The 102,347-nt window shown below is 43.0% G+C and overlaps 1 protein-coding gene and 1 pseudogene across 4 annotated transcripts; both read left to right on the forward strand.

The window, feature by feature from the left end:
• The first annotated feature begins 4,592 nt into the window (after positions 1–4,592).
• On the forward strand, positions 4,593–4,762 carry LOC130343409 (U2 spliceosomal RNA; annotated as a pseudogene).
• A 7,107-nt stretch (positions 4,763–11,869) lies between these two features.
• Positions 11,870–82,377, forward strand: SERINC5 (serine incorporator 5). 4 transcript variants are annotated; one of them, XM_056541579.1, is made up of 12 exons: positions 11,870–12,146; positions 38,999–39,166; positions 45,871–46,049; positions 55,303–55,385; positions 58,998–59,091; positions 60,097–60,317; positions 62,212–62,307; positions 69,743–69,869; positions 70,497–70,563; positions 77,856–77,895; positions 79,058–79,202; positions 79,432–82,377. In XM_056541579.1, exons 1-12 carry the CDS (start codon positions 12,120–12,122, stop codon positions 79,580–79,582), a joined length of 1,398 nt encoding a protein of 465 aa, XP_056397554.1. In that variant the 5' UTR covers positions 11,870–12,119; the 3' UTR covers positions 79,583–82,377. The 4 variants fall into 4 exon arrangements, with proteins under 4 accessions (XP_056397554.1, XP_056397558.1, XP_056397556.1 ...); XM_056541583.1 differs by lacking the exon at positions 11,870–12,146 and adding an exon at positions 28,367–28,492; XM_056541581.1 differs by lacking the exon at positions 11,870–12,146 and adding an exon at positions 29,871–29,976.
• Positions 82,378–102,347: the final 19,970 nt, after the last annotated feature.

Genomic DNA, 102,347 nt, shown 5'->3' on the forward strand with positions numbered 1-102,347 from the left:
GTACTTGGGTATCTCCAGGATTTCTGTAAATAATGCACATTCTGACTCCGTGCTCCATGCAGCAGCAAGATACTAGGTCTCAGAGGTCAGACCCCCTGCGATCAAACACTTTTTAAACGCTGGATTACCCCAAATCATTAAAGGGGGAACTCCGCCCCTAGACATCTTATCCCCTGTTCAAAGGATGTGTGATCGTGGGGGTCCTGCCGCTCGGGACCCCCACCGCCTCTCTCTGCAGCACTCCTGTTTCTCAGCTGCACAGAGGTAGGATTGCTCTGTGGCTGATGAAGGATGATGCAGGGGATGGAGTATTGTGACTTCACGGCTCCACCATGCCCCCTACCATAGACTTGCATTGTGGGGGCGGGGCTTGACACGAGGGGGATCCATGCTCTGTGCAGCTGAGAAGTGCAGGTGTTGCAGGAGAGATCGCCAGCGGTGGGATCCCCTCAATTTAGACATCTTATCCCCCGTCCTTTGGCCATGGGATAAGATGTCTAGGGGCGGAATACCCCTTAAAATGAGGAACAACACTTAAGTAGCACTAATCGCCACCATATTTGTGTCCACCCCTCCAAAATGGTAAATCTGCCTATATATGTGCTGCACAGCCTTCTCCTTGGTGCAGGTTTGCAGTCATAACACCAAATTCAATTCCACCTGTCAAGATTTTACAAAAACGCCACCCTCAGCATGCTACCATTTTTTAACCAACCCTGAGCCCCAAAATGCCACATAATGGTATAAAAAAAAGCCATGTGGATCTGGTGCTTCATATTTTCCTGTTGACTATAATTTGCCTGTAACATTTTAGCCTTCTTCCCAGCCTTAACCACTTTCTGATTATTTTCTAATTCTCTGTAGGTAATCTGCTGTTCTCTGATTTTAGAATCCACAACACCTTTACTATGCTGTGTTGTTTTTTTCCCTCTGCAGTTTGTGAATGGGGTATTACATAATTTATTCTTATGCATTGCTGTTAGAGATTAGCGAAGTTACAGTAATTTGATTCGTCACAAACTTCTCAGCTCGGCGTTTGCTGACTTTATCCTGCATAAATTAGGTCTGTTTTCAGGTGCTCCAGTGGGCTGGAGACTCTCTCCTCGGACTGTATCCACCGTTTCCAGCCCACCGGAGCACCGGAAAACAGAATTCATTTATGCAGAATAAAGTCAGCAAAGGCTGAGCTGAGAAGTTTGTGACGAATCAAATTACTGTAACTTTGCTAATCTCTAACAGCAATGCATAAGAATAAATTATGTAATACCCCATTCACAAACTGCAGGGGGGAAAAAAAACACAGAATAGTGAAGGTGTTGTGGATTCTAAAATCAGAGAGCAGCAGATTACCTACAGAGAAATAGAAAATAATCAGAAAGTGTTCACTGATCTCTAATTGCTGACAGAATCCTTTAAAGCAGGAACATGGCCTAAATCTATTGCTATTCCAATTTTACTATATTGGGAATCTGGTCCCCCTGATCGCTAGCCTCTGTTCTCTCTATATACTTCAGTGGATAGGTGGCCATGTTTATGACAATCTATAGGAATTATGCACAGCGATGCACCTATTGGGTGAATCCTATAATGTTTCTATTTGGTATAAAATTGGTCACAATTGATCAAATGTTGTGGGGAGTGGCTGCACAGTATAGTACCCTGAGCTCTTAAAGGAGAACTGTAGTGCAGTATAATATCCCCTATCCGAAGGATAGGGGATAAGTTTTTGACCGCAGGGGATTTGACCGCTGGGGCCCCCATGAAATCCTGTATGGGGCTGTGGCAGTATGCTGGAAGGGGGTGTTCCGTCCCCAAATGATGTGGCAGCCGCTGCCCCCTCTATGTATCCCATAAAGATACATCGAGGGGGGCGTGTCTCCTGCAGCTTACTGCGGGGGTTGGCACAGCGCTTTCTACAGACTGCTGCAACCCTGTACAGAAGATTTCAGGGGGCCCCAGCGGTCGAACCCATGGCAATCTATAACTTATCCTGTATACTGTGTACGTTCTCCTTTTCAAAGTGTCACTGTAATGAGTACATTTTTTTTTTTAATATTTTTTTTTGAACATGTCAAAAGTTTAGAAAGCATTCGATCTCACTCCTGATAACCTCTGAGATCACACGTTTAAAACCCTGCAAAGTGCGGGGCAGCACACGTGCCTGGCTGGCTGCCAAATCGGACTCATTCACTCCATTATAGTCTATGGTAGTGTTCCCCAATAAGGGTGCCTTTAGCTGTTGAAAAACTACAACTCCCAGAATGCCCAGACAGCAACTGCTGGAGACACCCTGGTTGGTAAACACAGGTCTATGGGGGAATGAGCGGGTTTAAGTGGCAGAGACTGATGCACTGCCATGCACTTCATCTGACTGTCATAGCGGGTCTCAGGATTAAAGGGGTGATCCAGAAAAAAACTTATATAAAAAAAATGTATCAACTGGCTCCAGCGAGTTAAACAGATTTGTAAATTACTTCTATTTAAAAAAAAAAAAAAAATCTTAATCCTTTCAGTACTTATGAGCTGCTGAGGTTGTTGTTCTTTTCTAAGTGCTCTCTGGTGACACCTGTCTCGGGAACTGTCCAGAATAGAAGCAAATCCCCATAGCAAACCTCTTCGACTGTGCAGTTACATAGTTACATAGTTACATAGTTAGTACGGTCGAAAAAAGACATATGTCCATCAAGTTCAACCAGGGAATTAAGGGGTAGGGGTGTGGCGCGATATTGGGGAAGGGATGAGATTTTATATTTCTTCATAAGCATTAATCTTATTTTGTTCCAGGAATGTATCTAATCCTGTTTTAAAGCTGTTAATTGTTCCTGCTGTGACCAGTTCCTGAGGTAGACCGTTCCATAAATTCACAGTCCTCACGGTAAAGAAGGCGTGTCGCCCCTTGAGACTAAACTTTTTTTTCTCCAGACGGAGGGAGTGCCCCCTCGTCCTTTGGGGGGGTTTAACCTGGAACAGTTTTTCTCCATATTTTTTGTATGGGCCATTAATATACTTATATACGTTTATCATATCCCCCCTTAAACGTCTCTTCTCAAGACTAAACAATTGTAACTCCTTTAATCGCTCCTCATAGCTAAGATGTTGTCTCAGTTTCTGAGACAAGCAGAGATGTCAGCAGAGAGCACTGTTGCCATACAGAAAAGAACTCAACTTCAGCAGCTGATAATTATTGGATTAAGATTTTTTTTAATAGAAGTAATTTACAAATCTAATCCCAGGTAAGAGGTTTGCTCCCGCACCAACTCACGATACCTATGTATTGAAGATATACCAAGTCCAGCAATCCCATGCTCAATGGAAAACCAGCAACAGCTTGTAAATCCTTCAAGAAAAGAGAGTCCGTGGCACTGGAGTATAATGCAGATAAAAGGTTCTTTATTGCGACATAGCAGGTAACAGAGGTGTAGTCAAAAAGCCGACAAGCGCAAGTTTCGCATCAAATGATGGCGAAAAGCGTCATTTGACACGAAACTTGCGCTTGTCCGCTGGTTGACAACACCTCTGTTACCTGCTATGTTGCAATAAAGAACCTTTTATCTGCATTATACTCCAGTGCCACAGACTCTTTTCTTGAAGGATTTACAAATCTGTTTAACTTTCTGGAGCCAGTTGTTATAAAAAAAAAAAAAAAAGTTTCCTGGATAACCCCTTTTAAGGACTAAGATCTAAACTTTTGAGGACATTGGTTTACATGTCGAGTTTGCGCGAATGACCCATTTTAATACTGCAGTATGCTAGACATACAAAGCTTTTATGTACATGATCAGCAATAGATAATGAATAACATACAGCTTTTATGGGGGGGGGGGGTTGTGACTAGAGATGAGCGAACATACAGTAAATTCGATTCGTCACGAACTTCTCGGCTCGGCAGTTGATGACTTATCCTGCATAAATTAGTTCAGCTTTCAGGTGCTCCGGTGGGCTGGAAAAGGTGGATACAGTCCTAGGAGACTCTTTCCTAGGACTGTATCCACCTTTTCCAGCCCACCGGAGCACCTGAAAGCTGAACACGTTTATGCAGGATAAGTCAGCGACTGCTGAGCCGAGAAGTTCGTGACAAACCGAATTTACTGTAAGTTCGCTCATCTCTAGTTGTGACAGGTACTTTTTAAAAGATTTGTTCAAGTCAGGTGATGAGACCAAGATATCAGGTGATGGATTTCACTCTGAACAGGACAGAGCAGCCTGTACTATATGTGAAAATATACAGGCTGCAGAAGAGAATCTGAGCAAAATTTCCACAGAATAGGGGATAGAACTTTGAATTTTGATGATTTAGCCAAGTATTTCCCAACCAGTGTGCCTCCAACTGTTGCAAAACTACAACTCCCAGCATGCCCGGACAGCCGAAGGCTGTCTTGGCATGCTGGGAGTTGTAGTTTTGCAGCAGCTGCAGGCACACTGGTTGGGAAATACTGATCTAGCCTAAGGAGAGATCAGTAGTATAAATCGTTAGGGATGACTTCCCCATTGGTTATGCGGGCTCTATGGTTACAGTGCTCATCTCCGCACCCTTGGTAGTGGCTGTACCCTGTATTGCAGCTCATCCCACTTAAGTGAACCATTCACGATTGATTGCTTCTCGGCCTTTTGGCTAAGATCAAGTGTAGTATCTGTTCTTATCAGGTAGTCCACTGGTTGGAATGGAGGAGCAGGTGTACCGGGGTGTTCTGGGGCTGGTGCCACTGAACCAGCTCAACGGCAGCTCTGATGTGCTGTTTCCTCCAGGTCTCGCCATGAGGTTGGGCGGGTGTAGAGCCGAGGTACATTTGTGCCTTGGGGAGTGGTGACCCTGAGGTGACTAAACTCACTGGATGGTGAACGCACTGCACCATTAGCTCTTCACCCTTGGTATCCCGGCTTTCTGGCTAGGATCAGGGACATTTTTATAGATCCGGCTGGATGACCGGGCAGTGTAGCTGCACTCATTAATTTATTAGTTTTTTCACTGTGTGCCACTTTTACGTGTTTTGTTTTGTACACAGGATTGTCAGGATGCGGTAGCCCTTCTGGGTGTCCCTCCTGGCGGTCTAGGAGAGGCGTGTGTGGCCATCAGGTTCCTCACCCCTGGGCATCTTGGCTTTGGTCTAGATGCCATCAGTATCCGGCTCCTCGGCTGATGCCTTGGTTAACGCCTAGGTTGAAGCCAGGTGCATTTTCGGCCCCTTAGTAGCTTCAGTGAAAAGGGGCATCGAACCTGGACCCTTGCAGGTGCCTTTTGGCCCGGAGGTGAAGGGTAGGTTTGTTGGGGGGGGGGCTTCTCTCCTGTTGGAGAAGGGCTTAGCGATAGACTGCATCCTTTGTGTAAGTTTTTTAGTGTGACACGTTTGCACTTTTTCTTGCACTTTGGGTGATAGAGAGCACTTGCCTTGGCTCTTAAAAAAAAATAAAAAACTTCACGATTGGATTGTTAACGCCCAATACATTTGCAGGCAATTGCCAACATTTCCCTACAGTGCACCATCTTGCCTCCAGAATACAATACTGCAATAGAAACAATGACCCCCACCCCCTCGCAGCTCTCTCTTACCCCCTCCCCAGCACCAGCTCTTGTTATCCTCCCTCAACAAATACGTTTTCTTTTGCAGTCAGAACAATGTACACATTCAGTGTAAATGGAATGGAATGGCTGTGCCATTGTGAGGTCACTGATCTTGTGTGAATGGCCACTTTTCAGAGCCGGCACTGGTGAAATCTGACTCCTTAGTTCTGGTCTTCCTCCTTTTATATGGAGCTGAAATGGCATCAATTGTTCCCTAATTGGCGGCTTTGATGGGAGCTATAGACAGCGCGGACCGGGTCCATGAAAGGGCCTTTCCACAGCATATTAAGCCATGACATGTCGCTGCTGTCACACGCCGGCGGTTATTTGGGGAATTCTTGTTTTGGTACATTTACCCATGAAAAGGAACTGTGTAGGTTTCCCCATCCATTTTGTGGATGCCAAGTACCACTTGACCAGACATGTTAATGCCTCATTACATTTAACTATTTCTCACTCCGATGTCTGGTGAGGTTCCTTTCTGCTTTTACTATTAGGCTACGTTCACACAGAATGTCTGCCAGGAAAACACGCATGTTCTGCTGGCACTAGAACCGCTACTAAAAACACACCGTCTCCATAGACGGCAATGCAGTTCCAGGCAGATAGAATAGATTGGATGACCAAGTTCATTCTTTCGGCAGACACTGGAATCTGAATTTCTGTGGCAGGAACATCTGCTGCAGAAATTGTGTCGCGTGCATAGTGCAGCAGAATCCCATTGAAAACGTGGGGATTCCTCCAGACTCCGATCTGAAATTTCGTGAGAACGTGGCCTTACTGTGTGTGCTGCAGAGACCTCAGATTGTACCCTACATCTCTTATTCCACCTTTATAACAAACTACAGTATGTGATGGAACATAGGAATAAACCTAGAACCAGTCTATGACAGCCATTCCAGCTGCTAGAGAGTTCATCACCCAACTTTTCCAGACTCCTCAATAACAAATTGACAAGTGACACATCCTCTCCTCCCATATTGCTGTGTAACAGATGGGGCAGAGTTTGCTGTTCAGGACTCACCAGAAAGCTAAATGACACCCCTCTGTATACTACTAGATACCACCCCTCTATATACTACTAGATACCACCCCTCTGTATACTACTAGATACCACCCCTCTGTATACTACTAGATACCACCCCTCTGTATACTACTAGATACCACCCCTCTGTATACTACTAGATACCACCCCTCTATATACTACTAGATACCACCCCTCTATATACTACTAGATACCACCCCTCTGTATACTACTAGATACCACCCCTCTGTATACTACTAGATACCACCCCTCTGTATACTACTAGATACCACCCCTCTGTATACTACTAGATACCACCCCTCTGTATACTACTAGATACCACCCCTCTGTATACTACTAGATACCACCCCTCTATATACTACTAGATACCACCCCTCTGTATACTACTAGATACCACCCCTCTATATACTACTAGATACCACCCCTCTGTATACTACTAGATACCACCCCTCTGTATACTACTAGATACCACCCCTCTGTATACTACTAGATACCACCCCTCTATATACTACTAGATACCACCCCTCTGTATACTACTAGATACCACCCCTCTATATACTACTAGATACCACCCCTCTGTATACTACTAGATACCACCCCTTTATATACTACTAGATACCACCCCCTCTGTATACTACTAGATACCACCCCTCTATATACTACTAGATACCACCCCTCTGTATACTACTAGATACCACCCCTCTATATACTACTAGATACCACCCCTCTGTATACTACTAGATACCACCCCTCTATATACTACTAGATACCACCCCTCTATATACTACTAGATACCACCCCTCTGTATACTACAAGATACCACCCCTCTGTATACTACTAGATACCACCCCTCTGTATACTGTGTACTACAAGATACCACCCCTCTATATACTACTAGATACCACCCCTCTGTATACAAGATACCACCCCTCTGTATACTACTAGATACCACCCCTCTATATACTACTAGATACCACCCCCTCTATATACTACTAGATACCACCCCTCTGTATACTACTAGATACCACCCCTCTGTATACAAGATACCACCCCTCTGTATACAAGATACCACCCCTCTGTATACTACTAGATACCACTCCTCTGTATACTACTAGATACCACCCCTCTGTATACTACTAGATACCACCCCTCTGTATACTACTAGATACCACCCCTCTGTATACTACTAGATACCACCCCTCTATATACTACTAGATACCACCCCTCTATATACTACTAGATACCACCCCTCTGTATACTACTAGATACCACCCCTCTGTATACAAGATACCACCCCTCAGTATTCTGCTAGATACCACCCCTCTGTATACTACTAGATACCACCCCTCTGTATACTACAAGATACCACCCCTCTGTATACTACAAGATACCACCCCTCTGTATACTACAAGATACCATCCCTCTGTATACTACAAGATACCACCCCTCTGTATACTACTAGATACCACCCCTCTGTATACTACAAGATACCACCCCTCAGTATTCTACTAGATACCACCCCTCTGTATACTACTAGATACCACCCCCTCTGTATACTACTAGATACCACCCCTCTGTATACTACTAGATACCACCCCTCTATATACTACTAGATACCACCCCCTCTGTATACTACTAGATACCACCCCTCTGTATACTACTAGATACCACCCCCTCTGTATACTACTAGATACCACCCCTCTGTATACTACTAGATACCACCCCTCTGTATACAAGATACCACCCCTCTGTATACTACTAGATACCACCCCTCTATATACTACTAGATACCACCCCTCTGTATACTACTAGATACCACCCCTCTGTATACTACTAGATACCACCCCTCTGTATACTACTAGATACCACCCCTCTGTATACTACTAGATACCACCCCTCTGTATACTACTAGATACCACCCCCTCTGTATACTACTAGATACCACCCCTCTATATACTACTAGATACCACCCCTCTATATACTACTAGATATCACCCCTCTGTATACTACTAGATACCACCCCTCTGTATACTACTAGATACCACCCCTCTGTATACAAGATACCACCTCTCAGTATTCTACTAGATACCACCCCTCAGTATTCTGCTAGATACCACCCCTCTGTATACTACTAGATACCACCCCTCTGTATACTACAAGATACCACCCCTCTGTATACTACAAGATACCACCCCTCTGTATACTACAAGATACCACCCCTCTGTATACTACAAGATACCACCCCTCTGTATACTACTAGATACCACCCCTCTGTATACTACAAGATACCACCCCTCAGTATTCTACTAGATACCACCCCTCAGTATTCTACTAGATACCACCCCCTCTGTATACTACTAGATACCACCCCTCTGTATACTACTAGATACCACCCCCTCTGTATACTACTAGATACCACCCCTCTGTATACTACTAGATACCACCCCTCTATATACTACTAGATACCACCCCCTCTGTATACTACTAGATACCACCCCTCTGTATACTACTAGATACCACCCCTCTGTATACTGTGTACTACTAGATACCACCCCTCTGTATACTGTGTACTACTAGATACCACCCCTCTGTATACTACTAGATACCACCCCTCTGTATACTGTGTACTACAAGATACCACCCCTCAGTATTCTACTAGATACCACCCCTCTGTATACTACTAGATACCACCCCTCTGTATACTGTATACTACTAGATACCACCCCTCTGTATACTACTAGATACCACCCCTCTGTATACTACTAGATACCACCCCTCTGTATACTACTAGATACCACCCCTCTGTATACTGTGTACTACAAGATACCACCCCTCAGTATTCTACTAGATACCACCCCTCTGTATACTACTAGATACCACCCCTCTGTATACTACTAGATACCACCCCTCTGTATACTACAAGATACCACCCCTCAGTATTCTACTAGATACCACCCCCTCTGTATACTACTAGATACCACCCCTCTGTATACTACTAGATACCACCCCCTCTGTATACTACTAGATACCACCCCTCTGTATACTACTAGATACCACCCCTCTGTATACTGTGTACTACAAGATACCACCCCTCTGTATACTACTAGATACTACCCCTCTATATACTAGATACCACCCCCTCTGTATACTACTAGATACCACCCCCTCTGTATACTGTGTACTACTAGATACCACCCCTCTGTATACTACTAGATACCACCCCTCTGTATACTGTGTACTACAAGATACCACCCCTCAGTATTCTACTAGATACCACCCCTCTGTATACTACTAGATACCACCCCTCTGTATACTGTATACTACTAGATACCACCCCTCTGTATACTACTAGATACCACCCCTCTGTATACTGTATACTACTAGATACCACCCCTCTGTATACTACTAGATACCACCCCTCTGTATACTGTGTACTACAAGATACCACCCCTCAGTATTCTACTACATACCACCCCTCTGTATACTACTAGATACCACCCCTCTATATACTACTAGATACCACCCCCTCTGTATACTACTAGATACCACCCATCTGTATACTGTGTACTACAAGATACCACCCCTCAGTATTCTACTAGATACCACCCCTCTATATACTACTAGATACCACCCCCTCAGTATTCTACTAGATACCACCCCTCTGTATACTGTGTACTACAAGATACCACCCCTCAGTATTCTACTAGATACCACCCCTCTGTATACTGTGTACTACTAGATACCACCCCTCTGTATACTGTGTACTACTAGATACAACCCCTCTGTATACTACTAGATACCACCCCTCTGTATATTGTGTACTAAAAGATACCACCCCTCTGTATATTGTGTACTACTAGATACCACCCCTCTGTATATTGTGTATACCACCCCTCTGTATACTGTGTACTAAAAGATACCACCCCTCTGTATACTACTAGATACCACCCCTCTGTATATTGTGTACTACTAGATACCACCCCTCTGTATATTGTGTATACCACCCCTCTGTATACTGTGTACTAAAAGATAGCACCCCTCTGTATACAGTGTACTACTAGATACCATCCCTCTGTATACTGTGTATACCACCCCTCTGTATATTTTGTACTACTAGATATCACCCCTCTGTATACTGTGTATACGACCCCTCTGTATACAGTACTGTGTACACCACCCCTCTGTATACTGAGTACACCACCCCTCTGTATACCACCCCCTCTGTATACTGTGTACACCACCCCTCTGTATACAGTACTGTGTATACTAACCCTCTGTATACCACCCCTGTGTATACTGTGTACACCAACCCTGTGTATACCACCCCTCTGTATTCTGTGTACACCACCCCCCCTGTATACTGTGTATACCACCCCTGTTATACTGTGTACACCACCCCTCTGTATACTGTGTATACCACCCCTGTGTACACCACCCCTCTGTATACTGTGTATACCACCCCTCTGTATACTGTGTAACCCCCCCCTGTATAATGTGTACACCACCCCTCTGTATAATGTGTAAACCACCCCCCTGTATACTGTGTACACCCCCCCCCTGTATACCGTGTACACCACCCCTCTGTATACTGTGTATACCACCCCTGTGTACACCACCCCCCCTGTATACCGTGTACACCACCCCCCTGTATACTGTGTATACCACCCCTGTGTATAGTGTGTACACCACCCCTGTGTATACTGTGTATACCACCCCTGTGTACACCACCCCTCTGTATAATGTGTACACCACCCCCCTGTATACTGTGTATACCACCCCCTCTGTATACTGTGTATACCACCCCCTCTGTATACTGTGTATACCACCCCCTCTGTATACTATGTACACCACCCCCCTGTATACTGTGTATACCACCCCTGTGTACACCACCCCTCTGTATAATGTGTACACCACCCCCCTGTATACTGTGTATACCACCCCTGTGTACACCACCCCTCTGTATAATGTGTACACCACCCCCCTGTATACTGTGTATACCACCCCTGTGTACACCACCCCCCTGTATACTGTGTATACCACCCCTGTGTATACTGTGTATACCACCCCCTCTGTATACTGTGTATACCACCCCCCTGTATACTGTGTACACCACCCCCCTGTATACTGTGTATACCACCCCCTCTGTATACTGTGTATACCACCCCCCTGTATACTGTGTATACCACCCCTGTGTATGCCCGTCTGCTCTGTGTATCCCGGGTCTCTGGCCCATCCTCCGATCCTCCCGGTTTGGTGACGACAGCGGAAGCTGCAGCTGTTCACTCGCCGCCTGGCATTGGGGTCCTGGAGCCGCACAAGCCGCAGGTCACCCCGGGACACTGACCGGAGCCCGCACACTGGGGAGCGGCCGCATATTAAGGCGGGGGACACGGTGTATGTGTGCGCTATTCCCAGCAGACACAAAGGAGAGCAGGAGTCTCCACAGCAGCAGCTCCGGTCCTCTGTGCCCGCTGCAGCCATTGTCCAGCTGAGAAGTGTTACTGTGCCAGGACCATGTCTGCGGGATGCTGCGCCAGGCAGGTGAGAGAGCTCCTCGGTACTACTACTCCTATCAGGTCAGGTGGTGGGGGAGCTAACCTGGAGTCCAGGGGTTAATACACATCCAGAAACCGTCAGACAATCCATCACATATCTTATCTCTTCTGGACTCTGCCATGTGCTCTATGTCAACAGTCCCCTGATCTGATGGGAGTTGTATTTTCTTCTGTTATCACAGTCATTGGTAATGTGACGATCTGATCTGATGGGGGTTGTAGTTATTATGCAGTCAGATTGTTAGTGTGACAATCTGATCTGATGGGAGTTGTATTTTCTTCTGTTATCACAGTCATTAGTAATGTGACAATCTGATCTGATGGGAGTTGTATTTTCTTCTGTTATCACAGTCATTAGTAATGTGACAATCTGATAGGGGTTGTAGTTATTATGCAGTCAGATTGTTAGTGTGACGATCTGATCTGTTGGGGGTTGTAGTTATTTTGCAGTCACACTGTTATTAGAAATGTTACAAACTTTTTTAAGAGATACTTTGTGTTATTCCATGTGTATTGTTATGGCACCACATAACAGTAGCAGCTTTTACCACTAATCGTCATTAAGGTGTGGACGATACATGGACCTCCAGCTGTTGCAAAACTACAACTCCCAGCCAACATGGCTGTCAGGGCATGCTTGGAGTTGTAGTGTTTTTTACAGCTGGGAGTCTACAGTTTGAGGACCACTGCACTAGAGGATGATCACATGCTGGGAGTTGTAGTTTTGCAACAGCTGGATGTCCGCAGTTTCATGACCAATGCACTAGAGCAGTGGTCTTCAACCTGCGGACCTCCAGATGTTGCAAAACTACAACTCCCAGCATGCCCGGACAACCAACGGCTGTCCGGGCATGCTGGGAGCTGTAGTTTTGCATCATCTGGAGGTCCGCAGGTTGAAGACCACTGCACTAGGGGATAATCACATGCTGGGAGTTGTAGTTTTGCAACATCTGGAGGTCCGCAGGTTGAAGACCACTGCACTAGGGGATAATCACATGCTGGGAGTTGTAGTTTTGCAACATCTGGAGGTCCGCAGGTTGAAGACCACTGCACTAGGGGATAATCACATGCTGGGAGTTGTAGTTTTGCATCATCTGGAGGTCCGCAGGTTGAAGACCACTGCACTAGGGGATAATCACATGCTGGGAGTTGTAGTTTTGCATCATCTGGAGGTCCGCAGGTTGAAGACCACTGCACTAGGGGATAATCACATGCTGGGAGTTGTAGTTTTGCAACATCTGGAGGTCCGCAGGTTGAAGACTAGGGCATAATCACATGCTGGGAGTTGTAGTTTTTTATTAGCAGGAGACCACCGCTCTAGTGGGAATTGTCCACAATAGACATACAATGAATCTTGAAGTGTTTACGTGCAGGAATCTCAGCTGACTCAAGTATCATTCTATACACTACTCCTGGTTGTGGCAGGATGATGGGGGTTGTAGGTCATCTTACTGTATGAACGCTTACCCATTTACTTTTGGTGAGGAACAATTTTCATCATTGTTGCAAAAGTTCTAGTCACACCCTGGTTTACTTTTTCACATATTTCTGCACCTTTTTAGCACCTTCTTGCATCGCCTCATCAGAGCACTGAACTGTACATGCCAAGTGGTGCCAGTGTCAGAAAATATGCCCTATAAAGATCTTCCTTCCCCCCGGGGACCACCACATACACACACACATTGTAGTCTGGGTTAGGCCCCTTTCACACTACAGGTATCATCCTGTAAAAAACCTCATTACTCCAGGCAAAAAGTCCTGAAAACAGCCATCAAAAAATCCCATTCATGTCAATGGGATTTTTTGAACATCCTTTTGCATCAGGCATGTCCGTTTTGACTAATGTCAGTTATTTTTGCCGACACAAAAGACGGTCAGTGCATGCACTAATTTTTGGTCCGGCAAAAAAAAAAAATAAAAAAAAAAAAGGTCAAAAAAAACGGACATTAAAATTTAACATTGAACATTACATTAACATTAACATCCGTTTTTCTTTTTTTTTTGTACTGAGTAGAGATGAGCGAACTTACAGTAAATTCAATTCGTCACGAACTTCTCAGCTCGGCAGTTGATGACTTTTCCTGCATAAATTAGTTCAGCTTTCCGGTGCTCCGGTGGGCTGGAAAAAGTGGATACAGTCCTAGGAAAGAGTCTCCTAGGACTGTATCCACCTTTTCCAGACCACCAGAGCCACCTGATAGCTGAACTAATTTATGCAGGATAAGTCATCAACTGCCGAGCCGAGAAGTTCGTGACGAATCGAATTTACTGTAAGTTCGCTCATCTCTAGTACTGAGCATACTCAGTGCAGCTTTACAAAAAGGGTTAAAAACCTGGTAATAACGGATGATAACAGATGAACAACATCAGTTTTTTTTTTTAGGAAAAAAAAAACATTAAAAATAACGAATGATGGTCAAAAGTTATCATCCGTTATTACCAGTTATTGGATCAGTTTTTTCTTTTCATCCGTTATTGTAAAATAACGGCAGTAAAATAGCGGGATGATACCTGTAGTGTGAAAGGGGCCTTACACATAATATTCGATAATATTTACAGTTAGGAAGTAAAGTGACAAATCATCAAAAAAAACTATTCAAAGAATGAGGCAAAAGAAAAAGGATCCCTCTGTGCAAAAGAGCTTACAATCTATATTTTGTCCAATGCAACACTCCCCTGGCTCCAGCAAGTTAAACAGATTTGTAAATTACTTCTATTAAAAAATCTTAATCCTTCCAGTACTTATGAGCTGCTGAAGTTGAGTTGTTCTTTTCTGTCTAAGTGCTCTCTGATAACAATTCTCGGTAGCTGTCCAGAGTAGGAGCGAATCCCCATACCAAACCTCTTATGCTTCTGACAGTACCAGAGACAGACAGAGATGTCAGCAGAGAGCACTGTTGTCAGACAGAAACTGAAACAACGGAACTTCAGCAGCTGATAACTAGTGGAAGGATTAAGATTTTTTAATAGAAGTAATTTACAAATCTGTTTAACTTTCTGGAGCCAGATATACATAAACATTTTTTTTCCTGGAATACCCCTTTAAAACTGGGAATGTGAAAGTTCTCTGGAGCAGCAAGCTTCACAGAATAGGTGCAGCATGGGAGAAGTCCTGCAAATAATAGTGTGTAGCCCAAAAACATTAAATGTGGCTTTAGTTATGCTCTAGAGCAGTGTTTTCCAAACGGTGTGTCTCCAGCTGTTGCAAAACTACAACTCCCAGCATGCCCGGACAGCCGTTGGCTGTCCGGGCATGCTGGGAGTTGTAGTTTTGCAACAGCTGGAGACACACTGTTTGGAAAACACTGCTCTTGGGTGGTGGTCTACAAACTGGGAACCTTTAGCGGGTTCCCAGTTTGGAGACCACTGCTCTAGGGTTAGTTGATCACCATTAACCATTTAAGAATTAGGACATGGAATTATTCCAGCTGTCATAACTGGAGTTAGTAGTAACAGGTTATAACCGGTCTGCTGGATAGGTGCGAACTGCTAGACAGGTGAGGGTCTGACTGCTGGGTGTCTAGTATGGGGGTTCCCTGCCGAATATAGCTGAGCGCTGGTCTGCGGATAGGGGCACAGGTTACAAGTTATCTGCAAGGGGAATCCTTCCCACAATTGTCCCTATGGCTTCTGTCCTCTGCTGCTGCTCACGTCTTTACTTTCCAGTTGCTTAAAGGGTTACTCCGGTGGAATTTTTTTATTTTATTTTTTTTAAATCAACCAGTGCCAAAAAATTTAACAGATTTGTAAATTACTTCTATTAAAAAAATCTTAATCCTTCCAGTACTTATTAGCGGCTGTATACTACAGAGGACATTCTTTTCTTTTTGGATTTCTTTTCTGTCTGACCACAGTGCTCTCTGCTGAGGAACTGTCCAGAGCAGGAGAGGTTTGCTATGGGGGTTTGCTCCTATTTTGGACAGTTCCTGACATGGACAGAGGTGTCAGCAGAGAGCACTGTGGTCAGACTGGAAAGAAATAAGTACTGGAAGGATTAAGATTTTTTTAATAGAAGTAATTTACAAATCTGTTTAACAATGGAGTACCCTTTTAAAATTTTTTTTTTTAATGTTTGTTTTTTCCTCCTCTCGACTCCTTCCAGACGCCTGAAGGATCCCATTGAAGTCAATAGAATCCAAAGGGACCCGGTGGCGTCAGTTGTGCTTTGACCTGTTTAGGGTCCGTTCGGCAGGGAAAAAAGGGGCGAGCAAGAAAGTTTGAATTGAAAAGTGTTTTGGTTTTTAAATGACTGGTACACTATAAAAATAATAGTTTTTTGGCCTATATTACTGCATAAAAAATATGGAAAACTTTTATTTATTTATTTTTATAAATCAACTGGTGCCAGAAAGTTAAACTGATTTGCAAATTACTTCTATTAAAAAATCTTAATCCTTCCAGTACTTATTACCTGCTGAATGCTACAGAGGAAATTTGGAACACAGAGCTCTCTGCCGACATCATGACCACAGTGCTCTCTGCTGACATCTCTGTCCAGAGTAGGAGAAAATCCCCATAGCAAACATATACTGCTCTGGACAGTTCCTAAAATGGACAGAGATGTCAGCAGAGAGCACTGTGGTCATGATGTCAGCAGAGAGCTCTGTGCTCCAAAAAGAAAATAATTTCCTCTGTGGTATTCCGCAGCTAATATTTTCTTTTTGGAGCACAGAGCTCTCTGCTGACATCATGACCACAGTGCTCTCTGCTGACATCTCTGTCCATTTTAGGAACTGTCCAGAGCAGTATATGTTTGCTATGGGGATTTTCTCCTAGTCTGGACAGAGATGTTAGCAGAGACCACTGTGGTCATGATGTCAGCAGAGAGCACTGTGGTCATGATGTCAGCAGAGAGCTCTGTGTTCCAAAAATAAAAGAATTTCCTCTGTAGCATTCAGCAGTTAATAAGTAATGGAAGGATTAAGATTTTTTTAATAGAAGTAATTTACAAATGTGTTTAACTTTCTTGCACCAGTTGATTAAAAAATAAAGTTTTCCACCGGAGTACCCCTTTAATGAAATGACCCCATCCCCCACCCCATCTATACAGTACATTTTTTATTATTATTTGTTTACATGAAGGTGAAATGTTTGGTATCGGCGCTGATGAGTCACATCTCGGTTTTCTTGGAGGATGTCCAGTATTGTCTTGGCACGGGGTGGAGGACTCCGCCTGGAATCACTCCTCTCTTTGTCAGCCCCGGCCTCTCGCTGTACAGTACAGGCTGCTGTCTTGTATTTACACTGTAACCATTGTCAGGGGGCTGGGATTATCTTCTTTGTAATAGTAAATTATACCCAAAAAACTTCACGCAAATAACTTTATCGACTAGAATGCGAACAGTTTAAAAGGAGTTGTATAGAATTAGAAGAATAGCGCCATTTTTATCCATAGGATACGTTCTGATATTGTCGCTCAGCCCCACCCAGTTGAGTTGATCTGAAGTACCAGAGCCAACCTGTCTGTAAGAGTGGCGCTGTTTCTGGAAGAAGGCATAAAGCAGCTTTTTGTCTTGGCTCATAATTTCTTTATAATGTTCTAATATAGCAGTGTTTTCCAAACAGCGTGCCTCCAGCTGTTGCAAAACTACAACTCCCAGCATGCTGGGAGTTGTAGTTTGGCAACAGCTGGAGGCACACTGTTTGGAAAGCACTGTAATAGAGTATATGAACCAGGCTGGCTTTATGAGACAACCCCTGTAAGGCTGGGTTCACACCACGTTTTGGCAATACAATTCCCATATCAGTTTTTTGATTAAAAAAAAAACGGATTCCTCAAAACCTGACTAAACTGTATCAAGACGTGTGTACAAATATTAATCCGTATACAGTTTGAAAAATGATCAGTTTTGATTCAGTGAAGCTGAGCTGCAATACCACACACAACCTGAAGGCAAGGGTGGTGTTTTGGTAAGAAATCACCTCTGGTTTTCTAATCCTGGATAATTTCTTTGAAACGCTGGGATTTTCTGTGGGTCAGACTGGTGATCATATGGCCCAGTTACATCAAGGAAATGCATAGCTGCAGCTGTGCTGGAATAAAACAGATGACGCTGCAGGACTAGTGATGGTGAGTATGCATGATATGGACAAAAAAATATATATATATTATTATTATTTATTATTAATATATACTGTATGTATGTATATATATATATATAATATATATATATTTTTTTTTACTTTCACTCTGCAGTGCGTTTTCATCCTATTTTTATTTTGCTGTATCCCCGATGGCCCCAAAAGGACACTCTTTTGGCTTCCGTTAAGTGCCTATGTGAGCCAATGGTTGTGTTTGATGTGTGCATTAGGGGCTTCACAGCGAGTGGACACCATGGACACCAGTATGAAAGCGCCCTAGCTAAATAGCAGAGAACAATGCCAGAAGACAGCTTTGACTTATGATAGCGGTCATTGAGCTCGGGGTGGCGGGTTTCCTTTTGGATTGTAGGCTCCTTTTGTTACCATTCGGGATGATACAGACAATTTTACAAGAGTGTCTGGAGCTGTTTACTGACTGCTAACAAATTCTTCAGAAAACCTTCGGGGAATGGGAAATTCCTCCGCAGCTCTGGATGTTATTACGAGATGACTTCTGCTATTAAAGACAGAATCTGACAGGAATAAATAATAAAAATCTGTGAATTTCAGGATTATTTACTATGACCTTACATGTGCAAATATATACTCAAAGGGGGAGATTTATCGTTGCTTCTAGAGCATTTTTTTTTGTCTATGTTTTTGCGCAGTTCAGGCGCAAGCAGCATATTTAGCGACTTTTTTGCGTCTTTTGATATAGACAGTTTCCCTCTTTTTTCCTACCCGTAGAACTTTTTCTTTTTGACCATGCAGTGGTCACGTATTTATCATTTGCGACTTTGGTCAAAAGTCGCTATTTTGTGCGCAAAGATCCTTTTTTTAAATTTATTTATTTTAAGCGCAAACTACACCACCTACCAGAAGGCGTGAGAATCACATCTACCTTCCAAAATTCAACCTTTAACCTCTTGTGGACGACAGCGTCCCACTCCCCTTCTATGACAAGGGCTCAGGAGCTGAGCACGGGTCATAGCTGGGTGGTCCTGGCGGCTATCTACCACCAGGACCCATCTCTAATGCCAGACATCACCGATCAGGGTGATGCCCGGCTTTAACCCCTTAGACACTGCAATCAAATTTGATTGTAGTATCTAAAATTCAAGTAAAGATGTCCCGGCAGCTCTGTGAAAGTAAATAAAAACACCTAAATTGCCAAATTCAGGACCCGGGAAAGTGTCCACTTCCCTCCCTCACAAGTCTAGAAAAAGTGTATGTGGTAGAGCTTTTCCCACCACAGCAGAGCTGCGCAAAATTCATCATCCTGCTGCACCTTCTTGATAAATAAGATTCACGCTAGTCAAACCCACCACCCAAATAAATGTGGGAAAATAGCTCTACTGTAGACATTCTTTGATAAATCTGGACCAAAATGCATTAACTTTACGTTTATAGCTGTGCACTTAAAGGGGTACTCCCATGGAAATTATTATTATTATTATTATTTTTTTTTTTTTAAATCAACTGGTGCCAGAAAGTTAAAGAGATTTGTAAATTACTTCTATTAAAAAAATCTTAATCCTTCCTGTACTTTTTAGGGGCTGTATACTAGAGAAGAAATGCTTTACTTTTTAGATTTCTCTGATGTCATGACCACAGTGCTCTCTGCTGACCTCTGCTGTCCATTTTAGGAACTATCCAGAGCAGCAAATGTTTGCTATGTGGATTTTCTTCTGCTCTGGACAGTTCCTAAAATGGGCAGCAGAGGTCAGCGGAGAGCACTGTGGTCATGACATCAGAGAAATCTAAAAAGTTAAAGCATTTCCTCTGTAGTATACAGCGCCTAAAAAGTACTGGCAGGATTAAGATTTTTTTAATAAAGTAATTTACAAATCTTATGTAAAGTAGAAAAAGATAGTGGCACCTAACAGTATATAGAAATGCAAAGTACCTATTATAGAGGTCCAACGAATTACAGACTATAGTGGTAGTCCATGTTCATAATGAATTTCCTGCGTGACGGTGGTGCCAGGACTGAGGGATGCAAACGAAACAATAGTAATAACAAAGAAAAGGGTCCGGCAACTCACGGTCTAGACGCTAGCTGCTAACAGGCTTGAAGTCCGTCCATGGGACAGAGGTAAGTGCAGGAAGCGATTAACCGGTTGATTTCGTGCAAGAGCACTTCGTCCGGCCGGACTTCAAGCCTGTTAGCAGCTAGCGTCTAGACCGTGAGTTGCCGGACCCTTTTCTTTGTTATTACTATAATTTACAAATATGTTTAACTTTCTGGCACCAGTTGATAAAAAAAAAAAAAAAAAAAAAATGTTTTCCACGGGAGTACCCCTTTAACATATACATTTTATAGGGAAAAAAACCTATACGTTAGCATTGTTTTCCAAACAATGAGTCTCCAGCTGTTGCAAAACTACAACTCCCAGCATGCCTGTACAGCCTTCGGCTGTTCGGGCATGCTGGGAGTTGTAGTATTGCAACAGCTGGAGGCACCCTTTTTTTTTTTTAAATCAACTGGTGCCAGAAAGTTAAACAGATATGTAAATTACTTCTATTAAAAAAATCTTAACCCTTCCAGTACTTTTTAGGGTCTGTGTACTACAGAGGAAATGTTTATCTTTTTGGATTTCTCTGATGTTTTTTTTGTAGTGTAATAAAATTAAACCTATATAAATTGGGTTTCCTTGCGACGGTATGGACCTACCGAATAAATATAATGGGCAATTTTTTACCGAAAACTGCACTGCGCAGAAACAGAAGCCGCTAAAATGTACAAAATGCTTTTTTTATTTATTTATTTTTTTTTATTTTGCCCCACAAAATTTTTGTTTTCTGCTTTCGCCATAGATTTTGTAGTGAAATTATCAATGATATTACAAAGTAAAATTGTTGGCACAAAGAACATATCCTCATATGGATTTTTAGGCGGAAAATTTGAAAGTGTTATGATTTTTAGAAGGTAAGGAGGAAAAGTGCAAAAATGAAAAATCGCCAAAGAGGGAAGGGGTTAAGTTTCAGTAAACTGTGTGATACAGCAGGCTTAGCTTTTTTCGGCCTTCCAACCACCTATGGTAGCTGCAATCTGTCTAGAGGGGGCTCTTGATTTGGTTCCCCTCTAGGTCCCTCTGGGACCTGCACATATTAGGCATGTATGGTATATCTTTTGCCATAATTGTTCCAGATGGGTAAAAAGTGTTTGTCCAGTGTAGTTTGTGTTAGAACCCAATGTACCAGCCAATAAGATGAAGGCGCTGTTATACTGGTAACCCTCAGCTGTTTACGGCGTCTTATCTCTTGCATAGTTTGGGCGCAGCCTTCAGTTTCGGGGATCTCCCATACAAAACAAAGGAGCCAGTTATACAGGGAGAAACCTGAGAAGGGAACTAGAAGTATCCTGACACAGAACTATGACACTGAATGCAAACTGGTGGCATATAAATAGGATGGAAACTAGTTACATATATACAAACAGCAACAAAAAAGAGCTGTAATCCAGCACCACAAACAGGGAAGAACTCAGCCATATGGAAGTCCATAAATACCGCTATATACAGTCCTATCTGGCCTGCAGTAATGGTGGTGCTTAGTGTAGATGACGCAAATCTTCGGATATAGAAATTTAGACAGGACATTCACTGGTAGCAGGAAAATTGGCTGAATAAATACTTTTTCCTGCTACCGGTGAGTGCCATGTCTATATTCCTATGTCTGAAGACATATATACAGTCTGGGTGAAATGATACAAATCCAGCCTGTAAGAATTGATGGCTTATTCTCCGATTCGATCTGACTCCCAGCATTCCTGCAGGTCCGCCATTTACTTGCACTCGTCCTTGCAGTACTTTTAGTAGCTGAGTTGAAAGCAACAGTAGCCTATGGATGCCTTGTTTACAGTGCAAAACTGCTAAATAAAGGGTGAATGTGCCCCAGAGGTCTCTATAGAGGACATATTGGGTTTTCTTGTGTGGAATGTTATTTCAGACTTGCATGATTTCACTCTACTTACTATGGGGAGGGACAGGTTGGGAAAAAATACAAAGCCTTGACTATCTTTTTCTTGGTGAGGATGTCCAGCCATATATTCACATCATTTTGGGTGAATTTATTAGTAAATAGTTCAGGTTGGTCTCAAATCATTAAGGAAGACCTGTTATGCCCTCCCCAGACATAAGGATTTTTAATACCCCCCGAAAGCTTAGGGTGCCCTGAGTCTAGGGGTGTTTATATTTTATTAATTAGTAAGGGGCGCGCTGGACCCGGCTGTGTGATCTCTGGTAGCAGGATGGTATGAGATCTCTCATATCATCCTGCAAGTACAGGGGATGATGGGGGTAGTAGTAGCTGCTGAATACTTTGTTCTTCAGATTTCCTATGTTGTTTCAGCTCCCCAGAGACGAGTGAGTGCAGCACCAGATCCAGGATCACAGTCTAATGCTAAAAAGGCTTGTAGACAATAGAAGAAAAAATGGCCAGCGCAAAAAAAGTGCAGAATGGAGCTATTTATTGCAAAATATAACCTCAGTACAAGGACTAAGGCCAGTTGTAGGGCCGAAATGCGTCACTGGTGTCTACTAGAGATGAGCGAACTTACAGTAAATTCGATTCGTCACGAACTTCTCGGCTCGGCAGTTGATGCCTTATCCTGCATAAATGAGTTCAGCTTTCAGGTGCTCCGGTGGACTGGAAAAGGTGGATACATTCCTAGGAAAGAGTCTCCTAGGACTGTATCCACCTTTTCCAGCCCACGGGAGCACCGGAAAGCTGAACTAATTTATGCAGGAAAAGTCATCAACTGCCGAGCCGAGAAGTTCGTGACGAATCGAATTTACTGTAAGTTCGCTCATCTCTAGTGTCTACCATGTCCTTGTACCGAGGTTATATTCTACAATAAATAGCTCCGTTCTGCACTGTTTTGCGCTGGACATTTCTTCTTCTATTGTCTACAATTTACAGGTGTAGCCCACGCCAGTCCGAGCGCTGCGGGCTAGGGGAATGAGCTGAGGATCTATCCACGCTTAAAAAAGATGGGGCAATAGCTGTGCACTAGAATGTACACAAGATGAGCTCTGTACTGCCAGGATCTTTACTCTACAAGTTATTCTCTGGTCCTAGCAGTACAGAGCTCACGTTATATACATTCTAGTGCACAGCTTCACACCTGCAAGGACCTGCAGCCTCTACGCTACAAGTTATTCTCCGGTCCTAGCAGTACAGAGCTCACGTTATATACATTGTAGTGCACAGCTTCACACCTGCAAGGACCTGCAGCCTCTACGCTACAAGTTATTCTCCGGTCCTAGCAGTACAGAGCTCACGTTATATACATTGTAGTGCACAGCTTCACACCTGCAAGGACCTGCAGTCTCTACACTAAAAGTTATTCTCCGATCCTGGCAGTACAGAGCTCACGTTATATACATTGTAGTGCACAGCTTCACACCTGCAAGGACCTGCAGTCTCTACACTAAAAGTTATTCTCCGATCCTGGCAGTACAGAGCTCACGTTATATACATTGTAGTGCACAGCTTCACACCTGCAAGGACCTGCAGTCTCTACACTAAAAGTTATTCTCCGATCCTGGCAGTACAGAGCTCACGTTATATACATTGTAGTGCACAGCTTCACACCTGCAAGGACCTGCAGTCTCTACACTACAAGTTATTCTCCGATCCTGGCAGTACAGAGCTCACGTTATATACATTCTAGTGCACAGCTTCACACCTGCAAGGACCTGCAGTCTCTACACTACAAGTTATTCTCCGATCCTGGCAGTACAGAGCTCACGTTATATACATTGTAGTGCACAGCTTCACACCTGCAAGGACCTGCAGTCTCTACACTACAAGTTATTCTCCGATCCTGGCAGTACAGAGCTCACGTTATATACATTCTAGTGCTCAGCTTCACACCTGCAAGGACCTGCAGCCTCTACGCTACAAGTTATTCTCCGGTCCTAGCAGTACAGAGCTCACGTTATATACATTGTAGTGCACAGCTTCACACCTGCAAGGACCTGCAGCCTCTACACTACAAGTTATTCTCCGATCCTGGCAGTACAGAACTCACGTTATATATATTGTAGTGCACAGCTTCACACCTGCAAGGACCTGCAGCCTCTACACTACAAGTTATTCTCCGGTCCTAGCAGTACAGAGCTCACGTTATATACATTGTAGTGCACAGCTTCACACCTGCAAGGACCTGCAGTCTCTACACTACAAGTTATTCTCTGGTCCTAGCAGTACAGAGCTCACGTTATATACATTGTAGTGCACAGCTTCACACCTGCAAGGACCTGCAGTCTCTACACTACAAGTTATTCTCCGATCCTGGCAGTACAGAGCTCACGTTATATACATTGTAGTGCACAGCTTCACACCTGCAAGGACCTGCAGCCTCTACACTACAAGTTATTCTCCGGTCCTGGCAGTACAGAGCTCACGTTGTATACATTCCAGTGCACAGCTTCACACCTGCAAGGACCTGCAGCCTCTACACTACAAGTTATTCTCCGATCCTGGCAGTACAGAGCTCACGTTATATATATTGTAGTGCACAGCTTCACACCTGCAAGGACCTGCAGCCTCTACACTACAAGTCTCTTTTAGCACGATGAGATCTCATACGATCCTGCTGCTTGAGATCACACAGCCGGCTCCAGCACACCCCTATATAAATCCCAGCCCCTGCAGCATCAGCTCACAGTAGGCCAATGAAGGGTACACTGAGGGGAATGGGGAGGGCAAATTAATAAAATAAAAACACCCCTAGACTCATGACCCCTTCTAGTTATTTTGGTGTAGAAATGGCACAAATTATGGGGAAGGCACAATTGTGGAGCACAACTGAATTAAAATGATCTATGAACACAATAGTCAATCCGGGCCATTCTGTTACAATGGACCTGTCTGCAGGTTTGTAGATAATAAAGTAAGAGCATGGCTGTATATACTGGCCTTGGAATCATACGTAACTTCGTGCACCCAGATCACATAGTGATGGTACTGTACTGTGCTCTTTTATTTCTTGAATTTCCTAACTGTAACCAATTCCTTTGTATGTCATGAAGAGGGTCGCATGTATAATATGTTATTGTATTTAACCTTCACAGCTGCCGCCCTCCTACATTACTACTACTTACCTACAGATAGTTGCACCAACCTTCTCCCCCTCTGCTCGCTTAGCTTAGGGTTCCACCCTGTTACTGCCTAGGCCCAGGGGCACCGTTCTTAATGGTCCAGGCCTGTTTGGTACTGGCTCTTCCCGATACCCCCGTGGTTGTGGATACTGGGGTAGTAATGGGGGGTTGGTGCTAGATGTTTTTAGGGCTAATGCAAACCCACGGCTTGGTAATCGAATTGGTTCACGAGATCCTTTATTTTCAGACAACTACAGGTCTACTCCCGTTCCACCCCCATATTCATCTCAATGGGACAGCTCCTTTTTATTGTTGGCTATGTCCATGGGGCTCCCTGTAAAACATATCTTTAATATGCTGTTAAAAAGAGTGCAGGCAAGGAGTCTGCCCCATAATAATATCCCCCCCCAAAAATTACAATAAAAATATATTTCAGTATCTGTCTCTAATCTCCAAAATCTAGGTGATACATTCCCTTTAAGGCCATTTTACAAAAGGTGATTTTATTGCCCTGTGTAATAGACCCAGTGATCAGTCACTCTTTGGTACATAGAAATAAGTGTGTGCCGTCTGCAGGATACAGTCGGATCCAGGGCCCTATTCTGGAGATGATGGGGGGTTTTCCAGCCATCGGTATAGTGCCCTCCCCCACCCTTATTATCAGACACTTATCAATGTGGATAGGGGATACATTGTCTTTTACTGGAAAACTACTTAAATGCCTTTATGCAATGTGCATACCATATATATATATATATATATATATATATATATATATATTATTATTTTTTTTTTAGGACTTAAAGTGGTACTCTGTTTCTAGACACCTTTCCCCTATCCAGTGGATAGAGAATGGGATGTCTGATCACGGGGTCGGGCAGCTGGGATCCCGCGGGTTCGGGAGGCCGTGGTCGTGACATCACGCCACGCCCTCTCCATTCATGTCTATGGGAGGGGACGTGATGGCTGTCGAAAAACGGAAGAAAAAAACTTTCCCAAAACATAAGAAAAAAAAGACTTAAAGGCTGTCACGCCCCCTCCCATAGACTTGCATTGAAGGGGCGGAGCGTGACGTCAAACGGGGGCAGGGCCGTGACGTCACAATACTCCGGCCCCGTGACCGTCAGTCATCAGACCCGGAGTGCACACGCTCCGGCGGCTGATGTTAATGGGGTGTCGCGTGAAAGAACACGGGGGTCCACAGCGGCGGGACCCTCGCGATCAGGCATCTTATCCCCTATCCTTTGGATAGGGGATAAGATGTCTTAGCGCCGGAGTACCCCTTTAAAACGACCCAAAGAAAACCTCTGGCCTTTCCTTTTTTTTGTCTGTAACAATTCTCAACATAATATTGAACTGAATGTTTTATTTGAATCCAGTGGTAAAAACAAGTGGCTGTTTTTTGAGCTGTGATGCTGATATTATTTTTTATTTTTTTTTCCTTAAATTATTATTATATTTTATTTATTGTTGTTTTTTTCTAATTTTATGTCTTGGAAAAAAAAAACCTAACCTAAGTTCTGTGTGTAGACGTAGCCTGTAACAAGACACACAGAAAATAACCTCAGCCTTTCCTCTCCTCTACTATGTAGCCGGTCTTCAGGATTCAGGTGGTCTTCAGGATTAGGGGGTCTCTTCTTTTCATATCATGTGTTGCTGTATGTCTCGTGTATGTCGTCTCTCTATCATATTTTGTATGATATGAATAAAGTATAGTAGGTGGAAGAAATGGGATACTGGAAGCTGTAGAAGTAGGTTTGATGGCATAGACACAGTTCTGTGAGGGAACTATCCATTCGCAATGATGGCGGGCGCCGGGGTTAGCACATTCATGGCGGTGCTGCGTGCGCTGTCTCTATGGGAGGATCAGCCTTCTGTGCGGCTGCCGGGATAATGTGTGACCTAGATATGGCTCCTCTTCCCATGACCTCCTGCAGATGTACACAATAACATTACTTCAGCTTGTGTGCCGCGAAGAGTTTATGGAAAGACATTTCCCATTATTAGCTGACAATTATGGCAATTACTGCTGTTTCCTGCTGCTCTTCATTAAGTATAAGTATCGTCATTATTGGTTCTTTCCGATTAATCGGCTATGACCCTTATCAGGGGTTTATGGGGGCTTCATAGATCCATTGACTATGAAGACTGACATCTGTTTAAATTGGTGGTCTTTAAACTGTGGTGGTCCAGATGCTGCAAAACTACAACTCCTGGCATGCCCGGACAGCCAACGGCTGTCCGGGCATGCCGGGAGTTGTAGTTTTGCAACATCTGAAGGTCAACCGTTTAGAGGCCACTGGTTTACATGGAGAGAAATTAAGTGTTTTTTGTTTTTGTTTTTATTTATTTTTTTTAAATCTACTTGTGCCAGACAGTTAAACAGATTTGTAAATTTACTTCTATTAAAAAATCTTAATAATTCCAGTACTTATTAGCTGCTGAATACTACAGAGGAAAAGGGTTTTCTTTTTGGAACACAGAGCTCTCTGCTGACATCATGACCACACTGCTCTCTGCTGACATCTCTGTCCATTTTAGGAACTGTCCAGAGCAGCATGTTTGCTATGGGGATTTTCTCCTACTCTGGATAATTCCTAAAATGGACGGAGATGTCAGCAGAGAGCACTGTGGTCATGATGTCAGCAGAGAGCTCTGTGTTCCAAAAAGAAAACCATTTCCTCTGTAGTATTCAACAGCTAATAAGTGCTGGGAGGATTGCGATTTTTTTAATAGAAGTAATTTACAAATCTGTTTCACTTTCTGGCACCAGTTGATTAAAAAAAGTTTTCCACGGGAGTACCCCTTTAAGGGTGGACCCGGGTTCTGGTGTACCCGATGGGGGAGATTTATCAAAACCTGTCCAGAGGAAAAGTTGCTGAGTTGCCCATAGCAACCAATCAGATCGCTTCTTTCATTTATTGAAAAGGCCTCTGAAAAATGAAAGCAGCGATCTGATTGGTTGCTATGGGCAACTCAGTAATTTTCATCTGGACAGGTTTTGTCTCCACATGAATGATACATTTTCCCCGCAGTGGCATTAGGAACGTCACAGTTACATTACTCCCTGTTATCGTTCATGTAGAACTTATTTCCTGAGACGTTTCCTTTCATACTTTTACGAGACACTATTTGCATTTCGGTAAACCAGATATGTGCACAGTTTTGGACACCCACGGTCTTATTGTTCTTTGTTTTTTCTGCCTTTACATGTCAATCAGCAGTAGAATTGTTAAAAAAAAAAAAAATCCTTAAAGGGGTATTCCAGTCAAAACCTTTTTTTTATATATAGATCAACTGGCTCCGGAAAGTTAAACAGATTTGTAAATTACTTCTATTAAAAAATCTTAATCCTTCCAATAGTTATTAGCTTCTGAAGTTTTCTGTCTAACTGCTCAATGATGATGTCACGTCCCGGGAGCTGTGCATGATGGGAGAATATCCCCATAGGAGCTGGACAGCTCCCGGGACGTGAGTCATCAGAGAGCAGTTAGACAGAAAACAACAACTCAACTTCAGAAGCTAATAACTATTGGAAGGATTAAGATTTTTTAATAGAAGTAATTTACAAATCTGTTTAACTTTCCGGAGCCAGTTGAGATATATATATATATAGACAAAGAATCTTCTGTTGCTGTGTATGTATATATATATATATATATATATATGAGAAGAAAGAGGAGTCCAGCGTCCAGAAACTCGGAGGAAAATATTTATTCACCAGATGGTCATGACAGGAACACAGGGTACAGTGACGCGTTTCGGCTTTACAACGAAGCCTTAGTCATACACTATGGTGCATGACTAAGGCTTCGTTGTAAAGCCGAAACGCGTCACTGTACCCTGTGTTCCTGTCATGACCATCTGGTGAATAAATATTTTCCTCCGAGTTTCTGGACGCTGGACTCCTCTTTCTTCTGCTGTTCAATTGGGCGAGGTCCGCGCTCTGTCCGTGCGCACCTGGGGTGAGCTGAAGCATTGCTGTTTATATATATATATATAAAAAAAAAGTTTTGGCCTGGAATACCCCTTTAAAGAAACACCTAAAACACAAAGCAGTAATCCCCCTCCACCCAAAGTGAAACGGATCGTCATTCTAGTATCTTTATATCCGAGATATGGGGGAAGGGTGGGCAGCGGGCACAGGCTTTGTTTTCCTGTTGGTGCAATACACTATAATGTTGATGGATTAAAGACCACCTGTCATATCTCAGGAAATAATGGTTATATAGGTTACTCATTAGGTCATGCAGATGCTTTACATGTCTTTTTTTGTGTCTAGCTTCTGTATTTGGCGCACAAATCCCTCTGTTCTGCTGCTCGCTTATTCTGACATCCACTGCTCAGGAAGGGGCGTGTCTCAGGAAAGCACGGACCTTGCTCTCACTCACCATGCATTTACTTCCTCCCTGAATCTTCTGTGCTGTGCTCGGTATCTTCATCCAATCACTGCAAGGCTGCTCTGTAACCCCCTCCCTTTCTGTATCCAGACAGAAGTCTGATAGGCAGGACAAGAGTGAGCACAGAGGAGTTCTAGTCCCGCCCTCACTTACTGGACTTTGTCCGAGCATATGCTTCAGCTGGGACCAAGATGATGCTGCAGTTGACAGGATTACGTTCCTGATGGTATGGGGATGGTATAGTGGTCTTTTTGTATGAGCCATGATTTCTAGAAAAAGTGATTAAATATAGGTTATGAATTTATACATTAATGTTTTGCTAATATGTACAACATAAATTTTTTTTTTAAATCTGACAGAGCTCATTTTAATCTGGTAGAGATTATCTACAACCTATATCCATCAAAATTAGGTAGGTAGGGGGTAGAAGGGGAGGACTACTGGCAACATCACAAATTAGATGTTTGACTGGACCATGCATGTACAGGTGAGTACCTATTTGTGCACACTATACACTTAGCCGGATGGGCGAACACTCCAGTACCCTGTACAGCCGCTACTAAATGGATGGCATGCAGGAGTACTGCCACATATTTAGTAGTGGATGTGGAGGGTATTGGAATGTTAAACTATGTTAAAGGGGTTGTGCGCTGCCCTGCAGTTCGGAGCTCCGCTCACAGCGTCCGGAAGTTCATTACTCCGAACGCTGTGTGCGGGCTTCCGTGTTCGCGGCTGGCGGGCGTGACGTCACGAGGGGGCGCGAAAACGGAAGCTCTCGCACAGCGTTCGGAGTAATGAACTTCCGGACGCTGTGAGCGGAGCTCCGAACTGCAGGGCAGCGCACAACCCCTTTAACAAAGGTTAAAGGGGTATTCCAGGAAAAAAACTTTTTTATATATATTAACTGGCTCCAGAAAGTTAAACAGATTTGTAAATTACTTCTATTAAAAAATCTTAATCCTTTCAGTACTTATGAGCTTCTGAAGTTAAGGTTGTTCTTTTCTGTCTAAATCCTCTCTGATGACACCTGTCTCGGGAACCACCCAGTTTAGAAGAGGTTTGCTATGGGGATTTGCTTCTAAACTGGGGGCTTCCCGAGACAGGTGTCATCAGAGAGGATTTAGACAGAAAAGAACAACCTTAACTTCAGAAGCTCATAAGTACTGAAAGGATTAAGATTTTTTAATAGAAGTAATTTACAAATCTGTTTAACTTTCTGGAGCCAGTTGATATATAAAAAAAAAAAAGTATATATTTTTTTTTCCCTGGATAACCCCTTTAAGAGGTTGCTGCACTCACCGGTGTGTGGCCCCTTCAAACAGCTAATTAGGAGGGGGGTAAGGGGGTTTAAGCCATCCCTTTTTTTTTTTTTTTTTTTTTTTTAAGAAATGTGCCCAGGTCTATGTTTAAAAAAAAAAAAAAAAAAAAAAAAAATATATATATATATATTTACATCTCTTTCCCTCCCCTGTAGCATCTGGTATCAGGACACCTGGTCTCTGCTGACACTTGCTACGTCACATCGCCGCTATACCCATCACTGGCCACAGTTTGATATAGCAAATGTAACTTCGGGAAGCGGAGTTCAGAAAAGACTGGATGTCCTGATACCAGATGCTACAGGGGAACAAGAGAGAAAAGTATTGGCTTTTTTAAATTTATTTTTCATTATTAAACAGCCTGGGCACATACAGTGGTCCCTCAAATTACAATATTAATTGGTACCAGTATGACAATTGTATGTTGAGACCATTGTATGTTGTGACCATAACTCTGAGAACCTGGTAATTGGTTCTGAAGCCCCAAAATGTCATCAAAAAATAAAAGTGAGGATTAAACTAAAATAAGTACCGTATATACTCGAGTATAAGCCGACCCGAATATAAGCCGAGACCCCTAATTTCAACCCAAAAACCCAGGAAAAGTTATTGACTCGACTATAAGCCTAGGGTGGGAAATACATCATCACCGCCTGTTAATCCCTTCATCAGTGGTCTTCAACATCTGCGGACCTCCAGATATTGCAAAACTACAACTCCCAGCATGCCCGGACAGCCGATGGCTGTCCGGGCATGCTGGGAGTTGTAGTTTTGAAACCTCTGGAGGTCCGCAGGTTGAAGACCACAGAGGCCTTCATCATCATCCAGACCCCCCTTTAGTTTTCTACTCACCTCCCCTCGGTGGGAAGGAAGGGTGAGCTGGTCTGGGCCATCTATGCTGCAGGGACCATCCGGTGGAGAGGGTTAGTCGTTCCGGGCTGTCCATCTTCATTGGGATGCCTTCTTCTCCGCTCCGGGCCAGCCCCGGACTAGTGATGTTGCCTTGACGACGACGCACAGGGACGTTCATGCGCAGGGACGTCACAGACCAGCTCACCCTTCCTTCCCACCGAGGGGAGCTGAGTAGAAAACTAAAGGGGGGTCTGGATGATGACGAAGGCCGCAGTGGTCTACAACCTGCGGACCTCCAGATGTTTCAAAACTACAACTCCCAGCATGCCGATGGCTGTCCGGGCATGTGGGAGCTGTAGTTTTGCAACATCTGGAGGTCCGCAGGTTGAAGACCACTGAGAAGGGATTGACAGGCGGAGAGTTCACTCGAGTATAAGCCGAGGGGGGCGTTTTCAGCACGAAAAATCGTGCTGAAAAACTAGGCTTATACTCGAGTATATATGGTAGATAACTAATATAAAGAAAGTCCTTATATATAAAAGTAAGAAAGATCTTCTGGGAGCTGTAATCACTGTCTATGTAGAGGACAGGAGCTTCTTCAGGGTCCTGTACAGTGCACGCAGTGTCCCAAAAGAAGTAAAGTGGAGCCGTCCTCACCTGGTGTCCAAATGAGCAGCTAACACTGGTACAGGTAAAGAGTACAGAACATGTAATACCTCCCTGTACCGTAGGAGGTGCTACCAGACACCATTCAGTGCATGCACTTCAGTGATACAAGTAAAATGTCCATTCGGATTGGTCAGTTCTTCCAGCCATTGACATTGACATTAACAGATCTGGACTGTACGTAGCATTGTATGTTGAGTCTGGTTTCAAGTTACAATGGTCCAGAAAAGACCATTGTATGCTTAAAATATTGTAACCTGAGGCCATTGTAAGTTGAGGGATTACTGAATGTGTTTTATTTAACAACATGGGCACATATCTTCTTTGCCAGATAACCACTATAAGCACTGGAACCCTGACCGATAAAAACTTTTAACATGTTTTTGTGACGTGTCAAATGTATTTTTTTTTTTTTTTAAATGATAGGGGCACTTGGCTAAAGCTGGTCCCACACATACCAGAGCGGACCGCTATCTCGCCCCTTTCCCCCATACAAGTGCTATTTCCAAGTTGCACACAGCTGTAATAGGATGACCATAGACCCTGTATGTGGACCCCAGGGTGTATTCCTATAAAGAACATCTTTTGGTCACGATATTAGTCATTATCTGCTTAATGGTCAGTCTATAGCTCCATAGAGGTCAATAGATATTTTGTATTTAGAATCCTCATCAAATCTTCAGGCTACAGAACTGTTATGACAGGACGTGGTCACGTGGAAAGTTTAGTACAGTCACTGGCCGTCCGTCCGTCCGTCCGTCCGTCCGTCTGTCTTGGTCATTCTGGAAAACACAGGAAGCATCTGCTGTAGATACAGTGCTCTATAGATTCTTATAATCCCTAAGGATATATTTCTGATGTAGTTTTTGCAAAACCAAAGCATCGTGTTGTCTTTTGGAGGCCTTCAATTGTGGTTTTCTTAGATGTTTGGCTGACAAAGGGAGCTCACATAGACCAATATAGAGTGCCATAGAGCTTCTGTACCCACATTTACATCCCCTAACAAGGCTCCTTTCTTATAGAAAAAGATTAAATAAAAGCTGCATGTTGGCGGCAGATGAAAAACTTCTTGTCTACACGTTTTAGTTTATTACTGGGTTCCGGTTTATTCCTAGCAAAGCTCTGTATTACTCCACTCCGGACCCGTCACCGCTGCCCTGGATGTCGCCTTCCATCGCTGTCACCGCATCCCCGGCGTGTCCCCATCGCTCCAGAACGTCTCTGCTGCCCGGTATCCTCGCTCTCCGTCGCCGCCATGACGACGCTACGCACGCTGCTCCTATTGGATGACGGGACAGCGTGCGCGATGACGTGATGACGACGGAGAGCGCCGGCCATACAGGGGAACCCGGCACGGAGCAGACACCGAGGAGGCAGGTAACTTCCCTCCCAGTGTCCTGTAAACTGTTCGTGACGCTGTGATTTCACCGCGGCGGTCCCGAACAGCCCGACTGAACAGTCGGGTTAGTGTTATCTTCGTTTCAAACGCGCCGGTCAGCTTTGATCGCCGCGTCTGAAGGGTTAATACAGGGCATCACCGCGATCTGTTATGTCCTGTATTAGCCGCGGGTCCCGGCCGCAGGGACCGCCGCGATAGGTGTGTATTCGCCTTATAAGACGCACCAACCTTTCCCCCCCAGTTTTGGGGAAGAAAAAGTGCGTCTTATATGGCGAAAAATACGATAAGATTGGGAAGTGGACTGAACATCCTAACTATTAGGGTATGATCACAAGGGCTAAGGTGTGCTGTTTCTGTGTGAAAAATGCACCAATTCCAACATCAAAAACAGGGTGCCGTCACCTAAGAAAACCCTCCTCCTATTGACTTTACTGGGAGCTTGGGGAACATGCGGAAAAAAAAGAAGTGACACAGTTTATCACCGAAGCTTCAGGGCCACGTTACATGGACAGGAACTCTCCATAACTTCAGAACATATTTCTTTACACAGACCCAACAAGGTGCTGGAAACGAACAGCTGTGGAAACATAATCTCTCTACAGTCTCTCACTATAGGAATCTATGGCTATGTTTGCTTCTGATAACTCTCTGGAACTAGAATGGACTAGACTGTAATGCTTATATAGCAAAGACAAACATCCATCGTCTCCACATTCCAGGGCTTGTGAATCCTCCGGTATTTATGACCCAACCCTTCTAAAGAGGCTTTGTCAATTGCAAAAATGACTTTATGCTTAAACATGAAAGAATTTTGACATTAAAGTGTGTTATGATCTTTGGTTGGTCTACACTAGTATACTAAGTGATTGTATGACCAGCAATGCTTTAAAGGGAATCTATCAGTTGTATTTGCTGAATAAGCGTTGCAGACACCATTGGCTAGTTGTTGGGGTATAGAAGCAAACTGTGCCTTTTTTGGAGCTGATGGTGGTTTCCAAACTTTTAGGGTACGTACACTAGTAGAAGCGATGGCACGGCACTGACAAGACTAGGGTATATGAATTACGAGCAGGGGGAAGGACTTGGTCCCAGAGGTGCAACGTAAACACAAAGAATTTGACAACTGAGAGGCAAGAAAGAAATGAGACTGCATTCGCCATCCAATGCTGATTTATTCTGTTATATAAAGGTTCAGGCGGGTGCGGCAGCAGGGGCAAGCCAGCCCGCTGTTCCGGTTTGCCCCTGCCTCCGCCGCCACACCTGCCTGCACCTTTTATATGACCGAATAAAACGGAGTTGGATGGTTAGTTCAGTCTCATTTCTTTCTTGCCTCTTAGTTGTCAAAACGTTTAGGGTACGTTCACATGGGCGGGTTACAAGCATGTTTCCCACTGCTTCTGTGGCTACGGTAATTGTGTTTAAAATAGGGGAAGTGGCTCAAATAATTTCTAAAATTCTCCAGATTTGTTTGTTTGGTGTACTATTATTTTGAAGCAGATATTGGTGTAAATAAACCAAGTAGAGTAAATATAGGCCATCAGTATAAAAGTCTCTCAGAAAACTGCTTTAAATATGAAAACTCTATTTTCAACAAAATTCTTTAATCTGGTGTCATAAGGATTTGACCATGAAAGGCACTCATTACTAGAGTTGAGTGAGCCAAGCCTCCTGAACCTGGATTTGATCCGAACTTCTAAGGGTTCTCGGACGAATTTTTCGAACATTGCCAGGTTCAGCTCTCGCAAACCTGGCAATCCCAGGGCTGAGCTGTGCTTGCAGCTGACAACCGTGAGTACAACTCAGCCCAGCAAGGAAAGAGTTAATCAGTGCTCCTGAGCACTTTTATTTAACTCCTTGAGGGGTGAGGAGGCAGTGTAAACCTTATACAGCCATCTATATAGCTGTATTATGTATACAGTGAAGAGTACATCAGTACAGTGCAGGGTGCTGGCTGGCTGTAAAAAGGCCTATACCTGTGTGATTGAAGGGGCAGGTCTCTGGGCATCTTTATGGTGCTCTCCTCAAAGAGAAACACTTCCCCTTTAGTCCAACAAAGATAGCAGTACAGTGATCAGTCCTACAGAGTTGAACATGTACATGGCCCCAGCTCCATTCAGTTAAGGGGACACAAACCCCGTTCTCATAAACGTCAGGTCCTTAGGGTTGGACCACCATCGATCAGACACTCATCATGTATCCTATATAAAACCCCTTTGATCGGCCCTATTGTATATGCTGTCCTTGTGTTGCCTTGTAATTAAATCTTTCACATAGTAAGTTTGACCAGATTAATGTATAAGATATGGGAATTTTGAGGTTCCTTTGTTACATCAGTCACCTCAGCCTGACTTCTATCACAGGTTGGTATAAGTGATACCGCAGGTCATCAGTCTTGGGCGCATACTGCATCCACTCGCCCTGCCCCTGGCAGATCTGACCTCATTCACATGACCACATTGTCTTATACCATTACCTACTGCTGTGAACATCCGGATCTGTAACCTCATAACTTTTCTAATGATAGTCTCGCTGTGGATGGTGCATTTCTAGAATTATCGCTATCAGGTCATTTGATCCATTTATGCCTGTGCTGACAGATTATTTTTTATTTAATAAAATATTTCTCGTGAAAGATCGGAAAGATGAATCACAAATTTTGCACAATACTTGAAGGACAGCAAAGTGTGACGTGTGCGTGTGCGAAATAGTCCAAAAGCGACCATCCTCTGCAGTCAGAAAGAGTTGTGAGCATGAAAAATCTGACCCAAAAATAAGGTCAACCAATAGTGAAAACAGTGCAAACCTATTAGTTAAAGGGGTATTCCTCGCCCCTCCATTCATGTCTATGGGAGGGGGCATGACTGCCGTCACGTGACGTCACGTCCCTGTCTCGAAGGCAGCGCCTGACACTGAGATCGCGGGGTCCCCAGCGGTGGGACACATGATCATAAATCTTATCCCCTATCCTTTAGATAGGGGATAAGATGTATAAAGCCGGAATACCCCTTTTAAAGTAGAAAATACCCCTATGTGGGACCAAACATTGCCCGTAAAGAGATTTCTAAGACAGTCCTAGTTTTCCATTAAAACCTTCAGGTCCCCAGTCCATTGCCATGATGAAAATCTTTCATGAAACTGGGAATCTTAACCTGGGTGTAGAAAGTGTCTATAAAAGGACGCCATTTTTTAAATACGGACTCCTTTAACAGTATTTTAAAGTGTTTCTATGTGGTAAGAAAAAGTAAATACTTTAGTGTATCTATATCTTTGGTCAAGGAAGGAGCAGTGGTCTGAAGCCAATGTCACAATAGGCATTTTACTGTGGCTGAAAGGGTCACATGTTTTCCCATAGACTCAATAATACCTGAAGAGCAGGTTGGCTGAGAAGCTGGGATGTAATGAAATAGGGAACCTAGTGGTGGTCACACACGACCGGAACTTGAGATCCAGCTGATGTATTCTTGTGATAGATTTATCCTGGCCCATAAAAAAACGTAATATTACAACACAAGCAAGAGCTGCACATAACCCATATGGTTTAGGCTGTGATTGTGGTTTTAATAGTCTAAAATGTCCTCAAGTGTGACCAAACTGCACATGGAGTGTTGGGTTTTGTTCTTTAATATTTTCTGATGGTTGGAGTGCAACCCACCCTGGAGTGCCGTGACCCCTTTACTGCAGTACCCAACGCAGAAACAGCTACACAAGAGTGGTTGTACCTGGTACTACAGCTTGCCTTATTTTAAAGGGGTACTCTGGTGGAAAACTTTTATTTATTTTTTTTTTTTTTTATATCAACTGGTGCCAGAAAGGGAAACAGATTTGTAAATTACTTCTATAAAAAAAAAAATCTTAATCCTTCCAGTACTTATTAGCTGCTGAATACTACAGAGGAAATTATTTTATTTTTGAAACACAGAGCTCTCTGCTGACATCATCATCACAGTGCTCTCTGCTGACATCATCATCACAGTGCTCTCTGCTGACATCTCTGTCCATTTTAAGAACTGTCCAGAGTAGGAGAAAATCCCCATTGAAAACATATGCTGCTCTGGACAGTTCCTAAAAACAAAGATGTCAGCAGAGAGCACTGTGCTCGTGATGTCAGCAGAGAGCACTGTGTTCCAAAAAGAAGAACATTTCCTCTGTAGTATTCAGCAGCTAATAAGTACTGGAAGGATTAAGATTTTTTAATATAAGTAATTTACAAATCTGTTTCACTTTCTGGCACCAGTAGATTTACAAAAAAAAAAAAAAGTTTTCCACCGGAGTACCTTTTAAATGAACTAAACAGTAAAACCCTAACATCACTTTGGTGGCTTTTCCTAACAGTAGGCTATCCCAGTTAACCCCTTGTGTAGTCTTTTGAGATTGAAGTGTAAAGTTTGTCCTTGAAGAGGGCGCCAAACTGGCATGTGGAGTCTTATAGGCCATGCCATGCTCCACAGGGAAATCTATATGCAAAGCAGGTCTCCTCCAGAAGGAAACGGTTTGCTCTGTGGTGCCACCTATTGGAGGTAGTGTCCGTGCTGATCAATACTTGTCCCTTTTATCAACTCGGAGTATAGAAGACTTTTCAAAATTGTGACAAAGTAGAAGAGATTTATCTCTGAATCTATTGTAAAATCACAGCAGGAAAAAACTGTGTGTTCTTATGCACTAACAAATTGCCTTGTAAACAGATATACAGTAATAAGGAGGAGGGGGTCAAATAATGGGCGAATAAGATAGACACCAACATACACAAGTATACAGTGTACAGTGGGTCCAGATTTATTTCTACTGTCTATCATGAACAAGCCAACAAGGTATATATTAAACAGATCCCTGGCGTATACTGGAGACCATAAACACGATATACCGTACATTAGCCACCACTTTATGTTTTATGATTTTATAGGAAGTTTTTACCTTTACAATTAATATATCACATACTCTTTTATTGTGCTGCTAAACTGGCTATTAATAGGAATCAGAATAATCTGTTGGTTTTTTTATTTCGTGTTTTACAGGTGGCCTGCTGCTGCGGGGCTGCAGCCTGCGCCCTGTGCTGTACATGCTGCCCGACGATCAAACAGTCTACAAGCACCCGCATCATGTACGCCTTGTTCTTCATTCTGGTCACCATTGTCTGCGCGGTTATGATGTCCACCTCTGTGGCTAAACTGATGGAAGCACATGTGAGTCTATCACCCATGAAGTTATCAGAAAACAAAGTATAAAATATATATATATATATATATATATGTATATGTGTGTGTGTGTGTGTGTGTATGTGTGTGTGTGTATATACACAGTCATGGCCGTTAATGTTGGCACCACAGAAAATGTTTCTAGAAAATGAAGTATTTCTCACAGTAAAGGATTGCAGTAACACATGTTTTGCTATACACATGTTTATTCCCTTTGTGTGTATTGGAACCAAACCAAAAAAGGGAGGAAAAAAAGAAAATTGGACATAATGTCACACCAAACTCGAAAAATGGGCTGGACGAAATTATTGGCACCCTTAACTTAATAATTGTTTGCACACCCTTTGGAAAAAATAACTGAAATCAGTCACTTTCTATAACCATCAATAAGCTTCTTACACCTCTCAGCCGGAATGTTGGACCACTCTTCCTTTGCAAACTGCTCCAGGTCTCTCTTATTGGAAGGGCACCTTTTCCCAACAGCAATTTTAAGATCTCTCCACAGGTGTTCAATGGGATTTAGATCTGGACTCATTGCTGCCACTTCAGAACTCTCCAGCGCTTTGTTGCCATCCATTACTGGGCGTTCTTGACGTATGTTTGGGGTCATTGTCCTGCTGGAAGACCCAAGACCTCGGACGCAAAGCCAGCTTTACAGTGCAACCCAAAATCCGTTGGTAATCCTCAGATTTCATGATGCGTTGCACACATTCAAGGCACCCAGTGCCAGAGGCAGCAAAACAACCCCAAAACATCATTGAACCTCCACCATATTTCATTGTAGGTACTGTGTTCTTTTCTTTGTAGAATGATGTGCTTTACCAAACAGATCTATCTTGGTCTCATCTGTCCACAAGACTTTTTTTCCTAGAAGGATTTTGGCTTACTCAAGTTCATTTTGGCAAAATGTAGTCTTGCTTTTTTATGTCTATGTGTCAGCAGTGGGATCCTCCTGGGTCTCCTGCCATAGTGTTTCATTTCATTTAAATGTTGACGGATAGTTCGACACTGATGCTACCTGAGCCTGCAGGACAGCTTGAATGTCTTTGGAACTTGTTTGGGGCTGCTTATCCACGATCCGGACTATCCAGCGTTGACCCCTTTCATCAGTTTTTCTCTTCCTTCCACGCCCAGGGAGATAAGCTACAGTGCTATGGGTTGCAAACTTCTTGATAATGTTGCGCACTGTGAAGAAAGGCAAATCTATATCTCCGGAGATGGACTTGTAACCTTGAGATTGTTGATATTTTTGCACAATTTTGGTTCTCAAGTCCTCAGACAGTTCTATTCTCCTCTAGTGTGGCATACACAGACACACAATACAAAGACTAAGTGAACTTCTCTTCTTTTTATCTGCTTTCAGGTGAGATTTTTATATTGCCAACACCTGTTACTTTCCCCAGGTGAGTTTAAAGGAGCATCACATGCTTGAAACAATCTTATTTTTTTCACAATTTTGAAAGGGTGCCAATAATTTTGTCCAGACCATTTTTGGATACATTCCAATACACACAAAGGGAATAAACATGTATATAGCAAAACATGCATTACTGGAAACCTTTTTTGTGAGAAATACTTAATTTCATTGAAAAATTTCAGGGGTGCCAACAATTACGGCAATGACTGTATGTAAGTGTGTGTGTGTGTGTGTGTGTATATATATATATATAATAAATATATAATATATATTTCATAAGAATGCCCTCCCTATAGGGCTGCAGTAATGATCACTGTTCTCACCATTACAGCCCCATGTAAATGTGCCCAAAAATGTTTCATAGAAATTAGAGCAACAAATTGCAAAAAGTGTATACCATACTGTAACATTAATATGGTAATTCGAAAGCTTTTTGGGGTTCACACAGCAAAATATACGGATAAATTCTGGGCGGACATCCTGCGAGTGGCAGACTCCAACTGATTGTTGGTGCCAGGACCTCTCAGACATTCACCATCTCCATAGACCACAATGCAAATCATAGCAGATTGCACTGAAAGAATGAACCTGCTGGATTCTGCTTGGAAAATCTGCAGTGTGAATGGGTCCTTACAATATAATACAGTTGGAGAACACATACGTACAGTGGGGATCAAAAGTTTGGGCACCCCAGGTAAAAATTTGTATTAATGTGCATAAAGAAGCCAAGGAAAGATGGAAAAATCTCCAAAAGGCATCAAATTACAGATTAGACATTCTTATAATATGTCAACAAAAGTTAGATTTTATTTCCATCATTTACACTTTCAAAATAACAGAAAACAAAAAAATGGCGTCTGCAAAAGTTTGGGCACCCTGCAGAGTTAATATCTTGTACTGCCCCCTTTGGCAAGTATCACAGCTTGTAAATGCTTTTTGTAGCCAGCCAAGAGTCTTTCAATTCCTGTTTGAGGTATCTTTGCCCATTCTTCCTTACAAAAGTCTTCCAGTTCTTTGAGATTACTGTCACGCACTGCTCTTTTAAGGTCTATCCATAGATTTTCAATTATGTTGAGGTCAGGAGATTGTGAAGGCCATGGCAAAACCTTCAGTTTATGCCTCTTGATGTAATCCCCTGTGGATTTTGAGGTGTGTTTAGGATCATTATCCATTCGTAGAAGCCATCCTCTCTTTAACTTTAGCTTTTTCACAGATGGCATCAAGTTAGCATCCAAAATTTGCTGAAATTTTATTGAATCCATTTTTCCTTCTACTCGTGAGATGTTCCCTGTGCCACTGGCTGCAATACAACCCCAAAGCATGATTGATCCACCCCTATGCTTAACAGTTGGACAGAGGTTCTTTTCATTAAATTCTGTTCCCATTCTTCTCCAAACGTACCTGGTCATTCCGGCCAAAAAGTTCAATTTTACCATCATCAGTCCACAGAACTTGTTTCCAAAATGCATCATTCTTGTCTATATGTACAAACGCTGATTTTTGGTGAGGACGTAGAAGAGGTTTTCTTCTGATGACTCTTCCATGAAGACCATATTGTACAAGTATCTCTTTATAGTGGAATAGTGTACCACAACTCCAGTGTCTGCCAGATCTTTCTGGAGGGATTGTGCAGTCAAACGTGGGTTTTTAATTGTTTTTCTCACAATCTTGTGAGCTGTTCTGTCTGATAATTTTCTTGGTCTTCCAGATCTTGCTTTATCTTCCACTGTTCCTGATGACTGCCATTTCTTAATTACATTCCAAACAGAGGATATTGACATCTGAAAACGTTTTGCTATCTTCTTATAGCCTTCTCCAGCTTTGTGAGCGTCAACTATTTTCAGTTTCAGATTTCTAGACAACTGCTTAGAAGAACCCATGGTGCTTATTGTTGGGGCAAGGTCAAATGAGTCTGGGCATTTAAAACCTTTGAGATTGACATCACCTGGTCTTCCCAGGTGATGATTGAGAACAATCCATGACACTGGCAGGTCTCAGCTTTGGAAAGGGGGCAGTGCATGCTATAAATTCTGCAGGGTGCCCAAACTTTTGCAGACGCCATTTTTTTGTTTTCTGTTATTTTGAAAGTGTTAATGATGGAAATAAAATCTAACTTTTGTTGAAATATTATAAGAATTTCTAATCTGTAATTTGATGCATTTTGGAGAATTTTCCATCTTTCCTTGGCTTCTTTATGCACATTAATACAAATTTTTACCTGGGTTGCCCAAACTTTTGATGCCCACTGTACATACCATACCAGCATAGCTCAAACTTCCCACCCTTTATTTATTTTTTTACTCTTTATAGCAGTTAGTTATTTTTCTTTGTATGTACAGATTTTGGTCTGTCTATATGAAATCTATCCATTACATAATCTTTTGACCCTATATATAAATACCCTGTTTTATTTTTAATCTTCTTTTACAATTACGGGCAGATGTTTTACTTGTAAATGGAATTTTACGTTTTTTTTTTATTATTATAATATTAAACCCTTTTAATCTTGCTTTGCAAGCAGATATTGAGAACACTCTGTGCGCCTTCTGTACCCGTGGGGGTTGTATAGGATCAGGATCGTAAGAACTCTGGTCAATGTAATGCGGAGGACAGTGAATACATTACGTGCAGAACATGTAACTTGATTTGCTATTATGTTTTATAACTTTAACCTAATTCCCCGGAGAGGGAACAACTCCCTTTTCCATGTTATCAAAACATGAAATAAATTCACCCGGAGAGATGACAGCTGTTTTGTGTGATCTGTCAGAGGAGGAGATATGTATTGTAAATATATGTAAGGCCATTTTCAGAACATATCACCCTAGTATGTAAAATGTAGAAGTCATCAACCTGTCAAAAGGGATGCTGACATATACTGCAGTGTACTGGCAGCAAGCCCATAGAGTTTTATGGGGTTGTCTGGTGAAAATCATCTTCTCCTCATGCCACAGACTAGGGAATAAGTATATTAAAAATGTAGGTTAGTTTCTCTATTGCAGCCTATTTGGCCAACTTCTTTTAGCTTCTCTGTCCCGTTCACAGTAAAATCTGTCTGAGGATCAACATGATGGCTCAGTCTCCAGTCCTTAAAATTTTTCTCCTGAAGGACAATCTAAGCTGATTTATCACCAGACCAAAGTTAAAGGAGTTACAATAGAAAAACAGATAATCTCTTCTAAAAAACAGTACCACGCCTTTCCTCTGGTTGTGTGTGTGGTATTACAATTTGAGTCTATTCACTTCAATGGAACTGAGCTGCAATACCACAAACAACCTTAGGGCAAGTGTGGTGCTGTTTTTTGAAAGACATTAGCTCTGTTTTTCTATTCCTGTATAACCCATTTAAGTTTTAATCTGACATAAATCAGTTTAGTAAATTGTTCAAGAGAAGCCATATGAAGGTTGGAGATAAAGACATTAATGGCCCTGATTTATCAAGCTATGTGATTGAAAAACTGGAGGGATTTTCCCACAACAACCAATCGCAGCTCAGCTAATGGGCTGTGGTAAAGTGAAAGCAGTTTATCGCTCACATAGTTTGATACATCAGGGCCTTTATGTGACAGATTTTAATGTAAACAGGACAGGACTGTGTGGAAAAATGTGTAGGCTGCAGAAGAGAAACTAAGCAAAATTCTTAATAAAAGCCTAAAGAGAAAATAGTTTTGGCACCATAATAGACTTTAAAACATGAATAGAAAATTGCAATTAAAGGTGTCCATAACCTAAAACCGGTGTGTTTTGCTTCCCATAAACATTGAATGACAGACCTCCCTCTACAAACTCATGCAGTGAAATCTGTCAATTACTCTGTGGGTGGGGAAAACAGGACTCTCAAACTAGGCAGCATTTAGAGGAGTACTCCGATGGGAAAACAATTTGTAAATTTCTTCTATTTAAAAATCTTAATCATTCCAGTACTTTTCAGCTGCTGTATAGAGGAAGTTTTTTCAAATTTATTTTCTGTCTGACCACAGTGCTCTCTGCTGACACCTCTGTTCGCGTCAGGAACTGTCCAGAGCAGGAGCAAATCCCCAGAGCAAACCTATCCTGGCTCTGGGCAGTTCCTGACATGGACAGAGGTGTCAGCAGAGAGCCCTGTGGTCAGACAGAAAAGGAATTCAAAAAGAAAAGAATTTCTTCTATAGTATACAGCATCTGATAAGTACTGGAAGGATTAAGATTTCTAAATAGGACTTTCTGGTACCAGTTGATTTAAAAAAAAAAAAAAAATTCCACCTGAGTACTCCTTTAAATAGCTTTTTAGTAGAAAATACTGATTCAGTTCAAAGAAATATTTTTCTAAGCCTAGAATCTCCTCCTGTATGCCTCAGGTAGAAGAGCATAGGAGATGTGACAGAGCCTTCTTAAATACACCTCTAACCTGTGAGTTACTGCAGTGTTTTGGTACCATATTTCCATATTTGTACAGTCCTGAATGAAGTGTTTCAAGCCCTGGTGCCTTCAGCCCATACAGTTGTCTCTCCGCACATAAGCCCCTCTCCCAGTCTTCTATTAGAAGTAATACTTGTCTCAACCGCGGCGTCTTCTCTCCCCGGCAGCAGATGGAAAATCTGAGACAGAAGCCATTGGCAGAAATGGTTTGGAAGCAAATCGCAGCTCATTATCCTTAAATAAACCCTGAGGATATTTTCTATTACTGTATGGATTATTTCAAGCGCAGATCTGGATTTAAAATGATGTACAAGACTGTGCAACCGAAGGAGCGACACGAGGACCCTTCTGATTGGCTAAATCTCTCTATATGTGGAATCTTTCACACCTGGTTGGAGGATTGAGTAAAGAAACCCAAAACATAAAAAATATTATTTTTTTTTGTCATTTGAATTTTTGAAAAATCGATTGCTCTTCATTCATCAAATTGTGTCAGAATGTCCAAAACTTTGGTGGACTCCAATAGATCCTGTTGTAAGTGGTGGGATCCGTCAGATGATGGACCTGGCACTGCGTTATTGTTTTCATTATAAAAAGAAGCAACAATGTAAAGCTTTAGAGATGGAGTCGGCCAAAGGGGGAAACTAAAGAATAATACACAATACAAGTCATATAAACCACAGTTATTATTTTAAGGAACATTCCAGCCTAAACCTATTATTCGATGTAAAGAATACCAAAGAGAGAATCTTTAGCCATGCCCTATGAATGTATAGAATGCTTATGGCTAATGTGTGCAATGTAATAGACTATTCCTTTATACTGCATAGTGTTTTATTAGATGATGAGTTAACTCTTCACATTTTTATTATATTAGATTCCATTTTATGGAGACATCTGTGAGCACCTGCAGGCTGGAGTGAACTGCGATAAGTTGGTCGGGTACTCGGCTGTGTACAGAGTCTGTTTTGGCATGGCCTGCTTCTTCTTCCTACTCGCCATCTTTACAATAAATGTTAAGAACAGCAAAGGCCTCCGAGCCTACATCCACAATGGGTAAATGAAAATTCACTTGATTAAATAAACATTATTGTTATATATTAAATATTATTTATTACACACATGTGCATTACATAAAGGGGTATTGCACTGCCCCAGCATCCAGAACATTTAGTTCCAAATGCTATAGACTTGCATTGAGGGGCATGGCCGTAGCATCACGACCCCCGCACCCAGCATTCAGAACTCAATGTTCCAGATGCTGGGACAGGGGAGTTCCCCTTTAAAACGTTACTATCATTATTTAAAAAAAATAATCTTTGACGTGTTGCAGGAACATGTCAAAAGTGCGGAGACCCCCACTGATCATAAGATCTAGTCCAGTGAATTGCATGGCACTTAGTGCACTTTACCCCGGGCTCAACACTCAACGCGGCCCATTGACAGCACAATTTTATAGTATTAAGGGTGTCGCCTGCATTCAGACAGTCAGAGCCCATGATGGGAGTAAGGCCAGTATGACTAAGGTTGCTTAAGCGGTCGAAACGCGTCACTGCTGTTCTTTTACCTGTACTGCCGTGTCAGAATAAATATTATCTGCAATTGAGCTTCTACTGCGCTGGACATTCTCCTTCTTCCTCCTGTATGCTTACAGCCTAGTCCGGGCTGAGTCCGTTGCGCGTGAGTGGCAACCTATCGGGTGAGCTGGATATACCTGTGGACTGTGCATGCAAATGGCTAGTATCGGCCCCGATACTGATACCAGTATCGGTATCGGGACATCCCTACTTTGTACATAGATTTTCAGATGCTGTCCCTTACATATACAATGATTCTTTATTCAGGAATTTCTGTAATGGGGTATATGGTCCATCATGGTATTTTTCATAGTCGAGGTTCGTCATCATAGGAGTAGCCTTGTCCATGGCTTTTTCACACATCTTCAGGCATGGCAGCACACAACAGATGATAAATGCAAGGATGATAAGTATTGTTAGAATTGTTATTCCTATTTGAATCAACATCTTTTGCCAACCCCCCATTCCATTAAAATATTGGTCCCAGGGGTCTGACACTCCAGAGTTTCTATTAAGTTCCAATGAAAGGCTTTTTAACTTTTTTTTTATGGCTATGGTTACCTTACCATTGGGTCCTGTGTTTTCTGGGATGTATGTACAACAGGTATCCCCAAACAATTTACATACCCCTCCTTTCTTGTCCTATTTTGAAACGTCATAGTAGACGTGGCGCTAAGCTATTCAGCCTGTCCTTTGAAGGCTTCTTTTGAAAAGTTTACAAATATTTGTTGATTGTAATAGATATAATTAATCCACTCTACATTCTTATTTATGGCGACTAGGGGTAGTAGTAAAGATTCAAATTCTGCTTTTACTTGGTCTCTAGCCTTAAACTCATCTGGGACCCCCTTTGGGACTCCAATGGCATCAATATACACATGGGGGTCAAGGCTCCCTTTAGGGACTTCTCATCTGTTCCTCTGATGAGTTTCTTGTTCTGCTATTGGTTCATGGTTAAAGATCTGCACAGGCATAATGACTTTAGTCAATGTGCATTCTCCAGTCCAGTTTCCTTCTAACCGGGTTCTAAGCTTCATATCTCCACACAACCAGTAAATATCACCTAAAGACTGGACTTGGCATTGTAGTTTGTCTTTATCTAGAACTCGATATGAGGTACAGTAACCATCAGTAAAGATTCCCATGAATCTGCGTTGGTTACCTGGGATGGAATAGCAAGTATAGTTCCCAGGGTAAATGGTGATGCCTTCTCCTGGTCTAGGGGTTTTGGTGGTTATAGAATATTGCTTCTTCCACTGTTCACAATTTGTGTGATTTGTGGACCTATTGGTATATAGGCTGAAGAAGCATGCCTCTGCTTGTTCTGGGATTTATAATGGGACTGTACTTAGATGAGGCCTGGCGCTTCCACAAACATAACAGTTAGTTCTATTACTCTTCCCTGCTGTATACCTCATACTCGAGCCAAAGGTTAACATCTGAATATCCTGTTTCTATTGCCATGGTGTCTACAAAGGTGGGATTTGCTATAGCTACCATTTTCTTGTAGGACTGGACATGTTGTTCTATAGAATGGATTAGGGGTGCATTTGGGTCTCTCCATTACCCTGAGCTATATATATCCTTAATTTCAAACCTTTTCTGGTGACCTTGGTTAGTCCCTCCAAACCACCAACCATGGACATAAGTCCCTGCATCACTGGGGACTGGATTCTGAATGGTTAGCCGCATACCGGGGCCTGTTTTAACCAACTTCATGCGGTCTAACAAAGGTCTACCTTCCTTGTCCTTGCTGTCTGTATCTGGGGACTTTGTAACCCCATGGGGGCCCAGAAAGGCCGATGCGGACCAGGACTTACAGTCTTCTCCCCATGGGCCACCAGTGACACACACATCCCTCCCCTTATCCTTCATGGTACCACTTCCATTGATTGGCTCCCCTTGGGCCAGTTAACATTGCACATGCATCAAAAACATATGTGGCTACAGTGGTATTTACTGAATTAAGCCAGAACCGTATTCGTCCCTTTTTCATAGTTATGGCTATCTCTGGGCCGCCTAGATTGATACTAGACAAAGGATATGTATGATCTTCGTGATTAAGTTGGACTGGTTCCTTCGTCTTCTGACATTGGCACCTTCTTGCAGTGGGAAGCATGGATCCAGGTGTTCTTCCCTTCCACCTTGACTGAAGTAGACGTGGTCAGCAGGACTTGGAATGGACCATCAAATCTGGGCTCAAGAGGATACTTTCTCACAAACTTTTTCACTAGTTCCCAATCACCAGGCATTAGCTTGTGAGTCCCCGCAACTGCTTTAGGATCTGGAATAGAAGAAAACACTCGGGCATGTATTTTAGCCAACTCCCTTGATAATGCGGCCACATAATTAGTTAGTACTTGTAACTGCTGAGGATAGTAACACCCTAATCTTAGGATGGTGCCAAACAAAATCTTATAGGGGGATAGGGAATGGACTCCTTTTTAGGAGTGTTTCTGACGCTATAGAGGGCAATGGGTCGACTATCAGGCCAAGGTAGACAAGTTTCTTGGGACATTTTCAATATTCGGGTTTTAAGGGTGCCATTCATTTTTTCAACCTTTCCACTGCTCTGGGGGTGATGGGGAGTATGAAAGGATAAAGGGACTCCTAGGGCAGACCAGATTTCTTTTGTCACCATAGCAGTGAAAGCAGGTACTTTTTATGACTTCAGGTACTCCATACCGGCATACTATTTCATTGAGGAGTTTCTTGGCCGTGGTCTTGGCTGTCATATTGGTAGTTGGGTAGGCTTCCGGCCACCCTGAGAACATGTCCACCACCACAAGGGCGTATTCAAATCATCCGCTCTTTGGCATTTGTATGTGGTCAATCTGTATCCTTTTGAATCGGGTATTTTGGTCTGGCCAAGTGTTTCTGGGGTGTTTTCTGCATACAGTCTGGGTAACACTTTGCACAAATAGCACAGGACTTGCAGTTCTTATCTGTTAGTGGTGTAATTCCTGGTGCTGTGTATTACTTTTGAATCAGGGCATTCATGAGAGATTTTGACAAGTAGGCAGCTCCATGTGCCCACTGCACCACTTCTGGGTACATACTTCTTGGTAAGCAGGGCTTCCTGTCATTTTCAAACAGGCCATTCCTATTCAACACAGCTCCTTTCTGTTTCCATATGTCCTTTGCTTCAGGGCTTGCTGCCTCTTGTAGTTCTTTCAACTGGGATTTGCCAACTGGTAGGGTCTGTAGGGCCAATGTCTGGGTGTCCTCCACTCTGCTTTTCACTTCCTGTGAGTTTTTGGCTGCTTGTTTGGCCGCAGAGTCTGTTAGGTAGTTGCCCTTTGCTTCCCTAGAGTTCAGTTGTCCTTGGGCCTTCACTTTCAGAACTGCCACTTGAGTTGGGAGGCGTAAGGCATCCATCAGATCCTTGATGGCCATGCTGTGTTTTACTGGTGTTCCTGCTGCTGTCAGGAAGCCTCTGGTTTTCCACATTAATCCAAAATTATGGGTGGTACCAAATGCATAAGCGGAATCGGTGTATATATTCACTGTTTGGCCTTCTGCCAATTTGCATGCCATACTGAGGGCCTGAAGTTCCGCTTCCTGTGCAGAGACAGTTGTAGGTAGGGCCTCCGCTTTTAGGACTGTATCTTCTGTCGTGACAGCATATGCTGTATGGTATTTCCCATGCTCGTCTGCAATTCTCGAGTCATCCACAAAGATGGTGAGGCCTGGATTGGACAGTGGAGTTTCACTTATAGATGGCAAGTGTATTGTTTCCATCTTCATCAGCTCAAAACAATCATGGGAGTGGTTACCCTGATCCTCTTCACCTTGATCCTCTTCATCACCTTCATTTCCCCCCTCAGGAAGTGAAAGCAGGGTGGAGGGTTTAAGAACATTGCATCTTAGGAGGGTGACATTGTCAGGTATCATGAGTGAACATTGTAGTCTGAGATGTCTTGATGTTTTGACTTAGTCTGGTTAAGAATTGCAGAGATGTCATGAGGAGCCAGAAGAATGAGATCATGACCAAGAACTAAGTCAGAAGTTTTGTCCAGGAGTGCCTTTGTAGCAAAAACAGCTCTAAGGCAGGACGGGCCTCCTCGGGCCACACCATCCAGTCTGCAAGAGTAATATCCAATAGGTCTTGTCCTGCTGCCATGAGACTGGGCTAGGACACCAGTGGCATGTCCTTGTCGTTCCGAGACAAAAAGCTTGAAGGGTATAGTCTGGCAGTCCAAGTGCAGGTGTTGAAGAGATGACATCCTTGAGTTTCTGGAAGTTGGAGATAGCCTCCTCAGAGTGGTCAAAGGGATCCGTCTTCAAAGCATTGTAGAGAGGTTGCATCAATAGAGAGGCTTCTGGGATCCATGACCAAACAGTAGGAGATCAGTCCAAGGAAGGCATATAAAGCCTTGGGTCTTGCTGGTACAGGGATATCCTGTATGGCTTCAATTCTGTCTTGAGTAAGGTGTCTGGTGCCTTGTGAGATGCAGTGGCCAAGGAACACAACTGAGGTGGAACACCACTGAAGTTTCTGTTTTCAGGCTTTGCAGCCTTGGTCAGTTAGGTAACAGAGGAGACTTTCAGAATGTTTTTCTGCAGATGGGAGGTCCTCAGCACATAAAAGAAAATCATCCACGTAGCTAAGAAGTACCACGGATGGGTTATTTTCTTGCCAGGTGGATAGGATGAGAGTCATGGCTTTAGCAAACTGTCTGGGTGAGTTTTGAGCTCCTTGGGGCATGACAGTCCAAGTGTACTGCTTTCCTTCGTGGGTGAAGGTGAATAAATACCAGCATCTGGGATCCAAATGTATTCTAAAGAAAGCATTGCTGAGGTTGCCAACAGTGAAATACTTTGCAGTAGGGGGCACACTTGACAGAGTATGAGGATTCACGGCTCTGAGATCTGTACTTCTCAGGTTCCCCTTTGGCTGTCTTTTTCTTGGCCAGGAATAGGGGCGAGTTGCAGGGGGAGCTGCATGGCGTGAGAGACTCATTGCTGACCATTGTCTAGAGAGAGCTTCAGATTGGGCAATCTTAAGTGGGTACTGGGGTTTTCTAGGCAGCGGAGCTCCTGGCTTGAGAGTGACCATGACAGGTGGGACGTTAAGTTTGCCAATGTCTTCTGGATCAGTTGACCAGAGACTGACTAACTGACTGGTATACGGGCAAGTACATGTGATGGGATTTTGGAGGTGGGAGTTTTATGGAGACCCAACATGATCAGAATGGAGCATAGAGCAGAGACATCCTCAATCTCCAGAAGGGAGAAGATGGATATAGTTCCATCTTTGCTAAATTGAATGGAGGCTTGGAGTCTGGCGAGAACGTCTGCTCCTAACAGTTTGAGTGGACAAGTGTCTGAAACTACAAATCTAGCCAGTAAGTGGGGGAAGTTGGCTATGCAGAGAGGCTTTATGAGGGGATTAGTTCGGGGGACACCATCAACCCCTACACATGATACCTCTATATTTGAGAGGAAAGATTCAGTTTACAGGTCTTGGGCCCTAATTACACTTCTGGCTGCACCTGTGTCTATAAGAAAGGTTGTAGGGTGCCCTTCAATGGGTAGTGTCACTTTACCCAGAGGGTCATTCATGTTTGTGACGATACTGCCATAGGTGAGTGAGAAACAGGCATGCCAAAATCCTATGGTAGAAGGTCCAGGTGATCTTGGGTAGGTCTTTGCCCTTGGTTTGGGGAGTATCCAGAGGGCTCTTGAGTGCCATGTGGGCCATTGGGTTGTTGGTATTGGTAATTGGCTGAGTATTGTCCTTGTGGGGGTCCAGATCTTCTTGGGGATCTGCAGTCACGTTTATAGTGGCCAGGCTTGAGGCAGTGGTCGCCGTCCTGGCGGCGGGCGGTTGGTGGGGAGATCCCCAGTCATCATAAGGGGGGTGGGTTTCTTGGTGAGCGCTTGGCTAGACTATAACCCTTTTGCCACTAAGAGTAGGGTATCACGTGTCAGCACTCTGTATTTTGGATGTGATAGAACAAGGCCCTTCCTTACCAGGTCTTTTAGGCCATTGACAAAAGAGGATAACATTTGTGAATGTGATTTGTTGGATGAGTCAAATCCAAGATCATGAAAGAGTTGCTTGAGTCGGGCATAATATTTTTCAACAGATTCACCTTTTGTCTAATATCATGAACACTAGTTGCTTGATCTGCCAATCTGTCTTGGGCACATTTTAATAGGTGCTCGCAGAAGTAGGTGCCTGACTGGTAGGTAGTTTCCTCAGAGTAGTGTCTTTTCTGGATATGCTGTTCCATAATTGGCCAGTAATCATCACCAGCCTTAATCTGACATAGGCTCTGTAGATTCTTAAATGAAGCAGAGTAAGATTATTGAATTTCCCATTGGTTGGTTCTCTGGGTCAGGGAGTTGAGATACAAGGGTAGCTGCTTGGGATGGGTTAAAAGTAACATACATAGGTGGGGCATCAGGAGGGGCATTGCCCCGTGCATGTCCATCAAGCCACCTCAGGGTATAAAATGTATTTCTGATAGGGGTCTCAGAAAGGCTGGCTCCCAATCCTCTATTGGAAAGTGCACATTCAGTCTAAAAACCTCTAACTCTTCCAACTCTGGTATAATTGGGTGACGTCCCAACAGTTCACTCAGATAACCTAGGCTAATCACTTTAAACAATCTCCAAGCCCCATCTGAAACTACTAACATTAATCCACAGACACAATTTGGACATGACATAACTACATATAACATAAGTATACACACTAGGACAAGTCACAGAGATGTCTTATTATCAGAGAAATCCCGTGCGTGTGCATGTATCAGAGACACTAACGATACACCGTGTTTCTGTTAAACTACTGGCGTCCTGCCAAATTTGCTAATATCTTCTCTCACAGACTAACTAGAGTTGATTATTATCTTTCTCCATAACTCAATCTCTCAGAGATTGTCCTGGCTGGGATCCCATTCACACACACAAACAGTTATGACAGGGAGGGTCACGGAAATGTCTTATAGGCAGAGGAACTCTCGTGTTATACTTTCCTGTATACATGCTTGTTCAAGACACGCCTTACTGCAGTGGCTGTTTGAACTACTGGTCTCAAGCACCTACACTCACTAATACTCTAACAGAGGACACTAATAAATGCTGCTACAGCTATTTCTCTGACTCAATTTCCCTGAGATCCAGCCCTTTTCTCGAGAACACACACACACTAAACACATACCCAGGCAACACTTTATGACAAGTTCAGCAAAACGACTCAGAGCAAGAACTTTCACCTGTCCTGTGTGTTGGCCGCAAGCCAGTCAACTAAGTCATAAGGCATCCCAAGTGGGGGAGACAGAGCACTGGCTAGGTTACAACAAGAAATGTGTCCTACCGTAATTTTAGAGTTGATCAAGCTCGTCTGCGTCCCGTCTGCGGTTGGTCTGACCAAATGGACTTCCGGTATCATGTGCCTCGTCACATGACTGACTTCCTTTATCAGTACTCGGAGTCCCTTTTTGGGCGCCAACTGAAGTGGAACTCTCCTTCAGGACCTGGTGGATATCTGTTCCAATCCAAATCAATTATTAGTTGATGCATGGATCGAAGTGAAAAACACACTGACACGTTTGTTCATTACAGAAATTCTTTCTTCCTTTATTACAACAGCTAAGGCTGCACACACTCCCCTCAGCAGTCCAGACTGCATTTCCTGCTTTTGGACTTCTGCCAGACCAGCGGGGTCCAAAGTCTGTGCCAAAGATAAGGGGAAATGTGATGTGGACAAGTAGGGAGACACCTGACAGCTTTTTTTAAACACAAATAAAACATAGAAAACGTAATTTTTAGTACATTAGAAAGATTCTTATATTTGCCTTAAGGGGTGCAATAGAAAAAAAATGTTTAATGACACTGCCCATTTAAACCCATTAATGGCTTACCTGCCTTGCACCCTCACCGGTCAGCTGTTCAGCACTGTGCCAGGATGTATACAATGTACAGAGCTGGAAGCCACAGCTCCATACATTGTGTAGTGGTGGTGCCGGGTTACTGTAGAACAGCTCCCATTGAGGTGAAAGTGAACCCTGCCAATCAGCTATTGATGGCCTATTTAGGGAAAATGTGCAGTTGCAATTATAGAGGTAAATATTGTGATTTCGATCTAATAAATTGTAAAATCCCCTAATTTCATGTCCAGTCTCCCCCATTTAATTTCTATCCCCCGATTTCACATCCCCCCCATTTCTAAATTTTCCCCACATTTCATGCCTATCCCCCATTTCACATCCCCCAGATTTCACATCTATACCCCTATTTTACGTCCATCACCCCCATTTGATTTCAATCCCCAAGTCACATCCAACCCCCCATTTCACACCCCCCCCCCTTCCAGTATTTATCAGCTGCTGAAGTTGAGTTATTCTTTTCTTTCTGACAAGTGCTCTCTGCTGACACCTCTGCTTGTCTCAGGAACTGTCTGAAGCATTAGAGGTTTGCAATGGGGATTTGCTGCTTCTCTGGACAGTTCCTGACACAAGCAGAGGTGTCAGCAGAGAGCACTGTTGTCACACAGAAAAGAACAACTCAACTTCAGCAGCTGATAACTACTGGAAGGATTAACATTTTTTAATAGAAGTAATTTTCAAATCTGTTTAACTTTCTCTAGCCAGCCACAATACATTTTAGTAGTTTCAAGTTCTTTCAATAAGTGAAACCAAATAGTAGATGCAGAATGTCATATATTTCCTTCCATAACATATTTTCCAGGTGATGTAACCATCTCATTTTTATCTTTGCAGCTTCTGGTTTTTCAAGTTTTTGATCCTCATAGGGATGTGTTCTGGAGCGTTCTTCATTCCTGATCAAGACACTTTTCTCTCTGGTAGGATTCTTATCATCTTATGTCTATAGTCTGAGGCACTGTTTCCCAACCAGGGTGCCTCCAGCTGTTGAAAAAGTACAACTCTTAGCATGCCCGGACAGCCAAAGGCTGTCCGGGCATGCTGGGAGTTGTAGTTTAGCAACAGCTGGAGGCACCCTGGTTGGGAGAAGCTGGTCTGAGCAGTAACAACAGTTTATCCATCAACTACACAGGGCTAGTTTGTAGTCTGTTACCATGGAGACACATAGGTTTGCATAGTAACTGGACACACAAAGGATTCAAAAATGTAAAGCCTATGTACAATATTGCTTCATTATCAATACCAAGGGATAATAAAAGAATAGGTAAAAATGAGGCAAGTTCACATGTAATGTATATGTTCTTAAAAAGAATAAAAACTGGGATGACCCAAGTCCAAAGCTGTTCTTTGGATTTACTGAACAGCAAAGTAAAAATTGTTAAAACCCCATATCATCCTAACCCCCTGTATCCATTAATATTTAGATTTCTGTATAGGAGAAGTTTACCAGGATCCCAAAAATACACAATGGCAATTCAAAGGTTTACGTACAGACAGCAACAGAAGTTAGGCATCGTCATGGCAGTGGGCCAAGCAAATAATGTTATTATAGGGCATTATGACTTAAGAAACATTATTGTCTTTACACCCAAAGCATCAATTTGTTTGGCACCTCCATTACAGAAGGGCATCTGCTCTACGTATTCTGTCCTCCCCGACTATGTAGAAAATAGCAGGTTTTTTATTTTACATTATAACTGTATTGGTGAAAGGAAATGTATGCTAGGTACTGCACGTAATCCTGATATAACAGAGAACAGTTTTTCACTAACTCTACATCATTTTATATAAGATATATTTTCACATAAATATATACAGTGGGCCAAAAAAGTATTTAGTCAGCCACCAATTGTGCAAGTTCTCCCACTTAAAAAGATGAGAGAGGCCTGTAATTTCCATCATAGGTATACCTCAACTATGAGAGACATAAGGAGAAAAAATAATCTGTAAAATCACATTGTCTGATTTTATTTGCAAATTATGGTGTTAAATAAGTATTTGGTCAATAACAAAAGTTCATCTCAATACTTTGTTATATACCCTTGGCAATGACAGAGGTCAAACGTTTTCTGTAAATCTTCACAAGGTTTTCACACGCTGTTGCTGGTATTTTGGCCCATTTCTCCACGCAGATCTCCTCTAGAGCAGTAATGTTTTGGGGCTCTCGCTGGGCAACACAGACTTTCAACTCCATCCAAAGTTTTTCTGTGGGGTTGAGATCTGGAGACTGGCTCGGCCACTTCAGGACCTTGAAATGCTTCTTATAAAGCCACTCCTTCATTGCCCAGGCAGTGTGTTTGGGATCATTCTCATGCTGAAAGACCCGACCACATTTCATCTTCAATGCCCTTGCTGATGGAAGGAGGTTTTCACTCAAAATCTTTCAAATTCAAAATCTTTGCAACCTTCAGACAGGCGCTGGCTTAAGCAGGGGGACACGTCTGGCACTGCATGATTTGAATCCCTGGCGGAGTAATTTGTTACTGATGGTAGTCTTTGTTACTTTGGTCCCAGCTCTCTGCAGGTCATTCACTAGGTCCCCCCGTGTGGTTCTGGGATTTTTGCTCACTGTTCTTGTGATCATTTTGACACCATGGGGAGAGATCTTGCATGGAGCCCCAGATCGAGGAGGATTATCAGTGGTCTTGTATGTCTTCCATTTTCTAATAATTGCTCCCACAATTGATTTCTTCACACCAAGCTGCTTGCCTATTGCAGATTCAGTCTTCCCAGTGTGGTGCAGGTCTACAATTTTGTTTCTGGTGTCCTTCGACAGCTCTTTGGTCTTGGGCATAGTGGAGTTTGGAGTGTGACTGTTTGATGTTATGGACAGGTGTCTTTTATACTGATACCAAGCTCAAACAGGTGTCATTAATACAGGTAACGAGTGGAGGACAGAGGAGACTCTTAAAGAAGTTGTTACAGGTCTGTGAGAGCCAGAAATCTTGCTTGTTTGCAGGTGACCAAATACTTATTTTCCACCATAATTTGAAAATAAATTCTTTAAAAATCTGACAATGGAATTTTATGGATTTTTTTCTCATTATGTCTCTCTTAGTCATCAGGAGCATGCCCAGGCACTGTAGGGAGGTCATACGGGCACGTAGAGGCCACACACACTACTGAGCCTCATTTTGACTTGTTTTAAGGACATTACATCAAAGTTGGATCAACCTGTAGTGTGGTTTTCCACTTTGATTTTGAGTGTGACTCCATATCCAGACCTCCATGGGATGATAAATTTGATTTCCATTGATAATTTTTGTGTGATTTTGTTGTCCGCACATTCAACTATGTAAAGATGAAAGTATTTCATACGATTAGTTCAGTCATTCCTTCAGATCTAGGATGTGTTATCTTAGCGTTCCCTTTATTTTTTTTGAGCAGTGTATATATATATATATATATATATATATATATATATATATATATCTACATCTACAATGTCACAGCAAGATATGTGTATTGCATAATTTCCCCCCACTGTTTTGGACAAGCATAAAAGCAGTTAAGAAATCTGCGTGGTTTATAGCTATGTGTCTCTGTTCCTCTTTGTTGTGGCAGATGTTTTTTCCACTGTGTAACATAGAATAAACCCATACGAGCCATTCTACAGAATAATCTCTATTTCACTATTTGTATTTACTATACAAGAATAGGATAGTGGAGCTTGTGCTCCCAATGTATATCCTGAATGTAACCGTAGATTCTAATTATGAGATGACTTTCCAGCTTTACTGTACATACTGGGAAACAGCAAAGTGATCCAAACCGGAAGCAAAAGCTGTTTTTGGCTTCTCTGGTCTTCACCGTGAAAGCTGGAATATTTTAAGATTTCTTATGTAGAGAGTAACCCAAAAAAAATACCATAAAAAACCTCTGGGAAATAGTTTTTTTTTATTTTTTATATATGTTTAAAAAAGAACATTATTTTTGTTATTTTCTGATTAATGGTGTAGTCACATGTACAGTATCCTGCTCATATTTGGTGCTGTTGATTTTGAAGTTGCACATTTGATGCATTGCCATTTAGTTTACACTGAAATCTGTCTCTAGAACCTTTATTTATCTCACAAACACCTTTTATCTATTACTCACTAGATTTGTCATTCTGAGCTTTGCAGGGAGTGTGTCGTCGCTCTGCATGACTCATCTCTCCCCCCCCCCCCTGCCCCCCCCCCCCCCCCCCAGAGTGCTGCATCTCTTTATCCAATCACTGCAGACTGCTTTGTAACCCCCCACCTCCCTGATGCAGTCTGATAGGACAGGAGTATACACTAAGGAGTGCTGCCCTCACTTACTGGACTTTGTCCATGCTTGTGGACAAAGATGATGCTGCAACTGCACATGATTGTGTTCTGGATGATATGGGGTGTTTTGTATAAGCCATGGTTTCTATAAAAAAGGAAATAAAATTTTCTTATGAAGTATAATGGAAAGGTTAATGTTTTGCTAAGATGCACAACATAGAAACGTTTTTGAATCTGACAGTGCCTGTTTAAGTATCTCTGAACCTTTGATATTTTTTGCAGTGTGGCGTCTCATCGGAGCAGTGTTTGGCTTCGCGTTCCTGATCATCCAGCTCATGCTTTTGGTGGAGTTTGCTCACAAATGGAATAAAAATTGGTATGTTATTATTTATTGGTTACAATACTCTTTGACTCAGTTTACACTAGTGTCATAGCCTCCATCATTAATCATTTTATAAAGAAAAAAATGGCATAGAGGGCCATGAAAAGGCAATGAAAATTGGTGATTTTCCTGGAACATATTTATAGGGGGCAGTATACTGAGTAAGAGACAGAAAAAAAATTATATTTGAGTAGTATATAGGGGTAAAATTGGTCTGTTTATAGTATGTGTGTTTATAGTATGTGTGTATTTATGATTAAAATATTCCTCCTTGTATACTGGTAATATTGGTCTCAGTATACAGGATTTGGTCAGTTACAGTATGATGGCAATATGTATGGTGATTTTTTGTTCTCATATACTGGTAATATTGATCTTGGTATATTGGGATTTGTTTGGTAACAGAATGACAATGATATATGTGGCGATGTCCTCGCTCCTTGTATAGCAGTATTATTTGGTAACAATAGGACTATTATTTAGCAGTATACTATCCTATATAGATGAGTGTTTTTGAAGAGGCAAATTATCTGTAGGCTGATTTTTTTTTAGTATACTGTATGTCAAAGTGCAAGTAGGATTATGGGGTTGGTTGGATTTAACCTTTTGCTATAAGGGCTCAGTCTTTTCTAGTTACACCCCTACCATGAGCCACAGCAGAACTGTGAAAAGCCTGATGGTGAATTACCACAGTCTTGGCATAGATCTGTACAATCTGCACAGCAAACTGTTTTCCAAACTAGCCATGAATCATGTTAGAAGCACATGTGGTCTTACTGCATGGTTCTCCACTGCACACCGCACTACCCCAGTGTTTGGGCTCACCTCTTGGTTTCAGTGACCTCTATTTCTCTTTGACAGGTTTTGCCAATGTTCACAACATGGGACACTGGTCCATGTGCATCTGCAATTGATTTATTTAACATATTTACCGATAAATGTTTATGTTCTTGAATATTTCACTAACCAACATACTGGTAAACCACTTTCCTCTTTCAGGACTGCAGGAGCAAAGCACAATAAGCTCTGGGGTGGAGCCTTGTCAATCGTCATTCTAATTCTATACACTGTAGCGGTTGGAGCTTTTGCCTTGTTAGTATGGCTTTATACTGACCTTGCAATGACCGAACACTGCCTGCTCAACAAAATCTTGCTTGGTGTCAACTTTGGTCTGTGCGTCCTCTTAGTCCTAGTGTCTATACTGCCCTGTGTACTAAAAAGTAAGTATAAATGAGACAAGATCTGAAATCAACCTTGTATTCAGCTCATGTAAAGCACTGTGTGGGATTTTCGTCTTACCTTGGCTTAAGATATACTATACAAAGACCTACCCTACAATCTACTCTGCAGTCTAGTCTCGTGGTCAGCTGACCTCTGGGACCCCTCATGATTTCCAGTACGGGCCCCACCTCTCCTTGTGAATGGAGCGGTGTGTCTGCACACAAACCCATACATTCTCCATAGCATCGCCTGAGATACACAAGTGCTGTATCTACAGCGCTCCCATAGATGGTGCATGTACGGTGTGCCAAAATAGCGCTCCATGCACACGGAGCATGGAGAGTTGGGGCCCCATTCTGGAGATCATGGGGATCACAAAGGTCAGCACCCTATGGGACTAGGCTGCTTCGTCCAAGTAGAGTAGGTCTTTGTAGGTTGGAATCCCACCCCCCAATAGGGGATAGGTTTTAAAGTAGTGGTGCACCCATTGCCAGTGAATGACGTATGGTGCCTTTATTCTGGCATAGACCTTTTTGTCATACTTCCGACAATCCTTTCTCTTCTGCCAACCTGTGGCACAGAAACACAAGGTTACCTACTGGCAGGCAGTGACTGACTGCACGTATGTAACTACTGTATGAGCAGAAGGGAGGCAGAAAGTATACAGCAGCTGCTTTATTTTAGTGATGCAATGTCATTGTCACTGGGTTAGGCAGGTGGCCGGCACTGTTTTAGGTATTGACTGGCTGTGCACTGTGTAAAGTGAATGGTACTGTATAAGCTGTGTTTCCCAACCAGTGTGCCTGTTGCAAAACTACAACTCCTAGCATGCTTGGGCAAGTTCAGAATTGTAGTTTTGAAACAGGTGGAGGCACACTGGTTAGGAAAAACTGGTATAAAGGCATTTGTGTCATAGGACTGGTGCACTATGGCTGACTCTTAGTGAATAGCATTGTAAAACATCATTAAAGGGTTCATCCAGGAATTTTTTATTTTTTTTATATATATACGGTATATCAACTGGCTCTAGAAAGTTAAACAGATTTGTAAATGACTTCTATTAAAAATCTTAATTCTTTTAGTACTTATTTGCTGCTGAAGTTGAGTTGTTCTTGTCTTTCTTAGTGCTCTCTGATGACACCTGTCTCAGGAACTGTAGAAGCAAATCCCCACAGCAAACCTCTTCTACTCTGTGCAGTTCCCGAGACAGACAGAGATGTCAGCAGAGAGCACTGTTGCCAGACAGAAAAGAACAACTCAACTTCAGCAGCTGATAATTATTGAAAGGATTAAGATTATTTTTATGGAAGTAATTTAACTTTCTGGAGCTAGTTGATATAAAAAAAATAAAAAAAATTTTTCCTGCAATACCCCTTTAAGCAGCTGCAGACACTGGTGTTAAAAGGAAGATGGGAAAGTGATGTCCAGTGTTTTAGACAGTTTGGTTCTAAAAAAATAAAATAAATGGTTCTGCAGCAGCCGAGGAATGTATTATAACAAATAATGGACTTGTGAAGAGTAACAGAAGTCCCCTAAGTCTTCTATGACTTGCCTGTAGTCTTGTGCTTGTATTAATGACCTGTAATATTCTTATACATCAGTATTTCCCAACCAGGGTGCCTCCAGCTGTTGCAAAACTACAACTCCCAGCACTAAGGATGTCCGGGCATGCTGGGAGTTGTAGTTTTGCAACAGCTGGAGGCACCCTGGTTGTTAAACACTGTTAAACATAGTCTAGTTATTACCTAGTTAAACTACTTTTTTTTTTTTTATTACATATTGACCTGTTCATAGTTTTCTTTCTCAATTTTCCCTTATACAAAGTATCAACACTGTAGCCCAAACCTGGATTAGGAATTTGAATTCATGCCTCTGTTCTCATTGTATTTTCAGATCACCCTCAGTCTGGCTTGCTGCAGGCAGCAATCATCAGCTGCTATGTCATGTATCTCACCTTCTCGTCCTTTTCTAACAAGCCTCCAGATTACAGTAAGTTCTGCCATCACCACCAACTTGTATAAATGGAATAAATCCAGTGGTATTTCTGGGGTTCTCGATTCTCTTATCCAGGATTAGAAAAACTGCAGATTTTTTTTAAATAAAAAAAACAGCACCACACTTTTTCTCCAGGTTGTTTATGGTATTGCTCTTTAGTTCTATTACATTTAATTGAATGGAGCTAAGTTGTAATGCCACACACAACAGGTGTAGTGCTGCTTATCGAAGAAATCAGCTCTGTTTTTCTATTGCTGGAAAACCCATTTAAAGGTTTAGCTTCTGTATTTGGCTTACAGGTCCATTTGTTATGCTGCTCCCTCATTCTGACATCCACTGCTCAGGAAGGGGCATGTTCAAGGATAGCACTGATCCAGCTCTAACTCACCATGCATTAATTTCCCCCCAGAGTCTTTTCTGTGCTGGATCCCTTCATCTAATCACTGTAGTCTGCTTTGTAACCCCGTCCTCTGTTCTTCAGACATGAGTCTGATAGGACAAGAGTGAGCACAGAGGAGTGCTAGCCCCACCCATTACTTACAGGACTTTGTCCCGGCTTGTGATTCAGCTGGGACAAAGATGATGCTACAGCCAAACAGCATTATGTTCTGGCAGGGGTCAAGTCCTGGGAAAAAAGTATGTGAACTCACCCAAGATTTCCACTCAAGGGCTGGTCCTGCTAATGGGAACAATGTTCCTGCTGTTGAAAAAGTGCAGGAACTCAGTTCCCATCCGTTCCTGCAGGACTTGAGCCCTGTGTTCTGGATGGTATGGGGACCCTTAGTGGTCTTTTTATAAGCCATGATTTCTATAAAATGGAGATAAAAAATTTTAATGAAGAATATTAAAAAGACTAATGATTTGCCAAGATGTAAAACATAAAAGGATTCTGACGGTGCCCATTTATAGCTGATGTGCCCATTTATATTCTGACAGTGCTCATTTATAGCTGATGTGCCCATTTATATTCTGACAGTGCCCATTTATAGCTGATGTGCCCATTTATATTCTGACAGTGCTAATTTATAGCTGATGTGTCCATTTATATTCTGACAGTGCTCATTTATAGCTGATGTGCTCATTTATAGCTGATGTGCCCATTTATATTCTGACAGTGCCCATTTATAGACTAGACTCAGCACCTATCCTCAGGACGGGGGCAGATTTGGTCTCATTTCTAGGGTCACCCACTGATTATGAGAACGGGGGCCCTGTGTTTATACTGGATGCTGGCATAGGCTATCTTTGTTAGGACCCAGCCAGGATCCAAAATGTGATCAATGAGGGTCCCAGCAGTTAGACTCCCACCAAAAAGATGGTCATCACCTATCCTGCAGATAGTTGATGAATCTCCTTAGTGGTAAAACCCACTTAATTTATTTCGTAATAAGCTTTAAATGGAATTTAAAGGGAACCTGTTGCATTGAAAAGGCAGTCCTTTCTGCGGGCATCATGTTCTAGAGGAGAAGGAACATATGAGATTTATACATAGCTTTATGGGAAAAGATTCAGTATAACGTGGTATTTTATTGATTTATACCTTGGGTATATGCTGCTGCCACTAGGAGGCTTGACACTAGAAAACAAGAAAAGTCGGCCCCTCCCAGCAGGATATACCCGCCCACAGGCACAGAGCTAATCAGTTTTAGCTTAGTGTCAGTAGGAGGCAGACACAGATCTGGAGCTTTCCAGACCCCGGTCGCTTATTTTTCTTATTTTTGAGTTTAGGGATGTTTATTTCTCTCACTTTTTAAGGTGGGGTCTCAGGAACATAGTGTTCACTGTTTCCCCATTTGCGAAGAAGGGGCACAGGCATCGAGTTATGCACAGTCAACCCCTTCTCGCCACCGGTTAGCACCTGGGGTTGTAGCTCTGGGTCCGGGTCCCCCTACCTTCCCTTCTAGTCTCGCTCTTTCAGCCCGGCATGATGCAGGTGTTTACTAGCTGACTGAAGACTTCATTAGGTAAGTTTTCTAAGGACATTGTGAGTATTTCTCTTCCTTTCTTTTCAGGTTTCTAGCCCTTCTCAGGATTCTAAACCTCTATTTGGAGCCCACTCCTTTTTATTTACTCTGGGGACAGTCTCCTGCTCGGCCATTTTGAACTTTGGGGACAGAAATAGTGGGTACAGGACATTCTAATATGTGTGTTTATACATTATACATTATTTAGGACATTTTCACAGCCCTGCTCAGCACCTCTCTCTTTTGGCAGCTCTCTTTTCTCCCAGCCGCACTGTCTTTAGTATACACAGCATTCAGGTTTTTTTTTTTTTTTTGATGATGGTGTTCTCCTCACGGAGTTTAGCTCCGTCCACTCCCCACTGGTGGGAATTCCGGCCCTATAGCGCTTCAGCGCACGTATTGGGGGTTTGGTTAACAACCTATCGGCGCGGTGCACGCGCTGCAGGGGTCATTTGAACCAATGAGGGCCCGACTGGTAATGGTCCTGCCTTCTCATGGGAGGGGATTTCTCATTAGGCTAGTCTCTCTCTCTCTCTCTCTCTCTCTCTCTCTCTCTCTCTCTCTCTCTCTCTCTCTCTCTCTCTCTCTCTCTCTCTCTCTCTCTCTCTCTCTCTCTCTCTACCATCTCTACCATCTCTACCATCTCTACCATCTCTACCATCTCTACCATCTCTCTTATCTCTCTATCTCTCTCTCTCATCTCTATAATCTCTCTCTTTGTGGTTCTGCTGAACCCACTTGTCCTGCCTGCACCACTGCGTGCCGTGGCCCTCCTGGTATATCTTCCCAGGACGTTCCACCAAAACCTGTGGGCTCTGCTCTCCCTCCGGAATGGGTGTCTCTCCCAGTCTATTTTTGACCTGGCGCAGGTCCCCCGTTCCGTGGTGACTGCATTGAAGGTCCTTCTTACGCCAGCCCTCCAGGGGGGCTCGCTCTCCTTCTCCTTATGTTAGGCGCTCTCACAAGCACCTTAAGGAATTCTCCTCTGGCTTGTCTCCAGAGTCCGGAAGCCGGAATAGGCCCTCTCCTCATAGGTTTCACTCCTCTTCCCCGACACCCCGAAAACGCCCCTTTCACTCTCCTGGTCACCCCCCTCATTTTCCTGGCTGCCATCCTAGTTCTTCAGATCTGCGTACCAGGTCCGTTTCGCCTTCATCCAAGGCTGCCTCCACCCGCTATCACTCTCCTGGGGCACTGGAAGATGAGGTGTCAGGTTCTCCCTCTGACTTGGACCGGTATGTCCAACATGGTAGACAACTTGGCCATTAGGGGCACCTTTCACCTAGAGGACCCAGGAACTTCGGACCCAGCTCCAGAAGTTTCCTTTCACTGCTCCCATCCCTCTCCTAAGGTTTTCATCTCTCATGCTGAAATTGACACCTTACTGGAAACAGCATGGAAGCATCCTGACCAGCGCTTTTTAAGGGACTAAGAAGGTTCAGGCATCGTTTCCTTTTGCCCAGGACCTCATTGCATGATGAACATCTCCACCAACCGTGGATCCTCCGGTTTCCCGCCTGTCAAAGGTGACTTCTCTGCCTTTGGCGGATGCAGCATCCTTTAAGGACCTGGCAGACAAGAGGATTGAAAATTTAGCAAAATTCACCTTTGGCCTCAGGTAATCTAGTGGCACTTTGTCGTTCCATGTGGCTCAAGGCCTGGGACGCTGATGCTGCTTCCAAGAAATCTCTCACTGAGCTTCCTTTACTGGTCTCGACTTTTTGGAAAATGCCTGGATGAAATTTTTTCTCAGAGGCGACTGGAGGTAAGAGCTTCTTATAACCACAGAATAAGTCTCGCCGTACCGACTCCCGAAGGAAGTTGCCCTCCTTTCGGTCCTATGGCTCGAGTAGGGCGACTAGACAGGCAAAAGAAGGCTTCTTTCAAGACCCATCCTTCCTGGAAATCGGATAACCGTTCCAGCCATTTGGCGGCCAAGTCGGGCATCCGTAAGCCTCCCTCTGCCTGAAGGGACGCCCCCACCTGAAAATTCTTCTTGGGTGGGAGGGCATTTGTCCCTTTTCTGGGATGTTTGGTCCGCCCATGTGCAGAACTCTTGGGTCCAAGATTTTGTTTCCAACGGCTATCGGATCGAGTTTGCTTCTTTTCCAAGGGATCGCTTTTTTGATTTTTCATTCTCAGTCTCACTCTTCAGACCTTGTCCCGTTTCGGCTGGGTGATCTATCAGTACAAGTCCAACCTGACTCCCACCCAGTCTCTAATCTTCCTGGGACTCCAGTTTGACACGGCAACCGTCCGGATTCGGCTTCCGCAAAACAAGCGCCTTGCCCTTTTATCAGGAGTTCAGATTCTCCGGCGTCATGTTCCAGTTTCCATTCGGTTCTGCATGGAAGTCCTTGGTCGGATGGTGGCGGCCATGGAAGCCGTTCCTTTCGCCAAGTTTCATTATCGCCCTCTTCAAATTTTTCTTCTGTCCCAGTGGGACAAGTCTCTTCTATCCCTCGATCACAGGATCATTCTTCCTTCCAAAACTCGCCAGTCCCTCCTGTGGTGACTTCGGTCCCCTCTTCTTCGTCAGGGGTGATCTTTTCTGCCCCTCCACGGGCAAGTCATCACAACGGATGCCAGTCTCAGCGTTTGGGGAGGAGTCTTCAGGCTCTTCTCCCTATTAACATCCTGGAACTCAGGGCAATCTACCTTTGCCTCTGCCATTGGGAGCGCCTTCTCCAGGACCATTCTGTTCATGTCAAGTTGGACAACTCCACAGCTGGGGCGTATATCAATCTCCAGGGCGGCACACGCAGCTCAGCGGTGATGGACGAGGTCTCAAAGATCCTTCTCTGGGCGTAGCTCAGAGTTCCCTCCATCTCGGTGAAAAATTAGGAGGCGGACTTTCTCAGCCGCTCCTCAGCCAACCCAGGCGAGTGGTCTCTTCATCCAGAGATGTTTGGTGGGGCACCCCGGACATGGACCTGTTTGCGTCCTACCACAACCAGAAAGTTCCTTGCTTTGTGGCGAAGTCCCGGGATCCCTTGGCCCTAGCCGTGGACGCCCTGATGATTCCCTGGTCGCACTTCACCCTCCCCTATCTCTTCCCTCCTCTTCCTCTCCTTCCCAGGGAAGCTCAAAGTGGAGGGTGTTCCCGCCATTCTTGTGGCTCTGGACTGGCCCAGGCGGGTGTGGTACACCGACGTGGTTCGTCTAGTGGATGAAGTGCCACTGCGCCTCCCAGTTCGTTCCGACCTGCTCTCTCAGGGTCCCCTTTGCCACCCCAATTTACAGTCGCTGCATTTGACAGTGTGGCGGTTGAGGCTGCGGTTCTGAGGGCCAGGGGGTTCTCTCCCCAAGTAGTTTGCACTATGATCAAGGTGCGCAAGCCCTCCTCTGTGAAGATTTACCACCGTACTTGGCGGTCTTATTTTCGTTGGTGTGAATCTCACTCCTTTTCTCCAGTTACGTTCTCTCTCCCGCGACTTCTTTCCTTTTTACAGTCGGGGCTGGAACAACGCTTGGCTCTTAGTTCCCTTAAGGGACAAGTTTTGGCTCTCTCCATTCTCTTTCAGCGTCCCCTGGCGTCTGATCCTCACATACACACTTTTCTACAAGGTGCGGCTCATGCGGCCCCACCTTACAGATCCCCTACTCCCCCTTGGGGTCTAAATCTGGTTCTTAGCGCCCTGCAGGGTATTCCCTTCGAACCTCTCAGGGACGTTTCTCTTAGTCTCCTTTCCTGGAAAGTGGCCTTCCTCATTGCGGTCACTTCTATTAGGAGGGGTTCGGAGCTGGCAGCCCTCTCCTGCCACTCTTCCTACCTGGTCTTACACCAGGACAAGGTTTTTCATCCGGTTCCATCCCTTTTACCTAAGGTGGTAGCCGCCTTTCACCTAAATGAGGACATCGTCTTTCCATCTTTTGTCCTGCTCCGTCTCATCCCAGGGAACGTTTGCTCCATGGGCTTGATGCGGTACGGCTGTTCAGATTTACCTCTCAGTCACTTCTTCCTTTTGCCAGTGTGACTCCTTCTTTGTGTGTATGGAGGGTCATCGTAAGGGGCTTCCTGCTTCGAAGGCAACCATTTCACAGTGGATCCGTTCTGCCATTTCGGAAGCTTACTGCTGCAAGGGGAAGACTCCTCCTTTCAGGGTCTCAGCTCATTCCACTCGTTCTGTTGGAGCCTCCTGGGCTCTCCGCAACAGGGCTTCAGCCTTGCAAATTTGTAAGGCGGCCACCTGGTCGTCTTTACACACTTTTACGAAATTCTACCTGGTACATATCTTTGCATCAGTTGATGCTAGTCTGGGTCGCAAGGTGTTGCAGGCGGCGGTGGTCCAGCCTTCCACCTAAGTTAAAAAACTTTTACCCACCCCGGGGACTGCTTTGGTACGTTCCATGGTCTGTGTCCCCCAATGGAGCCGACTGAGAAAAGTAGATTTTTTTTTATGCTTACCATAAAATCTCTTTCTCAGAGGATCCATTGGGGAACACAGCACCCACCCATTTATTCTGGTGTTCCTGGTTAAGTTACCTGTCCAAGGGTATTTTAGTTAATTTTTATTCTGTGGCTTCCTCGGACAATTACTGATCCTCCCCTACTGCTCTGGGACTAAACTGATTAGCCCAGCTGCCTGTGGGCGGGTATATCCTACTGGGAGGGGCGACTTTTCTTGTTTCCTAGTGTCAAGCCTCCTAGTGACAGCAGCAGCATAAAAAAATCTACTTTTTTCGCACCTTAGTAGAGCAGCGGTCACCAGATGAAACGTCACACTAAATATATATGAGACATCAGAGAAAAAGGCAGCATTGTAGCCCAGGGACAGGCAGCTGCTTTATATATTACTGGGATTTAATGATGTGTTAGAAGTGTAAAGCCCTCCAGTACCATATTGGCAGCTAGATCTGAAGCAAGTACTTGTTTCCATTAATACATTTATATAGGGGTTTAAAAGCAAGAGCCCATACTTAACATTTTTTATTTTGGTTACTGAAATATAGGAAAAATATATACACAAGTGACAAGTGGAAAAATATCCTGTTTTCCCTGTTAATCAAAATATATACTCATTTATAAAAAATAAATAGATAAATATATATATATATATATATATATATATATATATATATATAAAATTTATTTTTTTGCGTGTATTTACACATATATTTGTGTGTATATATTTATATATATAATATATGAAAATATAAATGTGGGGGCTCTGGGCGATAGCAGCCATTAGCAGCCGATAGCAGCTGGATAAGCACTTTATTAGGGTGTATTGGGTCACTGCTATTCCGACCATTTGGGCTTTTAACTAATTACATTTTGTAGAAGATTGCAGATATATTGTGGATTATAAACTCATAGGACAGTGGTCTCTAATTTTTGGACCTCCAGATGTTGCAAAACTTTAACTTAGGACAAGTTGATGATAGTTTAGACTGCGGCTCTTTATACTGTGTATTCTACATGTCCTTTCACCATGTTAATTCAGTTTTTCTCTATTCTAAAGTTCTGGATGATGCTGGAAACAACGTCACGGTGTGTGTACCCAGCTTTACTAATGGAATAAGCCAGGACGAGCGCTGGGTGTCCTTGTTGGGTGCGGCCATTCTGCTCGGCTGCATATTATACTCTTGGTGAGTGAATTTTCTTCCTAACAATTGGGGTAATGTTGCATGGCAGCGCCTGTATGTCAGTGGGAGAACTGATAAAGTCTTCGGAGACAGTTATGCTTCCTTGCTCAGCATACGTGTCAGGGTTGAAGCCTCCATTTATATTAGGTAGCTGGCATGTCCAACCAGAATCGGCAGGTTTGCATACCTAAAGCATATGGCTACCTTATCATACTGACTTATAACCATCTTTCTCTACAGGAAGCTTATGGCCTATTTCAGTGGTCTCCCTCCCCCCCCCAGATGTTGCAAAACTACAACCCCCAGCTGTCCGGGCATGATGGGTGTTGTAGTTTTGCAACATCTGGAGGGCCGCAGTGTGGAGACCCCTGGCCTAATCAGATTGAATGAGACGGTCACACTTCTGCAAGCTATTATTGTGACCAGGTTTCCTACATGTGTTTGTGTGTGTGTTTGTTTGTGTGTGTGTGTGTATATGTGTGTGTGTGTGTGTGTATATATGTATATATATATATATATATATATATATATATATATATATATATATATAATATTATTATTATTCATTTATTTTTAAGACTAAAATTACTACTTTGTTCTCAGCATAAATTGTGTGTTTTCTTGATGCAGTCTGTCCTCTACGACACGATCAAGCTGTGATGCCCTCATGGGAAGATATGGACCACCTGAAGAAGAAGTAAGTATCAAACTTTCCTTTAACTCATAGTTTTTTCCCAAAAAAAATGTCCTGTCATTTGTTACTACATAGTTCATAAGGTTGAAAAAAAGACCAGAGTCCATCAAGTTCAACCTATAACCCTAATAAGTCCCTAATGAGTTGAGTTGATCCAGAGGAAGGCAAAAAACCCTCCCAACTCCAAATTCCTTCCCAACTCCAAATATGACAGTCAGAATAAATCTAAATATTAAGTAGATCCGATACTGTAGATATCATTAGCCGCTGTTCACGCCTTTTTTTTTTTTTGCCATATGTGCCAGGAAAACATCTGATGCATACACAACATCTATAGCTTACACCAAATGGGGGTGCCCTTTTTCACTCGAAAGGTAGGTTCACACGCGACTTATTTTGCTGCTTATTTTCTGCAGCTGATTTTGCTACCAATTGACTTCAATGGGTAGGAAAATATGTAACAGCAAAATGCGCCACATGTGACCCTACCCAAAACGAAAGTGTGTAGTCTGCTGTGCTTTCCTATGCAGAGGAATACAGTAAAAGGGTAGGGCTACACGTAATGGATCCGCAGCATATTTTACAATCCAACGAATACACCCGCCAATATGCCACTCTGAACAGCCACATGAGTGCACTCTGATATCACAGTGTAGATATCACAGATGTACACTGCTCTTTAGCAAGAGCTGGAGGCACAATATGGGTCTGGTCACCGGCAGATCTGCAGCGTTAAATGCGCTGCAGATCCATTACGTGTTACCCTACGCAAAAGGAAACAGTACTGCATGGTATATTTTATTTGTTTTTATTTTTGTGTTTTTTTATTTTTTGTACACTTGGCACAGTATGCAAAAAGTGTATGATGGCATTGGGGTTGGAAATTAACCCAATTAATTATCTAGGCTGGAGGACAAGAGACTACACACACACCGGGGCTATAGTCATTATGTTCTAGTTTATTATAAGAAACCCTTTATATAGGAAAAATATGTGTATAGTGACATATCCAAGTTAATGAGCAGAAAAGCTAATTTTGCTTCAAAGCTGTGCTAGTATAATATTTATAGCATGCTTGTCCTTGCTTCTTATCAGCTCGGCACAACTAGTGGATTCCTCCTTATCCTTCTCTTTACTCCTCACATACATCTCACAAATGTGCACCCTAAGTTCGAGGAAAGGACATAATTTGGATTATTGGAAAATGACAGATGGATCAACCCCACTAAGGCCTCTTTTACATATGTGCGTCTTCAGGTTATTTCCCTCCGGTGCTGCAAAAAATGTGCTGGAGCGAAAATGAAGCCAAAACTGATCCCATTCATTTGGGACCGTTCACAATCATCCGGTGTCTCAGTTATAGATGCCGGATGAGTGAACTCGCCAGACCGGCACAGCCTGGGGAATGCATCTTGCTGCGTTCCCTGTCCGGCGATTACAAAAAATGGGCGCTGGATGATGCACAACTGATACACTTTTGGCATCAGTTGGTATATCAGTTGTGTCAATTTTCCCCCAGTTTCGCCGGAGCCAGACGCCGGATTTATGTAACTCTAGCCTAACCTGAATATATAGGTGGTAAGTGTGGTAAGTCTGAGTAAACTGATGTAATACTTACCCCAATCTGTTTAGCCATTCCCGGGATATAGCACAATCTTACAATATACGAATTAACTGTTAACTGCGCTGGGGGCGGGTCTGAAGACTATCTGCACCTCCAATGCCATTCCGTGGTTCCCGTTCACACCTTCCTGCTCATCAAGCATATGAAGGAGATGGATATTGGTAACTATAGCGGCATGAACAGGATCCAGGGGTCCGTGTCAGGGGTGCTGATAGTCTCTACTGTTTGCTGCCTTAAAACAAATGGATGATCATTTACAAAACCTGAGGTTGTGGTCAGATGGTGTGGTTCCATCGCAGTTCTGTTGCATTTTTTTGCAAACTTTGCCAAAATCATGGCTAAACCGTTGCCAGAGCAGGCTCTGCTCCATGCTGGGAGCAGTAGTACCTGCATTAATAGACAGATCACAACAGGTGTAAGTAGTGACACTCACTGCGATCTGTCTATTAATGCAGGTGCTAAAGCTCTCAGCATGGAGCTGAGTGTGCTCCACGTTGGGAGCAGTAGAACCTGCAGTTAAGGACAGATCACAGCGGGTGTCACTCCTGACACTTGCTGCGATCGTCCTTCCATCCCTACTTTTTTTTTTTTTTTTTTGTACCCAACAAATGTAGAAAAAAAATGGCAAAAAAAATTATTTTGGCTGCTGTTTCTTTAGGTGTAAAAAAAAAAAAAAAAAAAAAAAAAAAAAAAAAAAAAAAAAAACCTAGCCTCACTGCTGAACCGGGCTTTCTATAAGGTTCTTTGGTGACCTCAATGTTGGTTCAGTTGAACCTTGATAGGATCATCCATTGCAGTGTGAATATGAATGCAAAAATATGTCCGTCTTAGCATCTGGTAGAGTCAGCCCTGATATGGCAACAACCCAGAACGCCACTGGCTTTAGTGGAATTGTAGTAAATGTCAGGTTATCTTCTATATACATTCTATAAACAATATGGAGGAGGTGACTTCTATGCTTATTACAAAACGACTCTTCATCCTAGAATTACTGGATAAGAACTTCCCTCTATCAAAAGAAATAGGAGGTGGGAATTCACTTTGTGACATTGAAAGAAGCTTCTATTGTTATATATCTATTTTTTTTTCTAGCATTATAAAAACTGACAAGACTAAAACATGAACTCGTAGACTTCCTGTTTTTTGCAGCTGCTCTTGAAATATTTTTTTAATCTATATATAGTAACCCTTTCATGTGTGGCCCTTGATGGTAATGATGATGATTATCATTATCCAATCATTCAGACAAAATTATGTAGAATATATTTTGGTTATTGTCACTAGGAGCCTTTGACCTGGTGCTGAGCTGCACCAGCACCTCCTCCCTCCCCCTCCCTGCTCTGCATTAGGCTAGGTTTACAGTTTTTTTTCTTCTTCTTACAAAACCCTCCAAAAAGCTCCACCACATTTTTTGGTGGCAAAAATGCAGCAGTCAAATGTTTTCTGAAAGTCTGTAGGGAAGTTTTTTTCACTTTTTTTAGGTGTTTTTTTTTCTCAGTGTTGTAAAATTGCAACATGCTGAGACTATGGTGTCTTTTACCCGTAGTAATCTATGGAAGAAAAATGCCGTCAAAAATGGCATATGGGTTTAGCGTTGACGTTCTTTCTGTTTTTTGTTTTTTTTTTTGTTTTAATTTTAATTACCCACATGATGAAAGAATCACATGACTTGTCATGCGAAAAATGCAAGGAGAAAAACACCAGGAGTAATACCAGGTATTAAAAAAAAAAATAAAAATACAAACACACACACACACACACAAAAACTGCATGTTGTGCAAAGTGCAAAATGACAGGGCAACATTATTTGGTGTTTTTGTTTCAGGAAGAAAAAAAATCACACACAAAAAAAAAAAGTGGAAATCTAGCCTGATTGATATACTGGGCCCTGTATTTCAATCAGTCGAAGTAGAGAAGGGTGGGGGAGGGAGGAGGCCCTGCTGCAGTTCAGCACCACCACTTTGACTATTCAGCTGGTAGCAAAAAGGCCACTTTTGTAACTTTACAAACAGCGATCAGCTGTACACACTAAAGGTCTGGGTAATTGTCTCCCTTTATTTTCAGCAGCAGTTTGTGCTCCGGAGCTGCTCTTCTAGTGGATATAGAAATCTATTCAATGGGTAGAAGCATCTATTAAATGGAGACGTGAAATAATTTTTACATAAATGGCTGTGGATAGTGTGGACGCTGTGGCAAACTTTTGTGGCACAACATTTTCAACAGCAGTTGCATTTGATAGTGGCAGTTTATAGCACAGTTTCCCAACCAGTGTGCCTCCAGCTGTTGCAAAACTACAACTCCCAGCATGCCCGGACAGCCGTTGGCTGTCCGGGCATGCTGGAAGTTGTGGTTTTGCAACAGCTGGAGGCACACTGGTCTAGAAGAATGCATTGAGACACATGTCCAGGAAACTTTTGTTGCGATTTACTAGCAATGCAACAAAACAAAAAGGAGATGTACACAAGTTGCAGATTCATCCCCCTCCATTTGTCACGGTGTAAAACTTGACCGGAATAAGTTTCCTCCTCTAGTCTGTGACATGGTTTCTCTTTGTCCTGAGCGTCTGCCAAATGCACAGAGACCCAGTTTCCTGTGTTGTCTTTCTATTTGCAGTTTCGACACAGATTCCAGAGAAAACCTCCGAGAGATCATGACGTGTTGTTTGCTTTGACCCAGGCTTCATCCTCATATACTAATCTAGTTCTCTAGTACTACAACTATTGTTCTCTAGTACTACAACTATTGTTCTCTAGTACTACAACTATTGTTCTCTAGTACTACAACTATTGTTCTCTAGTACTACTATTGTTACTTCGGTATATGAAACTTTATCCAACAGCAATATTGTATGCCAAGCCATAGGACTAACATGCTCTGCAACATTATAGAACCTAGGACACTGATTCCGACAGAGCTATCTTGCTTTTCAGATGCTTTAAATGTCTCTTTTATGCGCCTAGTATCTGTATTTGGCTTACAAATCCCCCTGTTCTTCTGCTCACTCGTTCTGACATCCACTGCTCAGGATGGGGCGTATCAGAGGCAAGCACTCAGCCCGCCCTTACTCAATATGCATTCACTTCCTCCCTGAGTCTGCTGTGCTCTGCCTCTTCATCCAATCACTGCAGGCTGCTCTGTAACCCCCTCCTCTTCTCCAGTCTGATAGAACAAGGGTGAGCACAGAATAGGTACTAGTCCCGGCCTCACTTCTCAGACTGTGTCCCAGCTGGGACAAAGATGTTGCTGCAGCTGGAGGGAATTATGTTCTGGATGGTATGGGGACCCCCTAGTAGTGTTTTTGATTTCTATAAAAACTAGATAAAACTTTTTTTTTTGTTTAATAGAAAGGGTAATGTTTGGCCAAAATGTACAACATATAAGAATTTACATACCCCCCTCGTGTGTATATGCAGACTGCAGAGCATTGCACCTCACTGTCTGTAGAAGACCCTAGGGTGCAATGCGCTGCAGTCTGCATATTCCCCTTACCTGTATAGGAATGTACATACACACACACTGCTATACACATGGGGGGGGGGTTTATGTGCAGACTGCAGAGCATTGCACCCTGTGGTCTTCTACAGCAGTGGTTCTCAACGTTTTCGGCGACTGTACCCCCAAAAGTATGTCCGTGGGTACCCCTCACATGTAAATTTGCGCGAGGGGTACCCGCAGACAAAAGGCATGTGCTTACCTTTATACTAATGCAATACTTAATCCCCTTGTGCCATTATTCTACCCTCCTTCTTTATCCCCTTGTGCCATTATTCTCCCCTCCATCTTAATCCACTTGTGCCATTATTATCTGATATGGCAAAAGGGAATCAGAGGGAGGGGGGATAATGACACAAGGGGATAAAGATGGAGGTGGGATAATCATTACCCCCCTCCATCTTAATCCCACTGTGCCATAATTCCCCCCTCCCTCTGATCCCCTTTTGCCATCATCCCTCTCTACCCCTCCATCTTAATGCCCTTGTGCCATTTTTCTCTCCCCCCACCCATCCCACTTCCGATCCCCCTGGGCTAAGATATATATATATATATATTATATATATATATATATATATATATATATATATATATATATATATATATATATAACATCTCTCACTCCCATACACTTAGTTTTTACTATTTATTTATTTTTTATATTATCCGGCTTGTTTAGGTACCACTCCCAGGGTCCCGTTCGGCGTCGCACAGAAGAGGGACATCACGCGTCTCCTTAGCAACCACGCAGCACCTGTAATGTAGCCGCGGACGGAGATGCGGCCGCGATACTTTACTGAGAGCTGCTGCATCCATTCCCCGCAATGCGCTGACAAATACTGGCCAATGCATTGGCGGTATTTGTCAGCGCATTGCGTACCCCCGCACAATCGGTGTCGTACCCCACGGGGTATGCGTACCACCGGTTGAGAACCCCTGTTCTACAGACCCTGGGGTGCAATGCTGCTCTGCAGTCTGCACATACCCCCCCCCGCCCCCCACATGTGTATAGCAGTGTGTGTGTGTATGTACATTCCTATACAGGTGGGGGTATGTGCTGAGCATTGCACCCTAGTCTGTACTACTGACAAGGGAGCAATGCTCTGCACATACCCATACCTGTATAGGAATGTACATACACCCAGAAAGGAAAGGGTTACAGAGTAGAGAGGAGTGATTGGCTGACTGCCCAGGCTGGCTCTGGAGACTCAGAGCAGATGAGTGATCACTGTGAGGGAGACAGATAGGCATGCCCCCTCCAGCCAGTAAGATGAAAAAGTAACTGAGCAGCAGATAAATGCCTTTTTCTCTGGATATATAGGTCCTAGACACATACAATTATATGCACACAATCAGGATTAGGTACTGAGTAACATATTTTTTGCACTATGACAGGTATGCTTTAAATGTCCTAAAAACTAAAATTCAAATACCACACCACTGAATACATATGACATAAAGTGGTGTACCAAGCACCCTTGCAAGGGGTATGTTTCAAATATACATGCAGGCTTAAATATAACATAATGCCATGCTCCGATCCAGACAGACAAACATGACCTGTCTTACCACGTTAATGAGAACCAGGTTCACCCATAATCCATCTCCTCCACATTAAACAAGGGCCCAAACAGGCTGGAAAAGCCCGGGTGCAAGTTGGGAAACCAGGTTCAGTTTTCAAGTTGTATAATTGGGTGTCCCTACAGACAGCCCTATCCTTCCTTCCTCAGGGAACTGGCAGAGCACCCATCCTAATAAGGGTAACCTCTAGCCTGTACTCACCTTCAAAGATGGCCAGCACTAGCCCTTTTCACTCAGAGAACCATTAGGGCACTCACCCTTACTAGGCGCGACCCCTCCTCTGCACTAACCTACACTCACCTTGCCTGAGCCCTTACATGCTCACAATGTGTTTCATTTAACACTCTGGAAACCTCAGGAGTTGATTCATGTAATATACAAAGTGTTTAAAAAGGGTAACAATAAAAAACCATAGTGATCTTGGTACTAAATGGCACAGTTGTACCCCTCACTAAGTTACTATATGACAATTCCTGTGTTATACCAAAAGAAAAAAGAAAAATTGCACAAATATTTGAGACATAGCAGGTAAAACAACATGGACATGGTGTAATGTGTACAAGACACAATCTAATGTTCTGCATTGTTTTGTTCATAGGTGACACGTTGCTGTTTTTGCTGTGGAACCAGTCAAGAAGGTAAAAATCTTTACAATGCAAACCTAGTACAAACGCCCATTGATAACCCATTGCTGGTCTGGCCCCATATTTCCTTGAAGCTGGAAAGTTTCCCCATTATGCCGCTTTTGGCTCTAACCAACAATTATGTATTTGTTAATTTCGTTGACTAATCATTTTCATCATAGACAACTACACTTTTTCAGCGACTAGAACCTAATAAAAGTTATGATGACTAAAACTACAACTAAAATCTATTGGCATTTTAGTCAAGTGACCAAATCTAGAGTAAAATGTTAGGTAGAGAATATATGGGAAGAGATCCCATCAGAACTAATCTTTTTGTCTGTATTTAATGTTCAAACTTTAAAGGATAAGTCTCGTGGTGAAAAACGTATCCCCTATCCACTGGATAGGGGATAAGTTTTAGATCACGGGGGATCGGACAGCTGAGGCCCCCCGCAATCTTTTGTACAAAGCCCCCTCCGGGAGTGGCATGTCATGACCATGCACGAAGCAGGGGCCACCACCACCCCCCTACATATAGCTCTATGGAAGAGCCAAAGATAGCCGAACAGCTGTGGAGATAATGGAGTTTGTAGCTGTTTTTCTTCTGGAGGAGAAATAAGGTTTCAGAATGGTACTAGAATGTCGCTGGCACTGCACAATCCTAGTATATGTATCTGCCAAACAGTCAACCACTAGATGCAGTAAACAGTCACTATCCCTGGTATACTGCATGACAGTGCTCTATGGAGATGACTGAGCTGTTGGCACTCATCATTTCTTACAGGTTTTCTTTATTCAGGGAAGTGTGGGGTCAGACATACAGGTGCGTTCCACAGGGTAACTAAGAGAGCAACGACGTGAAACATCATTGCTCTCTTACTTTTTTTGCTGTATTTGAGTCTTTTTTTTTCTTCTAGAATTTGCATTACAATTTAACTAAACCAAATAGATTTTAGAGTTTTTTTGGTAGATTTAGTTTTGGTCTACTAGAATCCTATGACAGTCGACAAAAACTAGACTAAACAATTCAGATTAATAAAATGTGAGTAAAACTAAATGAACAAGACCATGAACAAATTGAAATAAAAAATTGCTGTAAAAATTAACACTGCAGTTTATGTTTAATTTACAAATTTCGATTTGGAAAAAGAAAATTATATATATATTTTAACAGACCAAGAGGAAAGAGTTGAAGCAAGGGGAGGACAGAAGGTGGCTTATGATGAGGAGATAAAGACGTTGTACAGCTATTGCGGCTTCCACGTCATCTTCTTCCTCGGTACTTTCTACATGATGATGACCATCACCAACTGGTTCCAGTGAGTATTCGGACATTACCTGCAACTTTTCAGCTATTTCTCAAACTATGATGTTTTATGATGTAGTAGTAATTTATCATTGTAAATGAATAGTCCATAGTTGTGTGCTGCCCCCTCCTTCCTGCACTTGTCTCTACCGAGGGCAGAAGAGAGCGGTCTTCCTCTACTACTACCGATCCTGTTACTCTTAGGCTGGTTGTCTCAGCTTATTTTATTTTGGTTCCAACAGTTACTACCACGCTGATATAGAAAAGTTATTTGTTGGGAGCTGGTCCCCATTCTGGGTCAAGATGTCGTGCTGCTGGGTGTGTGTGGCGATCTACCTTTGGACTTTACTGGCTCCCGTGTGCTGTTCATCTGGCGGAGGATACGTAGTATAAATTTACCATCTAGCTTAATGACTTCTCATCTGTTACACTATCTTAATCCAGATGTGACCATGCATCTGTTTTAATGTTGTTGTTGTTGTTTTTTTTTATTATTTTATGCTTTTTCCCTATTGTGCAGGACACAAAAGTTTTAAATCAACAATAAAGGGATTCTTAGAGCCGTGTTCTGTTAGCGTGTGGAAGAACATACACACCAATGTCACCTCTGTTGTCAGATTATCTGTGTCCTTGTCTTTTACTTTTATATCTCTGGAACAGTTTATCTTAATGTCTTACATTTGGTGCTGTTACCTAAATTTTTTTTTTTACTACTTAACATAATTCTTTATGAATAGGGCTAGATAGTTATAGATTCTGCCATATTGTGCAATGCATAGCAAAGGAAATGATCGCAGTCAGAGGAACTGTAATGAAATGGGTTAGGGGCTTCTTACTGTAAAGTAGGATTGTTTTGTTCTGTTCCAATGGGATTCTTTACTAGTCAAAGTTTTTGTCCACTAGAACTTTCAATATTTATTCAGTTTCAGATCTATTCCTTAATGTTCAGAACATATCCTCTACCCTTGACTTTAAAAATTTAACTTTTTGTATGTATTTGTACTTTTGTCTCTTCTATCATCTCCACTTATAATTAAATACTGTACATTTTAAAGAGAATTAGTTAGCTGATATTTACACCATCAGATAGGTGACAGGATGACAGGATCAGACATATCTTTGTTTGTGTTGAATGGTTTGCCACAATTTATAATTTTTTCCCTTATGTTTAAGTGTCAAGGAGGTTGGGACTAAGCAGCTTATGTGCCGCAACATCACTCCCCTCCTGCGTCCCCATCCCAAACTGATTGATTGATGTACAGCACCAATCCCTGTCTCCAAATCTCTTGCTGTGGCACTTAAAGGGGTTATCAAGGATTATAAAACCATAGCTGATTAGGTTGTGTGTGTGTGTGTGGTATTACAATTCTGCTCAATTCACTTCAATTGAACTGAGCTGAAATATCGGACACAAACTGAAGACAAGAGTGGTGCTGTTCGTGAAAGATGGCAGCTATGGCTTTCCACTCCTGGAGAACTCCATTAAGCAGCTCAGCTCCTCCTCTTATAAAATGATGATTTCTTTCTCTGGCTCAAGTTAAAAGTTGTGGGAAACCCAACAACAAAGGTATGTTTGTATTGTCACCTATGTGACAGCGTCTGCTGATTATATCATTAATATAAGCTAGCAGATTCAGTTCAAAGCAAACCTCTTTGCAGATTGTAGGGTATAAAGTAAGGGCTTGGCTGTTTAGGGATTTTGACCCTAAATCAATACATACCTCTCATTAGTTAAAGCGTTTATCCAGCTATTAAAAACTTGTATCTCCAGAACAGGGCCTGAGTATTCTGGCCCCTACCTACCGAGACATAGTTGTCTCAGCAGTGATGGCCCGCTCAGTGCCGTCACTGCCGACATGAGTACATTTCAGAAGGTGGGGCTGGAGGGTTTATCAAGAAGAGTCAGGCCTTGTCCTCTGGACACCGAGATATCCGAGTTTGGCTAAGTTTCCACTTGTTTTTTTTTTCTGGCAGTTTTTGAGCCGAAGTCAGAAGTGTATTCAAAAGGAATAGGACATATAAAGGAAGGACTTACACTTCTCCTCCCTTATGGATCCACTTCTGACTTTGGCTTAAAAACTGCAGTGGCAGTTTTCCAAAAACTGCCAGAAAACAAACCAAGCGGAAACTTAGCCTTTAAAAGCAAATTAGGCTTTGGAGTCCACTGGGCATTTCCCTTGACTGCTATAGCCTAATATAGGTCGGCCCCTGCACAAGGTGGTCACTCCCCTCACAGAGCAGCATTTTTTCTTTCTGTCCCTAGTAGAAGTCCAGCCTCGCAACTGATGCCAAAACTGTCACAAAAATCTGAAGTATTTTAAAGCGTCCCTGTCATTTAAAAAAAAAACTCATCATGTGAAAAGTTTTGATTGAGCGGGGTCTCGGAGCTGAGACCCCCACCGATCAGGAAAATGGGCACAGATAAGAGCTATTATAATGGGCCGCAGTGAAGAAGTGAAGCCGACCGATCAAAACTTTGGACATGTCTCTGTGACATTTCAGAAAGTCTTTTTTTTTTTTTAAACGACAGGGACACTTTAAGTCACCTTTAGTGAGAATTAAAGGGTTAGCATAAATTGTCTGTTCATTGTGCAAATGTATATTAAATTTAGTTAAATTTAATATTCGTGATAAATCTAACTATCTGCTAAGCCATCGGGGTTATTTTTGGGGCAAAATGCATTTTAACTTTTGGCCAATTCTTTACTTTCTTGAGTCAAATAACCAAGTGATGTGGTTGCTGTTTGTTATGTAATGTCTACTTATACTAAGGGCTGTGGGGACATTTATCATTAGGTGTCTATTGTAGACACAGATCTACCCCTTTACACTGCCTGTCTAATTTACACTCTTGCTCAAAATTTATATTTCACATAATCAGCTCTACCATACACCGTGATTTAGAATTCCACTTGTAAAGTTCTATAAAAAAATGATGCAAAAAAACACGCAAAAATCGGAATTGCACAAAAAAGATTGTGCAATATAGACAGTGAAAACAGTGTATATATAATGATAAATGATCCCCTATGAGTGTATATGTAAAACACAACTGGGTTCTGCTCGACTGTTATTCGTATCTAATGTGACAATAGTGTGTTGTTCAGTTCTGTTTGCAAATTTTGAGCCCAAATTGTCCTCAAACCTCAAGGACCTATGAAAAATGATCATGTACTTTTTTTTTTTTACACAATAGAGACAAATGTCTGATAGGCTGCTTTGGTGTGTGTTACATATGCATTGTCTGCATCAGTGTTTCCCAGCCAGTGTGCCTACAGCTGTTGCAAAACTACAACTCCCAGCATGCCTGGACAGCCGAAGGCAACAGTTGGAGACGCACTAGTTGGGACACACTTGGGTACATGGATAGAAACCAAGGCCTATTACTAGATCAAACCCTCCAAACAAACCTCTAACATATAAAAAAAAAAATGTACATATATATATATATACTTTAGACTGGACAAATTTAAACGTGCAATTCACTGTTTACTGTTCTGCTATCTGTGGTAACAAAGATTCTATATGACTAGAGAGCGATGACCTTTTTTTCATATTTTACCATTTCGTATTATATTTTTTATTTGTTATAGTTCAATTGTATGTTGGAGTATATAGAGAGAAGCAGCTTTATAAAGACCATATAGTATATTCTATAGTAATATAAACTATATAAAGGCTATGCATAAAGGACTGTACATAAAAATGCCAAAAACTTTTTTTACTTTGTTGAAGCTGTGAATCTTCCAGAGCCATTAAACAGCAGCTTTATGTTTTTTTCCCAATTGTTGTGACTATACTAATTTAAAGTGGATCTGTCCAGTCTTCTATCTGAGCACAGTGGAGGATAGAGGGGGAGATGCTGAGCTCGGGGATATATAGTTTTCTATGACTTGACTATGTGTTTTCATGAAAAAGATTGTAAAATGCTGCAAGAACTGGGGGAAGCATGTGAGTCCTGCCCCCCCCCCCCCCCCCCCCCCCCCCCCACACACACACACACACAGCAAGTCTGCGAGTCCTGCTTTCCTGCCCAAGTACAGAGCAAGCCTGATAGTCCTGCTCCCCCCCCCCCAAATATGAGCAAGCCTGTGAGTCCTGCTTCCTCCACCCAAGTACAGAGGAAGCCTATGAGTCCTTCTTCTCTGCCCACATTCAAAGCAAGCATGTGAGTCCTACACCCCAAACTCAGAGCAAGCCTGAGATTCCTGCTTCCCACGCACAGGGCAAGCCTGAGAGTCCTGTATCACCAACCACACACAGTATAAGCCTTTGAGTCCTAAATTTCCCCTCTAACACACAGCAAAGGACAGCTTTACTACTCTCAGTTTGAATACATGTAGTGCTATTCTTCACTGTGTGGGAAGGTAAGCAGTACTCACAGGCTCACTCTGTATGGGGTCGGGGTAAGCAGGACTCACAGGCTTGCTTTGTATGTGGTTGGGGTAAGCAGGACTCACAGGCTTGCTTTGTATGTGGTCGGGGTGAGCAGGACTCACAGGCTTACTCTGTATGGGGTCGGGGTAAGCACGACTCACAGGCTCACTCTGTATGGGGCCGGGGTAAGCAGGACTCTCAGGCTCACTCTGTATGGGGCCGGGGTAAGCAGGACTCACAGGTTCACTCTTTATGGGGCCGGGGTAAGCAGGACTCACAGGCTCACTCTGTATGGGGCCGGGGTAAGCAGGACTCACAGGTTCACTCTTTATGGGGCCGGGGTAAGCAGGACTCACAGGCTCACTCTGTATGGGGTAGAGTAAGCAGGACTCATAGGCTCGCTCTATATATGGTCTGGGTAAGCAGGACTCACAAGGCTCACTCTGTATGGGGTTGGGGTAAGCAGGACTCGCAGGCTCACTCTGTATATGGTCTGGGTAAGCAGGACTCACAGGCTCACTCTGTATGGGGTTGGGGTAAGCAGGACTCACAGGCTCACTCTGTATGGGGTAGAGTAAGCAGGGCTCATAGGCTCGCTCTATATATGGTCTGGATAAGCAGGACTCACAAGGCTCACTCTGTATGGGGTTGGGGTAAGCAGGACTCGCAGGCTCACTCTGTATATGGTCTGGGTAAGCAGGACTCACAGGCTCACTCTGTATGGGGTCGGGGTAAGCAGGATTCACAGGCTCACTCTGTATGGGGTAGAGTAAGCAGGACTCATAGGCTCGCTCTATATATGGTCTGGGTAAGCAGGACTCGCAGGCTCACTCTGTATATGGTCTGGGTAAGCTGGACTCACAGGCTCACTCTGTATGGGGTAGAGTAAGCAGGACTCATAGGCTCGCTCTATATATGGTCTGGGTAAGCAGGACTCACAGGCTCACTCTGTATATGGTCTGGGTAAGCAGGACTCACAGGCTCACTCTGTATGGGGATGGGGTAAGCAGGACTCACAGGCTCGCTCTGTTTATGGTCTGGGTAAGCAGGACTCACAGGTTCACTTTTTACATGAAAATACAAAATCAGATAATAGAAAACTAAATATCTCTGAGCTCCGCATCTCCTGCTCTATACTACACTGCCCTCCGACTGGGTAACCTTGGAGATCTGGCAGATCAGTTATTTGTGATTTATTTTACTTAAAGGGGTGCACTGCCCTTAGACATATTATGCCCTTTACAAAGGATAGGGCATAAGATCTCAGATCGCAGGGGATCCAACTCCTGGGCCCCCCTGCGATCTCCAGGCCGGAACCGTGGCATTTTGTCACGCCATGCCCCCTCCATTCATGTTTATGGGAGGGGCGACGGCCGGACCACCGCAATCTGACATCTTATCCCCTACCCTTTGGATAGCGGAGTACCCCTTTAAGGGGACAGTGTGATTTTTAGCAATGCACATATCTACAAATTGGAACTACCTGTCATTGAATGAAGAAGGTCTTGGCACGGACAAGACCAAACACCGGATGCGGGCGCAACCTCTGCCGCCCCTTCCCCACATACCCTATGCAGTTTATTAAATGTCTAAATATCTATTAAAAAAAATATTAAACTGGATAGAGAGCCCCTTTTCAATTCTTGCTGATGTTTTCTGTGAATCGATGTTGCTTGTTGTGCTATAGCTCTATGCTGGGAACAGTTCCTTATCCTGTCGTCCGCATATACTGGAAGCTGTCACGTAAATAATGCCAGGCCGCGGGAATGTTTCCTATTCATTATGCTGTAAATTCGCTCTAGTTACTAGCCATGTCCTGGTAATTTTATCATGAGCTGTGAAACAAATCTCCATCTGTCATATCTCCCGTATGGAAGACGTCGCCACCGCTGCCCGAGATCAGATTTTATTCAATTGTACGGAGATTATCCAATCTGCACGCACGGTGGATGTCTTTAGTGCTGTCATATTGTATATTGAGAAAGGCAGACGACACATCACATGTCTATGGGGGAGATTTATCAAAACCTTTGCAAAGGAAAAGTTCCCCATAGCAACCAATCACATCCCTTCTTTCATTTTTAACAAGGCCTCTGCAAAATGAAAGAAGCAATCTGATTGGTTGCTATGGGCAACTCATTAACTTTTCCTCTGGACAGGTTTGGATAAATCTCCCTATATGTCTAGTAAGCCAGTGTTCATTGCGTTTCATATCTAGCGCCCCTGTTCCCCTTCCTTTTATATTTAGTATACTATAGGTGTGTTATCTCTAGCTATCTTTGCTACCTTATTACAAACTCTGGCCCAGATTTATCAAAGAATGTCTATGGTAGAGTTAATTTCCCCACGTTTATTTGGGTGGTGGGTGTGACTAGCGTGAATCTTATTTATCAAGAAGGTTCAGCAGGATGATGAATTTTGCGCAGTTCTGCTGTGGTGGGAAAAGCTCTACCACATACACTTTTTTCTAGACGCTTGTGAGGGAGGGAAGTAGACACTTTCCCGGGTCCTGAATTTGGCAGGTTTGGTGTTTTTATTTACTTTCACAGAGCTGCCGGGACATTTTTACTTGCATTTTAGACCTACATTCAAATTTGATTGCGGTGTCTAAGGGGTTAAAGCCGGGCATTACCGTGATCGGTGATGTCTGGCATTAGAGATGGGTCCTGGTGGTAGATAGCCGCCAGGACCACCCAGCTATGACCCGCGCTAAGCTCCTGAGCTTGTGTCATAGAAGGGGAGTGGGAAGCTGTCGTCCACAAGAGGTTAAAGGTTGAATTGCGGAAGGTAGAAGTGATTTTCACGCCTACTGGTAGGTGGTGTAGCTTTGCGCCTAAAAAAAGTACCTTTGCGCACAAAATAGCGACTTTTGACAAAAGTCGCAAATGATAAATACGTGACCACTGCATGGTCAAAAAGAAAAAGTTCTACGGGTAGGAAAAAAGAGTGAAACTGTCTATATCAAAAGACGCGTAAAAGTCGCTAAATATGCTGCTTGCGCCTGAACTGCGCCAAAACATAGACAAAAAAAATGCTCTAAAAGCAATGATAGATCTCCCCCTGTATGTCTGTGCGTTCTGCACTATTGCATCTTCTGTAACACAGGCCTCCAGCGGTTGCAAAACTACAACTCCCAGCATGCTCGGACAGCCGTTGGCTGTCCGAGCATGCTGGGAGTTGTAGTTTTGCAACCGCTGGAGGGCCACAGTTTGGAGACCTAGCCCGTCCTCAAAATGTAGCGTAACCCTATCCAGCTAATATCCATTGCAATGCATTTGCCGTGCTTGTTGTCTGTCTTCATTTAGGGTAGAATTGATTATAGTTATAAATGGATTCATAAGTGGATAAATGCTGATTTTTTTTATTTATTTTCAGAACTTCTTTAATATTTAGGGATAGTGATAAATCTATAGGTTCTACTGATAAAAAAAAATAAAATTAAAAAAAATAAGACTTAGTAGAGTGCAAGTTACACAGTTGTCTCAGCATAAGATGTGATATTAGGGGCCATTAGTTGGTTTGGTAAGACCTAAAAGGAGTAGTGCAGTGAAAAATAACTTCTTACATATCCAATTGCTAGATAAAGCTGGAAGAAGAGCGCACTCTTCTCCCGGCTCATTCGGGGTCCAGGCACTCAGACCCTGACTGATTAAAAAAACGTTTGACATGTCTCTACAACATGTCAAAGGTTTTTTTAAATTGACAGTGCCCATTTAAAGGAATTCTGTAGTGAAAGATAACTTATCCCCTATTCAAAGGATAGGGGATCATTTATAGATCGGAGGGGGGGTGGGGGGTCCGGCTGCTGGCCGCTCGGCTGCAATGGGAAATGGGCACTGTCACTTTAAAAAACTTTTGACATGCTGTAGAGACATGTCAAACTTTTTTTAATCGGTCAGGGTCTGAGTGCCTGGACCCCGACCTTTCGCAGGAAGGAGCCGGGAGAAGAGTGCGCTCTTCTTCCAGCTCTATCTAGCGATTGGACGGGGTCTGAACACTCAGGCTTACTGTAAGGTTTTCTAAGCATTTTTGTGTCCCGTTTCCCGCAGTTTTCTTGTTTCGTTCCTCTTTAGACTTGCCTGTACTTATGTCATGTCGTATTTCAGTATTGTTTATTCCTGTACATGTTGTTGCGTTTCCAGTGCCATCTGGTTTGTGTTACTCATCGGAGCTTTACTCGATATTGCATTTTTTGGCTTTTAATACAGGGGAATTCCACAAACATGCTTACACAAGTGACAAGTCGTACTTAAATCATTTTTTATTTTTAGTTTTTTTGCTAAATATTTAAAATCCCAAATTTAAATAAAGTGGTTGGAGAGTAGACATAATGGGTCTTTTTTTGTTTTTATTCTTAAAGGAGTAGTGTACTGCAGAATATTCCCATTCAGTTGTGCCCGGGTTGAAAAAAAATAGAAAACAAACCTTCATTCACCTTCCTATGTTCCTCCGGAAACACTGCTACAGTTGATCGGTCCTCCGGTCTCGTTTTCTTCCGTGTGCACCGATCGTCACACAGCACTTGGTCTATCACCGGTCGAGGCAGGACGTCGCTGCAGCCAGTGATAGGCTGAACGCCGCGTGACGATCGGTGCACACAGAAGAAGACGAGACCGGAGGACCGATCCGCTGTAGAAGCGCTCCGGGGGAATGCAGGAAGGTGAGTGAAAGTTTGTTTTCTCTTTTTATTTTTTTTTCAGCCCGGGCACAATGGAGGAGGAATAGTCTGCAATAGACTGCGCCTTTTAAACGGATACTGTCAGCATATGTTGTACATCTTGGAAAAACATTTAAAGCATACCTGTGATATCACAGAAATAAAAAATCATGCTTGTATAGGTTACTCACTAGGTCATGCAGATTCTTGACATTTCTTTTTATGTGTCTATATTCTGTATTTGGCTCACAAATCCCCCATTTTGCTGCTCACTCATTCTGACATCCACTGCTTAGGAAGGGTAGTGTCCAAGGCAAGCACTTAGCCTCCCCCTCACTCGCCATGCATTCAGTTCCTCCCGGAGTCTGCTGTGCTGGGTCTCTTCTCATCTAATCACTGTGTGCTGCTCTGTATCCCCCCTCCTCTCAGTTTTGATACTGCAGTCTGATAGGACAGGAGTGAGCACAGAGCGTACATCAGCTGGGACAAACTTGATGCTGCAGCTGACCAGTATTATGTTCTGGATGGTATGGGGACCCCTAGAAGTCATGATTTCTATAAAAAGCAGATAAAAACAATTTTATGAAGTATATTAGAAAGGTTATTGTTTCGCGAAGATGTACAACATATAAAAAAATGTTGATTCTGACAGTGCCCATTTAACCTTTGTGTTGCAGTATTAAAGTATACCTAAGCGTAGCCCATTTCATATTTCTATTCATCTGTACTGTATATAAATGAAAGCTCTGGGCACTTTTTATGGCCCGTAATCACCTTGATTAATTGAAACTTCTGCTCATTGGGGCAGGGCATGGGCCAACCAGATTTGTATGATCCAAACTTTCTCACCTCCTCTTCTTGTAGTAGTGATAATATGTGGCACCTTATTCTTTGTAATAAAATGTAGGCATAGCGTTGTAGATGTAGCGTTGTTGTTTTTCAGCTCATCATCTATATAGAGCTTGCATGTGCTTCCCTTATGCATGTCCCTTCCCTCCAGCCCTCAAACTCTGACCGGTTTAGGTTTCCTATTAGAATCTAATAAACAGACAATCGTTCTGCACTCACCGTAGTCTACCACTTCAGAAAAGGAGGCGTCATGGATCCAAGCAGGGTATAAACGGGGGCTCAGAGACTCTGTTTGGATCCATGACGCCTCCTTTTCTACAGTGGTGGACTGCGGTGAGTGCAGGACGATTGTTTTCTTTTTTTTATTAGTTATTGTTTTTTGCCTTCTTTATTTTCTGACCTTGCACCACCGCACCACCCTATGGACATTTCAGTAGCACTATTTCTCTTGGACATGTTTTCAGGTAATAGTGATTAGACTCTGGGCATGTAGTTCCTTTGGATCGGTGCCACCTCTTCTTCTTTATTGTTCTAATATATACACATTATTAATAGGAGAAAAGTCCAAATCTTATTTATTTTTATTTTTTTTCAAGCCTCAGATTTTTAAATATATATTTTTTTTTAGAAAAAAAAAATTAGATGCTAAAGATTTGAGTCATTTGGCTGAATTTTTGGCCTTTACTTTGTTACTTCTGTTCAACCTGTTTTAGGCCTTTACAAGGTATCTTTTCCATCAATTCAGATCTGTATAAGGGAGTCTGGAAAGCAGTATTCCTTGATATCTGTAGTGTGTTACAATTGATTTATTTCAATTCTGTAGTAACGATCAAATAGTATAGAGCAGTGGTTTTCAAACTGTGGACCTTCAGATGCTGCAAAACTACAACTCTCTGCATGTCCGGACAGCCAACGGTTGTCCTGGCATGCTGGGAGTTGTAGTTTTGTAACAGCTGGAGGTCCACAGTTTGGAGACCTAGGGTCTAGACTAGTGTTTCCCAACCGGTGTGCATCCAGTCGTTGCAAAACTGCAACTCCCAGCATGCCCGGACAGCCATTGGCATGCTGGGAGTTGTAGTTTTGCAACAGCTGGAGGTTCAGTTTGGAGACCTAGGGTCTAGATTAGTGTTTTCCGACTAATATGCATCCAATCGTTGCAAAACTGCAACTCCCAGCATGCCCGGACAGCCATTGGCTGTCCGGGCATGCTGGGAGTTGTAGTTTTGCAACAGCTTAAAGTCCACAGTTTGGAGACCTAGGGTTTAGACCACCATTCCCGACCAATGTTACTCAAGCTTTTGCAAAACTACAACTCTCAGCATGCCCGGACACTGATTTAAAGTAATAATTTACAACTTTTTGAACTGTCCTGCCAATGAGTATGAGAATTGACATTTTAGGGGATGTTCACAGCTTTGCAGTTTACTTATATAATGCAATCTGCAGTATCCTTAGAGCTGTATATATGGACGCGGCTGCACGTAGATTCGTTTAGTGCCACCAGACCCCGTAGCCATCCTCTAGGACAGTGGTCTTCAACCTGCGGACCTTCAGATATTGCAAAACTACAACTCCCAGCATGTCCGGACAGCCGTTGGCTGTCCGGGCATGCTGGGAGTTGTAGTTTTGCAACATCTGGAGGTCCGCAGGTTGAAGACCACTGCTCTAGGACAAAACTTCCTCAAACGCTACAATACAAATTTAGTGCAATGCTACTGCTATATTCTATACAATGCTACTGCTATAGTGTATGATAAGGCTGCCTGTACACGGCTCTGCTTCACTGTCTATGGTACTAGGAACGTGTGCTTCTACATAACATGACATAAGACTCATTTATTCCTATGGTAACATGTACAGACGTTCTCTTCCTGTTATCAGTTCTTAGATTTCCCGGAGAGACCATTCAGCTTCCTTGACATATTTGAACATACTCCAGGGGTATTTCCATCTGAGATGGCCTTTTGTAGACATTTGTTGTTGTTGTGGTTTTTTTTTTTTTTTAAAGCTAAAAACCATGTTTTTCCATAGACTTTTGGGAGGGAAGTTGTGTTAAAGAGGTACTCCGCCCCTAGACATTTTATCACCTATCCCAAGAATAGGGGATAAGATATCTGATCGTGGGGGGGCCCAGCGGCCGGACCCTGCGTTATCAGACATCCTATCCCCTATTCTTTGGATACGGGGGGAGATTTATCAAAACCTGTGCAAAGGAAAAGTTGCCCAGTTGCCCATAGCAACCAATCAGATCACTACTTTCAATTTGCAGAGGCCTTGTTAAAAATGAAAGAAGCGAGCTGATTGGTTGCTATGGGCAACTGGGCAATTTTTCCTCTGGACAGGTTTTGATAAATCTCCCCCAAGATGTTTAAGGGATAAGGTGTACCTCTTTAAACTCTCTATAGGTACCTAGGCACTGCATTTAAAAAAAAAGCCTAGTTAGAAGTCCTGATGTCAACCATGTTTTTGAGGGGGGGGGGGGGGGGAAATAGTTGTTTGCACTCCCTTTGCCTTTACATCCCTATAAAGTTAGTGAAGCTAAGACCCTGTTCACACTATGGAATTTCTGCATGGAATTGCCACAAGGAAATTCTGGGTAGATTCCGCTTGCCAGAGGCTCTTATTGATCTCAATGGGAATCTGCTGTAAAGTTCACACTACAGAAGTTCTGTAGTAGAGTTTGCCACAGATTCCTGATTCCAAAAATCTGACTGAAATTTCTATAAGAAATTAGTGCGAACAAGGCTAAGGCTAGGTTCAGGCTACGGAATTTCCGCCTGCAATTCCGCTTTGAAATTGCAGGTGGAAATTCCGCTTGCTAAAATTAAAATGCATAGTGTAGTGAATGGGTTTCTGTTCACAAATTCACACTTCGGAATTTGTGAAGCGGAATTGGTGAACGGAAAATCCGCTTGGAAATTTCCGCCTGAAGAAAGGCGTTGCTCTTTCTTCAGGCGGAAATCCGCGTGGAACACATTGCAGTCTATTGGAGACTTCAGACTGATTCAGTCAGCGCTGGCCGCACTCGGAATCTCCGGGCGGAAATTTTCTGCCCGGAGATTCCATAGTCTGAACCCAGCCTTAAAGGTGTGCGAGTAGTTCCAGGCCAGAATCCATGTGGACTCTGCCGTCCATTCCTGATGAGGATTTGTAAGCCACATTGTAGTAAAAAGGACATGTCACATGTTTGATTCGGATGCTTTGTCAATTCCACATTGGGTAGCATAGATGCGGATTAGCCCCAAAGAATAGGGCTAAACTGAAAGGAAAATTTTGCAGCAGAAATTTGATGATTTTGACTAAAATTTCAGATTTTTGATTCCACAAAAATTTTTTTTTTTAGATTGAAAAATCTTTTGTGTGAATATACCCTAATAGCTGAAGGGAACAAATGTATATGAAGCTATGGCATATTCTCAAACTACCATTTTACCGAATTTTTTATATTTATATTTTTTGCCCCTTTATGTATTTAAGAAGTTGTAACTTATAGTTTCAAGTATTACTTTTGAACATGTTTGTTTTTTAGGGGTTTTTCTTGGGTGGGAGATTTTGATAATTTATTTGCTTAAAAAAATTAAAGGGATGTTAAGTTTCGCAGAAAGTTTCTGGTATTTGTGGGCCAGTTCTCAGGCCTGAGCTCTAAGGCTTCTGTACAGAATGGATTATCTCAGGAAGTGGAACATCTCTCTTAAAGGGTACCTCTCATCAAATAAACTTTTGATATATTTTAGATTAATGAATGTTGAATAACTTTCCAATAGCATGTTAATGGAAAATATGCTTCTTTCTATTGTATTTTTCCCGATCAGTCCTGTCAGCAAGCATTTCTGACTCATGCTGGAGTCCTAAACACTCAGAGCTGCCAGCCTGCTTTGTTCACAGCCAAACAGGCTGTGAACAAAGCAGGCTGGCAGCTCTGAGTTTTCTCCTTTGTAAACAAAGCAGATTGGCAGCTCGTAGTGTTTAGGACTCCAGCATGAGTCTGAAATGCTTGCTGCCAGGACTGGTAGGGAGACCCCTAGTGGTCATTTCTTCAAAGTGGAAAATTAAATAGAAAGAAGCATATTTTTTAATAACATGCAATTGTAAAGTTATTCTGCATACATTAATCTATAATATATCAAAAGTTTTTTTGATGAGAGGTACCCTTTAATAGATTCTGATGGAAGGGAAGATATCCTGTATCGTGGGTAGAAAGAATAATATTTCATCTGAAGTTCAGTTGTCATTTCTGTGAAATCATAAAATGTATACAATGTTTCCTTTATAAAGTCTTTTTATATCCTTTTTAAACACTGTATTCTTAATAAAGTTTTCTTGCAAAAGTTACACTTGTAGCTGGTTTCATTTACGAAAATGTGACCACACGACAGAAAACTGCAACATGCAAACACCAGTGTATTCTTATTCTCATGGTCAAAAATTGGTAGTGTCCGCCAGTGATCTGGATAAACATCCACTTACTGGTCACCTGTGTGGGCCCAAATTAGGGTAAGAGGTATAATTTAGCCAAATGAGAAAAGCCACATAAATGGATACACAGACAAACTGGTACGAAGTCAATAATGTGCTGATCTGTTTATTTAGCAGAGCTACCCACTTTTTATACACTGGGTATATACTAGGTGTACGTCATGAATTGTATTGTTTTGGATACATACACAGCATTTGCTCATACGATAACAAGAAAACATCCCCCAGGCCTCATAATCATTGGCGGCACTCCCAAATTTAGAAGAGACTAATTGTTTCTTTTCTCAAGGTTGGCCTACCCCACATACAACCATATCTCATGGCCTTGCTCGTAGAATCCTTATTTTGCTGGTATGAAATCATCCAGTTACTATTAACTATTTTTAGTTTCATCATTTATTTAATAAGTATGAGTAGCTTTAGACTACGTAATAGACAAGGGGTTGGGGGTTCAGGCCACCCTGTCTCTGGCTGGGAGGTAGTAGCAACGTCCATAATGTCTGCCACAGCTCACAAAAACTGCCGAGTACCGACCATGGGGCTGGAGTCTTGATGTCACGCCCCGCCCCCGCTAGGCTAGTCTATAGGAGGGGGCATCACGCCCCCTCCCATCGACTTGCATAGTGGGGGCGGAGTTGTGACATCACGATTGCCTGAGGATGGACTGAAATCATCCAGTTACTATTAACTATTTAGTTTCATCATTTATTTAATAAGTATGAGTAGCTTGAGACTACGTAATAGACCAGGTTCAGGCCGCCATGTCTCTGGCTGGGAGGTAGTAACAACATCCATAATGTCTGCCACATTACTAAATACTTGTTTTGGGGCTTACACACCCTCTGTTGACCGATGAATTGGAAAGTAATATATCTAACCCATCAATGATGTCAACAAAGTAAGTTTGGTGGAGGTGCAGTCCTTGTAGGACCAGGTTTCCACACAGGTTTTTTTTCTGGTCTTTTTTGGAAAACTGCCACTGCAGTTTTTGAGCCAAAGTCAGAAGTGGATCCAGTAGGAAGAAGAGGTATAAGTTCTTTTATAATTCCCATTCCTTTTGAATACACTTCTGGCTTTGGCTCAAACTGCAGTGGCAGTATTCCAAAAAACGCCAGAGAAAAACAGTGGAAACCTATCCTAACGCCTTCTTTCAGCTGCTTCCAATGCTCCTATTTAGTGTGTGATAATTATCAAAGGGATTTTATTATTTACTGGTTTATGCTCTGTACACACCACCATGCATCATCCAAATTGTGTTTGCGCAATGCAGCCACAACGCTGTGTTGTCTTGAGCGACTTCTCGATTGGATTCTGTGGGATAGAAAAAGGTAAGGAACAAGTGGATTGTCACTGAATTATCAGTTGTAGTTTGTGGTGGAACATGGCAGTGAGTTTACACTTCCCCGGCAGCATCTCAGGGAAACTGAAGGCACACCAGAAAGTCACACTCATTGTAGACGCTCTATCATTGCAGGTTTCCCTAAGGCACGTTCTCACATGCAGAATCTGCAGCAAAAGTCACACATGTGAACGTACTCTAATGGGGTAATTGAGAGTGTGTTTTCTGCAAAGTCTTTCATGTTGGTGGTGGTCTTGTGTGCACATCCTTGACCCCTTCTTCCTCAGCCCTCTCAAGATACTGGCACTATACTACCTATACACATGGGTGGGTGATCATGAACTACAGCATGGAAGCTTTCAAATGACCTTCCAAGCTAGTTCTCCTCCAGAAGACGGGCCAGCTTTCAAGTGTCGCCTATCTTTTCCTTCTAAAGGAGAATGGATTTGCTTATTGTTTTCCCCAGGGAGCCTTGCATGGCCTATAAGGGTTTCTTCACACTGAGGAATTAGAGAGAAACTCTGCTTACTTATTCCACTCCAATTTATCCTTAAAGGGGTACTCCGGCCCTAAGACATCTTATCCCCCATCCAAAGGATAGGGGAAAAGATGTCTGGCCGCTGGCGACCCCCGCAATCTTGCATTTGACTCCCACCTCTTTGAGCTGCACGCCGCCAGCTCACAAACTGCCGGGTGCTGACCATGGGGCCGAAGCCAAACGGGGGCGGAGTCTTGATGTCACGCCCCGCCCTCGTTATGCAAGTCTATGGGAGGGGGTGTCACGCCCCCTCCCATAGACTTGCATAGGGGGTGACGTCACACGGGGGACTTCGGCCGGAGTACCCCTTTAAATGAAAGTTTCATTGACTTCAATGGACTTTCCGCTGCCCTGTTCACAATGAGGAATTTCTACTAGCAGAATTCTGATGCTGAATTCTATTTTGCTTGAGGATGGAGCATATTCATTTTTCAGGCAGAATCCTCAGCTAATGTGCAAATTCCGTGCAAACTACGTGCACAATGTCCACAGAAGGGGATGAAATGGCAAAACTCCAGATTTTCCTGACCTGAAATTATTCCTCTTCAATTCCGCTCCAATTCCTGTGAACATACCCTAAGACTAACTACACCAGCTTGGTAGTCTCCCCAAGGAAACACAATAACACTCCAAGGCCTAATGACCTTCCAGTGATATCTGAGGTGCCATTTTATCTGAGCTGTTTTTAACAGCATTAAATAATATGCTTTACTATATGCACACAATGAACACCTTCAGACCCTATTCTGTGTATGGGACAGGTTTCTAAGTGTACTCTGTGACCTGTGCATAATTCATTCTACAGGGAGGGGAGGCTGAGCTTTCATTGTTTACTGGTGTCGCCAATACTGTAATGCTGTAGTGATCACTTTCCAACAGCCTGCTCTTAATCTTAACAGATAGATTAGGGAATCTAAAATAAGTTCTAGGCTTAGTGGTGAAAATGAAAACTGCAAGATTTCAGGATTATGTTATAATATATAAAGTAAAATTGGAAAATCGCAAAAAAAATTCTTAAAGTTTTTCCGTTTTGCACTCTTGTTTTTTTCCTCCTCACCTTCTAAAATCATACCACTTTCAGTTTGCCACCTACAGACCTATATAAGGGCTTGTTTTATGCGCTACCAATTGTACTTTGTAATGACATCAGTCCTTTCACCACAAAATCTATAGCGAAACCAAAATTATTTGCGGGACACAATTGAAAAAACAAACGCCATTTTGTAATTTTTAGCGGCCTCTTTTTCTATACAGTGCACTTTTTGGTAATATTGACACTTATGTTTATTCTGTAGGTCCATACGATTATAAGGATACCTAATTTATGTAGGTTTTATTTTATTTTAGGACTTTAAAAAATTATAACTACATGCACCAAAAATAGCATGTTTAAAATTGTCATCTTCCGAACCCTATAACTTTAAAAATTTTCTGGTCTGTAGTTTTTATCGGTACCATTTTTGTTTTGATGGGACTTTTTGATCGCTTTTTATAAATTTTTTTAGGGTTTACAAAATGACCAAAAATATGCAATTTTGGACTTTTTACATATACACCATTGACTGTGCGGTCTAATTAGCACTATATTTTTATAGTTCAGACATTTTCGCACGTGGCAATACCATATGTTTGTTTATTTTTGTTTACATTTTATTTATTTTTTTAAATAGGAACAGGGGATGATTCAAACTTTTATTAGGAAAGGGGTTAAATCACATGTATTTTAAACTTTTTTTTTTACACCATTTTTTTTTGTCCCCATAGTGGACTATTACATGTAATCTTCTGATTGCAGGGGAGCAGGCGCAGGGCATAGAGGTACGACCTGCGTCGTTAAGAGGTTAAAAATATATTTTTAGGGTCTATTCACTCAGGCAGGATTTCAAGCTGTGTTCAGTCATTCAGTTTACATTGAAATCTGCAGCAGAAAATCCTGTGCATCAAATCTGCACAGAATACTGTACATGTGAGTATACCATTAAAGTGTACCTGTCATTTGCAAAAACTTTTCATCCAATGTAGATAATAACTTGCCCTGCTTTTCCTCAGTGTACAGAGCCCTGCTAGTCCTCACTGCACAGAGCCCTGCTTGTCCTCAGTGCACAGAGCCCTGCTTGTCCTCAGTGTACAGAGCCCTGCTTGTCCTCAGTGTACAGAGCCCTGCTTGTCCTCAGTGTACAGAGCCCTGCTAGTCCTCAGTGCACAGAGCCCTGCTAGTCCTCAGTGCACAGAGCCCTTCTTGTCCTCAGTGCACAGAGCCCTGCTTGTCCTCAGTGCACAGAGCCCTGCTTGTCCTCAGTGCACAGAGCCCCGCTTGTCCTCAGTGCACAGAGCCCCGCTTGTCCTCAGTGTACAGAGCCCTGCTTGTCCTCAGTGTACAGAGCCCAGCTTGTCCTCAGTGTGCAGAACCCTGCTTGTCCTCAGTGTACAGAGCCCTGCTTGTCCTCAGTGTACAGAGCCCTGCTTTTCCTCAGTGTACAGAGCCTGTCTTGTCCTCAGTGTGCAGAGCCCTGCTTGTCCTCAGTGTACAGAACCCTGCTTGTCCTCAGTGTACAGAGCCCTGCTTGTCCTCCGTGTACAGAGCCCGTCTTGTCCTCAGTGTACAGAGCCCTGCTTGTCCTCAGTGTACAGAGCCCTGCTTGTCCTCAGTGCGCAGAACCCTGCTTGTCCTCAGTGCGCAGAGCCCTGCTTGTCGTCAGTGCGCAGAGCCCTGCTTGTCGTCAGTGCGCAGAGCCCTGCTTGTCGTCAGTGCCCAGAGCCCTGCTTGTCCTCAGTGTGCTGAGCCCTGCTTGTCCTCAGTGTACAGAGCCCTGCTTGTCCTCAGTGTACAGAGCCCTGCTTGTCCTCAGTGTACAGAGCCCTGCTTGTCCTCAGTGTACAGAGCCCTGCTTGTCCTCAGTGCACAGAGCTCCGCTTGTCCTCAGTGCACAGAGCCCTGCTCGTCCTCACTGCACAGAGCCCTGCTTGTCCTCACTGCACAGAACCCTGCTTGTCCTCAGTGCACGGAGCCCTGCTTGTCCTCAGTGTGCTGAGCCCTGCTTGTCCTCAGTGTACAGAGCCCTGCTTGTCCTCAGTGTACAGAGCCCTGCTTGTCCTCAGTGTACAGAGCCCTGCTTGTCCTCAGTGTACAGAGCCCTGCTTGTCCTCAGTGCACAGAGCTCCGCTTGTCCTCAGTGCACAGAGCCCTGCTCGTCCTCACTGCACAGAGCCCTGCTTGTCCTCACTGCACAGAACCCTGCTTGTCCTCAGTGCACGGAGCCCTGCTTGCCCTCAGTGCGCGGAGCCCTGCTTGTCCTCAGTGCGCGGAGCCCTGCTTGTCCTCAGTGCGCGGAGCCCTGCTTGTCCTCAGTGCGCGGAGCCCTGCTTGTCCTCAGTGCGCGGAGCCCTGCTTGTCCTCATTGCGCGGAGCCCTGCTTGTCCTCAGTGTGCAGAGCCCTGCTTGTCCTCAGTGTGCAGAGCCCTGCTTGTCCTCAGTGAGTGTCCTCACTTCCTTATTTTGTCCCGAGACACACAGGCAATAGCTGCAGGGGCCGCATTTTTTTCACCCAAAAACATACACATTTTTTACAAATGTATATTACAAATATACATATCATGTTTTTATCTACATATTATAAAAAGTTTTTGCAAATGGCAAAAAAAAAAAAATAGAATCAACTGATGCCAGAAAGTTGAACAGATTTGTAAATTACTTCTATCTAAAAATCTTAACCCTTCCAGTAGTTATCAGCTGCTGTATGCTACACAGGAAGTTGTGAAGTTCTTTCCAGTCTAACCACAGTGCTCCCTGCTGCTTCCTCTGTCCGTGTCAGGAACTGTCCAGCATAGGAGAGGTTTGCTATGGGAATTTGCTTCTTCTCTGAACAGTTCCTGACATGGACTGAGGTGTCAGCAGAGAGCACTGTGGTCAGACTGGAAAGAACTACACAACTTCCTCCGTAGCATACAGCAGTTGTTAAGTACTGGAAGGGTTAAGATTTTTATATAGAATTAATCTTAAAATCTGTTTAACTTTCTGGCACCAGTTGATTAGAAAAAAATTATTTTCCACCGGAGTATCCCTTTATTATGCCAATGAGCTGGCTTGATGAACTTGTGGTGCTCCCAAGCCTCAAAGTCCATTCCATATCCTCCTTCGTCTGGCCTGTGTAATGAATATGTATAATGTTTCCCCTGGGAAATCTCTCTTGTGAGAGGAGAGATTTCTCCTTACAGTGAGTACTGTGCATGCGCCACTTCCAGGGTACTTTCTTCTCATCAGTGTCACATACGCTACAAGCCTGTGCCAACGGGTTAGTGCAGGTGATGCTGATCCAAGATTCCATTTAAAGTCTCCCTCTTCAGGGTTTACCTGCACTGTCATACTGCAAGCAGCAGCGGTGCAAGGTACCGTAGGTACGAGTGCTGGTAAACAATAAAGAAGCTGCAGAGCATGTATAAGCGCCACTGGTAGGGATGATGGACGTCAGACCTTCGGCGATCTCTTAACTTATCAATAGGATAACCCCTTTAGGGTGCGTTTACACGGACAGGATCCTGCACAGGATTTGAAACTGCCGATTAGAAGCTGTGCTCACTCATTTAGTTTACAGTGAAATCTACAGCAAAAACTCCTGTACATCAAAATTGCATACATGTGAAAGTACCCTTAAAGTGAATAAGGGACTGAACTTATATTTGGAAATCTGCAAATGTATTTTTAGGCCTCTGCCAGTCATTTTTTGGGCTGCTGCGGTATACTGGAGAACTGAAATAAATGTAAGTCTGGAGTTCTTTTAAATTCTCCATTCTGTTGAAATCTCATGTTAAACTATCCTTGTGGGTGTAGATGCTTTTTATTTAGGTTACACTTGTCTGGAGATAGTTGTGGTGTCCAATACAACCTAGATTAAAGGAAACAGAACAAAATGCAGCCTGTTCTTTAAATGGAAACCCCTCATCAGTTTGTGGTTCCCGCCGCCTGCCGTGCTTACAGAGGAGTATATACAGATCTATAATTTAGTGTCCCCTGAAATAACCACAGCATACAGCAGATCAGAGTCTTCCCAGAATCATATAGCGCTATAGTAGAATATTCCAGGATGAAAAGTCTCAGCTAACGTGGCTGCTGGATGTATGTGTACACAGAATAGAACTTAACTGCACCTAAAATGGATCAAAATTGTACGTTTTAAACCCTTAATAAATACTATAAATATCAATTTCTAGGTGTGTCCTTACTGTGTTGCATACAGCTAAATCAGTGCCCCCTGCAATTATCTAGAAACCAGAGACCACATAGATATTATTTAGTCCGTAGTAAAAATATTTTAGGTGTGTCCATATAAACCTGTGTATATAGAAGGATTAATATGTCTAGGGCAACTGTGGGAGGTGATGGTGGAAAGGTGAAAGGGACAGCGCACCAGGACCTTCGCCACTGTCAAAACTATGTGCACCCCTCCATAAACTCCCACCATGAAAACCTATGACGTTTATCTGTAACTGCACTGTGGTATAGTTTACACATCTATTATATGGCAGTATAATGTTCTGTATGATGGCATAGTACTATACTGTATAGCGGTACTATTTGAGTAGTATTACTGAGGATACTGCCACACTTAGCACAGAGGACACAATAATCTCTGCTTCTAAAGTTACTCCTTTACCCTGCCATCTTTTATACGGACCTCTTAAAACCCATGCACACACAGGAAGAAGCCCGTGTGGATGTTGAATTGGTCATTTTCTAGATGATAAATATTAGGTTTAGGACCCCACGACTCACTAGAATGGGTTTCCTAACCGCTTAGTTGTTCCCATAACTCCTGTAGCTCCCTTGAAGGGGAACAGAGGACTCCTAAACACTTATTGGTGATTGTGCAGGTCCCAGCAGTGGGCAACTTGGTCCAAATTCTATATTCTTTACAAAGAGAGGCCCAGATTTATTAATGTGTCTGTGCCACACTTTTAGCCATTTCCTAGCTGTTTTGGTATGACCAAGGTTAACATGGTTGACTGAAACGCGTCACTCTTTTGTCTCCACTGGTGTCCCTGTCTCCTGGATTGAAATAAAATAACAAGCTTTTAATTGATCAAGCCACACTGGACCGTTTCTCTTATATTTCTAGCTCTTTTTGCGGCTTTTGAGGCTTTTCACCGTATTTACTGGTCCAGTGCACCATTTGTGCGCCAAAATTCCTACATGTTCAACTTGCCAAAAGGGGGTGATATGGAAACTAAACATTTAATCCTTAAAGTACAGAATTTGTTAGAAAATAAGCTTAATTTGAGCTAAGGAGTTGATTCTAATTGGTACCAGTAGATGAGTGACCAAGGAATGACCAAGCTGTAAACTGAGGAATTTCTGGGAAATTGACCAAGAGCTGAGATAGCAAGCAGGTGTCCTCTGGTTAATTGTGATATATAATTGTATGACCTGTGACGTACACCTAGTATATACCCAGTGTATAAAAAGTGGGTAGCTCTGCTTAATATACAGATCAGTACATTATTGACTTCGTACCAGCTTGTCTGTGTATTCATTAATGTAGCTTTTCTCATTTGGCAAATTATACCTCATACCCTAATTTGGATCCACACAGGCGACCTGTAAGTGGATGTTTATCCAGATCAGGGGCATGTTTGTGGCTTGAAAGAGGGTTGTCTGGGAGCAGGACAGGTCTTACTTGTTCTGCTCCCCTTCGCTCACTTCTACCCCATCCTCATCTTAAAAGTAACCCTTCCAAGAGGAAGGGGCAAGTGCCAGTCACCATCATCACCAGTGGGTGCATTTGTGCAGCTATTGGTCTTTCTTTGTAGGCTTCACTGTGGTTTTGCCCACATGAGATGATGGTGACTGGCACCCACCCTAGTCACAATCATCTCATGTGGGCAAAACCACAGTGAAGCCTACAAAGGAAGACCAATAGCTGCACAA

The sequence above is a fragment of the Hyla sarda genome, chromosome 1, assembly GCF_029499605.1.
Source record: "Hyla sarda isolate aHylSar1 chromosome 1, aHylSar1.hap1, whole genome shotgun sequence".
In the NCBI taxonomy this organism is placed as follows: domain Eukaryota; kingdom Metazoa; phylum Chordata; class Amphibia; order Anura; family Hylidae; genus Hyla; species Hyla sarda.

Coding starts and splice junctions, on each gene's coding strand:
- SERINC5 (XM_056541579.1), top strand. CDS start 12,120: ATGTCTGCGGGATGCTGCGCCAGGCAG. Junction 55,386..58,997: donor TCAAGACACTTTTCTCTCTG/GTAGGATTCTTA, acceptor TATTTTTTGCAG/TGTGGCGTCTCATCGGAGCA. Junction 59,092..60,096: donor CACAAATGGAATAAAAATTG/GTATGTTATTAT, acceptor TTCCTCTTTCAG/GACTGCAGGAGCAAAGCACA.